Source organism: Myotis myotis, unplaced genomic scaffold (assembly GCF_014108235.1).
Source record: "Myotis myotis isolate mMyoMyo1 unplaced genomic scaffold, mMyoMyo1.p scaffold_m19_p_18, whole genome shotgun sequence".
NCBI lineage: Eukaryota > Metazoa > Chordata > Mammalia > Chiroptera > Vespertilionidae > Myotis > Myotis myotis.
The window spans coordinates 29,263,861-29,386,748 of NW_023416322.1; the positions used below are offsets into that span (position 1 = coordinate 29,263,861).

General features: G+C 50.8%; 8 protein-coding genes, 1 long non-coding RNA gene, 1 other non-coding gene and 2 pseudogenes across 26 annotated transcripts; 2 read left to right on the forward strand and 10 right to left on the reverse strand.

Moving 5' to 3' along the window:
- Positions 1-9,383: 9,383 nt before the first annotated feature.
- SLC27A3 (solute carrier family 27 member 3) lies at positions 9,384-13,887 on the reverse strand. Of its 2 annotated transcripts, XM_036343142.1 has the most exons (10): positions 13,115-13,887; positions 12,618-12,827; positions 12,134-12,292; positions 11,513-11,637; positions 11,056-11,250; positions 10,864-10,954; positions 10,544-10,742; positions 10,235-10,332; positions 10,001-10,131; positions 9,384-9,686 (listed from the first exon to the last, which is right to left on the reverse strand). In XM_036343142.1, exons 1-10 carry the CDS (start codon positions 13,725-13,727, stop codon positions 9,510-9,512), a joined length of 1,998 nt encoding a protein of 665 aa, XP_036199035.1. In that variant the 5' UTR covers positions 13,728-13,887; the 3' UTR covers positions 9,384-9,509. The 2 variants fall into 2 exon arrangements, with proteins under 2 accessions (XP_036199035.1, XP_036199034.1); XM_036343141.1 differs by lacking the exon at positions 10,235-10,332 and having other exon boundaries at positions 9,546-9,686; positions 13,115-13,863.
- A 1,602-nt stretch (positions 13,888-15,489) lies between these two features.
- INTS3 (integrator complex subunit 3) lies at positions 15,490-53,347 on the reverse strand. 2 transcript variants are annotated; one of them, XM_036343139.1, is made up of 30 exons: positions 52,615-53,346; positions 46,371-46,454; positions 45,266-45,349; positions 38,720-38,833; positions 38,471-38,555; positions 37,013-37,079; positions 34,205-34,349; positions 33,155-33,284; positions 31,337-31,434; positions 29,847-30,038; positions 28,841-28,928; positions 28,266-28,345; positions 27,450-27,541; positions 26,999-27,105; positions 25,718-25,837; positions 25,252-25,381; positions 24,756-24,810; positions 24,401-24,504; positions 23,930-23,974; positions 23,630-23,749; positions 21,774-21,927; positions 20,725-20,793; positions 19,891-19,966; positions 19,455-19,568; positions 19,068-19,116; positions 17,409-17,576; positions 16,968-17,068; positions 16,727-16,799; positions 16,384-16,540; positions 15,490-16,294 (listed from the first exon to the last, which is right to left on the reverse strand). In XM_036343139.1, exons 1-30 carry the CDS (start codon positions 52,756-52,758, stop codon positions 16,217-16,219), a joined length of 3,123 nt encoding a protein of 1,040 aa, XP_036199032.1. In that variant the 5' UTR covers positions 52,759-53,346; the 3' UTR covers positions 15,490-16,216. The 2 variants fall into 2 exon arrangements, with proteins under 2 accessions (XP_036199032.1, XP_036199033.1); XM_036343140.1 differs by lacking the exon at positions 24,401-24,504 and having other exon boundaries at positions 25,256-25,381; positions 52,615-53,347.
- Positions 27,833-27,928, reverse strand: LOC118673802 (annotated as a pseudogene).
- Positions 53,348-54,373: 1,026 nt separating the features above from the next.
- Positions 54,374-54,467, reverse strand: LOC118673890 (annotated as a pseudogene).
- Positions 54,468-60,366: 5,899 nt separating this feature from the next.
- Positions 60,367-74,108, reverse strand: NPR1 (natriuretic peptide receptor 1). Of its 2 annotated transcripts, XM_036343905.1 has the most exons (22): positions 72,842-74,106; positions 71,895-72,094; positions 70,912-71,025; positions 70,367-70,502; positions 69,886-69,977; positions 69,213-69,348; positions 68,933-69,017; positions 67,788-67,908; positions 67,343-67,417; positions 67,113-67,190; positions 66,577-66,681; positions 66,257-66,328; positions 65,999-66,155; positions 65,560-65,715; positions 65,148-65,316; positions 64,156-64,302; positions 63,955-64,078; positions 63,757-63,825; positions 63,280-63,454; positions 62,984-63,082; positions 61,161-61,252; positions 60,367-61,006 (listed from the first exon to the last, which is right to left on the reverse strand). In XM_036343905.1, the coding sequence occupies exons 1-22, from the start codon at positions 73,554-73,556 to the stop codon at positions 60,944-60,946; spliced, it is 3,180 nt and encodes a 1,059-aa protein (XP_036199798.1). In that variant the 5' UTR covers positions 73,557-74,106; the 3' UTR covers positions 60,367-60,943. The 2 variants fall into 2 exon arrangements, with proteins under 2 accessions (XP_036199798.1, XP_036199799.1); XM_036343906.1 differs by lacking the exon at positions 62,984-63,082 and having other exon boundaries at positions 72,842-74,108.
- A 6,813-nt stretch (positions 74,109-80,921) lies between these two features.
- On the reverse strand, positions 80,922-84,245 carry LOC118673087. The gene is made up of 2 exons (XR_004973300.1): positions 84,196-84,245; positions 80,922-82,380 (listed from the first exon to the last, which is right to left on the reverse strand). It is a non-coding gene; the product is annotated as an uncharacterized LOC118673087 (long non-coding RNA).
- Positions 80,968-81,039, reverse strand: TRNAM-CAU. The gene has a single exon. It is a non-coding gene; the product is annotated as a tRNA-Met (tRNA).
- ILF2 (interleukin enhancer binding factor 2) lies at positions 81,264-88,228 on the forward strand. Of its 2 annotated transcripts, none has more exons than XM_036343534.1 (14): positions 81,264-81,384; positions 82,037-82,096; positions 82,253-82,295; positions 83,128-83,232; positions 84,229-84,306; positions 84,644-84,746; positions 84,848-84,913; positions 85,227-85,343; positions 86,229-86,307; positions 86,562-86,649; positions 86,995-87,056; positions 87,134-87,248; positions 87,473-87,563; positions 87,727-88,228. In XM_036343534.1, exons 1-14 carry the CDS (start codon positions 81,380-81,382, stop codon positions 87,885-87,887), a joined length of 1,173 nt encoding a protein of 390 aa, XP_036199427.1. In that variant the 5' UTR covers positions 81,264-81,379; the 3' UTR covers positions 87,888-88,228. The 2 variants fall into 2 exon arrangements, with proteins under 2 accessions (XP_036199427.1, XP_036199429.1); XM_036343536.1 differs by lacking the exon at positions 81,264-81,384 and adding an exon at positions 81,863-81,881.
- A 182-nt stretch (positions 88,229-88,410) lies between these two features.
- SNAPIN (SNAP associated protein) lies at positions 88,411-90,390 on the reverse strand. Its single transcript, XM_036343537.1, has 4 exons — positions 90,197-90,390; positions 89,888-89,934; positions 89,519-89,637; positions 88,411-88,996 (listed from the first exon to the last, which is right to left on the reverse strand). The coding sequence occupies exons 1-4, from the start codon at positions 90,340-90,342 to the stop codon at positions 88,895-88,897; spliced, it is 414 nt and encodes a 137-aa protein (XP_036199430.1). The 5' UTR covers positions 90,343-90,390; the 3' UTR covers positions 88,411-88,894.
- An 8,394-nt stretch (positions 90,391-98,784) lies between these two features.
- On the reverse strand, positions 98,785-108,364 carry LOC118672837 (chromatin target of PRMT1). Of its 9 annotated transcripts, none has more exons than XM_036342749.1 (7): positions 108,059-108,360; positions 107,004-107,085; positions 105,548-105,701; positions 104,871-104,954; positions 102,853-103,036; positions 101,905-102,042; positions 98,785-100,092 (listed from the first exon to the last, which is right to left on the reverse strand). In XM_036342749.1, exons 2-7 carry the CDS (start codon positions 107,066-107,068, stop codon positions 99,887-99,889), a joined length of 831 nt encoding a protein of 276 aa, XP_036198642.1. In that variant the 5' UTR covers positions 107,069-107,085; positions 108,059-108,360; the 3' UTR covers positions 98,785-99,886. The 9 variants fall into 9 exon arrangements, with proteins under 9 accessions (XP_036198642.1, XP_036198641.1, XP_036198643.1 ...); XM_036342748.1 differs by having other exon boundaries at positions 102,853-103,039; XM_036342754.1 differs by having other exon boundaries at positions 99,955-100,092; positions 101,905-102,100; positions 102,853-103,039; positions 108,059-108,364.
- Positions 108,365-109,663: 1,299 nt separating this feature from the next.
- On the reverse strand, positions 109,664-114,420 carry S100A1 (S100 calcium binding protein A1). Of its 3 annotated transcripts, XM_036344227.1 has the most exons (4): positions 114,402-114,420; positions 113,408-113,480; positions 111,071-111,223; positions 109,664-109,991 (listed from the first exon to the last, which is right to left on the reverse strand). In XM_036344227.1, exons 3-4 carry the CDS (start codon positions 111,209-111,211, stop codon positions 109,848-109,850), a joined length of 285 nt encoding a protein of 94 aa, XP_036200120.1. In that variant the 5' UTR covers positions 111,212-111,223; positions 113,408-113,480; positions 114,402-114,420; the 3' UTR covers positions 109,664-109,847. The 3 variants fall into 3 exon arrangements, with proteins under 3 accessions (XP_036200120.1, XP_036200122.1, XP_036200121.1); XM_036344229.1 differs by lacking the exon at positions 114,402-114,420 and having other exon boundaries at positions 113,412-113,524; XM_036344228.1 differs by lacking the exon at positions 114,402-114,420 and having other exon boundaries at positions 111,071-111,234; positions 113,408-113,519.
- S100A13 (S100 calcium binding protein A13) lies at positions 114,319-121,593 on the forward strand. 3 transcript variants are annotated; one of them, XM_036344225.1, is made up of 3 exons: positions 114,319-114,452; positions 115,793-115,990; positions 121,383-121,593. In XM_036344225.1, the coding sequence occupies exons 2-3, from the start codon at positions 115,838-115,840 to the stop codon at positions 121,533-121,535; spliced, it is 306 nt and encodes a 101-aa protein (XP_036200118.1). In that variant the 5' UTR covers positions 114,319-114,452; positions 115,793-115,837; the 3' UTR covers positions 121,536-121,593. The 3 variants fall into 3 exon arrangements, with proteins under 3 accessions (XP_036200118.1, XP_036200119.1, XP_036200116.1); XM_036344226.1 differs by having other exon boundaries at positions 114,322-114,452; positions 115,796-115,990; XM_036344223.1 differs by lacking the exon at positions 114,319-114,452 and adding an exon at positions 115,109-115,656.
- The last annotated feature ends 1,295 nt before the right edge of the window (positions 121,594-122,888 follow it).

Here is a 122,888-nt window from a genome sequence, read left to right on the forward strand (position 1 = left end):
CCCTAGGTTGGCAGTGGGAGCTCTGTGTCCTTTTGCTGTTACCCAGTTCTTTGATATTTTTGCTTTCGGGCACAAGATGCCTCAAGGATCATCCTGTTTCCTGTCCCTGATCTAGAATCAACCCTTCTTCCAGGGAGCTGGGCGCCAGGAGATCTCACTGCTGGTGGATTGTTCACTGCCTCAAGACTTTTTCAGGGAAATACAAAATGTTTACTATTTTTAAAAATATATTTTTATTGATTTCAGAGAGGAAGAGAGAGAGAGAAACATCAATGATGAGAGAGAATCATTGATTGGCTGCCTCCTGCACGCCCCCTACTGGGGATCAAGCCCACAAACCAGGCATGCGCCCTTGACTGAAATCGAACCTGGACCCTTCAAATCCTCAGACCAACACTCTATCCATTGAGCCAAACCAGCTAGGGATCTAATTTCATTTTATACTAAACCTTTTGTTCTCTTGCTCAGGAAACAGTGACTCCTAATGTGTGTGTTAATATACATAAAATAGTTTCAAATAATAACACCACTACTACTAACAAGTACACTCCCCAATAAAATGTAACATATCTATTTGTCCTTAGGGAAATACTAACTCTTGCAATATTCTCCCTGTACAAAAATAGATACACTGTACTTCATAAAAATTTAAAACCTTTTGTCTTTCAAAGGATACTATCAAGTAAATGAAAAACAACCCACAGAATGAGAAAATATTTGCAAACTATGCATCTGATCGGGAACTTGAGTCCAGAGTACATTAAAAACAACAACAACAACCCTCTCACAACTCAACAGTAAAAAGGCAAATAGCCCAATTTAAAAAAAAAAAAAAAAGGCAAGCCCTGGCTGGGTGCTCAGTGGTTAGAGCATCAGACCATGCAGTGAAGGGTCTCGGGTTCAATTCCCGGTCAAGGGCAGGTACCTGGGTTGCAGGTTTGATCCCAGCTGGGTTGGGGCGTGTGAGGGAGGCAAGCAATCAACGTGTTTCTCTCACATTGATGTTTCACTCTCTCCCTTCTTCCCTTCCACTCGCTCTAAAAAAACAAACAAAAATCAACAGGGAAAAATATATCCTTGGGTGAGGATTAACAACAAACAAAAAACAAGGAAATAATTAGAATAGACATTTCTCCAAAGAAAATATACAAATGGCCAGTAAGCACATGAAAAGACGTTCAACATCACTAGCCATCACGGAAATGCGACTCAAAACCACAATGCGATACAACATCACAGCCACTAGGACTGAGAGTCAAAAGACAAATAATAACAAGCGTCAGTGAGGAGGCGGAAAGGCTGGGACTCATGCGCTGCTGGTGGGATGTAAATTACGCAGCCACTGTGGAGAACAGGTAAACAAGTTTCTTTCTATAAGACCCAAGGATTCCACTTCTAGCTGTACACCCAAGAGAACTAAAATATATGTCCACACCGCACCCTGCACGTCAGCGTTGACAGCAGTGTTATTCAAACCGCCCACATCCGTCAACTGATAGCGTGTGGCAGGGACACCCAATAGGACACTATTCGCCCTAAGAAGGAATGAAGCACGGACGGTGCCCGCGGCGCGGGATCTGTCTCTGGCTTCAAGAGTGTTTGGACGGAACAGACCCAAAGACACCCCTTCTCCCAACCTCCAACCACCGTCTTTTCCAGTCACCACCTTCGGCATCAGCCAGCACACCTTCACTCCTATTGCCGAACAACACACCCTCACTCCTACCGCCGAACAACACACCTTCACTCCTACCGCTAAACAACACACCTTCACTCCTATTGCCGAACAACACACCCTCACTCCTACCGCTAAACAACACACCCTCACTCCTACCGCCGAACAACACACCTGTTGCTCCTTATTGCCAAACAACACACCTGCTGCTCCTTACACACCCGCTGCTCCTTATTGCCGAACCACACACCTGAACCACACACCTTCACCCCTATTGCCGAACAACCGTGAGCCCCCAAATTCGTGGGAATTGTTCCACCGGCTGGAGGCTGCCCTCGACCGCCCGCCCGGCCGGCCTGCACCTGCGCCCGCACCCACCTCTGTCCGGACGGGGTGGCTCCGGGGCGGCGGCCGCGTCCTCCTCGAGTTGGTGGAGAAGCGCGAGGGCGCCCAGCGTCTTCAGCTGTGAAGCCAGCGCGGTGGCGCCTTCTCCTCCAGGACGAGCTGACGCCGCCCGAGAGGAGTGGGCACAGCTCGGGGCGCCCTGCGAGCCGCCCTGGCCTCGGAGAGGAGCGAGCCCGGCCTTCTGGGCCCGCAGGCCCCGCGCTCCCCGCAGACCGTCAGCTCCGGCTCCGCAGAACCGCTGCCGGGGAGGAGGCGACGCCATCAAGGAGCCGGGCCCCGCCTGCCTCCCGCCGCCTGGGCCCGGGCCGGGCCGGGCCAGTGTCTCCCAAAGGCCCCTCCGGCACCGCCAGGCGCCTCTGGAGCCCGGAGGCCGGTGAGGGGCCGCTGCCTCCCCCGGGGCCTGGCTTCCCTGCGCCTCCCCCGGACCCGCCATTCTGTTCACCCCCTGAAGCCTCTCCCCCGGACCCGCCATTCTGTTCACCCCCTGAAGCCTCCCCCCCGGACCCGCCATTCTGTTCACCACCTGAAGCCTCCCCCGGACCCGCCATTCTGTTCACCCCCTGAAGCCTCTCCCCCACCCGCCATTCTGTTCACCCCCTGAAGCCTCTCCCCCACCCGCCATTCTGTTCACCCCCTGAAGCCTCTCCCCGGACCCGCCATTCTGTTCACCCCCTGAAGCCTCTCCCCGGACCCGCCATTCTGTTCACCCCCTGAAGCCTCTCCCCGACCCGCCATTCTGTTCACCCCCTGAAGCCTCTCCCCGACCCGCCATTCTGTTCACCCCCTGAAGCCTCTCCCCGGACCCGCCATTCTGTTCACCCCCTGAAGCCTCTCCCCCACCCGCCATTCTGTTCACCCCCTGAAGCCTCTCCCCCACCCGCCATTCTGTTCACCCCCTGAAGCCTCCCCCGGACCCGCCATTCTGTTCACCCCCTGAAGCCTCCCCCGGACCCGCCATTCTGTTCACCCCCTGAAGCCTCTCCCCCACCCGCCATTCTGTTCACCCCCTGAAGCCTCTCCCCGACCCGCCATTCTGTTCACCACCTGAAGCCTCTCCCGGACCCGCCATTCTGTTCACCCCCTGAAGCCTCTCCCCCACCCGCCATTCTGTTCACCTCCTGAAGCCTCTCCCGGACCCGCCATTCTGTTCACCCCCTGAAGCCTCTCCCCCACCCGCCATTCTGTTCACCACCTGAAGCCTCTCCCGGACCCGCCATTCTGTTCACCCCCTGAAGCCTCTCCCCCACCCGCCATTCTGTTCACCCCCTGAAGCCTCTCCCCCACCCGCCATTCTGTTCACCCCCTGAAGCCTCTCCCCCACCCGCCATTCTGTTCACCCCCTGAAGCCTCTCCCCCACCCGCCATTCTGTTCACCCCCTGAAGCCTCCCCCGGACCCGCCATTCTGTTCACCCCCTGAAGCCTCTCCCCCACCCGCCATTCTGTTCACCCCCTGAAGCCTCTCCCCGACCCGCCATTCTGTTCACCCCCTGAAGCCTCCCCCGGACCCGCCATTCTGTTCACCCCCAGAAGCCTCTCCCCCACCCGCCATTCTGTTCACCCCCTCAAGCCTCCCCCGGACCCGCCATTCTGTTCACCACCTGAAGCCTCTCCCCCACCCGCCATTCTGTTCACCCCCTGAAGCCTCTCCCCGGACCCGCCATTCTGTTCACCACCTGAAGCCTCTCCCCGGGCCCGCCATTCTGTTCACCCCCTGAAGCCTCTCCCATGCGTTGGACCAAATGAAACAATAACGCTTTTTGCAGCAAAAAGAAAAACAAGGAATGAAGGACTGATACATGCCGCGATGGGGATTAACCTCGAAAACGGGTTAAGTGAAAGTCACTATACGCAATTCACATATTGTATGATTCCGTTCATAGGAAATACCCAGCATAGATAAATCCATAGAGACACAATATAGAGCGGTGGTCGCCAGGAGTTTGGGGGCAGGGGAACTGGAGAGTGACTACTAAAGGGTAGGGGTTTCTTTTTATTTTTTTTAAAAAAATTATATATATTTTTTTATTGATTTCAGAGAGGAAAAGAGAGGGAGAAAGAGATAGAAACATCAATGATGAGAGAGAATCTCTGATTGACTGCCTACAGCAGCCCCCACACTGGGGATCGGGCAGGCAACACAAGCACATTCCCTGACCAGGAATCGAACTGTGACCTCCTGGTTCATAGGTAGACACGCAACCACTAAGCCACGCGGGCTGAGCTAGAGGTTTCTTTCGGGGGTGATAAAAGTGTTCCCGCCCTAGCTGGTTTGCTCAGTGGATAGAGCGTCGGCCTGCAGCCTGAATTGGATTGGGTCCTGGGTTCCATTCCAGTCAAGGGCACATGCCCGGTTGCGGGCTCATCCCCAGTAGGGGGCGTGCCGGAGGCAGCCGATCAATGATTCTCACCATTGATGTTTCTATCCCTCTCCCTTACTCTCTGAAATCAATACAAATATATATTTTTAAAACGTTCTAAATTAGGTAGTGGTGCCGAAACCGGATTGGCTCAGTGGATAGAGCGTCGGCCTGCAGACTCAAGGGTCCCAGGTTCGATTCCGGTCAAGGGCATGTACCTGGGTTGCGGGCACGTCCCCAGTGGGGGATGTGCAGGAGGCAGCTGATCGATGTTTCTCTCTCATCGATGTTTCTGACTCTCTATCTCTCTCCCTTCCTCTCTGTAAAAAATCAATAAAATATATTTTTTAAAAAATAAATAAATTAGGGGGAGAGAACCAAGATGGCGGCATAGGTTAACGCCGGAGTTTGCTGCTTTGAACAACTACTTCAAAAGTGAAACCAAAAAACGGAAGGGACATCACCCAGAACCACAGGAACGCTGGCTGAGTGGAAGTCCTACAACTAGGAGGAAAGAGAAACGCATACGGACACTCAGAGGAGGCACAGTGCTGAGGTCAAATTCTGAGGTGCGGAGTGCGCGGAGCGGGCTGGCGGCGGAGGGCGCGGTTGGCGTTTTCAACCGGGAGGGAGTCGCAGACTCTGAGCTCCAGATCCGGGCGAGTCTTTAGGGACCCACACTCAAACGGGAGAAGCGGGACTGTCTGGCTTTGGTCAGAGCGAGTGCAGCTTTCTCTCTGAGCTTTGCAGCGGGTGCTGGGACTCTGAGAGGCAGAGCCCCTGGGGACAGGACTGAGAGCCGCCATAACTGCTCTCTCCGGCCCACCCTGTTGATCCTGTGCGACCCGCCCCGCCCAAGCCCTGCACACAGGCATTTGCCGGATAGCCTCAGGCAAAGGCTAGATTAGCACCTCCCTAGAGGACAGAAGTTCTCTCACTGCTGACACAGCTGATTCTCATAGCCACTTGGCCTGGAGGTCAAACCCTCCCTGGAATTAGCTACAACAATCAAGATTTAACTATAAGACTGTGAACAAAGACCACTAGGGGGTGCACCAAGGAAGCATAACAAAATGCGGAGACAAAGAAACAGGACAAAATTGTCAATGGAAGATATAGAGTTCAGAACCACACTTTTAAGGTCTCTCAAGAACTGTTTAGAAGCCGCCGATAAACTTAATGAGATCTACAAGAAAACTAATGAGACCCTCGATCTTATATTGGGGAACCAACTAGAAATTAAGCATACACGGGCTGAAATAACGAATATTATACAGACTCCCGACAGCAGACCAGAGGAGCGCAAGAATCAAGTCAATGATTTGAAATGCGAGGAAGCAAAAAACACCCAACCGGAAAAGCAAAATGAAAAAAGAATCCAAAAATGCGAGGATAGTGTAAGGAGCCTCTGGGACAGCTTCAAGCGTACCAACATCAGAATTATAGGGGTGCCAGAAGATGAGAGAGAGCAAGATATTGAAAACCTATTTGAAGAAATAATGACAGAAAACTTCCCCCACCTGGTGAAAGAAATGGACTTACAGGTCCAAGAAGCGCGGAGAACCCCAAACAAAAGGAATCCAAAGAGGACCACACCAAGACACATCATAATTAAAATGCCAAGAGCAAAAGATAAAGAGAGAATCTTAAAAACAGCAAGAGAAAGAAACTCAGTTGCCTACAAGGGAATACCCATACGACTGTCAGCTGATTTCTCAACAGAAACTTTGCAGGCCAGAAGGGAGTGGCAAGAAATATTCAAAGTGATGAATACCAAGAACCTACAACCAAGATTACTTTATCCAGCAAAGCTATCATTCAGAATTGAAGGTCAGATAAAGAGCTTCACAGATAAGGAAAAGCTAAAGGAGTTCATCACCACCAAACCAGGATTATATGAAATGCTGAAAGGTATCCTTTAAGAAGAGGAAGAGGAAGAAAAAGGTAAAGATACAATTTATGAACAACAAATATGCATCTATCAACAAGTGAATCTAAGAATCAAGTGAATAAATAATCTGATGAACAGAATGAACTGGTGATTATAATAGAATCAGGGACATAGAAAGGGAATGGACTGACTATTCCTGGGGGGGAAAGGGGTGTGGGAGATGCGGGAAGAGACTGGACAAAAATCGTGCACCTATGGATGAGGACAGTGGGTGGGGAGTGAGGGCGGAGGGTGGGGCGGGAACTGGGAGGAGGGGAGTTATGGGGGGAAAAAAAAAGAGGAACAAATGTAATAATCTGAACAATAAAGATTTAAATAAAAAAAAAAAAAAATAAATAAATAAATAAATTAGGTAGTGGCCGTGGTTGCGCAAATTTATGAGTGCATTAAAACCCTAGTTTACATGTTTAAAGTGAATTTTATTTTATGGGATGTGAATTATATCTCAAATAGCTGCTCCTGCAGTTGCCCCCTAGAGGCCCACGGAGAAGAACTCGGGGGACTCTGGCCCCGCCCCTCCACGTTTCTTCTACTTTTAGCGAGAGCGCGGGGCTCCCCCCACACCTCCGCCCCGCGCCCCCCGCGCCCAAGTGCGCAGGCGCCTCTCTGGGTCGGGAGCCGCGGAGGGCCGATCCGGCGCCGGAGGTGACTCCTCCCGGCGCCCCGGGGCCGCCCCGCCTTCCTCCCGCCGGGACGTGGCCGCCAGGGCGCCCGCGGGCGGGTGGGAGCCGGGCGATGCGCGGGCTGCCCGCGGGTTCATGCCCTTCCCGCTTGGTGGTCTCCGGGGACGTCCCGCCTGGTCCCCCGGGCGCGGTCCCCAACCAGGGCCGCCAGGGGCTGGTCCCCCCCCCGGGGGGCGCCGGGCCGACGCCCTGGACGGGCTGGCAGCTGCCCCACGGGCCCACGCTCAGCATCTCCCGCTCTGCAGGCCGTCTGGTCCCTGTCACCTCGTCTCTGCGTTTGTAGCACAGAAGCAGCCACAGAGAACAGATAGAGGAAGGACCGAGGCCTGTCCCAATAAGACGACGTATAAACACGGAAACCTGAATTCCGTATCATTTTTACATGTCGTGACATATCCCTTTGATTTCCTTAACCCGGTGAAAATATAAAACCATTCTCAGCCCGCGGGCTGAAACAAAACAAAACAAACAGGAATGCTTCTCTGAGCCCAGCCCCCCTTTCTGGCTCCTCTGGTTTACTCTCTCTTCGCAAACTATCTCATCATTCCATTTTATTTCACTTCAGTGTGTGTTTTAGCAGGAAAACCTAGTTTTTAAATTTTATTTTTTTTATTTATTATTTTAAAATATTTTTATTGATTTCAGAGAGGAACGAAGAGGGAGAGAGGGATAGCAACATCAGTGATGACAGAGTCACTGATCGGCTGCCTCCTGCCCGCCCCACACTGGGGACTGAGCGCGCAACCCAGGCACGTGGCCTGACGGGAAGTCAAACCCTGACCTCCCGGTTTATAGGCCGACGCTCAACCACTGAGCCACACCGGCTGAGCTATTTATTTTTTAAAATAATTCTTTCTAAAATTTCTAGTAACCATGTTTATAAAGTAAAATAAACAAGTGAAATTCATTTTAACATGTTATTTAACTCAATACATCCAAGATAGTATTCCAACATGTAAGCAATAGAAAAGAATTATGAAAGAAATCTTTAAATTCTCTTTTTGGTGGTAAGTCTGAAGCCCAGTGAGTAGTGCACACTTACGGCCCACCTCGCTCGGACTAGCCACATTGTGAGTCCTTGGCAGGCGTGCGGCTGGCAGCTGCCATATCGGATGGTGCAGATTTAGATGGACTGAGACAGGGGTTGTGGGGAGAACTGGTGTGTGATGCCACAAGGGAGAGGGCTGCCCGGCTGAGTCCTGGGAAACATGAGTTTAGGTTGTAAGGGGGCAGCTGCACCATGTGCCCTTGCCAGCCAAGTGAAGCAGCTACACTGAGTTGGACCCTGCCCCCCCCCCCCCCCCCCCCCCCCCCCCCCCCCCCCGCCGCCGGCAAGGCAGGCCCTCGGCAGAGTAGAGAGGTGAGCAGAAGCAGCGAAATTACTTTCATTGGTCAGTGTGGGAAGATGTCACTTACACCCCAGCGTGAGCCTCCACCAGTCGGTTGGTGACACTGGATCGGGTTTGTTGGTGGAGGGTGGAGCAGCGTGCTTTGGAAAGGGAGGGTTAGCCAGGGGGCCCCAGCTTGGTGGTAGGGCCCTTCCGCCGGGCTCTCTGTTGGGGAGAGGGGCTGGAAGGGGACGGACAACTCAGGGGAAAGTAGCAGAAAATGTCAGGGACCCACAGCTTAAAACGGAGGAGACTTTAGTTCTAGGAGAAGCAGGAGTTTCATCATTTAAGGCTTTTAAATGATTAATGTTCCGACACCTCCTTCAGGGCGTGGGGAGGCCTTCTTCCCTCTGATTCCTCCATTCCTCCTGCTGCCACAGGCACGCGTGCCCTCTGAGCCCTGCTCCACGGAGGGTCTTCAGTCAAACTCCAGAGCCTGCGGGGCCCCTTCCCAGCCTGCTCCTCAAGGGAACGTGTGGCCAGGATTAGGTGAAACTGGGAACCTCTGCGCTGGGGAGGCTGCGTGACCCTCTCTCCCCTCCTCGCTGACTGGCTGTGAGGGGAGATGGGCGCCTGGAGTATCCTTTCCCCCAAATCAAACCTGTTTTGCCTGGTGGAGGCTCTGCCCCAGGCCCCGCCACCTCTGTCCCGAGGCAACCCTGAGGGCCTGCAGCTCTCGGGAGAAAACAGAGGGGGGGAGGGGGGGCCCTGAACTCAGAGTGAGACTGGGACCAGACACCAGGATCACAGACATCCGTCACCAGGGTTGTCCCAGAACAAGGATCCTCTGGGGTCCCCAGAGAGGGAAAATCCAGAGGCCACAGGAAGTCAGGGCAGGAGGGCTCGGGCTCTGTGCCAGGAGCGAACACCGGAGGGAGAAGCAGCGCCACAGCCGACAGGGAAGACGGACTGGACACGAGAAAGACAGCCAGGCTGGCTCTGGGCACGTTTATTACAAAATAAAGAGTACAAATCTGGGTAGAAAAGATCCCTGCAGCCCCTGCGATGCCCCGCCCCACAGGCCCCTCTCAGCCGGGCAGGGAGGGCACTCAGATCCGCAGGTCGCCCGCCAGGAGGGCTTGGTACCGGGCGGGTGTGAGGGGCAGGTAGGCGCCCCCCGCTTGGTCCAGGACGTAGAGCGGGTCGGGCAGGGCGCTCGGGTCAAAGCCCTCCTTGGCCATCCGAACCTTTTGCTGCTTGAAGGTCTCTGTGGTGGCCAGAGACTCCTGGGAAGGGGGCATCAAGGGAGTTGAAGAGAGGGGTACGCTGCCCAGGTGGCTCAGGTGAGTTGCCTGAATTTTATTAGGGGGCAGGTCTGGGAAAAGGGGGTCATGAGGTCAGGGTTCAGGGGAGGAGGTGACAGGGAAGAGAAGGAGCCAAGTCTAGATATGAAGGGGTGAGGAGCATGTCTGGGAGGAGCTGCTCTTCCTCTTCAGTGTGTTATGGGGTGTCCCTTGGTGGGGTTTGGGAGCCACCGACTGCTGCACAGAGATGGGGTGCATATGTGGGGCGAGAGGCCGCAGCAGGAGTGGATGGTTACCTGGAGCCGTAGGAACCGGGGCCAGGCGTAAGGTGGCAAGTGCTCAGAAACATAGGCGTAGAGCTGCCCGAGGTCCAGTGGGTGGGGGGGACGCAGAACCAGGGCCGCCATTCCAGCCCTGCCTTCGTGCCCTGGGGAGGTGGGGGCAAGGCTCAGCCTCAGGCTCCCGGTGCCCAAGTTACACCGACTCCGGGAGGTGGGCCAGGTGCCCCCCCAGCTCCCACGCTTGGGCACCTGGCACGGTGACTCCATAGACGTTCACCTCCTGGAGGAAATCCAGGGCCTCCAAGGCCTCCGCCACCTCGGTCGTGGCCACATTCTCCCCCTTCCACCTGCCAGAGAGCAGATTCAAAACCGGGAGGTAGGAGTCAGGGCCCCAGAGCGGCGGGGAGAGTGTCGGAGATGAGGGCAGGGGCCAGAGGTCTGGGAGGAGAGGTGAGATGAGGAGCCGGGCTGGGCTGGCGGATTACGGAGCTGAGGTTTAGGGGGCCCGGGCCACAGAGATGCGAAGCCTGGACGGAGACAGAAGGTATGGACAGATACCTGAAGGTGTCCCCAGTACGATCATGGAAGCGGAGAAAGCCTTGGTCATCGCAGACCAACAGGTCCCCGGTGTTGAAGAAAAGGTCCCCCGGCCGGAAGACGTCCTTGAGCAGTTTCCCCTGGGCCAGCTCTGGCTTCCCGGCGTAGCCCAGGAACGGAGACTGCTGGCTCACCGGGGCCACCAGCAGCCCTGGCTCACCTGGCAGAGCAGCTGGGGTCAGGGGTGACTGCGGCCTCCCACCCCACTCTTCAAGGCCAATCACCCCTAGCCAGCTTCATCCCCCCCCACCTCCCCCACCCCCCCCACCCCCAACACAGACCTGCAGATGTGGCCACACAGTGCCCCCGCGTGTCCCGAAATGGCTCCCCTGTGGTGACATCATAGCGAATCAAAGAGAAGGGGAAGACATGCTGGGGAAGGGAGCCCCAGGCACTGGGTCATTTCAGTTGCATGAAGGCCCTCCCAGCCACCCGCCGGCTGTCCCAGGGCTCGAGCTCCTTCCTCCCCTCACCTTGTAAAGCCAGGAGGCTCGGCCCACGGCGCCCCGCCGGCCGGTGTAGTTGAACGTGGCCACGTTGCCCTCCGTCAGTCCGTACGTCTCCAGCACCTGCAGGGGCCCGAAGCGCCGCACGAAACGCTCCCAGGTGTCCGGGCGCAGCCCACTGCCCACCGCCAGCCGGACCTGGTGTCCACGTTCTGCCTGGTTCTGAGAACGTGCAAGGAGGGGCAGGAGCTTTCACACCAAGATGCCAGCTCCCAAAGTGAAGTCCTGTTTGTCATCCCCCAGAAATCCTTCCACCGAGATGCTCAGACTCCCTAAGCATCAAATGTCCTGTCGTTCCAGGCTTCCTCCTCTGCCTCCAACTCCCAGACACCTGTCCCGGTGTCTCCTGGCAACTGCCCATCTCCCTGCCTTGGCAGCTCCCCCCGTCCCCCCCCCCGCCCCCCCAGCATCTGAGCCCACGCACCGGGGGCTGGTTGACGAGATATCGGCATAATTCCCCGATGTACTGGAACACCGTCACCCTGTGCTTCTGGCAGTCCTCCCAGAACTGACCAGCTGAGAACTTGGACTTCAGTACCACTGTGGCCCCTGCCAGAAGGGGAGAAAGGAGAGCGAGGAAAGAGGTAGATTAAGGGCTGTCGGGGGAGCCCTGCCCCCTTCTTCCCAGACACTAGCTTGCAGCGCCCCAGTAGCATTCTCACTTGTGGGCTGGCCAAGCTGGCCCTCTTCCTTTCCCACCTGTGCCTCAGAGGGTATGCCCTTTCCTCGCCCCATCGGGTACCCTGCCCCAAGTCCCACCCCTCCTCTCCATGTGCCTCCTCCCGGACTGACACTCCCAGCCCTTCCAACCCCTTGTCCCTGGAATGCGGAGTTCTGTGAACACATGGCCTCCCACAGTGCTCAGCCTGCAGGTCTGTGAGGTGACATTTCCCCACTGTACCGGGAGCTCCTGGAGTAGGCCCTGCCTGCCTTCTTGCTCCCTTCTCCACCTGAAGGACTCGGGGCAACCCAGGTGGGCACCCCAGCAGGTGCTTCCTAAATGTGTGCTAGAGGGCGACATGGGGGTTGGCGAGGGGAGACTGACCAATGCCCAAGCAGCCCACGATGCCCAGCAGGGAGCCGGACATGTGGTAGAGTGGGAGGGCCAGGTAGATCACATCCTCCTGGTGGGCACCGCACAGCTGGTAGAAACCCTGGCACTGCAGGACCTTCAGGTGACTGATCCGAGCAGCCTTGGGGAGGCCTGGGGGGAGACCAGGGGAAGGGCTCAGCGCCAAGCCCTGCCTCCCTCGTCGCCCCTGTTGGGTTTCCCACAGAAGGAGGCACAGAGGCAAAACCGAAGCTGAGAAGGGAGGCCAGGCTGACTTGGAAATGTGGGAAGATCGGGAAGGCAGAGAAAGGACCGGAATGAGAGGGTTGGTGAGAGAGGACAGGGCCGCTGGGATCACCATCTCCTCCGGGGGGTTGGGAGGGGTGGCCTGGGAGCTGGGAGGTCCCAGGTCCTGTCCCAGACCCTTGTCTTCCTCTGCCTGAGTTTCTGGGAGGTAAGCATGGTGACCAGCCCTCACCGGTAGTACCAGAGGTGAAGATGTACAGGCACGTGTCCATTATGCTCTGGGGGGCAGATAAGTATCCGGGCACCGGTGCGTCCACTTCAGCGGAGACCTCAGCCAGCAGATCGCGAATGCCAGCGGAATGAGCTTCAGGGCCTGCAGCCCACAGGCGGAGCCCCATGGCTCTCAGGGCCGGCAGGTCAGGCTCCAGGGACTCCAGGAACTCTGGATGCGGCAGGAAAGCACAGCTCCGCGCTCCGCCCACCGCCACCCAGAAGCCTTTCCCACCCCTAGCTTATGGGCGTGGCCACTCCCCCCCCCCGCCCCCCCGCCCCCCCGCCCCGCTCTTGGGTGAGAGTAGAGTATGGACGTCCATCCCTTCGCAAATCCACAGACTCCTCCCCACCCTTTGGGAAGCCCAGAAACGTTCTCGGGTACCTTCCGAGCCCGTCCCGTCGGACCCCGCCCCGCCCCTTCCCTGCGGGCCCCGCCCCGCGGGCGCTCAGCCTCACCTGGCGCCAGGACCAGCGCGCTCGCGCCGCAGCTGCGGAGGCAGTGCAGCAGGGGGCCCCGGCGCAGGGCGGTGGGCACGAAGGCCGTGCGCAGGCCGGCCTTGGCCAGCCCGAACCAGAGCCACAAGAACTCCGGGCCGGCAGGGAGGAGCAGCGCCACGGTGGCCCCAGGTGCCAGTGGTGCCGCGCCATCCCCTTCCCTCGCAGCCCGCGCCTCCTGGCTTCCGGCTGCCCCCTCGCCTTCCCGGGCGCCCCCCGAATCGCCGCCGCGGGGGCCCTCTTCCCAGCCCCGCGCGCGCAAGAAGGCGCGCGCCGCCCGGTTGCTCTGGCGCTCGGCCTCCGCGTAGCTGAAGCGCCGCGCGCCGTGGATGAGGAAGGTGTGCGCCGGGCGCTGGCGAGCCAGCTGTGCGAGGCGCCAGGCCAGGCTGCAGCCTCCCTCGGGGCTCTGCGGGTCGCCGGCGGCCGCGGCCAGGGCGCGTGCTCCGAGCGCGCGTTTGCATCGTAGGGCGCGAACCGCGAAGGCCAAGTCTGCCGCCCACCAGCGCCACTGTGGCCAGAAGTGCAGCAGCAGCGGCAGCAGCAGCAGCAGGGGCAGCAGCAGCAGAGCAGCCATCGCGCCCTCTTCCTCGACTCGGCGCCGTCTGGCACCAGCCTCTCGCTTCTGGCTGCTGCTGTCTGGTACTTGCTTCCGAGAAACTGGGGCCTCACTTTCTGGCACTGAGACCGCTCCTTCCCCGGAGCGCGCGTGCGCTGGCACACGCCCCTTCCCCCAGGAGGCGAGCTGGGGCGGAGGTGGGGGCCGGCCCCCGCACTCCCGGCCTCCCCACCCCTACGCTCCGCCCTGGACTCGCTCCTTCCAGGCGACTCGCCTGCACCTCCCCAGGTCCTGGGCGGTGCTCACGCCTTCCCTCAATCCCAGGGTCGTCTCATTTTAGGTCCCCTCTCAAGGGCGGTTTAGGCATCTGGCTGGACTTTGGCGTCCAGGCCTGAGCACCAGGACGCTTGGATCAAAGTCCACCTCTCCCTCTTCTCTCATTTGCACCCGTGACGGAAGGGTGCCTCTGTTCTCTCCCAAAAGACCGAAGGACTCGGCCCCTTGCCTGTTTGGTGCTGCAAGTCCCGGCAAGGTAGCCAGACCCATGCCCTCCCTCCAGCTGCCAGCAGCAGCAGCAACCCCAGGGGATGGGTGGGAGCTGGAAGTTAAGTAGGGGAAAGGTGGAGGCCCAGCCCGCCAGATTTCCGGAGGGGCCGTGGCGGAGGCCCCTCCCTTTGGGCAAGGGTACAATAATTGGGGCCAGCCAGTGAATGCTCTCCATCCTGGTTTTAATTGGGGCAGAGAAAACTGGGGAAGGAGAGAGGAAGGAAAAGAGGCCTCTGGCGGCTCAGACTTGCAAAGGAAGGAGTAGGAAGGAGTAGCAGCTCTGAAGGTGGAGAACCTGAGACAAGCTTGCGGGCTTAGCCACTGTGCAGTCAGCCTGAACCTCACGCCTCTCCAGCTCGCACCAACCTCCCTGACAGGAGGGGACAGCACAGCCAAGGGGCTCTTCCTGCCGGTACACAGTGTGGAGGGAGGGGAGCCCCCTCCCTGGTAACCGAACCCTCCACGTGCCAGGATCTGAGTTGGGAGCGTGCCCGTAGTTGGCATTCGGCCTTACTAAATGGAATATGACAAATACCAGCTTCTGGGAGTCTCTACTTGAGATGGTTAAGGACAGATCTCGGCTTACTGCCTGCCCTTCACTGCCAGTGGCAGCCAGAATGATGGGGGACAAAGCCAAGTCCTCTCTGCTTCAGACAAGAAGAGGGGAGGACAGCCTGACCGGTGTGGCTCAGTGGTTGAGCGTCTGCCTATGTATATGATCCAGGAGGTCACGGTTCAATGCCTGGTCAGGGCACATGCCTGGTTTCCGGCTCCATCCCCAGGAGGGGGCATGCAGGAGGCAGCCAACCAATGATTCTCATCATTGATGTTTCTATCTCCCTCTCCCTTCCTCTCTGAAATCAATTTTAAAAATATTTTTAAGCCCTGACCGGTTTGGCTCAGTGGATAGAGCGTCGGCCTGCGGACTGAAGGGTCCTAGGTTTGATTCTGGTCAAGGGCATGTACCTTGGCTGCGGGCACATCCCCAGTGGGGGTGGGTGGGGGGGTGGGTGCAGGAGTCGGCTGATGTTTCTCGCTCATCGATGTTTCTAACTCTCTATTGCTCTTCCTCTCTGTAAAAAATCAGTAAAATATATTTTAAAAAATATTTTTAAAAAGGGGGGGAAGGACAGGAAGGGAACAGGGGGAAATTATGAAGTCACAGGAGGGGTGCCAATTAAACAGACCACTTGTACATGCACAGGGTAAATGGGGGCGGCAACTCCAGCACAAAAGAGGTTCTGGCTTGTTTTATTGTCATTTAAAAACAGCTTTTAAAACACGATTATCTCTGCCAAAGAAAACCCCACAAAAAAACCCAAAGAAGACAACCAAGGAAATGGGACCTTTGACAGTTCTGGGGAGCATGTCTCTGAGGCTCCTTAGGGCTCTGGCCCAGCGTGAGGTGCCTCCAGGGCACACCAGGTGGGGCTGTGCCTCCCTCTCAGGTTCCTTCCTGAGCGCCTGTGGCATCTGCCCCAGGGAAACAAACAGGCAGCCCGACATTGTCACAGGTTAAATGCCCGTTTCATACCAGTGTACGGAGAGCGACTAGAAGCTGCCTGTTCAGGGCAAATTAAGACCTAAAGGGGATCGTCAGAAAGGACACGCGCACCCTTGAGTCTTTCCTCTCATCCTCGTCTGGCCAGCTGCCCCCCTGCCATTTCTCCTCTTGATTTAAACAGCTCTTTGGGCTGGGGGAGGGGCAGGGGCCTGAGGACCTCCCCGCAGCCCAGGTTCCGAAGCCTCCGGCTTCAGGGGTACCCCAGCGCCGGTGGAGCAGCAGCGACGGGCTGGAGGCCCCAGGGAGGGGAGGGGCTGAGGCTGCATGGCAGCGGATCAGGCTTCCCACCGGCCGAGTCTGGGGATGGGGAGAGGGTGCTCCCCTCGTCTCCCCCCGTTGAACCTCCGCTTCACCGAGGAGGAGGGCCGTCCCACTAGGGGTGGGCAGGCGGCAGGACTCAGTCACTGTCAGACCCCACGGCAGAGGACCCCTTCCGCTTCCGCTTGGTGGGCTTCGGTTTTGTGTCTTCTTCCTCCTGGAGGAGAGGGAAGGGGAGCGTCAGCCCGACAGCTGCTGCCCGGCTGCACCTGCCCCCACGCCCCTCCTGCGGGCGAGGGCTCTCACCGAGGCGCTGCTGGAGCCAGACTCTTCCTCCGCATTGGGGGGCTGAGTGGCATTCTTTCGACTCCGGGGGCTGGAGAGAGCTGCTTTTCGCCGGCTCTTGGGGGGTTTGGTGGAAGAGTCCTCGTATTCCTCTGCCAGGGAGAAGAGGTCGCTGAACCTGAGGGACAGAAGAGCTCTCAGAGCGGGGCCTCTGGCCTCCTTCCCATCTTCTCTGCCCCCGGCCCGGGTCTCCATTTCTCTTCAAGCCCCTGGTCTTCCTGGTCATTAAGTCTGTGTCCCCAGCGGCGCCCCCCCCCCCCCCCCCCGCCCTTGGCCTTCCCCACTACTTCCCAAAGAGCCTCACTTCATCTTGTGCGCCTCATCACAGCTCGCCTGGACATGCTGCAGCGCCTGGAGAATGGGGGTCTGGCTAAAAACTAGAGGGAGAGGGCAGGGGCAGCAGGGAGGAAGAACAGTCAGAGGTCTGGGAGCTTAACCAGCGGTGCCCAGGGGTGACTTTCTCCTGCCCCGCTCCCACCCGGCCCAGGGGCGGTCTGAGCCAGGGTAGCACCAGGCAGGCTGGACTCAGGGGGACTGGCGCATACAGTTCTGCTTGGTGTTGGTCAGGTTGAGACGCAGGTTGTCCAAGTGCTCCAGGATCTGCTCCAGAGTCAGCTGGGCCAGCTTGCTGCTGGAGCTCCTCAGGCTGCAAGGAAGCCATGAGAACCAGACCTGAGCTCCAAGTGAGGGCTCCAGGAGTGCAAGGCACTCTCCCCCACCAGGGTCCCTCCTGACGACAGACACATCCCATACAGGGAGGGGACAGAGGGCTGGGATGGGATCAGGGAGGTGAGCTGGAATAGGGACCAGCCACAGGGCACTAGGAAGAGGGGAAGGGGCCACATGGTCCTGTGTGCGGTGTAGCTTCGGACCACTGGACCACTAGGTGTCACCCACAAGCCAGGCAGGGACAGCATGGGCCGCCCCGGGATGGAGGGTGGACAGCAGCAGCTCGGCCTGGTGTGTCCTGAAGGGCCCACTCCCACCTCTGCCTCTTGCGTGGGAGGCTGTTGTTCTTGATGAGCAGGGACTTGATGTGCTCGGCCAGCAGTTCATCGTGCTTCATGCACCAGTGTCGCAGGATGCTGGTGGTGAACTGGTCATCGGGGTGGCAGGGCCGGCTCAACACCATCTTTACCATCTCCTCGCTGGGCCTGGGGGCGAGAGGGGCTGTGGGCACCCGGCTCACACGGCTGGCCGCAGGAACCTCCAGATCGCTCCCATGTACTTATTTCCCAAACCTCAGCCTTCCTCACCCTGCCCCACCCGAGTCCTGTAGCTTCCTACTCTCACATCCCTCTCCCTCTTCTCTTTAGGCCAAGGAATGTGGTTTCATCCTCTGCAGAAGCCAGGAGACAAGAAGTGAGATTCTGTAGTTTCTGTGGTGGCAGAAGGTGCGTGTGGACCTGCGGGGAAGGAAGCCCCCAAGTCCCCCCCTTTCCCCAAAACATTCAGGAAATGACCAGGGAGGCAAAGGACAACATGTGATGTGTGAGCACTGCCCCGTCTCCCCCGCCCCCCCATCCTGAGGCTGTGAGCCACACTAGTACCCAGCCCAGGGAAGGCGGGGGTGAGGGCTGGGAGGGCACAGTCCCCACACAGTCCTCCTGCCTTCCCGCTTCCTTTAGGACGCTTTGTACCACTTCTAGTCTCTCAGGCAAGAGAGGAGAAAAGGGAAAGACAAGACAAGAAGGTATGAAGGAAAAGACAACAGCTGTTGTGCCATGTATACGGAGCTGTTGCAAAAGTGCCTGTGATGGCCCTGACCAGTTTGGCTCAGTGGCTAGAGCGGCGGCCTGTGGACTGATGAGTCCCAGGTTCGATTCCGGCCAGGGGCATGTACCTTGGTTGCGGGCACATCCCCAGTGGGGGATGCAGGAGGCAGCTGATGGATGTTTCTCTCTCATCGATGTTTCTAACTCTCTATCCCTCTCCCTTCCCTTCTGTAAAAAATCAACAAAATATATATTTTTTAAAAAAGTGCCTGTGATGGCCCTGGCTGGCGTGCTTGTGTGCTCAGTGGTTAGAGTGTCAGCCTGCGCACTGAAGGGCCTACGATTCCATCCCCTGCCCCAGCTGGGGCACGTGTGGGAGGCAACCAATGGATGTGTCTGTTTCACATCAATGTTTCTCTCTCTCCTCCTCCTCCTCCCCCCTTCTACTCTCTCAAAAAAATCAATGGAAAAAATATCCTCAGGTGAGGATTAACAAACCAACCAACAAAAAGTGTCTGTGATGGGGGCGGGGCCTCTCCGCCTCACCCCCCAGCAGGGAACCAGCAGGTCAAGGAAGCAGGTGGTGTGTGACCCCTCTGCTCTGACCCTTCCTCCTCTTGGATTAGCCGAGGGGTGGCCTCAAGGGCCTGGGGGAGGGGAGCAGCAGCTCCCGGGATTAGAACTGCTGTGGCAGCAGGAAACAGGGATGTCCGGTCCCCACCCCCAGGGCAGCTCCTGGTGGGCAGGGGGGAAAGTCCAGAGGAAGCCCAGGTCCCCGGAGCTGCTGATTTGTCAATCACTTTGGGGAAAGGACAGAAGAAGCCCATGTCAACAACAGGAACAAACATGGCCAAGGGGCAGGACCAAAGCCCTCCATTCAGGAGCATCTCTCGTGCTGGATGGGGCTCTTCAGCTCCAGGTGGGACTCACTTCTCTCTCCGGAGCTGAAGCAGAAGGCAGGACAGGGCCTCTGGGTGCTCTGTGGAGGAAGGGTAGAGGCCATTAGGAGGAAGGCACAATTCCAGGAAGACATCCGGGACCTCTCCCCTCCTCCAACCAACAGCGCTGGGAGGAGCAAAAACAGTCTTCGGGAGCAGGAAGAGTCCTACCGGACCCTGCACAGCCCGAGCCCAGTGGGCGCCTGGCTCAGGGGGGCGTGCAGGGCTCCGCTAAGAGCAGAAGTGGCTGACCTTCTGCAAGAGCTTCGGTGGGAGGGGAGCAGGGGCCTGGGCTCATCTGGAGTCTAGAGGCCTCAGCCTTGCCCCAGCCCGACCGGGAGAGTCCCATCACCATGCTCCCTGCCACATCCCTACTCACCCTTGTACTTGAGGTGCTGCAAGATGGGGATGATGGTTTCCAGGGGGATGTTGTGGGCCAGGAAGAGCTGCCAGGCACAGTACTGTTCAAAGGTTTCCCACTCTAGGCTCTGGACTGCGAGACAGTGAAGAGACATTTCTTCCTTCTCTCTCTCTCTTCCCCTAACAACCAGCACCCCAATCCTAAGCCTACAGATACTTTCCCTTTCCACAAAAAGCCTTCATTCAGATAGCTTCTGTAGCCCCGTCAGCCCTGAAGCCAGAGGGCATCTTTCCGTCTCACAGAGCAAGGAGCAGATCCAGAGACATGACCCCAGACCACAGAGCAGGGTGGATGCTGTTCTGTCCCATTCTCAGCCCCACAACCAGCCCTCCCGTTCCTATAAACAGGCTGCCACCCCCTCTCTTCCAGGTTCCTAACAGATCTGCTCACTTACTGAGTATGTTGAGGACTGAGTCTTTTCGAAACATGACCAGGTTCCCCATCATCACATGGCAGACCAGCTCCTGGAGCTGAGGAGGAGGAGAAGCCATAACCCACTGGTTTTAAAGAGCCCGGGAAGCCAGCATGGCAGGAGAACCAAGAGGGCTCAATGCGGGGAAATCAGAGGAAGTGAAAGCCTCGTTTTTAAAGGTTTAGAGAGGAAATGGCATACAATGGATGCTGGGGTCTCTGAAGGACAAAGGGGCCTGGGAAAGAAGCAATAGGCCTGAGTGGTAACCACAGACCCACTTGGGGCAAGAATAGTTAAGTGAAGCCATCTCTCACACGGAGGCAAGAGAATGGCAACTTCTCTACCTGCCATAGTCAGGGCCTCGGCCCATCCCAGCTGGCACCGAGGAGGGAAGGGCCATGGGAGACCCAGCTCTGGATTACAGGTGGGGGGAAAGCAAAGAGGAAGGATCTGGAGTATTAAACTCCCTCCTTTATGGATGGAGAGGAGGAACAGAAATGGGGTCCCAGTTCAGCCTGCGAATGGACATAAGCAAAGCGAAAGCCTCTTGGGGACGTATGCCTGGTGCAAAGGTCAAACAGAAACGGTGTGACCATTCCATCCCGAGTCAAGTACGTGGAAGGCTGGTTGAGAGCAAAAACCAATCCCTTTGCTTTCCCTGTGGAGCAGAAGTGCCCAAAGAATATGGAGAAGGGGAACCCCTGGGGTGCACACAGGGCAGCCAGGAGCAGCCGGACGCTGTCTGCGGGCCGGTGGGGAGGCAGAGCCCCAATTTCCAGTCCTGCCTCCCACACTCTTGGGATACAACTTGCTCACCTGTGCAGAGTCAATGACGGCCACGATCATGTTCAGTAGCTCCCCACTCCGCAAGGTCTCATCTGGAAACTGGAGAGATAGAAAGAGGGGCCCTAGGGCAGGAGTCCAGGGCACACCCCATTCCCCTGCCTTGGCACATGGTGGGGGGTGCTGGGTGAGCCGGACACAGGGTCCTAATAGAAAACCCTAAACAAAGACCCAACAGCTATGAAGCTGGGAACCTAACCCCCGAGAGCCGGGTTGTGCTCTGTGTGTGGCAGTGTGTGCGTGCGCACGAGGGAAGGAATGGGAACTATGCAGGGACAAAGCTAGAGCAGAACGGATTGGACACGACGGTTCATTCTGTGTGGTGACAAAATATGCATTTGCATCTCTGGCAGCAAAGAAATCCAATCTATTCTGATCCTGAGCCAAAGAAGAGAAGGTGTAGAGAGTGTGTGGGTGTTCAGGGAGTGTTCAGGGTGTCGGGGGTGGGTAGGACCCCTTCTGGAGAAACCAGTTCACCAGTTAGGGAGCGGAGAAGGAAACTCCCATCTGCTGCGCATCTGCACCCGCCCCCCCTCCGGTTTTGGCCGAGATCACAGTTCCTCCTGTCATGCCCACACCCTGTGCCCCGACTTCCCAGTTCCTGCGAACTTTCACCAAAGGAGGAAGAGCTGACACCTCCTGTGTCCAGTTCCAGGGAAGACTGCGCGTGGGCCGGGAAATGAAAGCTGAGCCTCCACCAGAGGCTCCGAGGGTGAGCCATCTGCTGGCAAGAGGGCTGAGATCTGTGAACGTGGATCTAGAGGGGGGCCCGTCCTGGGTGCAGAAGGTGGGGCCAAAGCCATGAAGCCAAGTACACAGGCCCAGATCCCAACTCACATAGAAACTTGGGAGCTTTGAGACCTTTTTAAATCTTTAATAAAGATGGGGATGGAGGGGACAGCTGTGGTGGGGGAGAAATGGCTCACCAAGGCCAGTGGGGTGGGTAAGGAGCGTCAGGGTTGTGTGCAATGAGACAGGGGATGCTGCTACCCCACCCCATGGACACGGGTGGAGGCACTGACCTCTGTGTAGATGGAGGGTGTGAGGTGGCACAGCAGTCGCACATCGTCCTCCTGGCAGGCCTTCATGTCCATCATTAAGCAGGTGTGCAGGTCACCCAGCTGGGTGGCCTGGGCAAATGACTCGTACAGGTTCATCTTCCCTGCGGCGGCTTTGCTGCAGGACCAGTGGAGCCTAAGCCAGCAGCCTGGCCCCAGCGCCCAACCTCAGGCATCCCCCGAGGTGGCTGCCACTGAAACCCCTCTGCTACCCAGGTGCCTGGGGCTGATCTAGTTCACGGCTCTACCCTGCCTCCCCAAGGGTTGGATGACTGATGGGAACCAGGGGCTGCTGCTCCTTCTCCCCGCCTTTCCCAGTCTCTACCAGGGTTCAGACCACAGCGAATCAGCTACTTAAACGGGGACAGGCAAGAACAGGGGGGAGAGGGCCCGGGTCAGGCTAAGAAACCTTCCTGCCTGCTCTCTGGGCTCTGAGCAATGAGGACAATGACTCCTACCTCACAACATACACAGACCTTAACTCAGAATGGATTACAGGCCTAACTGTAAAAACTAAATGTATACTTCTTAGAAAATACAGAAGCTTATATCGTCATGACATCAAAAGCACAAGTGACCAAAAAAAGTAAACTGGACTCATCGAAATGTAAAACTTTTGTGTTTCAAAGGATGCCATAAAGAAAGTGAAAAGATAACCCACAGAATGGGAGAAAATATATGCAAACCATACATTTGATAAGGAACTTGCATCCAGGATATATAAAGAACTCTTAAAAATCAACAGTAAGAGGACAAATAGCCCAATTAAAAAAGAGGAATGAATTTGGACAGCTGGTGTAGCTCAGCGGTTAAGTGTTGACCCAGGAACCAAGAAATTGCCCTTAAATTCCTGGTCAGGGCACATGGCCAGGTTGCGGGCTCGGTCCCCACAAGAGGGCGTGCAGGAGACAGCCAATCAATAATGTTTCTCTCTCTTCGATGCCTTCTATCTCTCTATTCTTCTCCCTTCCTCTCTCTCTAAAAAAAAATCAATAAAAAACAAACAAGCAAGTAAACAAAAAAACCACAGTGAGATACCACTTCACACCCATTACAATGGCCATAATCAAAAAGCCAAACAGTAAGAAGTGTTGGGGGAACATGTAGAAAATTTAGACTCTCACACATCACTGGGGGAATGTAAAATGGTTGCAGTCACTTTGGAAAAACAGTTTGGCACTTCCTCACAAACTTAAAAATAGAGTTACCATCTGACCCATTCCTAGGTGTATACCCAGGAAAACCAAAACCATATGCTCACCCACAAATCTGCACATGAATGTTCACAAAGAAAAAGTAGAAACAACTGCAATGTCCATCACTGAGCAAATGGATATTACAAAACGTGGAGCATTATTCACTCACGGAAAAGGAAGGAAGTGCTGATGTACGCTGCAATGGGGACAGACCTCGAGAACAGCACGCTAAGTGACAAAAGCCAGGCACGGAAGTCACACATTGTGTGATTCCATTTGCTGGTATATGAAATATCCAGAATAAATAAAGCTACAGACGGAAAACAAACCAGTGGTGACAGGGCTGGGTAAAGGGAGGAAGGGAAGTGACTGCCAAAGGGTGCGGGTTTCTTCTCAGGCTGATAAACATGTTCTGATTGGACAGCAGTAATATTTGTACAACTTTGTGACTCTACTAACAACTACTGAATTGTACACTTTAAAGCTGTTATTTAAAAAAAAAAGAGAGAGAGCGCTCATGGAAGGCCCTGGCGATGACAGACAGGGTGGGAATCCGCGCGTGGTAGGAGAGAGGCGCTCCAGGGTGCTCCCTGGCCCCTGCTTAAATGTGGGGCCCACGCCCACCTGGCCCTCAGGTAGTAGAGCAGGTGGTAGCCGATCTTGGGCTGCCTCTGGTACAGCTCGGAGAGAAGGTCCAGAAGCAGAGAGAAGCTGCTGTTGTCTTCCTGCATCTGGCACAGGTTCCTGGAGGGAGACGGGAGGGAGGAGCGGAGCTTCACCCGGGCTCCTGGGGAGGCATGTCTGCTTGCCCCACTGCAGACCCTTCCTTCCTGGAAAGGGGTCCCCTTACCCCGGGACATAAGCATACGTGCGCTCTAGGGAGGGTGGAGGGCAGGGCAGTGTCTCCTACCGCTGGATGCTTACCTAAATATTAGGTAGAGGGGCTTCCCCACAGATTCCTCCAGGGACCTACGAGAGGAAGGTGATGTGTGAGAGTCCGTGTAAGAGGAGAGGGTGGGCTGCAGGCAGATTTTGTGGAGGACCAGCTTGCGGCAAGAGGCCAGCCTCCTCCTTTCCTAACTAAAAGTCAGTGTCCCGCTGCTCCAGAGGCCTGGTCACAGAGAAAACAGGTTCCTCACATGGGACCACATCTGGGTTGTCATCGTCACTGAAAGTGAGATTCCCGCCCTTCAGGGAGGATCCAGGCAAGGTCCGGTCCCACCTCAAGTAGCAAGGAAGGGGCTGCTGGGTACAGCAGCCGGGCATGGCAGCAGGAATCCTAGTTTCAATGAGTCAGTACATGTGAATCAGAACAGATGGTTTTTCTCAAGCCCTCAGCAAGGTGCCTCTTGGAGCACACTTCTGGCTCCTAAAAGTCAGAAAGATGAGCCTTACTCCTCCGTAACCTCCTCGGGCAGCACCTCCCCTCGGAAGTGGGCCTTGAAGAGCTCCTGTAGGCAGGATGCAAGGACAGACAGCTGCTCTGAGTCAAAGTCTTCCTGGTGGTGAGACAGGGGAGGGGAAATCACCGTCAGACCCGAGCCTACTGCCCCCACTACCCAGACTCATCAGCTTCCACCTCCAGGATTAACCAGCTTCTCCCCCGAGAAAAGGGGACCCCACTGGGCAGGGCAGGAGGGAGTCAGCTCCCGGGGGGGGGGGGGGGGGGGAGGGGTCGGGGAGGAAGGAGGAGGGCGCCTGAAGCTGGAGAGGCTGGGCTGCTTCCTCCCTCAGGCGATGGGTTTCTTACCTCCAGGACCTGGTCCACAATTTCCTGCATGACCTCACACTGGGCCTCCGTATCGCTGCAGTGCAGAGGAGAGGAAAGCTCAGGGACGTAAGCGATAGCGGAGGCAGGACACACCCCCCAGCACGCACGCTCGCCCGCACAGAGACAAGACAAGACAAAGGAGCTCTGTGTGACCCTGTGCTTGTGTGGGAGGATCGGGGTAGAATTTGCTGCTCTCTGTGCAGAGGCCCATTCTGAAGTGAAATCCCCACAATCCTGCTTCGAAATTCAAAGCCTCAGAACAGACGGAGTGAGAACCGGGATGCCGGGAAATGAGGCTGCCACACCCAGTCCCTACACGCAACATAAACTGCAGAAGGCATCCCTCATGCAGCTTCAACTACTTCTCCATACACCTACCACGTCCCCCCCACCCCCCCGATCCTGCCACCCACTAAGCACCAGGCGGAGAGCCCGGGCTGGACGTCCGGGGGCTGAGAGCAGCGGGGGCACCTACCTGCCTTTCTGTAGCTGGAGCACCTTGTCCCTTAGGGACTCATCCAACTGGTCAAGGTAAGGGGTGATGTCCACTGGCTCCTCCACAACTGTCTCCTTGATGGGGTGGAAGCGAAACTCTCTCTTCTTTCCTGAAGGGAGTGATTTGGGAAGGAAGTCACTTTGCCCAGACACCAGCAACGGAGACAGCCCCCCCCCCCCAAAACTCTGTCCCCCTCTCGCGCACTCAGCACGGTGCGAGTGGCCTGAGCATTTCCCTGAATGTGTGCACACCCAAGCCCTGAGGAGCAAACAAGGCCGGGGACCACTTCTCCTTTCCCCTCCTGCTTCAGGGCCAAGTGCAGGGCTCTGCACCCGGAGTCTCAGCCAGTGCCCGTTAACAGGCAAAGGTGACAGAGAAACCGCGCACAGGCTTCTCCTACCAATGGAGCTGGCACACCCTGAGCTGCCCGAGCTGCTGGCCTCACCTTTGCTGTTCAGATCCTCCTCGTCATCACTGAAGGCTGCTTCTGCATTGTCATAGCAACTCTCATCCTTGTCTGACATGTGGTTGTCCATCTCCATGGAAACTGGCTCCTCAATTTTGACTTGGGAAAGAAAGACAAGGCATTCGATGGCCTCCTGTGTCCTCTAACACGTACCTCGCTTAGAAAAGAGGAGACTGAAGGGCAAGTGAGAGAATGAGGATTTCACGACCTAAGTGGAATATGAACCCTGAAGGATAAAGGTCCTATTCTCCCAACCCTCCAGGACTTGCACGGGGATCTGCCAGGAATAAAACAGCACAGGCCACGACTCCTCTGTGCTCAGCTCAGGATCAGCGAGTAGATAAGACCAAGGACAGTCTTAAGCACTCTTTAATTTAAAGCCAACTTGGGAAGTTTTGCTTGGCTTAACTCCTCCTCCTAAATAAAAAGTGTTTGTGTGTCTAAAATTGGGAGCAAGACTTGAGACCCAACATGACAACCTTTCACCAAGGCCAGGGCCCTGGCCTGAAAAGGAAAAAGGTGGACAAAGTTAAAGCAAGGTAAACACATTCCATGAACATCTCTACCTGCTGAAGACAGGTTAATAAGAGGAAAAATAGTTAACACATTGTATGCGGAAAACGTATTTATATGTTTTACTTAGACGTTTTACGTTGACTGGTAGTAGAACGCGGGACATGTATTAATACGTTTTTTATAGACTAGCGGTAGAATGCGGGTAACATATAAATACGTAAACTAAAGTTATCGTAATTTTACTGAACGTTGCCATTTGCACAAAAAATTAGCAAAAATGGCCCGCGCCACCTGTTAGCGTGCAATAAACACTACCCGCAAACAACGTATTAAGAGAACAAGAGACATTAGCGCAAGTGAGATAAATTAGATGGAAAGACCCTGGCCTGGCAGCTCCGCTGGTTAGAGAACTGTCCCAATACGCCAAGGTTGTGGGTTCAAGCCCCAGTCAGGACACACACAAGAATCAACCAATGAATGCATATATAAGTGGAACAACAAATCGACGTTTCTCTCCCTCTCTCTCTAAAGATCAGTGAAAAGATTTTTTTAAATTAGACGGAGAGGGAGAACCTAGAAGACATGAAAAGGAATCAGAAGAGAGGTAGGGAAGGGAAAATGAATGGACAATGACGGAGGTAGAGCGCTGCACAGGTGTGACCCCTAAACAGGGGCTCTCGCCTGAGCGCCCTGAATGTCCCCATCCCTCTTCCGGAGCAGATGACGACATGGGAGGGTCCGTACCTTCCACAGGGGGGCTGGGTGAACTGCAGAACTCAGGAAACTTCTCCCTCAGCATGGCTCGCAGCTCCTTGTCCAATTTAGGGTTGTCAAACAGGGGAGCCAAGTGCCTAACAGGGACCATGAATGAAGATCAACATCAGGGCTCCTCCCTCCTAACTTGACACGGAGGCACAGGGGTAGGTCTAAGCCCGACCAGTATAACTGGGCTACGGTCAGGTCCTGGGAGGGTCCCTAGGGGACAGGGGATGCATCTGAAGCCCTTTGTCTTGTGACGGCAGGAGAGACATTTCTCTGAGAGTCAAGAGAACACAGGCCGAGCCTTCTGAGATGGAGCCAGTGCTCCCTGTACCTCTCAAGGTAAAGGGTCCACAGTCGTATGGCAATATCTGCATGTGCCTGACCTGGTGAAATGGGAAAACAACCTCCCTCTCCCCAGACAGAAAGTCCTTACGCCAAGACCCGCTTCTCCACAATGTGGTTGAGGGAGGAGAAGACACCCTGCCGCACGTGGCCCTCCAGTGGTGGGTAGAAGTTGGGAATGATCTGGAAGGGAAGAAGGGAGAGCATGAGCACGGGATCTAAAAGGCTGCTTTAAAATAAAATAAAATATATATATATATGGAGCCCAGCTGGTGTGGCTCAGTGGTGGAGCATTGATCCATGAACCAGGAGGTCAAAGTTCGATTCCCAGTCAGGGCACATGCCCGGGTTGCTGGCTCAATCCCCAGTGGGGGGCGTGCAGGAGGCAGCCGATCAATGATTCCCTCTCACAGATGTTTCGTTTCTCTCTCAAATCAATTTTTAGAAATACATTATTTTTTAAATTAATAAAAAAAAAAAAAGGACTGTTTCAGGAATTTCCCTGTCATCCTTGCGCAGGACCCTGCTAATCTCTGTATTGCTCCAGTTGCAGAGCACAGGGCTGGTTCTGACTGGGCCACCAGAGTATGGCTGCGGAAAGGGCTGGGTGCTCCTGACCGCTCCAGGCTCCCAAAGTGGGAACCTTACTGGACCGGCTGCTCCTCAAGGGGACTAGAGTCTATGTTAAGTCATCATCCCTGAGGATGGGAAACCTCATGGAAACGTGGGAAGACCCAACTGAAGACGGCAGGAATTCATTAACTCGGGGGATGGGACCTACCACCACTTCTGCTCCCCCAGGCAAGGGGCACTGGGAGGACCTACTCACTGACCTAGAAGGTTGGAGGGGGGACACACACTTAGCGGCTCGGCCCGGCGAGAGGAGAAAAGAGGCAACGGCACTTACACGGCACATGAAGTCCAGGAGTGTGGCAGTGATGGCGGGGTGGGGCTTCATGGAGTGGTGCATGACCAGGATGGCTGGCTCTGGAGAGCGTGGAGTTAAAGGGACCCATATCAGAGGGTCTGTTCTTAGCTCCATAAACCGAATGATCAATATATATGAATGGTTCCAGAGTTATCCCTGCCCCCTAGTCCCACTGAGCAGGTCCAAAGGCACACACACCCCCCCCAACAGCGGGCAGACCTCATCTCCCCTCTTGTCCCCAGTACTCAGCTTGGAGGGAGGAGGTAGCAGGAGAGGGAAAGCGGGATGTGGTGCAGCCCTTTCCTCTGCAGAGACCTCCCCTCCCCCCCCAAAGTCTAAGCGTCAGGCTACAGGGAAAAGAGGGTGGAGTATTGCTTGGCCTCATCAAAGCAACTTCTCTTCTAGGTCAAGGGAGCACTGATGAGGAACAACGGAACTGCTCCCAGATAAGCTGCCTCACGCCACTCGCCCTGACTGATGACCGCTGTCACTGAGGCCCGGGGCCCGGGGGGTGGTGGTGGGGAGAGTGAGGCTGCGGGGTCTCATTCACATACCTATGTTCATAATGCTGTCCTTGTCTGGGCTGAAGAACAGCCAGTCGTAAAACAAAGCCAGCTTGGCGTTAGAGGCAGCGACATTTGACTAGAAGAGAGAGGGGAAAAGGAGGGCTAGTTTCATCAACCAGCTCCCTTCCCTTTAGGAGCCCAAGACAGATTCCAGGGCTCACAATACTGACCCATCGAGGAAAATTCAGTTCCTAGTGAGATAGAATGGAACCCCCACGGGGGTGAGGGACACCAAGTCTGTATATGAGTGTGAGTCCCTTACGGTCTCACCAACCAGGGCTGAAGCTCAGTGTGGGGTCTCACATATCCAGAAGCACACACCTGACCCCATAAGGGAAGACACCTGGGCTGGGAGTCCCTGGTCACTCGTGAGCTGAGACAGCACGAGTCTGAGCCCTTGCTGGATGCACCAGGCACATTCCTAAGGGAAAGACCCTAGGAATAGCCTGCTGTTATATCTGAATCAGCACATTCCAAGGATACAGTCAGATGGGGGGGGCAGGAGACCTGTGAGAAGAGGTCAGAGGGCAACTAGACGCCAGGGAGCAGAGGGTTTCCCACCCTTGGCATGGGAGGGAAATGCTGGGGAGGAGATGGCTCCATTGTGAATTCACTACTTTTGGAGAAGAGAAGTATCCAAAGCCAATGCCAAAGGCATGGAAGTGAGTGTGTGAGGATCACAGCTCGGGATCTGAGCAAGAACAGTCACCCGTGGTTTCTGGAAGAAGGAATGCCTAGAAGCCCAGGCTTGGGGACTGGCACTAGAGGCATAGGTGAACCTGTTTAACCCCAAGCCCAGATGGGAAATAATGAGTGCAAGTGAATTTCTCGAGACATGAAGGGAGGGGGTGCAAAGACAGACATTCATGAGAGTGAACAAGGGCCCTTGGGGGTCAGGGGGCTCAGAGAGTCAGGAAGAAGCATGGATATTTGGGGAACGTGAGGGAGGGGGGACTCTTTGCCACCCAACGGCCTCCATGGTCCAGCCTCTCACCGTGCATGTTGTCAGCAGCCAACCAATGATGGCCCATCGGGGCAGGATGTCTGAACTCAGCACTTCATTAGAAGGGTGGACAACCCCACAGATGTAGCGAATGAGGTCACAGCGCAGAGACTGACTGTCGGGGGTTGACAGGTATTGGCGTTGGAACCAATCCTGGTATCGCTTTTGTTGACCAAACCGCACCTGGTGGAAGACATTGGAAAAAAAACGTGGAAGGGAAGGTGAGGTCTCTGGGCAGAGGAAAATGAGCACCATTCAACTCTAGGCTGGAGCCAGACCTCAATTTCTTCCCACAATTTATTAATCAACTAATACTGTCTCTCAAGTCTCCCCTCCTTGATTTAAAAAAAAAAAAAATGCTGAAAGTCACAGACCAGTGGTGCATTCGTTCTTGCCACTGATCTGATGTCACATTACCTGCAACTGCCGCCCGATTTTGGCTCCTCCTCCTGTACTGGTTCCTGATTCTGCAGTCATAGCATAACCTTTTTTTTTTCCCTAAGTATAATCTTTTATTTTCTCGAGTTACTTGTGAACAGCAAGCAATGCCGCTTCAGAACCAGAGCTGAGCCTCTGCACTGCTCAGCACTGACTAAAAGCTGACACTAAAGGACTTAACAGGATAATTATCCAAGGTACATACAACCTCCAAGCCTTCTTGTAGTTAAGTCCTTCCCCCAAACAGGTTATGAACAGCAACACTAATTAAGAAGAAAGACCTGGTTTTCCTCTTCTATTTCCCAAATTCAACCAAAACAGAGTAGAAGGGTTAAAAGGGGGGGAGGGGAACACCCAACATCTAGACCAACATTGGCCATAGAACTGTCTGCAATGGTGGTAGTTATTGGACACTTAAAATGTAGCTCCTGCAACCAAGGTCCTGAATGGTTAATCTTACTTAGTTTTAACTATTTAAATCGCAACACCTGGCTAGTGGCTGCCACACAGGACAGCACAGGTCAGACGGCTCTCCTGGATGACCTGGGGAGCTGAGCGCGGGCTGTGCAGTTGCCCTGACACCAGGCTGGCTGCAGAGGAGCGGCTGTCGGGAGATTCTGTTAGAAATACAGATTCTTCACATTCTCTGGGGTAGTGGGTTCCAGGAAGATGTATTTTTCAGATGCTCCTCAAGCAATTCTGCTATAAGTCAGCCATGTTTGGAAACCAAAAGACCAGGGCTCTCTTCCTGAGAGCTCATGGTTCACCCAGAGGAACAGTGGGTTTTCCCGAATGAACATCCTCACTTTACCCTTTTATAGCACATTTCACACTTACCAGTTACATTATTTCTTTACAATTATTCGTTTAATGGCACTTCAGATAGACACAAGCTGGAACTGTCTCTCTCTCATTCCGTGATGTATCCCCGTTCTTAGTGCCAGGCCCAGTGCCAGGCAGATGAGGGGCACCCACCTGACCACATGCCCCCGGTCAGTGACAGGCGGGCAGGCTGGAGGAAGGAGCCTCGCAGGCGAGCTTACCCGGGAGGTCATGAAGAGCAGCTTCGTCTCCATGTCTGGGGTTAGGCGGCATGCTAGGAATTTTCGGGATGTCCTTGACTGAAGAAGCTGCAGGATGCCTGAACCAAGCGTAGACGGGAAGAGAAAAACGAGAAGCTTGAGGACTAGAATGGAAGGCAGGTGGGGAACCTGGACCAAGGACGGCTGGCCAATGGTCTTACTCGGGGGGAAATTCTAAGATAAGACCAGCGCATAGGTGCAAGTGGGGGTTCTAACCAGCATCTGTATATTCCGCTCCAGTGAACCACCATCCCCACAACCCAGACATATTCATTCTCTTCTACTGGCCATCCAGAGCTACTCACATTATTCCAGATGGCATCATGTGGATGGTTAGGGGGGATATGGGAAACCCTCGCCTCTCCTCCTGCTCTTGACGGTCCCATCACTGGGCCCCGGGATCAGTGTGGTGTGTGGCATAAGCATGAGCCCTGGAGTCAGACACACTTGGATCCTAATCCTGCCTCTGACACTTACCAGCTGTGTGGCCTTGAGCAAATTACTTTATCTCCTTGAGTCTAATTTTCTTTATCCGTAAATATGGAAAGTAGAACATCCATCTTACAGGATGTCCTAAAGATTAAATGAGTTAATATAGGGTGTCCCCAAAAAATGTAAACACTTTAACAGCTGATAGCTCACTTAAATTTCACTCCTTTTCAGATTTAACTGATCTGAAATAATGGGTGAAACCAGACTAAGCTTTGAACAAGGAAAACTTTATCCTAACATGCCATGCCACTAGACTTTTTTATGGGGATACATAAAAGATCAAGTTTACAGTACAAAACCAGCAACAGTCAATGAATTGAAGGCGCACAAATATCGAATGAAATGATTCTTGATGTTTGCGATTCTATTGCTTCAAGTTATCAGCAGTGTCTAGATCAGACGGTCATCAATTTGAAAACAGGTGTTGACAAAAAAATTGTTCATTTCTGTAGATTCTTTTAAATTTTGAAATTGAGCTGTATGTTAATAAACAGCGACTTCATACTCATTCAAAGTGTGTGTATATTTTTTGAGACACCCTGTATGCATGTGCCTGGCACACAGTTGGCACTCAAAACAACTTAATACACGTTCAATATAAGAGCTGCACCCTGCACACCTCTAATGCGGTTCTGACTCTCCAGGTCCTAACCGACTGTTTTCATGGCAGGTGTGTACGCACACACACGTGTGGCAGAGGTGGGGCGGGGAGCAAAGCTGTACAGTTATAGTTTACCATAAGCAGGAACTCGGGAAGGAGAAGGGACATGGGAAGGACCGTGTCAGAGGAGGCGCACGGAGCTACTTTCCCTCCCCCAAAGAGAATTTTGACCAGCTGGATCCTTGGAATTCAGAGACAATGCTGCTCCTGGGAGGCGCCTTCTCTTACAGGACTCATTCCAGCGCCTTTGCTGACTCAGTCTCACGAGCTGACCTCTGACTCCCCTGCTGGACTCAGTGAAGCTGGAAAGTGGTCATCGGCTCACCCCCTGAGCCAAACAGCTGCCGGGAGGGGGAGGAGCAGGGTCCCAGTGCTGTTTCACTTTTCTTAGGAGCAACGACAGCTGGGGCCTGTCGAACAGGGCTATCTGGGAACCAGATGGATTGTCCTGTAACTCTGCCATTCCCTTATCCAGCTGCACTTGGCAGAGCCTGCTTGGTCCCAAGCTTCCTCTATCTGACTGCCAACGCCTCTCCTACACACGAAACTCTGCCCTCTTGATTCAAGCAGTGCATACATACTGACCTCCCACCTCTCCTGGACAGCATGCCCCAGCCCGTACTCACCTGTGAACTGAGGACTCAGGGCCTGGGGGTTATGGATAATATCTTTCCAAAGCAGTTCAAATTCTGGTATCCTGGCAACATTCTGAAGTAGTCTTACGAGGTCCCGGCCAATCATCAAACATTCCATGAACTTGATGGGGTGAGGGGTTACAGATAGGAAAAAGAATGAAAACATGGATTGTTTACCTGCTGCAGAGGGGGCGAAGGAACAACATGTTCCAGGGAGGGAATGGAGGAGGGCTGAAGGGATTATATGATTTCTTCTGGAACGAAGGACTGGCTCCTAGCTGCTCAGGGGAAGAGAGCTCGAAGTTGGGGACTGATGTCAAGGATGAGAGGTTACTAGAAACTGCTGGAACCCTTTTGGCTTTCACATTAATCTCTTGCCTTCTCCTCCCAGAACTGTTTCCATCCAGGTCAAGAGAGACTGAAATTCTAAAAGGACAGGACTAGCAAATTGAGCCCCATACACCTCACCCCAAAACTCACTTGCTCAACAGAACAAAGGAATGATCTATATCTGTGCTGCCCAAAAGAATACTCATTAGCCACAATTAGCACTTGAAATGTGGCTAATTCAAGTAAGGAATAAATTTAAAAATTTTATCTAATTTTAAAATTTAAATTGCCACTTGTGGCTAGAGGCTACCACATTAGAAAGCATAGCCTTAGAATCATTCAGTCTTGGGAGAGATGCTAATGGGCAATTCACAATCCCACCTGATCAGGCAATTACCCAGCGAGGTAGGTGTGGGGGATAGCAGTGAGCACACAAGAACAGCTTGTGTCTGTGGTATACAAGTACCCACGAAGCTGACCAGGAAAATCCCTAGGATGCCAGAGTAGCAGGCAGCATTTCTAGGAACTAGGGCCATCCCACACTGATTCCCCTACCCTTTCCCCTTCATCCGTCTTAGAATGATGAAAAAAACAGCAGACTGTGAACTACCGCCATCACTCCAACACGACATCTCTGGCCCCGGTCACGGGATAAAACCCACAGAGGTGTCCTGTCCTGGGCTTCCCTTCCCCATACCATCCTGTCCTCACCCGTTCCCGGAGCAGCGAGATGCAGAAGTCCACCTCCTTCTGCCGCAGGGCCTGAAGCTGGGCGGTGCCGTGGTGGTCGACAATGAGGCGGAGGTATGTGTAAACCGTCATGGCAATGAGGATGCTGCTCTTTAACACCCACTCCCTGCAGGGAGGGAAGACAATGGCAGCTGCATGCTGTCTGCACCTGTCCACCCTCCCAATTCCCCCCATATATGGCTTCAGGATCTTAGAAATGTCTGATGATTAGCACTAGAAGTAGGTTCTTTGATTCCTTGACTGCTCGTTCATACTGTCATTATCTAGGACTATCAATTGGCAAAGGTGGGGACAACGTCCTACTAGTCTACCAGGTGTCCAATACAGATAAATGCTGATGAAAGCCATTTCTCTCTACCATGTTACTACCTAGATCCCAATAAAATAATTTTGTTTGTTGACTCACTCCCTCAAACATTTACTGAGTGTCTCTCATGTGCCAAGCATGTGTGAGGTACTAGGGACAGGGATAAGCCATAGCTTCTACCCAACTCAGATATGGGGAAACATTTGTAAGTCTCCCTAAGTCGGTGGGTCTCTGGGGATAACTCAGACCCTTTGAGAACCCTGGAGGTTTCAGAACACACTGTTTGAGCCCTTCCATCACGTTCCATTAACCACCACCATGCCACAAACCCTTCCCTGGCGCGAGCTCTTCTCTCTCTCTCTCTCTCTCTCTCTCTCTCTCTCTCTCTCTCTCTCTCTCTCTCTCTCTCCACTGATTCCATTCCCAAACGAGTCACCTGCCCTAAATCACAAGCTGAAAAGGAGAACTTCATTTTGGACGGCAAAGCCCATTTTCCTAGGAGTTTTAGACTTTCTCTGGGGAAAAGAAGGTAATGAAAGAATTGTGTGCTCTAAAAGGGGTAGGAAGACGCAATGGGGAGATTCCAAAAACTCCAATGCCGTCTCAAAGTGCCAAATCGGGGAGCTGTCTTCTCCAAGCAACTAGTTTGTAACGCTTGGCCCCCTGCTGGAAGGAGAGAGCCAGAGGAAGACAGGGAGTTTAATTAATCCAACCAGGCAACATCCTGATTCCGGAAAAGTGCTACAGCCGCCTAATTAAGGGACTCTGGCCTTTTCCTTACACAGAATGAAAGCAGCAGCCAAGGACACTGGGAGGGTGCCCCTCCCTGTCTGCTACCTTTTAACTCCACAGCCTAGAAACACTTGGGAGGGAGGGAGGGAGGGAGGGAGGGAAGGAGGGAGGGAAGAAGGGAGGGAAGGAGGGGAAGGGTGTGGAAGAGGACACCACACCAAAGATTGTGTTTTGCAGAACAGAAAGCGTAGGACACTTATCTGACACTTGTATACTGAGACTGCACTCTAATTGCCTAAATGAGGGAAACTGAGTTGTTTTTGTTTTTTTTAATGTGGGTAGTTTTTTATAACTCTGATGTCCTTTATTTATTTTTTTTAATATATATTTTTAATGATTTCAGAGAGAAGGGAGAGGGAGAGAGATAAAAACATCAATGATGAAAGAGAATCATTGATTGGCTGCCTCCTGCATGCCCCCTATTGCGGATGAGCCCACAACCCAGCATGTGCCCTTGACCGAAATCAAACCTGGGACCCTTCAGTCCGCCGGCCAACGCTCTATCCACTGAGCCAAACCGGCTAGGGCAGAAACTGAGCTTTAAGGTATGGAAATGGGAGGTATCTTGCATTGGGAACAAAATGAGAAAAACTACTTTTTAGGAAAGTTGCTAACAGGAGTGATAAATGTATCTGTCCAGAAAGAGAAAGAAAGGGAGTCCCTCTGGTGAGGACACAGACATTCTGCAAAGACACCTAAGAGAAGCAGAGGCCTGGTAAGAAATGGCTAGGATCTCGTGTGCTGTGCCGATGGTACCAATAATGATGGAGGCAGTGACTTGTCACAGCTGTGGGTGCACGTCTGTGCCCAGGGCACTAGGTGGCACTGCACAGCTGACCTGGCACAGCTCTCAAGCTTGGGCAGAGCATAGAACACAGCCCTCTCTTTCAGAAGTGTGAATGAGGGAGGAGGTCCACGGATACTAGGAAATAGGAAATATGGGTACTATTAGCCCTCTCAATTATTTGACTACTATGGTGTCCTCACCCTGAAACAGACACTGAAATCAAGCAGGACTGAGGCCACAGGACCCAGAGGAAGGCCTCAGCCATGTAATAGCCCTCATAATATTTCTGGTCCTTTACTTGATGGGGAAGGGAAAGAATCAGTGAGAAAACACAATATGCCCCCCGTTATGCCCGCTCTACCACTCGAGCCTCCAAGCCCTTGATGCAAACTCTAGCGGGTCTCGATGATCTCCTCACTCCCCCTCTCCCATGCTGCTTCAACAACAACAACAACAACAACAAGAGTGTGGGTTGGATGGAAAGTTTTGGAAGAGAGAAAAAGGGTACCTGCCAGGCCTGGGTATTTGGCTGGCCCCATTCTGCTGAGCTCATTCTCCCCACCTCCCCACAAAGATAAACATTCCAAGGAGGTCTGGGTCAAAAATAAACCCTTATCAGATGAAACTAGTTTTTCCTGGGCTCTGAGATATTTCAGCAAAGACCTCCTTTCCCAATCCTTCATCCCTTTGGGCATATCATGGCATTAATTCCTTCGCTTGCCACCAATGGAATTGCTTCTCCCTCCCCTGCCTTAGTCTCTCTAACCCAAGGTGTTTGGGGGTCACCTAACAGTTTTCATACACTCCTTTCATCCCATTTCCCACACTTGAAACCAACAAGGCCATCTCTGGCTCTCTCCCCACCCTTCATGGTAGACTCTACCTCTGCTCCGTCAGGATATCCAGAACACTTTCTGCCAACCAGATGTTTTTTGCCGTAATATCCCCACCTAATCAAAAGGGAGAAGAGAGAATCAGAATGATTCTAATTAGCTACTCAGATACACAATACATTTCGTCACCCGTCCCACTGGTCCATCCCTAACTGTTATCCATCACTGATGTTCTGAGTCTTGGGAAACTGCCTTTTGTTCTGTCAGGCTTTAAAGTTTCCTCCTTTACCTCCAGAGAGAAGGAAAGGGAAGGTTCTAGATTTTTCCAGAAACTAGAGCTGCAACTTTTCCAAAGATTAGCGTTTGGAGTGGGAATACTTTGACCCTTGAAAAGGAATGTCTGGGAAGGACACCATGGTTGGAAAGAAAGGAAGACATCTCAGAGAGGGCCTGAGAGGTGCCGGGAGCTGGGGACAGTAGCAGCCAGAATGTGTACGTCCCACATCCCGTGTCAGGCTCATGACGGGCCAAAGGTTTCTTGTTTCCCGGTATCAGTGTGCAGGGCTTGCTAAGGAACTTCTTGGGGCAGAATTAATATGCAGCAGCGCCAGACCAAAGTCTAAGGATGAGAAGTGAGAACTGACAGTGCCTGACAGGGAAGGAAGTGCCAGGAGCGTGGATAAAAACACCCTGCACAACGCTATGTCTTGCCCCAGGACCCAATTTAAAAATTCAATGTTCACACAATCACACATCACATAAATTAAGGTTTACAGACATCAAAACAGGAGCATCAGTGTTACATAAAATCCTAAAGAAAGAAACAAAGAACCAACGGGCAATGGTGAAGGAGAAGCAGGCTCATTTTTAAACAAACACATGCGATCTTGCAGAAGTGGCACAGGCAGGCCTCTTGGATATACAGTGGCTTAGACAGATGTCACCAATGCCAAGAAGATAACAAAACCTAAATGTCAGGGTCTGTTCTGTGACATGGTTTGTCCCTCAAACTGGCCCTAATCAGATGTCATAATTATTAGGGAGCAAGTACACAGAACATGGGGGTGGAGCCAAGGAAGATGTCTGCTTCTGAAAGCATAATGTGATGGGAACAAATTATTGGCCCTCACTTCTCTCCTCATTCCTTCCAGATCCTTTCAGATCCAATACCCCATAAACCCCAGTATGCATTTCACTGATTATTGATGAGACTGAGCACCTTTTCATGTCTACTGACTATTGGCTTGACTGGCTAAAATAGGTCAACTATTCTATGTCAGGCCTGAGTTTGGCAGGAAGAAAAATGAGGCAAGACTTATTGATTCAAAAGGCGCCCCGTGATTTTTCAATTTCTTCTTCAACATATGTGGCCAGAAGACGCCTTTCTCAGAAGGAGAGTCTAAATGACCCAGAAATGGAGTCCCTGAGGCACGCAATCATTCTCCATTGCCTGGTGCAGTCTCTGGGCTCCTCTCCTTTCTTCTTTACGCTCTTGCCATCAAACTCACCAGCAATCTGCTTCATGAATGTCATGCATACACCATCAGCTCCCAGAACCCCACTCTTCACTAGTTCCCGTACCAACCACACCAACTAAAGGAGAAAGGAAAAAACAGATGAAGAGAAGGGCCTATGAATTTGAGAAACGGGCTCATCCAATAACATTTCAACTTAGGTGTACAAAGGTGGGGGTATGTTACGCCCGATTCCTCCTCTGTTCAGTCTTTGAGCTGCATCTCTTTTCTTTCTGGCCTTACCTGAGTTCGGCAGGTATCCTGCAACTTCAAGTACTTCTCCATAAGTATCTGGTTGATTTTATTCAAGACGATATTCATGCCGTCACGAGTCACCAGAGCCAAGTCCCGGTAACACTGAGAAGAGAGTTTTGTAAGCAGCCAGCAAGCTGAGGATCCACTCCTGACCCCACCCACAGGGGGCCCCCTGGCCTGTTCAACTTAACACCAATATGAGTAGCAATGAACGACTTTCCACTCTGCATGCTAACCTAACCCTTGCTCCGTCACATGGAGTGGGATGGGGGTGGGGGCAGACTGAGCTATTCTCTAATAAAGCAGAAAAGCCTGCTAAGAAAGGCTCCCTGTCCCCCCACCTCCCTTCTTAGGAAATGTCACACTGTTTGATGCCACACGCTGAGCAAAACCAGGTGGAGGCCATCTGCTTTTCATCTGCCAGTAAAAGGTCACCACAGAATGGGTTTTGTTGAACAGGCCAGAAAGGATCACAAAGAAGTTTTTAAGCCTGTACTGACCCAGCCAGAAGAAGCAAAGGGATAGGAGTATTAAAGGAAGAGGATCCAGGGACCTGGGCCCCAGAAAGAAAGGGCGAAACTAAACTGAATTTCCTTAACTCCATGTCTTCCTTTTTTCTGGGTTGCCCTTGGCTTTTGCCAAGTATTGAAAAAGGAGGGGTCCTTATGCATACCCACCCCTGGGGGTGGGGGAGGGCATTCCAATTTCCTCTGAGAGTTCTTGCTTCCCTTCCCCCTAGAGCTTTTCTCACCCGGTCTCTCTGGAGACCAGACTCCTGGAGGAATACCTTAGGGGACCTCATTAGCGACCTTCTTGGCCTGCTGAGTTCTCTGCTGCCAGGGTCTGAGCACAAAGGGTAAAATTAGGTAGGCAGCTTTCCACGACCTTGGAAGGCTGGCATCAACCATAATAGCAATTATAACAGCAATTATAATGCATTGGCATTATGTGCCAAGTTGTATCATATATATATTATTGCATTTGAATTACATAACAACCCTTTGAAATAGTACTATTTATTATCTTTGTGTTTACGGGTGAGAAAACAGGCATAGAGAGGTTAAAATAATTTGACCCATGTAACATAAGAGATAAGAGGAAGAACCAGGATTCAAGTCTGGACAGTCCAATTGTAGAATCCATGCTCTTAACCACCCCTGTACCACTGTTAGAAATCACTAAAAGAAGAGGCTGCTGGGATGGAAATAAGAATGTACGGTGGTTCTGAGACTGCTAGGTTTTTAAACTCTTTCATCCTAAGTAGTCAAAAGAGGAGTGCTCAAGACCAGCTGCTCCCTGGCCTTGGAGTGACTGGGGACTCCTAAGAGATTAGCTACTGTCGCTTCCTCTTGTCTCTAGTGTCCTTAAGTCAAACTAATTAATATAATGAAAATACCAACACTTAGGGAATCCCACATGTGCCACGAACGTCTCATACCCAAAGGAAACCTTGATTATTCTCTGACTCCATCTGAGGTGAAGGCAGGGAGATCAAACGTATAAGCAAGGGAACAAGGAAGAGATAAAAGGATCCAGTGAACTACTGCCAACGTGAGGTCAGTAAATGTTGGTGGAATAGCCTGGAGCCTCCTCCAGAGATGTGAGCCACAGAATGCAGAGAGGATGAGGGAGGCAGAAGCAAACCAGAGAAGAGCCCTCCTGTCTATTCAAACGAAAGCAGAAATGTAGAACAAACCCAGAACAGGGAAGGAAGAGTCTCTGAGGAGACACAGGGTCAGATGAAGGAAGCAGATACTGTCTGCCTGATTCCATGCTCCAGCCGGGACCCTAACAACCACCACTGCTAGTCACACATGGCAGCTGGGTACCAGGAGTATCATCTTTCTGATGCTGCCAGTTTTCTCACCAACCTCTGTACCAGTTTGCTGACTGGCTTGGAAAACAAATAGAGGGGGAGAGGGAGGACTCAGCAGGCAACAGAGAAGAGAAGGAGAGCTCAAGAGAAAGGAAAGGTGACAGGATGGTGCTGTGGTCGCACATCTGTCCTGGGTCTGTCGAGGCAGATATTCCATCCAGCCCCGGCCCTCACAGCCCCCAACTTCCTGGAGCTGTCTGCTTAGGGAACTGTATCTAGACCAAGAACTGCCAGGGCCGGAGTCCTTGACCCCTTGGTGAAGAGAGATCTTGGCATTGATGTTAGACCTCTCTTTGTATCTACTGACTACCAGCGCCTACAAGGAAAGCAAGGCCTCTCCTTTAGCCTCTCTTCTCACCAGAGTCCTTCAGCCAGGCCTGCTCCCAGCTATTCAGTTCAGACATCAAATAGGAAATAAATAAAGTCAAAGAATATAAACATTCCTAAGAGTTGCCAAGAGAGCAGACGTAAATCAAGAAGGTACATCTGGAACAAAATCCACCCCCTGCAGATTCTACTCTCCACCAATACCTGATCTGTTTTCTCTTCAACTGAGTTCTCTGGTTCAATCCACCCACTTAGAAGTCCTAGAGCGCTGGCCCTAACTCTGAACCTGCCTGCCAGCACTGACACAGGCTCCTCACCTCACGCTCCCAGAGCAAATTTCTCATGTGTTCAAGACTTAGTTTCTACTACCACCTTCTCCACTATCCCCTGTGAAGATGCAGGAACAACGGAATCCCCAATTCATCCTGAGGTTTCTGTTCCAGAGACAGAATTAACCCAAATAAACCCTTAGAAAACACTCCCCTTGTTTTAAGCTAAAGCCTGAAACAATGCATTAGGATCAGTTCTCATCAGTAACTCCCACCTAAAACTTCTGCAGGACAGAAGTATTTCATAACATAATCGACCTTTTAGGGAGAAGGATCAAAGCACAATGGGGAATACGTCACGAACTCTTCCACCATAATCTGACCTGGCTCAAGGACTCTGAATGAGTCACTGACGGTGCCTCACTTGCCTAAAACTGCATCCTTCTATTTCCCCATCTTTACCCACTTTGTCTGAAGAGGCCTGACCTGGGGTCTGTCCTCGTAGGAAGCTCCCAGGTAAAGGATTTACTTAGAAACCTTTAGCATGTGAACATAATCCTGATGTAGCTGGCAACCAGCAGTGAGACCCAAGGCGAGGGCCTGGGCCACCCCAGAGGGCGATTGTAGGGCACAAAGACGACAAGGTACTCTTGTCCCTTGCTGGGTCCGGATGGCCAAATTCACAACATAATAAGCTTTCATACCGCAGAGTCCTGAGGCCTCTCACTGCCAGGACAGACAAAGAACTAGAAATACTCCACACACCCTGCTCCCTTGACTAATGTTTACTAATATACCCTCACTGATTCAGAGCCCATCTGAAACAAATGAAAAAACAGCAGGCCCAGCTGGTGTGGCTCAGTGGTTGAGCCGCTGACCTATGAACTAGGAGGTCACGGTTCAATTCCTAGTCAGAGCACATGTCCGGGTTTCAGGCTCAATCCCCAGGGTGAGGTGTGCAGGAGGCAGCCAATCAATGATTCTCTGTCATCATTGATGTTTCTATCTCTCTCTCTCCCTTCCTCTCTGAAATCAATAAAAAAATCTTTAAAAAACAAACAAACAACAACAACAAAAAAAACAGCGGGCAAAATGACTTTGCATTAAGATGATTAAATGATATTTTAATTATATTTATGAAACCCACACAAGAAAAAATTAAACCTCAACCCAATCCCTACACACCCAACTCTGCCAATAATTTCTTTAAAATAGAAGGGCTGCCTGGCCGGGTTGTTCAGTTGTTTAGTGTCATCACTATATGCCAAGATTGTGGGTTCAGTCCCCAGGAAGAACACATACAATAATCAACCAATGAATGCATAAATAAGTGGAACAACAAATCAATGTTTCTCTCTGTGTTTGTTTCTCTCCCTTCCCCCCTCTCTAATATTAATCAATCAATACATCTACACTAATAAAAGAGAAAAATGGTAATTGGCGTACGGCGCTACCCTTTTCATTGGCTAATCAGGGCTATATGCAAATTAACTGCCAACTAAGATGGCGGCTAATTTGCATATGTAGGCACAATGCAAGGAGGCGAAAGGGAAAGCAGGAAGAAGCCCCCTGCCACTGACAGTGATTGGAAACCCAGGGGGGAGCTAAGAGGTGGGGGGCCGCCTTTGCCCTGCCCCCCAGCCATGATTGGAGAATCAGGGGCCTTTGCCGCCCTGGCCAGTGATAGCAGGAAGTAGGGGTGGAGCCAGCAATGGGAGCTGGGCACGGTCGAAGCTGGCAGTCCTGGGAGCTAGGGGTCCCTTGCCTGGGCCTAAAGCGGAGCCCACAATCGCGGGCTGCTGCAGCTGCGGGTCCCTGCTGCCCGGGCGGGAAGCCTAGGCCAGAGGCGTTAGGCCTGGGCAGGGGCGGAGCCTGCAACCGCAGGGAGCTGGGAGTCCCCTGCCCAGGCCTAATGCCTCGGCCAGAGGTGTTAGGCCTGGGCAGGGGCAGAGCGGGAGATCGCGGGGAGCTGGGAGTCCCCTGCCCAGGCCTAATGCCTCTGCCGGAGGCCTCAGGCCTGGTCAAGGGGCCGATCCGGTGATTAGTGATCGGAGGGTGATGAGGGTCAACTCCTCTGGCCGAGGCATCAGGCCTGGGTGGGGGGCGGAGCCGGGGATTGGAGGGATATGATGGTCTCCTTGCCCAGGCCTGAAGCCTGGGTCAGAGGCGTCAGGCTTGGGCGGGGGGTGGAGCAAGCGATCAGAGGGAGATGGGGGTCCCCTGCCCAGGCATGATTCTTGGGCCAAAGGCCTCAGGCCTGGGCGGGGGTCAGAGCCAGTGATCGGGGGGAGATGGGGGTCCCCTGTCCAAGCCTGACACCTCTGGCGGAGGCGTCAGGCCTGGGCAAGGGGCCAATCAGGCGATCGGAGGGTGATGGGGGTCTACGCCTCTGGCCAAGGCGTCAGGCCTGGGCAAGGGGCAGAGCCAGCAATCGGAGGGATCTGGGGGTCCCCTGCCCAGGCCTGACGCCTGGGCCAGAGGCATCAGGCCTGGGCTGGGGGCAGAACCAGTGATGGGGGGAAATGAGGGTCCCCTGCCCAGGCCTGACACCTCTGTCAGAGGCGTCAGGCCTGGGCAAGGGGCAAATCCTGCTATTGGAGGGTGATGGGGGTCAACGCCTGAGGGCTCCCAGTATGTGAGAGGGGACAGGCTGGGCTGAGGGACCCCTCCCCCCCCACACACACCCAGTGCACGAATTTCGTGCACCGGGCCCCTAGTAATATAATAAAATAAAATAGAGGGGCTAGACTTGATCGTATCAATCACTGTTTAACACCACCAACTTGGCAATATTCATTTGTTTCCAAGGATCTTAATGAAGAATTCAGTATGAAAATGAAATGCCAATTTAACTCAACAAGGTCCCAGCCCAGAAATGGCCTGTGAAACCAAGGACTTGTGAATACTTGCTGCCCCACCCTCCCAACAAGCATACCAGACCCTCCTCCAGCTGGCACCAGAAGAGTACAAATACACCTGGTTGCCATGTCCATAAATTCTTCTCCTGAGGTTAATTCAAGCAGCTATGCCAGGGGACCTGGCATCCTGTCTTTGTCCCTAGGGATGATTTTTCTTTGGTTCTCCTTGAACAAACAATAATGTCTCTGATAACAAGTTAACTTATAGATAAACAGGGAGCAGTTTAGGGAGAGGGACAAAGCCACCAACCTCATATGGCTTTTTCGAAGGATAAATAAGAACCTGTCCGGATACAGCCTAACACAACACTGGGCACAGGGCACGTTTGCCTTTTTCCACACTCCCCTTGCTCAGGGAAGGGCCGGTGAGAATATTAAATTCTCCCACTCTAAGTTTTTCTCTGTTAGCAGCATAGAGTTAATGCCCGATATCAGACATAAACTTCTAAACCAACATGCCAAGACACAAAGGACACAGAATTGCTGGAAAGGGGAAATGGGAAGAGGTGAAAGACAGAATTCTGCTCCTTTATTATAGAAAGAACAGAATCCAAAGAGAGCATCCTGTCCAGTCCCTCGCCTCAAGGACGGATCCCACGTAAGCCATTCCACATGAAGAAAGCTCTGTGAAAACCCCCGACCAGTTTTCATATAGTATTCCTCAGGAAGTCTAATTCTAGTTAGTCCATCACATTATTACTGTGTCAATCACCTAACATCCAGCTATCTAACTTAAATCCTACCTGCTGCAACCTTAAGCCTGCTTTCTGTTCACCTGCCAGTGATAGAACCTGAAAACTACAGATTATGCGCTTCTGGGGAAGAACTCTCCTGGTTACAGTTGTTCTATTCTCTAGATTACACCCCAAGTCTTTTAGCCTTGAGTAGTAAACCTAAAATGTGAAGCCTTTTATATGCTTTTCACTCTCACAACTGCCTTTTAGCTTCAGAATCTAGAGACAGAGAAGGGACTTTAGTCAGAGAATGACAAATTTATGGAGCGTAAAAAACTATATTTAGAGACCGAGGTGGCCCAGCTCTGCTCACGGTGTCTGGCACTATGCCACGAAGCCATATCCATGTTCCACCGTATTCTCAGATCGTATCTGAGGAGGGTCTGTGGATCCAGAGCAGGGCATCTTACCTTCTGGGCTTGAGAAGGTTCAGTGAGGACAAGGGTAAAGAGACCCAGGCAGATTTCCTCATGTTGCGGGGGGCCTTTGCATACCTGGGATCAGAGGAAGAAAAAACAATAGTTGTCACTCACAGGAGAAAAGTTCTCGAGCACAGTTTCTCCCAGAAAACTTGGGACTCCTAGGCAACCTGCAAAGGAGAATCATCAACTCCTAAATCTGTGGATTCCTTCTCCTAACAGTGATGGGGCATCTGTTCTAGGGGAGAGGTGGAGGGAAAGGATAGATCTTATTGCTTTTCTCCAAGGCTTGATGCAGACCAGGGGCAGAAAATTAAGTGTTTAAAATGGAAAAAAAACAAATCCTCCTCCACTACCCAGACCTTAACAGCCTTCAGCAGAGCAGGAGCTGCAAACAGTCATGGAGTAACACAAATCATTGAACCTCTGACATTTGTAAGGTAAAGACATAATGACAATCAAAAAAATAATAACAAAATAAATATAAGTCGGTAATACTTACAGGGCATTCACTATGTACCATTTTTCTAAGTCCTTCATATGTACTATTTATAATATTTTTTCAACGCCACAGATTAGAACATGTGAAAGATCACATGTGAAAGAATGGTTTACAAAGAAAAAAAGTCACTATGGAACTATGAGTTATTATTTAAAGTTGTTATTTAAAGATGCCTAAGGGCCCAGTGTGGCTCAGTGGTTGAGCATCAACCTATGAACCAGGAGGTCATAGTTCATTCTGAGCCAGGGCACAAACCTGGGTTGCTGGCTTGATCCCCAGTAGGGGGCGTGCAGGAGGCAGCCAATCAATCATGCTCTGTCAACATTGATGTTTCTTTCTCTCCCTCTCCCTTCCTCTCTGAAATCAATTAAAAAATATATATATATATATATTTATTTATTTTAAAAGATGCCTAAGGCTCCAAGAAATGAACTCCCACAAGTAAGAAAGAGGAGTTGGAAGCCTGGTTTGGGGAGCCAAGACACTGAGTTCAGTTCCCTAATTCCCACCACTTAAGTCTTTCCATCTTTCTGGTCATGTCTCAGGGCTTTCAAATACGCAGCAGTGGACAAGGGGAGAGAGCTTTATACTCACGTAGGCGTTGAGGGCATCGTTGGCCTCTCTCTCTGAGACACCAGTAGTCATCGATGTCACAATGCTCATACATCTTTCCAGCCTCTGTGAACGAGGAAAATGAACAGTGAAATACTTCTGGCCCAAACACATTTTAGAAATTCCAACATCATTATGTCTCTAGAGCTAACTACCATCACTATGGGTATAATCAGCGAAATCCAGAATGTGGAAAACATGACACGTGACCTGATTTCTTTCACACGTAAACTGCAAGGAAAAAGTCCGGCCTGGGTGGCTCAGTAGGCTGGAGCAAAAAAATGTGGCAGGTTTGATTCCTAGTCAGAGTGCACATACCTAGGTTGCAGGTTTGATCCCGTTGGGGCGCATACGGGAGGCAACTGATCAATGTTTCTCTCTCTCTAAAAATCATTAATAACAGGCCTAGCCAGTTTGGTTCAGTGGATAGAGCATCTGCCTGCAGACTGAAAGATTCCAGGTTCGATTCCAGTCACCAGGTTGTGGGCTCAATCCCCAGTAGGGGGCGTGCAGGAGGCAGCAAATCAATGATTCTCATCATTGATGTTTCTATCTCTTTCTTCCTCTCCCTTTCTCTCTGAAATAAATAAAATTATATTTAAAAAAAGAAAATTAAAAATAAATAAGTAAGTAAAAATCATTGAAAACAAATCCTTGGGTGAGGATTAAAAATAGGACACTTTGCCCTAACCGGTTTGGCTCAATGGATAGAGCATCGGCCTGTGGACTAAAGGGTCCCAGGTTCGATTCGGGTCAAGGGCATGTACCTTGGTTGTGGGCACATCCCCAGTAGCGGGTGTGCAGGAGAGAGCTGATCGGATGTTTCTCTCTTATCAGTGTTTCTAACTCTCTATCCCTCTCCCTTCCTCTCTGTAAAAAATCAATAAAATAGCCCTGACCAGTTTGGCTCAGTGACTAGAGGTCATCACAAAACATCTTGTTGAGAACGGGTTGTACTGCAGCATTGTGAGGAGCCAACAAATAAGGACAATGGGAAAGAGGCCTGAAGACAATCCTCCTTTGACAGCCAACCCTAAGAGTATAGGGCGGCACAGGGTAGAACTGAGTGTTAGGCAAGGAGCTCCCACAGCCACAAAACTTCAATCTAAAATAGGCCCAAAGCCACTCAGGTTTGAAGGTATTATAACTTCACTCTCCATCACCAGGCCTGTCCCTCAAATTAGGTCAGATCACTGTGTTCAGCCTTAATGAACAGCACCTGGGTGCTTGTGACAAGGAGCCGTGAGAGCACATGAAAGCGGAGCCTGACTCTCGCAACCCACCTCACCCACAAGCTCTGAGATTCATCACCACCTCGTCTAGCTCCTGTGTGAGGGGAGGAAGGAAAACCTTCGGGTTGGATTTTCTCTTCTGAAATCGTACCCCTCCAGCCAAGGTAGTCATCAACGGCCGCAGCATCTCACCTACAGGCAGGTCCAGCGGGTAGGTCCAAACTATTTTTGCTGACAGCTCTGGGGGGAACTGTTCACCCAGCAGTGGTCGGCAAACTGCGGCCCCTTGAGTGCGGCTCTTCCACAAAATGCCACGTGCGCCCGCACGTACAGTGCAACTGAAACTTCGTGGCCACACTCAAGGGGCCAAAGAGCCGCATGTGGCTCGCGAGCCGCAGTTTGCCGACCACTGGCCTAGGGTAACAAGCAGAATCAAAGTGGAGGAAGATGATTCACAAGCAGCAGCACAGCATCCTAGAATTCTACATATTGCTTCCTCCTCAAAGGAAAAATCTGCTGGATCAGCAGAGATGCAAGTCAAAGAGCAGCAGCAAGCTAAGACGCAAACTGACAAGCAGAGCCCCACCACCACTCGCTAGCCTTGGGCTAACCTGGGGTGAATGACTTATCCTCTCTAAACCCTGGGTTGCTCACCTGAAAATAGAAACAGAGCCTGTATTGTGAAGATTCGCTGAGGATTCAACGAGATAGCATACATATGTGAAAGCACCTAGCACACAGCCTCAGCTGAATCAGAATCATTCCCTTTGTGAGGAAGCTCAGCAGCTGCACAACTAAATCTACGAGGACCAGACTGACCCCCGCCACGATGGCTAATGGCTCATCCTTAAAGATTCCTGAAAACGGAGTCCTGCTGCTATAGAACATGGGTTAAGTCCCCAGCCAGACTGAAAAGCCTCCTCTCCTACTTACCTTCGGTAAACCTTTGCCTTCTAGGAGAGAAGGAAAAAGCTCAGGGGAGAGGGGAGGAAGACTACCTGATGGACCTTGCACCGAGATCCTACAGCAAAGACAGATACGCAGCCCTACAGCCGTGACAGAAGAGAGGCCTTGGCTGAAGCAGGTTTCTCTAGGCCCCTCCTCCATATTCTAAACTCCACTCAGAGGCCTGAGGCAATGCTCTGAGTCACTGCCCAGACCAGAAGGAAAGTGGCCTCTTGGAAAGTAAGGATGTACGAAGTGGGAGAGTCCAGAATTTAGATGTGTGGATAACAGCAGTGAGAAAAGAAACGTGAGGGCCAGTCCTTCCAGGCAACCGAAGTATAAAAGATGCTACTCTTTCCGAACTACAGAAATTACTTTTCCAAACACGGATGGGAGAACTAATTACAAATCATTCAGGGTGACAGAAGGACCACACTGCCTCAAAGAGGACTACAGGAGGCCAAATCTCTACAATCAAGTAGCAGTACCCCCTCTTTCTCCCCTCACCCCTCCCGCCCCCCAGTCTCTAGAGGCCCTTAGCAAAGGTGCAATCATACATGCAGTTGCCAACAGCTGGCAGAACAGCTCTGTTCAGAGCAAGCCCTCCACAACAGCACCTCAGAGAGCTGAGTAATTATTTACCATTTCTAGGAGCTTCCGAATTAATTTTTCTAGTTCTAAGAGTACCTGAACATGGTTTCCATGATAGCAGCAGTAGGTGGAGTATGGGCAGAGGGGGTGGGAGGTGGCCTTTCAGTTTTCCAGTATATACCTGAAGCTGGAGACTGAAGTCAGAAGGATCCCTCTAGCCTCTCAGTTTCCCCTCCCTCAGCCAGGTGAATGTACAGTCTGGTAACAAATGTAAATTAAATACGACCCCCTTATGGAAGTCACTGGCCTTGAAGGACTAAATTCTACCACCTTCAGAAAAAGAGGATATGATCCAACCTGAAAAGTCCCAAGGACCTGCATTATTGAACAAGCCGGGTTTCCAAGTACTCCACAACCAAGAGTCATGTTCTGAGAAATGAGGATTTAACCCTACCAGACCTGAGGCCCTGAACCTAACTGTCCCTATACCTGGGCTCCTGAGCATTAAAGAGAAAAACCAACATGATATAGGAAAATGTTAGTTACATGCAAACAAGCGGTTAGAATAAGATGGAACTTGGAGACATTGTAGAAAATAGGTCTACCTTTCATCTAGCGCCAATATTCCACCTTTGTGTGGAAATTACCGAAAAATCGGTACAGCGGTCTGGTAGGGTTAAGGGGGGAAAAAAATCAGAGATGACTCAAAGTCCATTCCCTAGAGATTCCTCACGGACAAGATAAGGATCATTCCTCAGACAAGATAAGGATCATTCCTCGGAGAAAGCCTGGGAGGGACATACCTCTAACCAAAGGCAGCCCTGAGACCTGCCCATAGCTTAAGGGGAAGTTGTGACTTGTTTGGGCCACAGCTCCTGCTTTCAGCCTGACTTCCAAGTGGACAGGGTCCTTCTCCGCAGAGAAATGACCGGGGGGGCTGAGAACGTTTATGAGACTAGGAGCTCCATGTTCTAAATGCTTCCAATCTGTGGCACTATTTTTATCTCATTCCCAAAAGGGGACAGGGATCGGCAAGAATTCCCTCTTCAAAGAGAGGAACGGGGCCAAGGAGAAGAAAGGATGCAATGCTCCCTGGGGTAGCAGAGTCCCAGTCCCGGCCTGGAATGCTCCCCACCAGTGCTTCATACCGCAGACCCTAAAGGGCCCTTCCTCATCATGCCCCGTCTCTTCCCTCCCATAACCAGTGGTTTTGTTAACCTCCCTCCGGTAAGTTAACTCAGTCTTTAGATGGTAAGTTCTGGAAAGCAGACCTTGGGTCTCCCTCATTCTCTTTCCTATCAGACTCAGCACTCTAAGCACCTACGGTCAGGAAGCTGTGTTCCCAGGCAATCGGTAGGCCTGTGTGAGAAGATAACCAAACGAGAACAAGCAGAGACCAGCCAGTCTCCATGAGGTTGTGATAACTTCTGAGTGCAAACATCTGTGGGGAGACCCTGAGGAAGAAGCCAGTAAGTCTTGCCCTTGGAGACACTCTGGTCTAATGGGAACCATATACATGGGGTTAAAAACAGAGTGGCAAGAAAAAGAAAAAAGAAAGAGCAAGATGAATTGCAAAAAATAACAACAAAACAACAACAGAGTGGCAAGGCTTGCTGGAAAATTCAAATGCAAAGGACAAAGGGCAAAGAAAGGGGGAGCCCAAGACGTGCTGGAAACATCTACACCACGAAGGATTTCAGAAAAAAAGAGACCCTTCCTCCCCCTTCTCCCTGGAAACAGCTGAAAGTTCACTTTCAGACAGACCAAAAAAAGCAAGAAAATAAACGCTTCCTCTCCTTTGTGTTCCCCTCCTGCCATTCCACTTCGTTTACTAGTAAACACGTCACTGCTCAGAACAGGATGCGGATTCTGTGGCACAGATTGGAGCCGAGGCAGGATGGCTCTAACAATCATGGTGGTAAAAATAAACAGATTTTCATCCAACCTTGGGGGACTTCTCCCTTCCACTCACACTGGTGGAGGGATCAAAGGCAGTCGGTTATTTTCTCTGTACAATTCCAGAGCTCCAGCACTGCAACAAAGGGCTCAATAAATACTTTGTCAATGACAGTGGCCACTTCTAAAAAAAAAGTGGGTAATTCAAACTGCCAAACAATCCTGGAGTCATTATCTGCTGCATTTGGGAATACATTACTCTTAGAAGCACTGTGTATGTTCCTAGTTATATCTACTTTACCTGATAAAAACAACAGGAGAAAACAAACTCTGATTTTCGTAAAAGCACAAAGAATTATGGGGGCGATGCATGATAGGAAGCCGATCTGTGAGGAGACATTTGCTGGCGGATAATCCTCAAAGTTGCTATCCAGCACCTCTTGATTCACAAAATTCATTTCTGTATATAAATTCCACCACCTGAACCTGAAACAACATTCCTCCAAATCTAAATTCTGAATTCCACCTCTCTGCCTGCCCACCCACTAATATTTGATAAAGGGCAGTGACAGTTAAAAGCAGGGAAATGGCCAGTGAAGAGCCCAGTGTCTAACTTACTCATCCTGTCCCTGGATAACCAAGTTGAATGCATTAGATCTTAAGGACAGTTCAACAATCATTTCCCAGTTCTGGGTCTCATATTCCTAAGTATGTCTCTTGGTCTGTGATGATGGAAAGAGATGCATGAGCCAATCTGGGTGGGCAGGGGCAGGGGCAGAGGAACAAGTGGGGAAAGGGAGGAGAGGTGTACTATCCCTAATCTAAAATCCCCCTTACACTCCACTCCATCACCTCACTCCACCCACTTCCTTGGCATCTTTCCCTGTGCCATCTGGTTCTGAAGGTGTCCCCTCACCCCACTGCCGCAGAGAATGCCAACTAAACACTACCACGTTTGCTTAAGTTGTCACTCACTCCAAATGCCCAGTTAAGGGAGCATTTGAGATCTTGCTCCCCGTATATGCCATCAATTTGGCTCAAGTGACCTATTACAAAAACTCACAAATAAATAAATAAAGACATGCCCAGTTAACATCAACTGGCCGTTAACTGTGCCTACATGAAGCCAATACTGTCTAACATAAGGGTTCAAGATCTGCTGCAAGTTCCTATGGGCCCCCGGACACGTACACACACACACACACATTACTTCTCAACATACGACCTAAGTCTGAAACAGGGCAACTATTAAGAATAGCTGTGGCCTGTTATGTGGAAAGGAATGTCAAAAAAATAAAATAAAAAATCGGTAGATCTGGACGCTGTCTCCCTTCCTCATCAGCACCCCCTCCCCACCCATTTTCACACGAGTGGCTTCTGTTGCTATGACAACCTGTCCAGGAAGTTGGCCCACACTTCTTCCTTCAGGAACAGGAAGTGTGGAACAGTGTGTTGCCTTGGAAAAAACTGGCAGGCCTCCTCCCCAACCCCCACCCCACATCCGCTCCGGTGTCCCTCCTCAGCCCCGTTCCTCAGCTCCCTTCCCCTCCCCCCACACCTACCTCCTCTAACTCATCCTTGGCATCCAAACTGGTGGAAAGGAGCAGCCTCCCCCCTCCTGGGGCTCCTGCTCCCGCTCCTCCTCCACCTCCCGCTGCTCCTGCAGCAGCAGCTGCTGCTGCGCCCTTTCCCTTCTGTAACTCCATGGCTGCAGCCCGGAGGCGGGAAGAGGCCAGGGAGGGGATGGCTGGGGGGTCCTAGCAACGAGGACCTCTGTGTTGCCAGGGACCGGGGGCGAAGGGACTCGTGGGGAGGGGAGGGAAAGGGTCCCTGTCCTCTCCACGCCTCCCTCCTCTGCGGAAGGCCGCTCTGGAGGAGGCCAAGGCGGGCGGCCCTCTGGGTCCTGCCGTGGAGGGGCAGCGCCGGGAAAGAGCCGTTAACTCTGCTGAAGTCAGGGGCTGCGCCCCCAGGGGGGGAGGACAGGCTTCCGGCCCCGAGGAAGTGGGGATAAGCCCCTTCTGGCTCTGACCCTGAGAGAAGTAGGGGAACCCTAAGTTTCTGCCTCAGGAGCTGGGTGCAAGAGCAGTCCTGCCCCGCAGTGGGGGGGTGGGGGAGGAGGCAAGCTCCTGGCTAGCGCCCCCAGGGTTAGAGAGCGAAGCTCCTTTGGATCCGTCCCCGGGGGGTGAGGGTGAGGCAATAAGCGCTACAGGAAGGCACCGAGGGCCAGCTTCTCCCTACACCACACAGAGGCGGCCATGGTGGAAGGGCGGGGGGTGGGAAGGCGGAGGGGACAGCGGGGGAGGGGAGGAATCGTGGAGGCCCGCGCCGGAAGTGAGCAGTCGCGGTCCTCGGCCTCCGCCAATTGCGGCTTCGGCGGTGACTCAGAGTCTCGGAGCGGTGGGCGGAGGACAGCGGCCGGCCTTTTCCCAGCTGCCAATGATATTAAGAAGAGCGACCGTCCTGATGGACAACGAGAACACCCAATCGCAGCCCTCATTTGCTCTTGGAGGGCGGGGTGGCCGACTTCCGGAGGCTGGCAGCGCAAGGTGATCAGGAAGGAGCGAGGCTGCGCTTGCGCGCACTGATGCGCATGCGCAGCGCGGGCCTCCGCCCTCCTTAACTCCCTTAACCCGCCTTTCCTCTCTCCGTCCGGAGCTTGGGGGAAGGTACAGGAACTGGGAGACTGCGGTTGACTTTGGGAAACCCCAATTGTAGCTACAATTGGCAGCGAGGGAGCGGAGCTGTCACCCTAAGCAGCAAATGCCTCCGGATGCCATGGAGCCAGCTCCCCGAGCTGAGAATGCATCACACAAGCAAGTGTATGCATGCATTCGCGCAAGTGCAGTTCGCCAGATGGTGCCAGAAAAAAGTGCATAGAGCCACTTGTGCAAATCACAGTCGTGCCAGCACTAGATCTCGCAAAATTTTACTAAATGACAGAACCATTTCCTTCAATTTATTTTAATCCTCACCCAGGCATGTGCCCCGACAGGGAACGGAACCGGACCCCTGACCTTTCAGTTTACCAATCAATTGATTTTTTTAAAAATAGCCTTAAAAGCAAAGAAACAAAAATAGAATAGACACACTAAGTATATATATTATGTCGTTTCATGTATATGAAGTTCTAGAATACTGAAAGTTATGGCAATAGAAGTAAGAATAATGGTTAGCTCCGAGGGGTGAGGGTTGGGGGAGGTATTGCTTGAGAAGGGACATTAAGGAGACTTAGAGGTGCTGGGAACAATCACATCTTTATTTGGGTGAGGACTGCGTGGTTTATTTGGGTGACTGCTTATGTTTTTTGTTTGTTTCCCCCCAAAATATATGGAACACTTCATGAATTTGCACAGGAGCCATGCTACTCTTCTCTGTGTCATTCCAATTTTAGTATATGTGTTGCTGAAGCGAGCATTGCATACATGAGTTAAAATTTGTTGAGTTGTTCATTTTACTATATGTATGTTTTACCTCACTTTTTAAAAATGGAACAAATAAAACTAAACTGAGCCATCACCTGTCATCTGTCAAGTTGGCAAAAATGGCAACATTTGAAAACAGTCGTCAAAGTTTTAGGGAATTAGTTACCCTCATGCATTGCTGGTGGGTGTGCAGGTTGGTAAACCCTATAAAGGGGTACTTTAGAATGGATATAAAAACTACAAATATGTATACCCTATGACTGGGCAATCCCACTCCTAGGAGTTTATCTTGCAGGTATTCTGCATGGGACAGACATGACATGAGGTGTAGGTATGAGATTAAACATGATAGCATTGTATACAATAGCAAGAGTTTGAAAACAGGTAAATGTCCACCAGCTAGGTTAATAGATTATGGTATATGCACAAAATTAATAAGATGCAGCTGCAGCCGAAACCGGTTTGGCTCAGTGGATAGAGCGTCGGCCTGCGGACTGAGAGGTCCCAGGTTCGATTCCGGCGAAGGGCATGTACCTGGGTTGCGGGCACATCCCCAGTGGGAGATGTGCAGGAGGCGGCTGGTCGATGTTTCTCTCTCATCGATGTTTCTAACTCTCTATCTCTCTCCTTTCCTCTCTGTAAAAAATCAATAAAATATATTTAAAAAAAAAAGATGCAGCTGCAAAAGGAATAAGGAAGCTCTTTCTAAATAGATATGGAAAGCAAGATATTAAGTGAACTAAGATGCTACACTTTGTATAAGAAAGGGGAAGACAAATATATATTTCTTTCATTATTATTATTATTTTAAAATAGATTTTTATTCATTTCAGAGAGGAAGGGAGAGGGAGATAGATAGAAACATCAGTGATGAAAGAGTATTATTGATCGGCTGCCTCCTGCATGTCCCTACTGGGAATCCAGCCTGCAACCCCGGACATGTGCCCTTGACCGGAATCGAACCTGGGACTCTTGAGTCCGCAGGCCGATGCTCTATCCACTGAGCCAAACTGGCTAGGGCTCTCTCTCATTATTGATATTTTCTCTCTCTCCTTCTCCCTTCTTCTCTGAAATCAATAAAAATATTTTTTAATGTTAATAAATATTTCCATGGTAGAATTTTAGGTGTCTTTAATTTCTTCTCTGTGCCTCTTTATAAGTGTGTATCATTCTAGAAAACAAAGACATTAGTCTTCCTCTTTTTAAAAAAATATGTTTTTACTTATTTTAGTGAGAGAGGAAGGGACAGGGAGAGAGATATAGGAACATTGGTTGGCTGGTTGGCTGCCCCCCACTGGGGATGGAGCCCACACCCAGGAATGTGACCTAGGTGGAGATTGAACCAGCAATCTCCTGGTGCAAGGGACGACGCTCAACTAACTGAGCCACACCAGCTGGGTGATATTAGTCTTTTAAAAAAATCTCTATTAGAGCCCTAGCTGGTTTGGCTCAGTGGATAGAGCATCGACCTGCGGACTGAAGGATCCTAGGTTCGATTCCCGTCAAGGGCACATGCCTGGGTTGTGGGCTCAATCCCCATTAGGGGAGCCTGCAGGAGGCAGCCAATCAATGATTCTCTCTCATCATTGATGTTTCTATCTCTCCCTCTCTCTCTCTGAAATCAATAAAAACATGTTATTTAAAAAAGTCTCTATTAGAGGGGGGGGAAAGGGCAATGGGGAAAACAAAAAGGGGGACATATGTAATACTTTCAACAATATTTATAAAAAAAATAACAAAAGTCTCTATTAGATATATTTACTACTGTACAAATGAATTTAGTTCATTCTGAGCCTCATAATTTCTATGAAAACTCAGTTCCAACATCAGCAAAACAAAGACACACCTTTCTTAGATGGCAGTTAAAGCGGCAAGCCCCCTTGTCCATAAACAAAAGGATTCCTTCAAAAGGAATTCTAATGATTGAAATCTCTCCATCTTCTTATGTCAGGAAGATATTCTAGTTACAGCTGTTCAAAAATAGATTGGTTTGAGTTCCAAGTTCCTGAAAGTTTTCCAATAGAACATGGAAGAATTCACAGATATTTTAAGAAAGATGTTGGGCCTGGATAGGCAGCTGGACTGCACAACTTCTACTTTCTCTTCTAAGATTTTTAGATCTTACCAGTACCTCTCACTGAGGGTTCTAATTGTGTGCTGCGTTTCACTTCCTGCTCTTCTGTGGACAGCAGGGACTTCTTACATGTAGCATCATGGTTTGCATGATGTGGACTCAATAAACAAGCAAACACTTATCTAGTTCTCACCACTTGCCAGTCAGCATCCTAAGCTTGCATTGGGGAGAATTAACTCATGTAATCTTCAAAGCGACCCTACGAGATAGGTCTTCAGATCGTTCCCGTGTTTCAGAGCAGAAAGCTGAGACTTAGCAGAGTTGAGAAATTTGCCCAAGATTACATGGATTATGAGGGGCAAAGCTGGGATTTGAATCCAGGCAGGCTGTCTCCATAGTTAGCCTCTTCTTATCCAACATCATACTGCCTCTCACTTCAGAGATGTTTGAAATTGCTCTAATTCCAAACGCCGAGATCTATGCGGTATTCTACCCTGCTGGGAGTTTTGTGGGCTGACCTGATCATGGGACATATCAGCAGGCAAAGTATGCCGTGTGCAGTCCACATTTGTTTTTTGTTGTTGTTTTGTTTTAAATTAGCTTTATTGTTGAAAGTATTACAGATGTCCCCTATTTCCACCCATTGACCCCCTCCACCCTGCATCTGTCTCCCCTCCCCCTCCCCCTGCACTATTGTCTGTGTCCATGGATTATGATTATAGGGATACAAGTTCTTTGGTTAATCTCTTCCACCCCTCTCCTCCTGAAGTCTACATTTGAAAGCCAAAAGCAGAGAATAATAGTGAGATAGTTGCATCAAGTTCAGGCGTTTAACAGATGTACTTGATTATGGAATCTTTGCGATGGAAAGGTTCTTAAAGGACAACCAGCCCAGCCACTCACTCAATGATGCAATGCATGTAATAGGGAACTGAGTGGGTGGGATTTTTCCTCCCTGGACCCCCTCACTAAACCTGGGATTCGCACTACGGTCAAACGTGTTCCTGCCCACCGCCTCTTGTCTTCCTTGGTCTCCTCCTCCTCAGCATCTTTGCCTCTGCTTGATGCGTCACCAAATTCATCAGCATCCTAACTCCTTCATCTTGGTGGTAAACACCTCGCCTGTAACCCTGCTTGCCTTCCAACTCAATGAGATTAAGTCTTCCTGGACAGCATTAGGTATTTTTTTATGGTTAATTTATTTGTTTTTATATTTTTACAGCTCCTGCAATTTAATTAAAAACGACTTCCAGGCTGCAAAACTGGCCTCTGCTGCTAATTAGATTCCACGGATCTGTCCAGCAAGGTAGAAATCATTTTTTTAATAAACATATATATTTTTAAAGTATTACTTGCCCTGGCTGGAGTGGCTCCGTTGGTTGAGCATCGTCCCTTGCTGCAAAAGGTCGCCAGTTTGATTCCTGGTCAGGGCACATGCCCAAGACTCGGGTTGGATGGTCAGTCCCGGTGCCTATAACAGGCAACTGATCAATGTTTCTCTTTCAATCAATATTGCTCTCTCATGCCTCCCTTCCTCTCGCTCTCAAATCAATAAAAAACACATTTTTTAAAAGTTTAAAAAATTACTTCTTAATGTACTGCTATGATATATTACCCAAGCTCTTGGACATAGAGAAGGAGGGGGTGGGAAAGAGAGTATTTATCTTGTCAACTCTACTTTTTCCCAGGCCCTGGTCTGGTGCAGAGCTGGTTGGGCTAGGGTTCCCTTTGCACACAGTCTACCGTGGGCCCTCCTACCCACAGCTGGACTTCAGCTGGGCCCTCCTATCCCCAGCTGCACGGCCTGCGCCCCCCCTCCCAGAGTGTCACATGGACAGATAAGCTAACGTATGTGAAAGCCTTTGTCAACTCCAAGGCACAATTGAATGCCAAGGATTACTGTTGTTATTCTTATTGTACTCCAGGGAAACCCTGTTGCCCACTCGGCCCTCCCAGCCCTACTCTGCGGGCCAGCCGGGGAAACTGCCAGGCCAGACTGCCCCTCCCGTGGGCGGCGGTTCCTGGCACAGATCTGACTCCCGGACTTGGAGGAGAGACGCTCTCTAACGTCGGACCCCCCACCTCTCGGTAATGGCTTTCCCAGTTCTTCCTGGCTTCAGGGACCTTCCTTCGGAAGGAAATCTTCTCGGTCGCAGTGAAAGTTCCCGAGCTGCAGAGATCATCCACTCCCAGGGCCTCTCCTGACGCCCACCCAGGCCCTCCCTCCAGCGTCAGCAGCAGAGCCAGGCTACCCCGGAAGGATCTGACGGGCAATTTCCTAGAATTGTCTTCCCGGAGTTCCTCAGTCATTGGGCTCCCCGCTCCCCTCCCCAAAGCCCAGTCTCTTTAGATACCCAGCCCCCATGCCCAACATCTCAGGCCCTAGTCCTCCTTGGCAGATCCACTCTGCTCTAGGGTTGTCTACTACCCTTGGGAGGGGCGACTGGGGCAGGAGAGACGAGATGGTCACCAGGGCCCATAGGAAGTTGAGTATGCTGTGGTTACCAGGGCAACCATCCTTCTGTTAGGCCTTCCAGCAGAGGGTGAGGACTTGACCATGCAAGCTGCCTCTCCCAATAAATCAAAGCTGACTGAAGCCCAAAAGGGTGGGTAGGGAGCACAGAACATTAAGGTCACTGGACAAGGTCACATCCCAGACCACCACTTGTGTATCGGGGAGCACTGCCCTGAAGGCAGACCTCCAGGCTGCCCACCCCTACTTCCAGGTCCCACTGGGTGTGGGCTCCAGGAAGAGGCTTGGGGAGGGGAGGTGGGAGGAAGGGCCTGTCTGCACTTGATGGATGGTACTGAAGAAATGTCTGGCACTTTCTTTCCCCTTGGGGGAGGTGAAGCTGTAGCCACCTCTCCCCCCTCATCTGCATTCCTGCCTGCCTGCCTCTCAGGAAGGGGGTGGGGTGAGCTGCTGGAGCTGGGACAAGGAGGGCCCTTAGCCCAGCGGAGAGTCATTTTGCAAACTATCAGTCACAGTTGTCTACACTGGCATGGGAATGGAGGGACATGCGGACAATCCCGAAACCTCAATGGAATTAAAAAGGGATCCATATGTTCCCACCCCATCCCTTTTTCTGTGCTCCCCAGGCCTCCTGGGGCAAAAGATGTGAGAGCTCTCCATTCAGTCCTCACTCCTTTTCCTGTTTCTGATTTTCATGCTCCTACTAGTACATGATTTGCCTTATGGACTGTGTTATTTGAGCTGAGTGTGAAAAAGCAATGCGTGTGTGTGTGTGTGTGTGAGAGAGAGAGAGAGAGAGAGAGAGAGAGAGAGAGAAACTGCTGGTATCTTAGCATAAATCAAGGCAGTAGCACCAAACTAGTCACTGAAATCTTCATTTTCACCTATTGCCAGTTAAAAAACAAACAGTTTCTCCCTCTCTCTCTTCTTTTTTGTTACTCCTCACCTGAGGAAACATGCCCTTGACAGGGACCTCGACTCTTCGGTGCCTGGGCTGATGCTCTAACCACTGAGAAACACCGGCCAGGGCTGCCAGTTTCTCTAAGAATGTGCTTGATAAAGCAGGAAAAAGTTACTAACATGTGATGGGTTTATTATAGTTATTTTAAATGAGTTAATAGGGCTTGTTTTCATTTATAGTACAGTAGGTATCAGTAGATAAGCCCACAGAAACAAAAGCTCAAGAACTCTTAGGGTGGAAATGGTTCCTGGGATCAAGAGTGATGCATGCACTGCCTGGGCAATGCGTAGGCTGTTCCCAGCTTGAGAAGCATGTCTCACCTGACAGAGGGTGGAGAACATGGCTGTGTTTTCTGGCAACCCTCTCCCTCAAGAAGAGACACTGTCACTAGGATAACGATTTTAATGGTCTCCACTCCCAGTTGAGAAGCAAGGCATACAGGCCGGCAGCCCCTCCATACCTTGCCTCTCCCTTGCACACTGTATCCAGTGGTGGGTGGTGGGAGATAGGGGGTGTTTGTGGCAGTTGTGGACTCCCTCCCCCCATCCCAGATTCACCTCTAAAACCTTTTGCTATTCCCCCTAAGATGGCTCTTCCCTTCCCCATAGAAGTCACAGTGTAGCCAGGTGGAGGGAGGAGGGCACAGGAGGGGCAGGAGGATCCAGGAATCCACACCCCAGCTTGGCCCGAGTCGGGGTGGATAAGGGGTGTGGGTCCCTCTGGGCGTGTCGGTGGGCTTTGTTCTGGTTCTGTGAGCTCCGAGTTCTCTCCCCCGACACCGGTCCTCTTTCAGAGGTGGTATGTGGGGTCTCCACTGCAGTGAGCACACCTGAGTTGTTCAAATCCCTTCTCTTGATCCTCTGGCAACAGTGGGGCTGCGGTGGGTGAGGGTGAGGCCTGGACCCTCGCTGTCACCTCTGGCGCAGGAAGGGAGGTGTGGGAGGCCAGGAGGGAAGGCGGGTCAGCCTCGGGTGCTGTTCCCCCGCTCCCCCAGCAGCCAGTAGGTCCGAACTTTGCCTTTGCCCTGGAGGGAAATAGAAGAGGGGGTTGGGATGGGGAGTGGCAAGCCCATTTGCCAAATGATGGGAGTGGAAGTGGCTGCTTGAGAAGGGGCTTGAGGGAGGGCAGCCCCCTCTGGGACCCCAAGGAATGGTGACCATAGGGGCTTCCTTCTCTACCTTCATTTCTACATCCCCTCGAAGCTCCAGCTCGAAACCACCAAACTCCTCCAGGACAGCCTTGGTCTCCGAGGACAAGTGGATCTTCAGGGCTGAGGAGGATAAGGAGAAGGGAAGGTGAGGGATGCAAGAGAAGGGACCAGGGGAAATCAGGGACTGTGGGGGTAGAAAGATGCTCTCTCCTTCTTTCTGGTCTGGGAAGCTTCCTAATCAGAGTCCCACCCTCTCCATGGGGTGTCTGACCACACTGGCCTCTCTGCTGGCACCTGAGAGCTGTGTGATCTATCCATCCTTTACACTTAAATTAATTAAAACTCAATACAGGTACAAATTCAGTGCCTCAGTTGCAAGACCACATTTCAAGCGATCAATAGCCCCCTGTGACAAAGACTCCCGTGTCCGACAGCTTAGATTAGAGAACATTTTCATCACTGCAGCAGGTTCTATTGGACAGCACCCTCGCGCATCACCAGGCTTGAGTCTAGAGTCTACTCCAGACAGTCTAGCACAATGGTCAGGTCCTCAGAGTTTGGATCCGGCTCTGCCTAGTCTGAATGCCGGAGTGAGTGCTTGCTTGGGGAAGTCATACGAACTCTCTGGGCTTCATTCTCCTAATCCGTAGCGTGCTGACAGGGACAGTGCCCATCTCAAAGCCCCGCTGTGAGGATTAACTTTAACCTTCAAAAAGGGGACAGAATCTGGCACATGGGACGCACTCCATCAGCGACTGCTGTCAGTTATCTACCTCACCACCCTCGTTTTCCCGCTGGGGTCACTGAGGCCTAGAGGAGATCTTCCCAGGCTGCTGCGGTCAGACCTCGGCCTCCTGACTACTGACCGGGTATCCCCACACCCCTTCTCTATCCATCTCCCTCTGAACTCGCTCCCACCACCCCTGGGGTCTGCATCACAGTGGCCTTGTTTTGCTGTTTAACCATTTCTGAGGATGTGCTCCTTGAGGACTGGATCTCAGTGAGAGGCTCTCTCCTCCCCGGACAGCCCCAAGCACCGTGCCCAGGGAACATCTGCTGGACCAGAGCCCCATTTGGCCCCAAGTAGCCCTTCTTCCGCCATGAGGCTTGGATGGGGTCCACACGGATGCTCCAGCCAACTGTGGGTCTGGGTCTTCGTATCCCAGGGCCCGGCTCTCACAGATTGCTCCATACATGTTCACTGGGTTAAACTGTGTTGCATACAGCAGGAAGGCAGAAGATCAACAGGAAGCAGGACCACAGGAAGTGGTGGGAGCAAGCGTTTATTAGGTACCTACTGTGTCAGGGCTGTGCTAGGTTTTCTACAACCCGAGACAGGCATCATTTTTTACAGATAAACAGCCACAGCTCAGAAAAGTTGAATGACGGTTATGTGCTCCGCATGTATTACGGCTTCCTCATATAACTCTAGTGAGGCAGGTATTTATTCTCATTTTTACAGGTGAGGAGCACGGAGACTCACAATGGTGTAGCAAATCCATACCCAGCTGGGTCAGGTGTAGAGCGGAGCTCCCCACCCCAGAGGGCAGCTCTGAGCGTGCCTGACCACGCCCACGGGGAGCAGAGGGTTTCTAAAGGCGGGATTCCTGCTGGGGACTGGTGAGCAATGGCCTGGAAAGACTTTCCAAACATTTGGAAAGGCAGGGCAGCTAGGATCTGAGTCTGATTAGATGCAAGGTGATCTGCCCAGGTTGAACTCTTAGGGGCAGGAGGCTGGGAGGAGAGAGGGCTGGGAGCTGGGGCAGGAATAGGACAGGCACAAGCGGTCCAGGGGACTTTCCTGGGCTCCAGCTACCCTGCCCTCCCATCCCCTTTAGGGGGCCACCATACCTTCCCCATTAGACTCCATTCTTGAGGCCGTGTTGACTGTGTCCCCAAAGAGACAGTAACGGGGCATCTTCAACCCCACCACACCCGCACACACGGGTCCTGGAGGGAGGAAGCCCGTCAGCGAGGGGGTCGGAGAGTGTTGGGGGAGGGGAGGGAGGGCGGAGCATGGAGGGCGGCCACAGGGCGGAGCTCGGGCGCTCCGAGAGAGACAGGAGGTGCATCTCAGGCCAGAGGAATGAGCCTCATCCCCGCAGCTCCGCCTTCGGAAGCCCCCTCCCGCGCCTTGGGGGCCTCACCGGTGTGGATGCCGATGCGCAAGCGCAGCTGCTCCTGGGGCCGGTGGCGGATGTGGAAGGAGCGCACGGCGTCCAGCAGCGCCAGGGCCATGCGGGCCACCTCGCAGGCGTGCAGCCGCCCGTTCCGCACCGGGAGCCCCGACACCACCATGTAGGCGTCGCCGATCGTCTCCACCTGCGAGGGCGGGAGAGGGTGCAGCACCTGAAGGCTGGAACGTTCCCTTCCCTGGGCCGCCCCCACCCCCTCGTGTACTATCATTCTGGACTCCCACCCGCCAGGCCAGGCGCTGGCTTTCCTCATCCGCCATCCCTCCATCCCCCGCCCCGCGCGGTTTCTCTGCCTGCCCCTGGGTCTCCTTGAGATGGATACTCTTTCTCCCCATGTACCTTGGTCTCCTCTCAAAGATTCTATTTCCTCCTTCCCGTCACCTCTGTCTGACTCTGCCTGTCCCTTCCCATCCACACTCACACTCTCACCTTGTACACATCGAAGTTGTCTATGACGGCATCGAAGCACGTGTACAGGTCATTGAGCAGCGTCACCACCTGGAAAGGAACAGTAGGGCTCCACCTGGGCTTGGGTGCAAGGCGGAGCCAGAAGGCAGGCCTACGGGATGGCGATGGTGGACCAAGCATACCTGCTTGGCCTTCACTCGTGGCCGCTCCCTGACTCACCTGCATGGGTGTGCTCTCGGCGGACAGGGCTGTGAAACCCACAATGTCACTGAAGTAGATAGTCACGCTGTCAAAGGCTTCGGCCTCCACGGTCTCGCCGCGCTTCAGCTGCTCAGCCACTGAGCTGAGGGGTCAGGGATCAGAGGGTGAGGTGGGGCTGGCACCGGGGTGGCAGGGCACGTCGCCGGCACGGGCACTCACTGAGGCAGGATCTGGTAGAGCAGGGCCTCGGCCTTCCGCTTCTCCTCCAGGTAGGCCTGGGTCCGCTCCTCCACCAGCTCCTCCAGGTTGTTGGCGTACTGCTCCATGCGGGACAGCAGGTTGTCCAGGATGTTGCTGCTGTTCTCTCTGGGGGCGGGGAGCAGCAGGCAGGGGTGAGAGTGCGCCCACCCCAGGCCTCCACCGGACCCAGGCTCCCAACCCACCTCCCAACGGCAGTGGGGACACTGGAGAAGGCTGGGGGTGAGGGGCACCGCCGGATGGGAGGGCAGGGGGAAAGGGTAGGAGGTACGTTGGGGTCATCTTTGAGATGCCAGGGTCAAGTATGAAGCTTCGGGCACAGCTATTTTGTTGGAACAGTGAGTTAGAAGGCGGCAGAGGAGGTGGGAAGGGACTCGGATGGACTGAGAACGCAGCAGGAGGGCACACAGGCTCCGAGGTGCATCTGGAGGCACTGGGCCCCAGGGTGGCGCCCTGGGCAAAGGAGTTCACAGGATGGGGCGGGAGCTCCCATGCAGGGGAGGGGTCCTGTGTACTCTGCACACCAGGGAAGATTAGGGGCCCTGGGGGCTGGGCAGGAGGGGTGTGGGGAGGGGTGTTGTAGGAGGAGGGGGGATGAGAGGTGGGGAACTGTGGGGACATCTGGGTCATTCGGTATTCACACGGTGGCGGGGGGGGGGGGGGGGGCTGTGAGGCTGTGGTGCTGCAGTAGCTACTGCAGGGATGAGACTTTGTTATTTTAAAGAGAGAGAGGAATTGGGGGGGGGGGTGGAGAGAGAATTTGTTGTTACACTTATTTATACGTTCATTGGTCCATTCTTGTATGTGCCCCGACTGGGGATCAAAACCCACAACCTTGGGACGATGCTCTAACTGAGCCAGGCAGGGATGAGACTTAAGTGGGGGGTATATCGTGTGTGGGGGGGGGGTTGGACAGAGGAGGCTGCGGGTGCTCCAGGCCTAAGGCCAGCGACCTGTTGAACTTCCTCAGCATCGTGCGGATCTGCTGGAAGGGCGGCCGCTCCTGCGGGTCTTCAGCCCAGCACCTCTGCATCAGGTGCCCCAGTTCCTCCAGGTGACTCTGCAGGTCCAGGGAGGGCCGGAACGGGGGCTGCTCACCCCGAGTCACCCGCTCGATGATCTCTGTGTGGTGGGGAGAAAGGGGCTCAGTGGCTGGGCCAGCCAAGGGCCTGTTGAGAGATGGGGTGGGGAAGGCCAGGACCCGGGCTTGGGGCAGTCATGCCTCAGGGTCACGGGCAACAATGGAGCAACGGGTGGTGGCTGGGCTTTGCAGGAGGAAGATGTGGTGGCATTTCCAGGCGTCTCTCTCTGGGGCTGAGGTAAGTTGAGACTGAGGCAGGGCTAGGGGACGGCATGTCCTCTTACCTTTGGGGCTGAGGTCCAACCCTTCCACGTGGAATACGCCGCTTCTCAGGGCAATCTCCTGAAGGATGATCCCAAAGCTGTAGATGTCACCGGCTTGGGAGCCCCGGACGGGGGGTGAGGCCATTCGCAGGAGCTCGGGGGCTGTCCACAGCTTTTCTGCGGGTCAGAGGGCAGGAGTCACAGGGTGAAGGGCCCAAAGCTAAAGGGAAACAAGGCTAGAGCTAGAAGGTTGGTCTGGGATGGATCTGGAGACACCAAACGAGTGCTAGAGCTAGACGAGGCCTGGAGACCACTTCGTCGGACTCCTCGTTCTACTGGTGAATGAGCTGAGCAAGAGTCAGGAGAGGCGTGCGTGCTCAGGCCCATCCGAGACCAGGCACAGCCTCCCTGCTGGGCTGGCCTTCAGTCAGGATTGGGGACAGCGTGGGTCTGAGCTCACTGGCGTAGAGGGTGTGTCCTTGGTCAGGCTCTGGGTCCCTGAAGCTCTCGAGCCCATAGTCAGTGATCTTGAGCACAAATCGACCGTCTACCACACAGTTGGATGACTTGAGGTTCCCGTGGGAGCAGATGGCCCCACTGTGCAGGAACTGCATGCCCTGGAGAACGGGGAGGCAGGGGTCTGGGGTATGAGTGGGACTTACAACCCTGGCCAGAGAAGCACGCCTCCCCCACGTCCAATGGGCTCTCCTGGACCTACCTTGACGATGTCATTGGTGAGAGAGTACCGGAACATCCAGTCCAGGGTGATGCTCTCATTTTCCAGAATGTCCTACTGGGCAGTGAGAGTCAGCCCTGTGCCCTGCAGACTCCCCCGAAGAGGAGTGCAGGGGCCCTACTGCCGTCAAGTGGCAGAACAGGACAAACTTTGTATTTACTTTGGTGCCACTGCCCTTCCCCGACACCCACCCGCTCCCATTTTACAGATGGGGCAAATAAAGGTCAGAAAGAGAGAGGGGCCTGCCTGGGGCTAGAGCCAGGGCTAGACCCAGGTTTCCTGACTCCCCTTGGTCCCCTCACCTGCAAGCTTCCACGGGGGCAGTACTCAGTGAGGATACAGATGTTGGGGGGATCGGTGCAGGCACCCACAAACCTGGTCAGGTGGTCATTCTGTATATCCCGCATCTGCAGGTGGGAGCCAGCGTCAGGAGCCTGACAGAGACCTCACTCCTCAAGTTGTCCCCCACCCTCAAGGACCACTCACTCTTCTTAACTCTGTATTCATTCTCCAGACATTCTAGGACCTTCCCTGGTGATTCCCACCCATGTTCTGTGGCCCACCATCCCTCCAAATCTGCTCCCTACTCCCTCTGCCTCCCAAGCCCTCCACCCGCCCAGGGCATCAAGTAGGGCCCCCCCCCCCCAGGACCTTCCTCCAGGACATGTCCAGGTGTCCTTTCCCCATCCATGACGCCCTCCTCCCACGGGCAACATGCAAGGACCCGTCCCAGGGCTACAGACGACCCTGAGGTCCCTCCATAAGCAGTGCTGTTGGCCAACCTCCCCTGTCCCCCTGGGATGCTCCCCCAGGCCACTGCCTCACTCCCCTACATTACATGCTTCAGCTCAAACAGGACTTTTCTTGTCAGCTCAATGCGTTTACGGTTCACACTTTTCACAGCCACGAGGTTGCCCTGGGCAAGGAATGGAGACTGTCACTGTGAGGAGATGGGAGTTCCCAAATGCCCTGGGACCTGCAGCTGCTCCTCACAGCCCACCATGCCTCCCGGGCCCTCCCTGTCCTGTCAGAGAGCAGCCTGCCCCAGGCCCCAGGCCCCAGGCCCACCTTATAATACACCGTCTTGGCAAAGACCTGGAACTGGCCCTCTGTGGTGAGGAGGGAGCCGTAATTGGAGCCTCTCTGAAGGGAGGGAGAGCAGGAGGGACGGTCAGCCCATGGGCCCCACCATGGGCCCCGCTCTCCCTACTAATAGCTTGAGCTTGGTCTTCCCTGCCTCCTTCCACATCATGACACCCGCCCCTCACTTGCTTTTCCCCTTTAATGTACTGTCACATATACTATCTCCAACCTTTGAAGAAGCCTCTATAGGAGGCTCTTAGATGTAACCATTATCTGAGCGTCTCAGAGAGGGGCCATGACCTGCCCAAGGTCACACAGTGAAGACAGCTGGGGTTAGAACCCTGCTCTCTCCCTGACCCATCAGGCACTGCCCTCCCCCCACCCCATCCCCAGCTGTCCCTCAAGTGCCCCCCAATACCAGCGTTCTTACCCCACTCAAGGTCAGCCGGCTGCCCGCACTCCGGAGGTGCCTCTCCAGGCTACTGGGCTGCAAGTCCTCCCAACGCACCCGCCACAGCTCTGAGGCCAGTTCCTTCTCCAGCTGCATCTTCCTGAGGCATGACACTGGCCTCTGAGCCCCTGACCCCGCGTGGGGAGGCTCTGACCCACAGCCCCTTCCCAGAGCCCTGGCACCACTGCCTGAGCCTCGCCGACAGCAGCCCCACTGCTCTGGGAGGCAGGTCTCAGGACGGCCCCTAGGCTGAAAGCCGGGAGGCGTGGGTGAATTTCTGCCTCACCGGGAACTTGGGCAGTCACTGTATTTCTTTGAGTCTCACGTCTTCATGTCCAAATGTCCTCATTTGGAAACGGGGAACCTCGATATTTGTTTCTAAAGCATTGTTATAAGAATGAAAAGAGCCCTGACCGGTTTGGCTCAGTGGATAGAGCATCGGCCTGCGGACTCAAGGGTCCCAGGTTCGATTCCCGTCAAGGGCATGTGCCTTGGTTGCGGGCGCATACCCAGTGGGGAGTGTGCAGGAGGCAGCTGGTAGATGTTTCTCTCTCATCAATGTTTCTAACTCTCTATTCCTCTCCTTCCTCTCTGTAAAAAATCAATAAAATATATTTAAAAAAAAAAAAAAGAATGAAAAGAGATGTTGTGTGGGAGGGTCTCTACACAGTACGTGATCAGCCAGCACCGATTTTCTCCCCTCCCTCTATCCTTAACTTCTCCCCAGCTTCCGTTTCAGCTCCACTGGAAGGCAGGCACAGGGCTCATCAGCCCTGCCCTGCTAGCAGGGGCCCGATCCCAAAGGGTCCGAACCACTGCTTCCCATCCCGTCAGCAAGAGCAGGGGGGACAAACCGGCTCCTGGGCCAAGATCCAGGCCTTTATGAGGCCACTCCATCCCCCACCCCCCTGCTGTCTGGGATCACCTCCCTCTCCCTGGGCACTCCTACCCGTTTCCTCCTTTCTTCCTTGTGTCCTAAGGCTTTTTAGTCTCTTTTCTCCAGCGGCCTTCCCGTTGTGCCCGCACCCTTCCTGCCTTCCCTCTGCACCCTTGCCGCCTCCCCCGAGTCTGGCTGGTTCTCCGGGTCTCCCAGCCTCACTCACCACCCTCACCCCAAGGCTCACCTGTATATGAAGATGGAGACGATCAGGATGCTGAGCAGAGAGAGGCTGCCTACCAGCGCCAGCACCTCCAGCGTGGAAAAGTGGGCTGTGGGAGAGAGTCCGAGTTGCAGCAAGAAAGAGTTCGGTTAGACAGCAGGAGGAGTGCCTTCTAACGGTCAGCCAGTGCACTCGGATGGTGGATGAAGGAAGGAAAAGGCAGGAGTCTTTCCAGAAAACTCTCAGTGTGGGGGGAGGGGAGCAGTGTCTCAGAATGGAGGCCTGGATGGCAAGGGGCAGGCACCTTGGTTGCAGGCGGGGTCCTCGTTGTCAAAGCCACACTTGGGGATGTCAGGAGGCGGGTATCCTAGGGGCCAGTGCAGTGTGCGCCCTGCCACCGCCACCAGCTCCTGGGAAGTCCCGTTGTAGTTCAGGACGACCTATGGGAGGAGGGAGGGGGGGCAGGCACGGTGAGCGGGCAAGACCTGCTGTCCTGTGGGGTAGTCCTGCCTCCCACCTACCCCATCCCCGCTTCCAGGCCCTTTAACTGGGATGTCAACCCTGTATCAAACCCCTACTGTGAGTGACAGAGACCCCATACCCGTGCCCCAGGCCATTAGAGTGGAATAACGAACACAGTGTGTGTTCACCTTGGCTCTGAGCTGCCCATCTCTGTGGGAGGGGTTCTGTTACCTTAGGAGACACTGGACTTCCTGAGGGCAGGGCTGTGCTCCCTCCTCAGACATGGGGTTCCCCAAGGGTAATGCCTGTGAGTCCCTATCATTCTGGTTGATCCTCCCAACTAGAGCTTTAATCCAGGGCTCTCCATCAGTGACAAGCATAGTAGGTAACTTCAGAGTAGACAGATGCCCTGCCAGGGCTGGGGGGGGGGGGGGGGGGGGGGGCGGGTGAGGCCGGGAGAAGAGGGGTGAGGTGTCTTTCTCAGTTGGCATTGTCTTCTCCGGGCACAGCCTTACCCGAAAGGCACTAGTTTCAGGATCCATATCCCAGAGGGAGAAGTCAGTCTCTCGGTCTCCATTGCTGTCGATTTTCAGGTGTCCTGTCACACCTGGGGGCGTGGAGGAAGATGGCTGTGTTTTGAGGGAGTGGAAGAAAGTTCAGGGACCCCCCCCCCCCCCCCCGCACACACACCTCATCTGATCCCTTGATTGTCTCTGCCTTGCCCTCCAAACACACACACACACACACACACACACACACATATGGAATGATAATAAAAGGATCAGACGCTTCAGCCACAGGACTGATTGGCGCTGGATACTCAGAAGGATTTCTTGATGGAGCTCGGGAGAGGGCAGGAGGGCAGGAGGGCCTACAGGAAGCTGTGGGAGACTGGCGGGGGCGAGGGACTGCCGTGCCACAGGACTAGAGGCTCCCCCCGGCCTCCCGCCCAGCGCAGTCCCAGGCAGGCCGTTCTCGCCACCTCCGGGCCCTGACCTTGGAAGCTCCGGTTCCACATCCGCTGGGTGATGCCCTCCCCGTCGGTGACGGCTCCCCCATGGGCCAGGGTCTCTGTCACCGCCTGGACGAAGAGCAGGAGCCCGTCATGGAAGGACGCCGGGATGGTGTTCACCTGCGGGGACAGCGGAGCCTCACTGGGTGGGATGTGGAGGGCACACAGTGGGTGCTGGGGGGAGGCACAGGGAGTGCTGGGAGCTGGGAAGGAGATGGGAGAAAACATCCGCACAGGACAGCAAGGTTTCGCTATTGATAAGATGCCTCTGCATAGACCACCGCTTTGCATCCCGCTGGGCAGGTGGGGCAGGACAGATCACTTCCCTTTGACTGTGAGGACCTGAGATTCGGAGGTTGAACTGGTCAGTGCCACCTCCCAACCCCCAGAGATACAGAAACAAGGGGCAGGGAAAGAAGGGGAAGCCTGGGAATCCTGGGATGGCTGAGAGGACAGGGTGGAGACTGGCAGGGGGCCATGGAGTGGAGGCTGGAGGTCCACAGTGGAGGGTCCCAGGGCCCCATCCTACCAGGCCGTCCTCCAGGGTGAAGTTGAACTGCTCATGAGCCAAGTGCTTCAGCTGCTGCAGGAATTCCGCGTACTCAGGGTTATCTGGCTCTTTGTATGTAATGATTTTGGCAGCCTGAGGAAGGGGTCAGTGGAGAGGGGTGAGCTGGGAGCTGACCCACCTTCCCAGTAGCCTGGGGCCCACCTCCCAGAGCTGCATCTCTGCTCAGCTTAACGTCAAACTGGACCCCATATCCTGGGTGAGGTGCTGACTGCTCCAAAGCAGGGGACCCAAAGGGATGGCTTCTCCCAGTCCAGTGAGTCTGCGGGACTTGAACATCCTTCCACCTCAAGCCTATGCACACGTCCTTTTATCCTCCGGCTCTGAACCCTCTGTCCCTCCACATACCTCTGGGCCCAGGCCCCTGCCCTTCGTCACCTAACTCCCTGTGAGCATCAAGAATTCCTTTTCTGCCCTGGCCGGTTTGGCTCAGTGGATAGAGCAGTGGTTCTCAACCTTCTGGCCCTTTAAATACAGTTCCTCATGTTGTGACCCAACCATAAAATTATTTTCGTTGCTACTTCATAACTGTAATGTTGCTGCTGTTATAAATCTAATGTAAATATCTGATATGCAGGATGGTCTTAGGCGACTCCTGTGAAAGGGTCGTTCGACCCCCAAAGGGGTCGCGACCCACAGGCTGAGAACCACTGGGATAGAGCGTGGGCCTGCCCACTGAAGTCTCCCAGGTTTGATTCCGGGTCAGGGCACATGCCCAGGTTGTGGGCTCAATCCCCAGTAGGGGGCGTGCAGGAGGCAGCTGGCCAATGACTCTCTCTCATCACTGATGTTTCTGTCTCTCTCCCCCTTCCTCTCTGAAATCAATAAAGTATATTTTAAAAAGAAAGAAAGAACTTCCTTTCTAGAATCATTTCAGATAATGCAGGACCCAGTGCCCAGAAACTACGTGTCACCAGTTGAGAGTCCCACCCCCTGGCACTCACCTGAAAGGCCCGATGGGCACTGACATCCTGCCCATCCCCGCGCTCCCAGGGCCTGCGCGAACCGAGGCCCTGTGCACCTTGCAGGCTTTGCCCAAAGAGATCCAGGTGGAAGAAAGCATAGTCCTCCCCACTGAGGCCAGCTTCCAGGGCCAGAAGCATCAGGGTTCTGAAGGCATCCGGGGAGCTGCAGATGTAGATGACTGGGGGGGGGGGGGGGGGTCAGAGAGAAAAGCCCAGGTGTTGGGGACGGGGAGACTCCAGGTAGGGAAGCTGGGGCACCCAGGGGGCCGCTCAGAGACCCTGTGGTAGTTGGGTGGACCTCCTGCCTCGGTACAGGCTGTGGCGGGAGGAAGATGGAGAAGGGCAGGAGGTGGAGGTGGGAGGGAGAAAGGAGCAGAGGTGGGGGCAGGTCGGTCAGGAGGGGAGGCGGGAAGGAGAGGAAGGCCAGCTGGAGAGGGGGCTGGAGAGGAGCTGGTGTGTGGGAGCAATGGGAGGAGAAGATGGAGGAAGGAACGAGGCTGTTGGGAAGAGAGAAAATGGGCGAGAAAAAAGGGATGGGAACTAAGCCAGGAACCTACTACGTGTCAGGGTGGCAGCAGGCACCCCTTCCCGCCGTGAACTCGCTAGGAGCTGGAGGGCAGGAAGGCGGTGGGGGAGTGGGGTAGGTGGGAAGGCAGAGGGCCACGGGACCGGGAAGAGAAGGGGTGGAAAAGGAGAAGGAAATGGGAACTCAGAGCTGGAAAAGGCCGGGGAGGCTGAGACAGGAACGAGGAACGTGAGGAGGAGGAGGAGGAGGAGGAGGAGGAGGAGGAGGAGGAGGAGGAGGAGGAGGAGGAGGAGGAGGAGGAGGAGGAGGAGGAGGAGGAGGAGATGGAGGAGGAAGAAACAGAGGACGTCCAGGAACCTCCCGGGGGTTCGAGGGGCTCTGGGCCCCGTGCGCCTCTCACCTCGGCCCTTGCGCTGCACGGTGCGCAGCAGCTTGGCGTAGTGGTCGCGGTCGCCCTCGGCGAACTCCAGGTGGTCCACCGTGATGTTGAGACGGTCGCGGACCCGCAGGTACAGCCCCTCCACGACGAAGAAGCAGGGCTGGTCGTCGCCCGGCCGGTAGGCGTAGAGCACGAGCGCCCGGCGCTCCCAGCCCAGCCGTCGGTGCAGCGCCGCCACGAAGTCGCCCAGCTTGGCGTGGCTGGGCCCGGCGCGCGTGGTCAGCGCGTACTCGTCCTTGGCCCCGAAGCCCAGCGCCGGGGCGCCGGCCGTGAGCAGCGGCACCCGCCAGTGCGCGGTGAAGCGCCCCACCGGGGCGGCGGCGTACACGCAGCCGGGGCCCAGGAACGCGGCGGGCGCGTGCTCCCACTTGAGGTCCACGGCGGCCAGGGGCGCGGCGGTGTCGGAGCAGACGCCCCGCGCGTCCTCGCTGCTGCCCAGCACCGTGCGCACCGTCCAGCCGGGCAGCCAGTCCGGCCGCGCCTGCACCCGCGCCAGGGCCAGCTCCACGGCCGGGCCCACGCGCGCCCAGGACCACGGGTACGAGGTGTTGGCGAGCGGCAGCACCACGGCCACCGTCAAGTTGCCCGCGTGGCTGCCCCGGAGCCACAGGAGCAGCAGCGGCGGGAGCAGCCACAGGCGCGAGCGGGCGCCGGCGGGGCACCCGGGGCGCGGCATGGCCTCAGCGGGCGCCGCGGCGGGCGGGGGCTCCCACCATGGCCTCCGCGGTCCCCTCGCGCTCAGGGCGCGCCCCGGCGGGAGTGGGGTGGAGCGGGCGGGGGCGCTTGCCCCGCGGAGCTCCGTCCCCTCCAGCGGCTAAGTCACGGTCACGGTGCGGAGCGCCCTGGGTGCGGGGCGGGCGGGAGGGCGGACCCGGACAGCCGCGACGGCGAGGTGCGGGGAGGGCGCTGCGAGCAGGTGGGCGCGAGAAGGGGAGCCCGAGCGGAGGGGGCCGGAGGGAGCTAGTTGTGTGTGTGTGTGTGTGTGTGTGTGTGTGTGAGAGAGAGAGAGAGAGAGAGAGAGAGAGAGAGAGAGAGAGAGAGAGAGAGAGAAGGAGCGCTCGCTGGGTCAGGGGAGAAGGTAGGAGATGGCACGAGGGAGGAAGAAGGGGAGTGCGCGCTGTGCGTGCGGGAGCGCGGCCCCAGCGAGTCTGCCAGGAGAGGCGTCCGGCTGGCCCAAGTCTCCGGCTGTCCGGGGGGGACAGGGGAGGACCCGAGCCAAGCTCCTACCCCTCCCTCCCGGACTCTTCCCCTCCCAGACTCGGTATCAGCCGAGCCAATCCGGACCTTTAACTCCTTCCTCCCCGCCCCCAAGCCGCGGGCTCGCCAGCGCCCAGAGCCTGAGCGCTGTCCCCCGGACCCTCTGCCGGCTCCTCGACCCCCCAACGCCCGCCCGCCCGCCGGCTCAGAGAGGCGGCCGCGCGGAAGGACTGAACAGAGAAGCGTGTGGGACCCCCGGGGGCCTCTGCCCTCCCCTCCTCCCGGGTTCCGCCTGGGGAGGAAGGAGGTGCTGGTCCGGGATCTCGGCAGGAGAAGAAGGTGTGCGTGTGCGATGTGTATGTCTGGGAGTGAGGGGTTTCTGGAAAAGACGTCCAAGTAGGTGAACCCCAGGGTCCTGATGACCCAGACCCTCCAGGACGCCCCTCCACCCCGTTAAAGGGATCGGCGGAGAACAGGGGCAGGTGGGAGGGCGGAATTAGCTCTTTAGTTCCTAAAGGGTTATTAGGCCGAGGAGGGAGCGTGCGGGTGGTTGGAGAGGGAAGAGGGGTGACCTCCGGGCCGCTCCGGGAATGTAACTGTGTGTGTCGTGTTGAGAAGGATTGCTAAAATGGGTTTCGTGGTGGCGGCGAGAAATAGTGTTGGAAGTGACCAGCGGAGGGGAAGCTTTGGGCGCCCTTACTTGACGGCTGGGCGGCTAGACCGGACCGCTGTAGGATCAGTCTGCCCTCTAGTGGTCAGTAGGCGTCATTGACGGTATTGGCCCACCAAGCTCTCCAACCCTGCGCCCAGGCCAGGACCCAAGGCTTGCAAGCAGCTGCGGGGGACCTAGCAAGGGTTAGGCACCAGCTACATGCTAAGGGCAAAAAGAGAAGTACGTAGAGAGCCTGTACCTCAAGAGCTCTATTTGGGACAGACAGTCATAACGTAATATCGTTAAGCACTACAATATAGAGATGGATAAATTAAGAAGAGGTCCAGATGAAAACTATTCTTCTGCCTGCCTTGGGACCAGGAAAAACTTCAAGGAGAAATATTTCAACAAGGGTAGAAGGATGAGAAAAGTATTCTGTGTAGAGAGAGCAGAAACTGAAGTATGTTTTCTATAGAAAGAATTTTAGGAGAATTTTGAATATTTCTATGGTTAGAGCAAACAGTAGCCCAACTTAGGATGGCAGGCCCATTTTGTTTGGCCTGCATTTTCTCTCTGTCTATTTAATAGCCCAAACTTAAAAAAATGGGCCATCGCTGGTGTGACTCACTTGCTTGTAGGGTCTGCCCAGGCACTGAAGGGTGAGTCTCAGGTTCCATTCCTGGGTTTCAGGTTTAATCCCCGGTCGGGAGGTAACTGTTGGATGTTTCTTTCTGACATTGATGTTTCCCTCTTTCTCTCCCTCTCCCTTCCTCTTTCTCTAAAATAAATTTTAAAAAAATCAGTAGATGGCACATGAATGTTTGGTGTTCTGACTTGTCTTGAAATATTGGAGAGCTGATAATATATGTCCTGTATCTATCCATGATCAATCAGCTGCAACCAGTATCCATGACCTCCTTGAGATGTTTAGTTCATGATGACTCTTTTCCACCCTTTTCACTCATTGGCATTACTGGCTGCAGTAGGAGTTTATGTTTTCAATCCTGACCTGTGATGTAAGGTGCGTACACGTAGGAATGCATGAGGAGGAGAGGCAAGAAAGGGCAGCAGATGGCAACTTATGCAAGCTTTTGTGTGACAGGCTTGTCTTGGTCCCATAAGGGGAGCTACAGAAACTATAAAGGTAGTTGGGAGATTTAAAATTTTTTATATGTTTTTATTGATTTAGAGAGAGAGAGGAAGGGAGAGAGAGAGAAACATCGATTGGTTGCTTCCCGCATGCACCCCAACCAGCTACTGAACCCACAACCTGGGCATGTGACCTGAAACCAGCGACCTTTCAGTGTACTGGATGAAGCTCAACCAACTGAGCCACACTAACCAGGGTGATTTTTTTAAAAATATGTTTTTATTGATTTTTTAGAAAAAGAGGAAGGAAGAGGTTTAGAGAGATAGAAACATTGATGAGAGAGAAACATCATTGATTGGTTGCCTCCTGCACGCCCCCTACTGGGGATCAAGCCTGCAGCCTGGGCATGTGTCCTGACTGGGAATCAAACTGGTGGCCTCTTGATTCCTGGGTTGATGCTCGACCACTGAGCCACACCAGCCCAGCAGGGTGTTTTTTGTTTTGTCTTGTTTTAATGTGTCAATTTTTTATTGAGATACAGCAAGCCACTTAAAAATTTATTTTAAAAAGTTTGGCGACTGTAGAAAGTTTCCTTGATGAAATATTAGCCTCCACATACACTACCAGGCAAACTGTCGTAGAGATCACAGAACAGAAAGTTCATAGACAATATAAAATTGCTTGAAGGACATAGCTTAACATTACTTCAACTTCCTTACTAGGGAGGTTTTTAAAAAACAGTTTTGTTGAGGTATAATTGATACACCATAAGCTATATATTTAATGTATACAATTAGATTAGTATGGACATATGTATATACTTGTGAAAATATTGCCACCATATCTAGGTAACAAATATATCTATCACCTCCAAAAGTTTCCTTGTGCCTTTTTTTTTTTTTAATCCTCACCTGAGGATTTTTAAAAAATTTATTTTACAGACAGAGAGAAATCATTTGGTTGCCTCCCCACCAGAGATCGAACCCCCAACCTGGGTATGTGCTCTAACTGGGACTTGAACCCAAGACCCTTCAGTGCACAGGGGAACCCTCCAACCAACTGGGCCACACTGGCCAGAGCTCTTGTATCTTTTGTGTTCGTGTATGTTAAGAACACTGACATGAGCTCTGTGTCTGTCCCTCTATCAGAGGGCAGACACCACACCCAGCCCAAGCTTTTTTTTTTTTGAAAAAAAATCTCTTTACTGAGTCACACCCAGCTGTAAACAAGTCACCATGAGAGCCCCACCCCAACCCCCAGACCACAGTCCTCGAGGAAATACTGGGGAAGGTCAGTGGGGTAGGTGCCAAGCAGGGCAGCGGGCAGGCAAATGCAGCAGGCTCCAGGTTTGTGGGAAGATGGGGTCAGAGCAGGAGTGGGGACTGAGCTCCCAGGAGCCTCAGAGCAGGGCCCGTAAGGACCAGGTCAGCCCAAGCTTTTAAGCAAAAAAAAAAAAAAAAAAAGTAAAAGAACACTGACATGAGATCTATCCTCTTAAAAAAATTTTTTTTTTTTTTTAGTTCTTTTTCCTTGTTTTTTACCCTCTTAAATTTTTAATGCATACATTTTTAAGTATAGGGAGATTTTTTGTAAGTAGAATCGATTAAACTTCAGGAAGAGAAGACAATATACAAATAACCGAAGTCTAGGTGACACTGAACCATCTTTGAGAAGCTGAAGAAGCAGGTTTTTGGGAGATGTTAACCATTTTAGTTTGTTAGGTCTGAGGTGCCTGTAGAAACCGAAATGGAAGTGTCCAATAGGCATTGGATTAGTGGAACTGGAGTTCAGGAGAAATGACTGGGCTAGACATCTAATTTAATCATTGAGCTCCTCCATCAATAATGTTTGACTAAATTAATTTGTCTAATTTCTAAGCTGAAGACAACTAAAAACGTTGGATCAAATGCTTTTAAAAATCAAGCCCTGGACAGTGTGGCTCAGTAAGTTGAGAGTCGTCCCATGCACTGAAAGGTTGTCAGTTCAATTTCCAGTCAGAGTACATGCCCCGGTTGCAGGCTGGATCCCTGGGATGTGCAGGAGGCATCGTATCCCCGCCCCCCCCTCTCTCCAGCCCCCCATTTTCCCTTTTCCCTTCTCTCTCTCTCAAAATCAATAAAAATATTTTTTAAAAGATCAAGAACTAGTACAAGTGTGAGGAATTATTGGTGTTAGAGCATGAAAGGGCAGAAAGACAAAGTTGAGGTCAGCAGTGGGACTGCTTTTACCTTGAGGTCATTTGCTGATCGGGAACTGGTGGAAGAAAATGGGCTGTGTGGGACAAGGGAGACAAATTGGAATCCAAATGTCCCCAAAGATGAGAATCCTGGTAAACCACCATCCTGTTTTGGGTTAGGATCCTGGAAGGCAGCACTCTTAGGGAAAACCTAAGAGTAGGGTAAACTGGAAGTAGAAAATCCAGACCCAAAATATTAAAAAACCAAAATTAAGAACCAATTGATGGGTATAACAGCAAGTTAAACTACACTGAGAATCAATAAAATGATTCAAAAGAAAGAACAGAAGAAAGCCCTGGCTGAGTAGTTCAGTAGATTAGAGTGACTTCCTAGTATGCCAATGTTGTGGCAGGTTGCAGGCTCCATCCTGGTCAGGGCACATACAAAGACGAAATCAGCCATGAGTGGAACAACAAATCTATGTTTTTCTCTCTCATAATGACAATAAAAGGGATGAAAAACCTAAGAGAAGGTTAGAGACATAGAGGATACTGTGAGAAAGTCTGACACACCTTTATTTGGAGCCCAGACAGAGGAAAATAATAGGATAGAAACAATATGTGAAGAGATTATGGCTGAGGATCTTAAAAAGTAGATGAAATACATTAAGCCACAAATTCCAAGTGCAACAAACCTCAAATAGGATTTTAAAAATCCATATCTAAACCCATCAGAATGAAACTGCAGGAAATTAAATAAAAATAAAATGTTTAAAACATAAAAAAGTTGAAAAAAATAAAAAAATAAAAAAGAGTAGTAATTGCCTTCAAAAGAAAAACCATTAGATTGACAACTTTTTGTTTTAAGGTAAAAAGGGAAGCCACAAGAAGTAGGGAACTTCACGTGAGGCTTAAGCTCAGGAGTTGCTGTAGTAACCACGCTAAGGGAATAGTGGCCAATCAGAGGGGGTATCAAGGCACAAAGATCTGCAGCCTTTATAAACTGTAGGGAAAAGGGACTCAGTGGGACTCTTTCCCTCTCTCTCCCCACCTGGGAGTCTGTACTTGTTCTTCAATAAATTTCCACCTTTACTATATATAAAAAAAAGGGAAGCCATAGACAGTAAAATAACATTGTAAATGTGATGAAAGAAAATAACTCCCAACTAGGAAGCCATACCCAGAAAAAAATGTCCTTCGAAAACACATGTGAAATAAAGATGTGTTAATACAAACCAAAACCAAGAAAGCGACCAGCAGAGGGACACTAATTCTCAAGCAGGAGGAATGTTATTCCAGGTGAGAGTTTGGAGTTGCAGGAAGCAATCAAGGGCGCAGCCCCTGACTGGGTGCATGAATGGGTGGAACAACAAATCTCTCTCTTTCTCATCAATAAAAAATTAAAAAAATGTTAAATTTAGTCAACAATACAAATAAAGTTTAAAAAATGGTAAATCTAAATGACCACTAATTTAATTAATAAACATTAATGTCTTGTGGGACTGAAAATATATAGATAATTAAATTGTGTGCACATGTATACCTACACCTACCCAAGAGAAGTGAACGCATCTGACCACAAGAATTCTGCAAAAAAATAAAAATAAAAATAAAAATGTCCATAGCAGTTTTATTTATAATGGCAACCCAAATGTGTTTGTCTGTGACTCAGTTGGTTAGAGGTCCTGAATTCATCAGAAGGAGAAAGGACAGACACACTCCTTCCTATGTGGCTCAGTGGTTGAGCATCAACCCATTCACCAAGAGGTCACCTGTGTGTCCAGTCAGGGCATATGCCCAGGTTGTGGGCTTGATCTACAGTGGGGGGCCTGTAGCAGGCGGTTGATCAGTGTTTCTATCTCTCTATCCCTCTCCCTTCCTCTCTCTCTCTATAATCAATAAAAATGTATTTTTAAAAAGGAGAAAGGACAAACTGTGGTATAATTATTCAATGGAATGCTATTCAAATAAAAAGGGACAAATTACTGATAAATGCAAAAACTGGAGCTGGGGCAAAAAAAGAGTACATACAGTGTGAGTCCAATTATTTGAAGTTCAAGAACAGACAAAACTAATCTATGATCACAGAAATCAGAAGAGAGATTGCCTCTAGTGGCAGGGCAAAGGGGTATGAGCAAACTGAGGTGATAAAAACATCATCACCTCAGTTGGTGCTATAGACGGAATATATTACTCAAAAATAATCGAGCTGTGGGCTTGAGATCTGTGCATTTGTTGTACTAAATCATATATCAATAAAGTATTTAAAAGAATTACAACAACAGCAATAGCAGATAATTCTGAAGGGAGTGATGACCAATTATTCCTGCATTTTTTACGGGAAAAGTAAAAAAGTATTAGATAAGTCAAGGATGCATGTTGTAATTTTTAGGGTAGCCAATATAAGAGAAGAAGAAGAGTAACTTTCAATTAACAAAGGCGGGGAGGGGATAATAAACATTAATCAATGCAAAAGGAGGCAAGCAGGGGAGAAAATGTATTACAGGAGAGGCAAAGCACGTAGTAATCTGATTTAAACGCGAATACAGCATATCGGTGTCTGTAACTGGTGGTGAAACCTCGCATAAGGGTCAAATCCGTCCGTTTGTAGAATGAGGAAAGAAAAGTGCGGGGAAGCTGCCACGGGGATGGCCCGGGTCCTTCTCGCCTTGCTTCTTCCCTTGCTCGCTTTCTCTGAAATCTCTTTGCGAAGCTGCCTCAGTTTCCCTTCTAGTCCCTCACCCTCTGATTCAGTCAACACACGCCTCCTTTTCTCAGAGCCGCTTCGTCTGAGCAGTGTCCATGGCTGCTTAAAGTCCCTTCCTATCTCCTCATTTCACTTGCTAATGGCAAAAACGGCCTCAAAAGATTGCATTTTTCGAGGGAGGAAAAAGTAGAAGGATGGCGTTTACTTTTACTGAAAAAGTTAAAATTCTCTTTATTCTAGTGAAGGGAAAAAGAAAAAGTCTTGCTAGCAGAGGATGGTTTCGATCCATCGACCTCTGGGTTATGGGCCCAGCACGCTTCCGCTGCGCCACTCTGCTTCTGCGGGTGAGAGCGCCTCCTGATTCCTATAGAAAGTTTCCTACGTAATCTCTGTCCTCTCTCTACGCAGCGCCGTCGAACGTCTGGTGAAAAAAAAAAAAAAAATCGTCATTACTGTGTAGTCTAATCTGATTGGCTAGTTCCTGGCGCAGCAGGGATTTTTAATTGGTTTACAAGCCCGTTTTCTACGGTAAACCAATAGGCATAAGCGGAGGAGCGAGGCGGGAGCCAATCGCGCCGTGGCTTGTTGGCATACCGGCACGCCGCCTCTGCGCCTGGCGGCAGCTCGGAGGAGAGGGGCGGTTGGTGTGGCTTCCATTGTTCAGGGTCTGGGGCGCCATGAGGTGAGGACACGGAGGGGGTCTGGAAAGGTGGGGGTATGTGGCCAAAATCGCTGGGGAGGTGGGCCCGGAGGAGTCGGGGGGCCGGGAAGGACCACGTGCCGAGGGGCTGCCCTGAGAACTCCGGGTCTGGGCGAGTGGGGGCGATCGGAGGCCGTGGAGGCGGGGAAACCCGGGCCTGGGGTGGAGGGTTCCACAGCCCGGTTTCTGGGGGTTCAGGTGAGGGGGGTCCTCGGGTCCCCGGAGGAGCACCCCTCTCGTCTCCCCGTGTGGCCTGAGGAGGCTTGAACGCGGCCTCATTCATCCTCCAAGTGCTTGACCAGATGTGCCCGGGAGATGGTCCACTCTCTCGATGACGAAAGAAGAGCCTTTAGTCTCTGCAGGGGCCGCGCTGGCGTGTCCCGGGATGATGGGGTGTTCCCTGGAGGCGCTCAGCAGTGGGGCCCCGTCGTTCTCTGGTGTGGGCTGTGATGAACGTCTCCAGATCGAGGAGGTCAGGGGTGAGGTTGGGCTTTTGAAATGGGGAGGAATCCCAGTGGGAACGGGGATGCTTAGTTTCCACAGGAAAGTTCGGAGATGGAGGCCGGCAAGCTTGACATGATAGGCCAGCTGGTGGGGAAACGAGTTGAAGTCTCTTTGTTTTATGCGTTTCCAGGGGCGACAGAGGCCGAGGTCGTGGCGGGCGCTTTGGTTCCCGAGGAGGCCCGGGAGGAGGGTGAGTGTCCGGCATCTCTCACCCCAGTAAGAGCCTGGGGCGGACTCCTGGCACCCGCTTTTGTGAGATGCAGCTGTGGTTCAGAGGCCACAAGCTCTCCTGCCAAGCGGCTTCATCTTCGGTAGTTAGTAATTTGGACTGTTTCTCTTGCTTCAGGTTCAGGCCCTTTGTGCCCCACATCCCGTTTGATTTCTACTTGGTGAGTACCACTGCCCCTGTCCCCCGGTGGCAGACACGGAGCCTGCCCGCTTTTCGCTTGCAGTTTCCTGGAGCCCAGCATCTCCCTGTGAAAATGGTTGCAGGAGGAAAGGGGATTAGGGAATAGAGTTGGGGTTTTGAATCAGCTGCATGTTGCTTTACATACAAAAACAGTGTAAGCTGGGTAGGTAAGCTAATTCCTTGGCTACTATGGGCAGTAACATGTTTGTAGTCTTTGTTCTGAATCGTTATTGTATCTCTGGCTTATCTGTTAACGTAAAGGTGGCAAGAGCTTAAGTTATGGCTGTTTCTTCCCGTTTGTATCCTTGTTTGGACATCTTAAGGAGTAAAAACAAGTGTTGTAAGATTTTTTTGTTTTCAGTTTTTTCTGTTGTAGGAACAAAAATGTAATCTCCCCTGTATATGATTTTTAAAAAATATTTTTTTATTGAGGGGCTTGTATGCATGCATATGAGCATAACTGGTTGGTGAGGGCATGTGCTGGGGGGTGGGAGCAGCCGGGGAGAGGTAAAGGGGGAAAAGGAGACTTATGTAATACTTTTAAACAATAAAGAATTTAAAAATATAATTGATTTCAGAGAGAGGAAGGAAGAGGGAGAGGTAGAAACATCAATGATGGGAGAGAATCATTGATGGGCTGTCTCCTGCACATCCTCTACTGGGGATCAAGCCCGCAACCGGGGCGTGCCCTTGACCGGAATTGAACCCGGAACCCTTCAGTCTGCAGGCCAATGCTCTGTCCGCTGAGCCAAACCAGCCAGGGCTGTATATTATTTTGATAAATAATAAATAGTTGTTTATTTCTGGTTTAGTGTGAAATGGCCTTCCCTCGGGTTAAGCCAGCACCTGATGAATCTTCCTTCAGTGAGGCATTGCTGAAAAGAAATCAGGACCTTGCTCCTAATTCTGCTGAACAGGTATATTCTTTCGGCTTTTTTCCTGTGATTTCTCTGAGAAAGCTAGAGAAGTGAGTAACTACTGGTGAGGTTACTGTTATCAGAGCCTAAACTTCACAGGTTTATATTAGCCTCCCTCTCCCTCTACCCCCAGCCTTGTACGTGGGTTGTATGTTCTGAGACCCTCACTGTTTGCCTGAAACTGCAGATAGTACTGAGCCTTGTATATACCATCTTTTTTCCTATACATATGTACCTGTGGTAAAGTTTAATTTACAAATTAGACACAGTAAGAGCTTAATAGCAATAACTATAACTTCTAAAATAGAACAATTATAATAAAATACTGTAATAAAAGTTTTGTGATTATGGTCTCTCAAAATCTCCTGCTGTACTGTGCTCACTGTCTTTCATGTGATAATGTGGATGATACGATCCTCTGCCTACATGATGAAGTGAGGTGAATGACACAGGCACTGGCATAGCCTTAGGCAGCTAACTAGAAGGGTTACTTGAACTGAAGCACTGTGACACCTCCAGTTGATCTGATAACAGACAGGGCTATGGGCAGGTAGCATGTACAGCATGGATACACTAGACAAAGGGGTGGTTCATGTCCTGAGGGGGATGGTGCACAATTTAAAAATTATGAATTGTTTATTTCTGGAATTTTCCATTTAATATTTCCTTAACACACTTGACTGCAGGTAACTGAAACCATGGAAAACAAAACTAGCAAAATGGACTACTCTAAAATTGTTCTCCTTATTTCTCATGGTGGGTGGAGGAAGAGTGCCAGATTGCATATGTGTTCATATTTTTATTGGGGAATCCTATCTTTGAGATAAAAAAAAGTTTCCTTCTAGCGTATTCAAGGCCAGATGGGTCAGTGTTTTCAAAGCCCTATATTGGTATTGATTCAGCTTGTATGGAAGGGATTAGGGGGAAATAATTCAAACTGAGAAGTTGCTTATAATTTCTCACCTTAGGTTGTTTTTGTTTCCTGCTGTTTTTCAGGCCTCTATTCTTTCTCTGGTGACAAAAATAAACAATGTGATTGACAATTTGATTGTGGCTCCAGGGACATTTGAAGTGGTGAGTTTTTGATGATTTAGTCCTGGAAAAGGGCAGCCTCGGTCGTGTGGGAATTACATTGGCTCCTGTTTTTTTTAATTCTTCCATCAAAGCCATGCCTACATGGGAGTGTACAATGGAATTCCTTTGTGGTACTGATCTTGGGGACAAGACTTGTATTACTGCTTTCAGCTAGCCATGATGTATCAGGCTTTCCTTAATGGTTTTGGGACATGATTTGACCTTTGCAACTTCCAAATCTGGGTAATAAGCAGCTGTGTTGTAACTGATCTCTGAGAGGAACTAGGCAGTCTTTTCACTTTTTTTCCTTTCTCTCTGAAATCCTTTTTTCCAACAGCAAATTGAAGAAGTGCGACAGGTTGGATCATATAAAAAGGGAACAATGACTACAGGACATAATGTGGCTGACCTGGTGGTAATCCTAAAGATTTTGCCAACGTGTGAGTATACCTCTTTCTGGCTATGGAAACAAACATAGCGGTTAGATTTGAGGCATAGGGATCCTTAAAGCCCAAATTTCTCTCCTTTTCTCTCATTTTAGTGGAAGCTGTTGCTGCCCTAGGGAACAAAGTCGTGGAAAGCCTAAGAGCACAGGATCCTTCTGAAGGTTTGAGTTTGTTGCTGAACACGTGTTTAGTGGACATAAGAGCCCGATCTGTCATTCTAAGTATACAGCTAACGAAGTCTGGCCAGAAGGAAATGTGAATGGAGAGCTTTATGTTGGGGAAGTGTGGGCGAGATCTTCCTTGTGCAAAATCCTCTTGATCTCTACTTTTTTTTAATTTTATTTTTGTTGACATGATCTTTACTTTCAAAACTCTGTATTCTAAATCCTCATTCTGGACTCTTGCTGCTTTTGAAAACCTATCAATTCACTAATTGAAATCTGAGAGTTAGAACTTTTGAATTTTTTCTTTTAGTTTTGACCATGCTGACCAATGAAACTGGCTTTGAGATCAGTTCTTCTGATGCTACAGTGAAGATTCTCATTACAACAGTGCCACCCAATCTCCGAAAACTGGATCCAGAACTCCATTGTTAGTCCCTTTTTTTTTTCCATTGCTGGGAAATTTGGAGGAAATTCAAAAGATGGTATACAGTTGCTGTTGAGTTTACTGAGCTTGTTGCTATTCCACATAAAACCTTCTGCAACCTAAGTTTACTCCCAAACTTTGTTTTCTCCATCTGTAATTTGGAGACAGGTTTACCAACTTGCTAGTGAAATTGTCAAATATAGGATGACCAGGAAAGCAGTCTGAGGGCTAAGAACTATGGAAATACTTACGGAGTTGGGTTAGGCTTTTGGAAAACGTTGTGGATCTTGTATGCTTCTAGATTTGGTCTAGGGGAAAAGTAGTGAGTTTTGGACAAGTGATTTGCTGAGCTGAGAAACAGTGGTTTATTAATTTTCATTACTATTTTTGAATCCTCACCCAGTACATGTATTTTTATTGATTTTTTAGTGAGAGAGGAAAGGGGGAGGGAAACATTGATTGGTTGCCTTCTGTATGTACCCTGACAGGGAATTAAACCTGCATTGTAGGTATGTGCCTGGTCTGGGAATCAAACCTTTTAAAAAATTATTTACTGATTTTAGAGAGAGAGAAACATCTATTTGTTGTCCTACTTATTTATGCATTCATTGGTTGATTTTTGTGTGTGCCCTGACCGGGGAATCAAACCCTCAACCTTGATGTATTGGGGTGACACTCTAACCAACTAAGCTATATGGCCAGGGCAAACCCACAACCTTTTGGTGCATGGGATGATGCTCCAATTAACTGAGCTAGTTGGCCAGGGCAAACGTGTGGTTTAGGAATTACATTATCCTGTCGTCCTTCCAAGTTACTGAACTGTGGTGGTGGGGTTGAATTGCTTGCTTAATGATAGGAATGTTTCATCTTGGCCTGTCATGCTTCTAGTGGACATCAAGGTGTTGCAGAGTGCCCTAGCAGCCATCCGACATGCCCGCTGGTTTGAAGAAAATGCTTCTCAGTCCACGTGAGTTCCCCCCTCACTATTTGAGCTAAGATAACCTAACCCTTCTAACTACAGTACAGGACACTGCTGTACTTCCTCTGACAGACCTTTGTGGCTCCAACCTTCTGTCTGGATTCTGAATTTTATGTTAAGCAAAATTCAAATTGAAATTGAAAGGAGAGAATGCATAGTTCTGGAAATAGCTTTAGCTGTGTACCTTGGGTGTGGAAGTACATGGTCATTACTTTTAATCCCTGGGTCCCTCCTACCTTTAGAGTTAAAGTTCTCATCAGACTTCTGAAGGACCTGAGGATTCGTTTTCCTGGCTTTGAGCCCCTCACACCCTGGATCCTTGACCTACTCGTAAGTAAAGGGCAGTTGTTCCTGATCTTCCCTATTTAATAATACTCTGACATCTACCAGAATCTGAAGTTTGGTGAAACTTAAAAAAATTTCATTGCTGGACAAGTAATCCAATAAAGATTTTTTTAGAGTAAAAGAGTCGTTATTAATGCCCCTTTGTCTTTTTTTATTATTGCTGTCATTTTACTAATGTAATAACGGAAAGGACAGACTAGATGAGCAGTCACTTCAGAATCCCTTCTGAACGTGAACATGTTGATTTGGCCTTAATAACCAATTTTCCTCATGACAGCTTAAAGTTGTAGTTTGTTTTATGGCACACCTACCAGATTTATTCTTTTCCAGGGGCACTATGCCGTGATGAACAACCCCACCAGACAGCCTTTGGCCCTCAATGTGGCATACAGGTACGGCATGCTTCTCTGGGTTTGGGACTGGAGGTAAACTGTCTTTTTTGCTCTTTTAACACCTCCCTGTGTTTCAGGCGTTGCTTGCAGATTCTGGCTGCAGGACTGTTCTTGCCAGGGTCAATGGGTATCACAGACCCCTGTGAGAGTGGCAACTTCAGAGTACACACAGTCATGACTTTGGAACAGCAGGTATTGGGACAGCTCTGAAATGGTCTGTTGTACGCCATTCCTGAATACTCCTGGGTCTGAAGGCAAAGGGAATGTGGTCTTTAGGGGTCAAGGATATGGGGGTTCTCATATACTTTAGGCTTGAAATTGAAAGGTTATCTTCATCTCTGTTTTCATGAGAATGTTAGTCAAACAAGGTGTTTTGATTATATTTGCTTATTTATCCTCACTTTGCTCTCTTCCAGGACATGGTCTGCTACACAGCTCAGACTCTGGTCCGAATCCTTTCACATGGTGGCTTTAGGAAGATCCTTGGCCAGGAGGGAGATGCCAGCTGTGAGTGATCCCTGGGCTGGAGGTTCTTTAGGGTATTCTGTGGTCCTCAAAGAAACTCTCAGACTCTAAGACAACTGCTCAGATGTCTTAGTATTTCCACTGTGTAGATCATGACTTGTATGCTGGGCTATGTGTCTGAAATCACACCTTTTTTCTCTTCTAGATCTTGCTTCTGAAATATCTACCTGGGATGGAGTGATAGTGACACCTTCAGAAAAGGCTTATGAGAAGCCACCAGAGAAGAAGGAAGGGGAGGAAGAGGAGGAGAATACAGAAGAACCACCTCAAGGAGAGGAGGAGGAAAGCATGGAGACTCAGGAGTGACTCCCTTCTCTCCACCCTTTCTTACCCAAGGGGAAGATTGGAGCCTGAGCTAACTGCTACTGGGCTCTATATGGTGGCATTTCTGAGGGCTGGGGGAGACAGGAAAGAAAATAAAAATAAACCATGGAAGGAAATGTCATCCCACTGAATTCTTATGTTGCTTAGTAGCCAGAAGTCTCCCATCTCTAGTGAAGCAGTTTACCAACTTTTCTTCATGAGATTGTAGAATCCCCAGGTCCTTGAAACCTCTCTTAACCAGTACTTTGTTGTTGAAATGTCAACTGTTCATGCCTGGAAATTTTTTTTTTTTCTAAGAAAAATAAAGTACTTCCTACTAGGGCTCTTTCTTGGTCTTGTATTTCTGTGGTATCTGGCCACCCTTTTTGCTTTCTGTATTCTTCATTGAAAAAATGCTACTCAAGTATTTTCATTGTGAATGCTAGATCACAATTTGAAGCTGTATTTGAATTTATTAAAGTACAGAGATCCTTGGAACCTTTCCATATACCAAAGTAAACTAGAGTATTGTTTAAGCATTTATTGAATTAAATGGTTCCAGCAAGACTACTGTGTCCAAGCCAGTGAAATCTACAACAGGGTGGATGGGTGACTGCCTGCCCTCTTCAAATCCTAAGCATAAACAGGAAAATGGGAAGTCACAGGTAGAGGGTGTGCTGCCCAGGCCCCAACAACTACCAACTTTGCCAGCCATGTAACAAGAAGCCCCTCCCTGGTTAACTAGATTTGAAGGTAGAGGTGAAACTTGAGTATGTACCTTTAAAAAATGTAGAGGTCTCAGCTCATTCTTGGAAGGAAGAGCTGGAATAAATCCTTTGGGATCCTGAGTCCTGAACAGATTTCTGTGGACCCCCACATAAATGGGTACGACTGTTAAGTGCTTCAAACAATCCATAGGATTGCCTTGATGTCCCAGGGTTAACAGGGTGTCCTGAAGGAAACGAGGCAGGTGGGAATAGTACTTGAGCTATTCTGAGGCCCATCTTCTGTTACTTGCTTGGGGAGCCAGGGGGGTAAACTCCTGAATCCAGCATTGCCCTCCTTCGGGCTGTTTCCTTGGCAACACTGTGGTTTAACCGCCTCAGCCGCTCCTATAAGACAAATTTGTAATCTTAACTGCTCTGTGAAAGAAAGGCTTTAGGGCTCACTGTTACCGGGCATGTAAAATATCTTAGGCTTGCTCCATCTCAATGTAGGTCTCCTAAGGTATATAAGAATGTAAATAAGAGCCACTGGGTAGTGAGAAGAAACAGTTCTAGCCCGGCTGGTGTGGCTCAGTGGTTGGGCGTCGACCTATGAGCCAGGAGGTCATGGCTCGATTCCCAGTCAGGGCAAATACTCAGGTTGTGGGCTCAATCTCCACTGGGGTGCAATCGATGATTCTCATCGATGTTTCTATCCCTCGCCCTCTCTGAAATCAATAAAAATATTTAAAGAAATAAAAAAGAATAAACAGTTCTAGACACTAATTTAGTTGAGGACTCCCTTTCCCCAAAGACTTGAAAAATGACTTTCGTTGAGTTGGAGACGGGAGACATCCCTTGAAAAGTGGAGATACACACTGAGAACTTACAAAGCAGAGCAGAGTCACTGCTGGCAGGAAATTCTTTTACCTGGGCGTTCTGCAGAATGTTATTGACCAAGACAACTCGTCGCCGGGCGTTAAGGAGCTTCTTTACATAGGGGTCGAGATCCAGGGCCACTTTCTGATCCTCATTGATACGGCACAGCTCTGTGGGTGTAATGTAAGGTGCAACTAATACCTGCTGGCGCATGTCTTGTTTTTTGGCAAAGTAGGACGGAAAACGCTCTTGCACCACAAGGACCACAGTCACTAGAAACTTAACGGAATCTGAGGCAGCGTTGCCATGCTGCAAGGAAGTGACAGAAACTCAGCCCAGAGGACGGACTTTGGCAAAACCTAAGTTTCCGAACCGGAAAGCAAGCTTTAGGATTCCGAGTACATAGGGATGCTTACTCACCGGTAGCCAGGTTGTCGATTTGTTCCCGCAGCTCTACCTGGCTCTCTCTGCAAAGAAATGCAAGACCTGCAGGGTCAAGCAACGGGACTCAAGACACCTGTTCCCCGGCGCATTTCCCAAGCGCTGAGAGCAGCCGGCCGCACGCCCACCCCCACCCCCACCCCAGGCCGTTCTGCCGCCTCCGCTTTTCCATATTCTCGGCCCATCAGAACCCCGGCAGTAACCCCTCTGGACTCCGCCCCTTCTTGGCCCCGCCCCACACAAAACACTGAGAGCGCGAGGCCCCGCCCAAGCTCCCCTCTCGGGCACCTGACGGCGTGGACGTGAGAGTCGAGCTGCTGCACAGCCGGTCGCAGAAACTCGAGGAGCCCCTCGGCGAAGATGTCGCGGCCTGCGGGCCCCGCCACCGGCGTCCCTGCCCCGGACACAGTGGCGGAACCAGCCCCCGCCATCATGAACTACCCTTATCCCGGAACCTGCCGCGAGGGCCGCCGGGAACTGAAGCCCCGTCGAAGTGCGCCGCGCGGGGGCGCCCGAGTCATGCGAGCCCCCGCTCAGCCCCAGGGACTTCTGGGAAATGTAGTCCCTGGAGCCGGCAGGACGGAGAGGAGGCCGGCGCGTTTGATGCTCTGGGAGTTGTAGTTCTTTATGGGCCTTGAAGGGGCGGGTTTTCAAAATCTTCAGACTTCAGTAGCTGGGGAAGGAATAATTTGGGAGACGGATACTTTTTGTTTTCTCCAAAGGTGAAAAATAAATTCTTTTTATTATTATTTTTTTTATTTTCCTTAATATCTTTTTTATTTATTTTTATTGAAAAATTAATTCTTAAATCCCTAGTTGGCCATAGTCTTCCTAGCCTAATTTATGAGAAAACCAGGTTACATTCATAGTATAGTTTTATGTTTCCAAATTTACGAGTCCACTTAAAAAAAAATCCTCACCCAAGGATTCGTTCATTTTCGTTCATTGACTTTTAGAGGGGACGAGAGGAGAGAAAGAAACATCAATGCATCAGGAGCATACCAGAGGCAACAGTTAGCTGTATCTCTCTCATATCGATGTTTCTCTCTACCTCTCTGTCTTCGCCTTCCTTCCTCTCTAAAATAAATTTTTAAAAGATGGTTAAAGTGCTCATATTTGTGTAATGTGTATTTTGCCACAGTGAAAAGAATATTTTAGCCCAGGCTGGGTAGCTCAGTTGGTTGGAGAATCCTCCCAATACACCAAGGTTGCAGGATTGATTGATCCCCCATGAGGGCACATACAAGACTCAACCAACAAATGCATAAATAAGTGGAACAACAAAATCGATGTTTCTCTGTCTCTTCCCCCTCCTTTCCACTCTAAAAATCAATGGGAAAATATCCTCGGGTGAGGATTAACAACAACAACAAAACAAATGGATGTCTCTCTCTCAAATCAATTAAAACTATTTTAAAAAAAGAAGCTGGTTCTCTGAAGAAAATGACTTTTGGTTTATGTTTTCCTTTCCACTCCTTATCATCTTGACTTGCTCTTATCTTTCAGGGAGCCATTGCAACAGCCTCCTGATCTTGCCTCTAGTCTTTCTTCTCCAGGTCATTCTGCATCTAAAATACCATTCAGATGAAAGGGAATTTTAGAATCCTTCTTTCCTTGGTTCCTTAGATAGCTCTGTGAGGGAGACTGGGCAAGGGTCTTCCAGAAACCCTGAAGTTTGATAACAGGTTGAAAGCCAGTGCTGGTTCAATTATTCATTCATTCTCTAAACATTTATCAAATTCCAGGCATCATGACACAAGGTATTCAGCACAAAATCCCCCTCCTCCCAGCTTGCACCTCTATCACATTGCAGTGGCTTTCCCGTTCTTAGCTTTTCCATAAAAGCTGAAGGAGATCCTAAGAACTCCCCTTCTTCTGTCTCCCATCTCCTCACCCCCTGGGCGGTGCTTAGGTTGACCCGCCCCCTCCTTGCTGGCGATTTGAAGGTGGGTAGCGGGGTAGGTCCATGAGGAAGCTGTGGGAACAGCTGTCTGGCTCAGGCAATACAGCCACACACAGTACCCTCTGTCTGACAGGTTAGCTGCACCCCTACACCCACGGTGGACCCTGAATGGGGCAGAGAGGGCAGCCAGGGTTATTAGAGGGGCCTTCTTGTGGTAGTGGGGGTAGTGGGCACAGAATGGTATCTGGTGGTAGCTCTACTGGTGAGGGAGACCTGAGAGTTAAACTTGTTAGGTTCAGGTCAGGGACAAGGATTTCCTAGTTCACCCTGCTTTCTGGGAGGCCAGAACTTTGTGTGGGGAGCTCTACAAAGCTTCAATGGCAGAAATGAAGAGGGCAGCAGTAGTGGTGGTGCTGTAGGCAGTTAGACAGACATGAGTAGAGCAAGGACAAGGGGTCAGGTACAGAAGGTCACCAGGATGGAAAGCCCCAATGGATAATTGTAGGGTGACTTTTCCTCCCTAGCATATCCTTGGTCCATGAGGTTAGGACTCCCTGACCTTTCCTCTCTAGAGATAACATCTAGGCCTCAGTTGTATTTCAGCTCCAGGCCCAGAAAAGCAACAAAATCAGCCACCGCTGACCTCAGGACTAGCTGCATGGAATAATGACCCCCTGTCCTGGTGCTGTCCAACCAATCAGTGGAGACCACAACCCTGAATGGACACACCTGGCAAACTGCTAATATTCTATTAGGATATTTCCCTGGGACTCCCCTAAAATCTCCACCCTTAAACCCCTTAGGATGGAGGACCCAGTACGCTCTCTCTCCCAGGAGAGAGCCTTTCTCTATCCCTTCCCGCTCTCTCTCCATCCCCAAATCCCAAGCTCCAAGGGCCCTTCCTTTACCTCTGGAACTTGTTTGCTAAGCCCATTTCTTCTAGCCATTACTTTTTCTACCTCTGTGATCTACCCAAGAAATGTTCTCTTACAGTTTGGTCTTGCTCTGAATTCTTTCCTAGCCAGAACCCAAGTACCGAGGTTGCTGAACCAGTACCAAGGTTGGTCTGACCCCACCTGTCAGACACCTGGTGCCATTCAGCCGACAACAATGAGCGTGAGGAAGGGGTAGGATGGGCAAGTCAGGAGGTCTGAGATTCCAGGTGTTTTATCAAGTGGTGCTCCTGGAGAGCTGTTATCCCACCTCACCCATGGGTGAATTTTTCGGTCAGACCAATATCAGGTCAGACTCTAGGACTCCTGCTTATCACAAAGGAGTCAGAGGCTGAGGGTGGGGTTCTGGTATCCGTAGCACTGGGAAGTGTGAGGTGGCTGAGGTCTGTCATCTTCTTTTATCTTCCTTGTCTAGCTCTCCCCCATCTCCTCTCTTCTCTATTTGCTGACCTGGTTTTTCCTCTGAAATTCCTTTAAAGGATATACTTTTGGTTAAACTCAAAATGATAAAACTTTAGGAATTTTGGGAGCCCTTGTTTCACCCAAGACTCTCACAGATAGCTTTTTACTGTGTGTCTCTCATCACTGTGCCTTTGGGTTCCTGGATTGAATTTCAATGTGTATGTGTATGTGTGTGTTCCCCCATACCTTTATAAAAAAACAAAATTCAGCCGTGGCCAAGTAGCTCAGTTGGTTAGAGTGTCGTCACAATACACCAAGGTTGGGGGTTCAATCCCTGGTCAGGACACGTACAAGAATCCTATATAATAAAAGCCTAATATGCAAATTGTCCCCTCCACTGGAGTTGGACTGCGGGGGGTGGAGAGGGGGTGAGGGGGTTGGGGCAAGGAGAGGCGGCTGGCCAACCAGCAGTGTCAGCCACTAGGGACCCTACCTGTGCACAAATTTCGTGCACTAGGCCTCTAGTCAACCAATAAATGCATAAGTGAAACAACAAATCAATGTTTCTCTCTCTCTCTCTCTCTCTCTCTCTCTCTCTCTCTCTCTCTCTCTCTCACACACACACACACACACACACACACAAACCTAAGAACAAAATTCAACCTAGTAAATTTGAAGACATAATTAGCTTTATTAGGCCATTCATAAATCTCATGAATTGACCAGCATCCCACTTAGCAACTAGAAGGGTGCTCCCAGGAATTGTACAAATTGGAAGGTTTTATAGGCAGAAAGAGTTGGAACAAGAAATTTAATAATGGATTATTTCAGGCAAGGTCACCTTCCCTCAGGCAGATTACCTCACTGGTGCTGACCAGGTAATTCCTGACTGGTTTGGGAGAAGCTGACATTGCAATTAGTTAAATTTTGATTTGTGGCTTAGCAAGGGTGACTTCATTTTGGACTGTTGTTTCTTTTTTAACACCTTTAACAAGCAATTATTGGACACCAACTCAATTCTGACACTATCTGCCTGGACAGCCCACCAGGCAGGAGCATCAGATTCCACAGGTTGAGGGTTCAGTCCTGTAAGACCCTCCCTACCCTATTTCAGACGCCAATGGGAAGTCCAGGTTGTTACCTGTGCTTCTGGTTTATTGGCTATAAATCAGGTTTCCATGACCCCTTTCTAGGGTCCCACTAATTTGCTAGAGCAGCTCATAGAACTCAAAACATTTTATTTCCAAGATTACCAGTTTATTAGAAAGGGATATAACTCAGGAACGGCCAGATGGAAGAGATGGAAGAGAGCAAAGTATGGGGAAAGGGCACAAAGGTGCCTGCCCTCTCCAGGTGCTCCACTCTCCCCCATCTCCATGTGTTTGGGTTTTTATAGAAGCTTCATTACATAGGCATGACTGATTAAATAATTCATTGGCTATTGGTGCTTGAATTCAACTTCCAGCCCCTCTCCCCTCCCTGGAGGTTAGGGTGTGGGAACTGAAATTTCCAACTCTTTAATCATAAGGTTAGTTCTCCTGGCAACCTTTAGATGGGGTCCAAAAGCACATCATTAACATAACTCAACCTCCAGCCCCTCTCACCTCCCTAGAGGGATGGGGCAGGAAGCTCCAATCTTCTAATCACATGGTTGGCTCCATTGACAACCAGCCCCCATCCTACGGGTGTTTTTTTTTGTTTTGTTTTTTTTGTTTTTAACATAACAAGACACCATTATTGCTCTTATCACATGAAATTCTTAGGGTTTCAGAAGCTCTGTGCCAGGAACAGGGTTCAAGACCAAATATATATTTCTCATATGTCTCATATTACACTGTCGATGTTTTTATTTATTTTTAAAATATATTTTTATTGATTTCAGAGAGGAAGGAGGGAGAGGTAGAAACATCAATGATGAGAATCATTGATGGGCTGCCTCCTGCCCGCACCCTACTGGGGATGGAGCCTACAACCCAGGCATGTGCCCTTGACCAGAATTGAACCCGGGACCCTTCAGTCTGCAGGCCAACGCTCTATCCACTGAGCCAAACTGGCTAGGGCCATAGATGTTTTTAAATCTTAAGCCAAGAATCACCTTACACTAAAAGATAAAATAAATTAATCAAGCCTAAATGAAGAATCAAGTTGTCAAACTCAGAGTCTGGAGGCTTTGTGAGAAATAAAAGAAAGATTTATTAAACGGTGTTAAAGTTGGAACACCGCTAGGCAAAAAACCCACAAGTGTTCCAAAGAAGAAAGAAAAGTTGAGTTTTTAGAGTAAAAGTTCATTTTTGTGAACTATCAGTCCAGCATTCTTAGCCTTAGGATTGGTCCAGGATGGTTATCACTCAGATGTCAGGTGGTCTATATAATGGATGTCAGGTTGAATGGATATGTGAGTCCTTCAGGCAGGTAATCAGAAGGTTACCTGGAAGTCCAAACATATTTACAGGCATTGATACAGGACTGGAAAGTTCAAAAAGTTTAAGTCCCCAGGCTAGTTAGAACAAGAATAGAGTCCTCATGCCTCAGCCTTCATAGTGTGGATAATTTTAGCAGCTTAGTTAAAGTGATTCCATTTTTTATTTTCTATCTTCACTCTTCCCTCAAAGCAAATCCTTTAAAGAGGCCTCATGAAACCTGGCCAGTGTTGCTCAGTTGGTTGGAGTGTTGTCCTGTACTCCAAAAGGTAGTCCGGTTTTATTTGTTTTTTTAATATCTTTTTATTGATTTCAGAGAGGAAGGGAGAGGAAGAGAGAGAGAAATATCAATGATGAGAAAGAATCATTGGCTGCGTCCTGCATGCCCCCCACAGGGGATCAAGCCTGCAATCCGGGCATGTGCCCTTGACTGGAGTCAAACCTGGGACCCTTTAGTCCACAGGCCGATGCTCTATCCACTGAGCCATTCCAGCCAGGGCAAGGTGGCCTGTTTAATTCCCAGTCAGGGCACATGCCTGAGTTGTGGGCTCAATCCCTGTAGTAGGTGTGTAAGAAGCAGCCAATCAATGTTTCCCCCTCACATCAATGTTTCTCTCTCAAAACTCAATGATTGGATCTTGAGCAAAGATGGGCCAGTGACCCCTACAAAAAATTAAAAATAAAAACATCAATAAAAATAAATAAATAGGCCCCATGAAGCCTCAGCTGTTACAGGCCTATTGGCCTGCCAGCCCTACAAGGTAAGAGGGCCATGGTGGCTGCTGCCACCATCACAGTTCCCAGAGCCTTCCTGGGCCTGTTTCCACTCACACACGCTTTCCTTGGCATACAACATGCTCTTTTAGGTCTGGATACCTTTGTATTTGTTATTCCCTCTACTTGAAATATTCTCCCTTGTCTGTTAAACTTTCCTAGGACTTTCAAGATCCAGTTTATCACTCTCTTCTCTGTGCTCCCAGTGCCCTTCTAACAATAATGCCTTGTTTGTGTCTGCATGGCAAGTCCTCTGTGGATGGTGGCTGAATGAGTAAAAGGCTGACGTAGGAGCCAGGCTGACTCCTGGTCCCACTCTATCCGGGACACTCAATAGGGACAGAGGGTGGCAGAAATGGGACACAAGCCTCAGGTGCTGGAACTGCAGTGAGCAGCAGGTGGGGCTAGAGAGCCCGTGACTGGAGGGAAATTCCTTGTACCCACTGTTGGGAATGGAGGAATAGAGGAGGCAGAAAGAGAAGGGAGCTTAGGCTCCACTGGGACCCTCAAAGCCCCCATCCTCCACCCCACCAGGATGCCTCAGGGTCCCCTGAACACCAGGCCATGTCGACATTTTCACAGTAGTAAAGATTTCAGATTTTAGAAATGAGACCCGACCTGGGCTCAGCTCCCTGCACTGCCCAGTGGAGCCAGCGCCAAGGGTGTAGACATGAACACATCTTTTTTTTTTTTTTTAAATCTTTATTGGTTAAGGTATTACAAATGTGTCCTTATCCCCCCATTAACACCCCCGCCCCCGGCCCGAACACATCCTTTTGAACAGCCACCATAGGCACTAAGAACAATGAGTCAGAATGTGGTGGGATTGGAAGCACCCTGGGCAGGGGGAGCCTGAGCTAGAAGAGGCTGACCTAAGAGAGAGCGACTAAGGTACACCCAGTGCCTTGGGAGGACCCAAGCTTCCCAGCCCCAACTTCTTCCTTAGCCCAGGGGGGTGAGGCATCCAGGGATTCTGTCCTGAGAACCCCCTCAAAGGAATTCCATCAGTGGATGAGGGGGTGGTGATGGGAGGCACTTGCTGCCATCCTGTGCCCCTTTCCCCACTTCGGGACTCCTTCCATAGTTTTCATCCTGGAAATGTTGTCAAGTCTGGGGAGAACTCCAAATGAGGGAAGATGGGCATGAGCAGGGAGGGTGTGAGCTGCGTGGAGGTGAAGTGGGGCACTGTAAGACTGCTGCTGAAGGGCTCCACGGTGGCCTTCACCTCTATCCCCCTAGGTTCCCCTTCATGCCTTTCACTCTACATAGAGGAAGTATTTGGGTATATTATCAGAGGGGGCTCAAAAGTCACCAGATTGAAATAATATATATCCTCAGGGAAAGTTCTAGGTAAATAGTCATTTCAGGGGAATGTAGTTGCTAACTACTTCGGGGGAGGGCTGGGGAAAAGTCCTAGGTCACCCAGGTTGTATGAAGAGGGTAAGGAACCCACTCATCCTGCAGCTCCCCCTTCCTCTCTCTTCCCAAAGGGTTCCTAGAAACCCTGCATGTGCCTGATGCAAGGCCACCAGGGATGTGACGTTTGCTGCCCACTGTTGATCAGCACCTCCCTCAGGGCCTTGGGGGCTCCAATGGAGATATCCCTACACCTACCCACACCCACATAAAAATACCTTTTATTCCTTCTAATTAAAGATTATGAACACCTGTCTGGGTTGAAGACCTCGTCTCCATCCATTCTTGGAGGAATTACAGTACACTCAGAATCCAGGTCAGATTGGCTGTCAGCATGGTTAAATCCTATCCCCATGTGATCTTTTCAAGCTCTCCCTTCCACAGCTAACTAAACCACTGGCTGCACCGAGGGGTTAAGTAAAGTAGCTTCGATCAGACAGGCTTCCTGATCAAAACTTCCTTCCCAGCATGCAATGAACACAACCCCCCAACAGTTTAGGCACCAGGTAGCTCAATGGTAATTGGTTTGCCTGGAGGTGGTTAGATTCTTTTCCCTTAAACAATGCAGGGAAAAAGGGAAACCAGTGCTGGGTTCCAGGATACTGCTTGACCTTTGTATGGACCAAATGGGTCAGTACATTACTTTGTGTGGTTAATCTTTCTGCAAGGCTTACTCAGGGATGGACAGATTCTTCACTTTCTGTCCCAAAGCCACAATACCCCTTTCCTAAGATTTTTTAAAATTTATCTTTTTATTTTTAATCCTCATCTGAGGGTATTTTTCAATTGACATTTCAGAAAGAGAGTGGAAGAGCGAAAGACAGAGATATCGATGTGAGAGAAACACATTGGCTGCCTCCCGCACACCCCCCCCCGACGCCTGCGCTGGGGAGAAGCCTGCAACTGAGGTATGCGTCCTCGACCGGAATTAAACCCAAGACCCGTGGGTCTGCAGTTCGACACTCCATCCACTGAGCTCCCAAGAATTTTAACACGACTATGAAGGACTCAGCTCTATAAGGGGTATATTAAGGTAGTGTTACAGTAGCCATAGCATTTCCAAGAGCACAACAAATAAAAAGTCCTAGCTGGATTTGAGAGAACAATTTCTTGTTATAATAAACCATAAATACAAGATTCTACTGAAACTGGAACAGTTGACAGACTATGGTTGAACTTACAAACCTTCAAGAGAAATAAGAGGGTCAAACAAAGCCAATGTATGGAAAAGCTCAAGACTGGTTTGGGATAAACCTAAGTATTACATTCAACACGGGTATCTTCTGACCCCTCCCCAGCAGGTATCTGCCATAGTTCTCCCATCCCTTCTGATGCATCTGCTTAACCAATGGCCTTTCCCTCTCCACTGCAGGTGTAAGCCAACCCAGTAGCACCCCTTTGGACATGATGCAAAGCCAAGAGGCAAGTTTATAAATCTTATTCCATGGTAGAAATAATGCACACACCCAAACCAGCTCACATATGTCGTATCAATGCACATGGTAGCAACTTCCATCAAATCAGAGCTGCTACCATGCATAACCTGTCATGTGACACTGTAGCTAGGCCAATGTTCCCAATTTACTATATTAAAATATCAACGTGGCAGAATGCATTTTTGAACTCCAGGTTTCTAACCACTTCTAAGTGGCTATTAAAGTGATAAAGAACAGAACTGCATCACAGACACCTAGGCATCAGGGAGGAGCATTGAATGGATTCTTTCTGGGACTTTCAGAGAACAGAGAGATGAACAGAGGAAATGTTAGACAGTCAAAGCATATATGGCAGGTGAGGGGAGGCAGAGGTGGAAAGAAGGCCAACATATTCATGTTCAAAGAGAAGTCTGGGAAAAGGAAAACAAACAAACCAACCCAAACAACAAAACGAAACCCAACCCAAATCAGAGGGAAAAAGGGTTTCATACAATAGTTATCAAAAAAGTAAAAGGAACACACTAAATGCACACACTGGTGGCAAGTAAGTCCATAGTCTATTGTGATAGGTCCTTCCAGCATCAGTCAGGTAGGCTCTTCTCGTCTGTCATCTCAAGGTTATTTACAGATGTGGTAACTTTTTAACAAGTCTCTCAGAGGAGGGAAGGCAGGCTTCAATCATTGGTTTCAGGATCTGTCTGTGCCATGTAGGCATCCAACTCCGCATCCAGGTGTCCTTTTGTTTTCGACATGTACGCATCCAATTGGTTGTCCAGCTGTTCCTTGGTCAGTACAGGGCGAGCAAGGGCACCTCTCCCTCGTCCACGGCCTCGGCCTCGGCCTCCAAAGCCCCCTCTTCCCCGACCTATCATACCCCGACCTGGCCCAAGGGAAAAAAAAGACAGTTACAAGTAGGTTTAACGGGTGCTCTAGTAAATGCCCCTTAGAGCAGTGGGGCCTAGCTGAGAGGCTGAAGGGCAGGGCAAAGAGGAGAAGTCTGGAAAAATAGGAAACACACTGGGTAGCAAGCAACACATGGAAAGCACACATAATGAATCCCTTATTATATGCTCATCTCTAAATGCTATTTAATTTTAAAAAATTTTAATGTTTCCTAAAACAAATTACCTCAACTTTGGGACCTACTATAAGCTCATAATTAAAATACATTACAGACAAACTCATTTATTAAGATAGGGAGAAAGTAATAAGGGCACAGAGCAACAGAGGTATGAAGCCAGTTTTCAAATTAAGCTTTATTGGAGATCCTTCTGGAAAATTAGCTCATCTCTCCTCAAACTTATCAAACCTAAAGACCTAAAGAGCTGACCCCCTGTCAGGAGACTGAGGAGTTATTTTCCATAGGAACAATGTGGGGAGATGGGAAAAACATCCTGAGTAGTCTCAGCCACTTTATCTGCTATTCTAGATACTTATAACAATTATGGTTATCTGAGAGGTGGTTTCAATTCACTTAACAAAACATACCCAGCTAAGACTTTGACTCCCTCACCCCTGTGTCGTTGCTCAGAAACCAAGTCAAGATAATTTGGAAACATGCTATTTCATCCTGAAACCCAAACTAGCTTGCACTTCACTCAATAAGCCAAGCAACATATAATAGGCGAGAAGAAAACAAGCCCTCAGTTATCAAATTTCCTTTCCTAACAGTTATTATCCCTTGGCAACGTTAAGGTCATAAATTATGGACCCACCACACACTTTAAAAGGACCAAAGCCAATATATACAGGGTTAAGCTAAGAGAGTAAAAATTTTCTTTTTCTTCGACAGATGTTGGGAGTTTTCCACTGAACTTTAAGCCAGAAAATTCCCATGAGATCTGGCATTTTAACAGCAACACCATTAAAACCCTTCCAATCTGGGTCAAGAGGTCACAAGACAAGTATCACTAAGTCTCAAAGGTAAGATTGTTATCAAACATGAGTCAGTCAGTTAACTGACACAATACCATCCTTGCCTTCTACCTCCTGGGAGCAAGCCGGAACCTTTACCCCCTCCCTTTCCTCCACAGGCGGGCATATCCTCAACTCCCCATGAGAGACTTGCCACCAGGAGAGCATGTGGTCCTGGGCTAACCCCTTGAGCCTGTCTCCAAGGTCCCTTTTGTTGCTTCTTCTATCCTAGGCCCTTCCTTGTTTCACGGTCCCCAGCTTTAATAAACATACTCAAAAAGTCATCTCTGGTTTCCCACAGACACAAACTTTACCTTGAATTTACTTGGTTTTAGAGTCATTACCCAGTTCCAGATCTCATCCTTATTTTAACTCTGCTTCATTTTTGTACACCTTCCTCTTTTAGATTTTTAGACTCAAAAAAGGGGTTTTGAGTTATGGGGTGCGTCGTGTGTGGTGGTGGGGCAGGGACAGAGAAAGGTAAAACCCCAAACTGACCACTTTGTCATCTTAACAATACAATTTAAATTCACAAGAGTCTGGAAGACTGCACATATAATCTGGCTCTATAACATGTACCTACTAGTTCCTAGAAAACCCAGGACAGACTTTTGCACTACCACCATGTGAATTTAGAAAAATAAGCCAGTTTCAAAAAACAAAACAAGACAAACAAATAAGCCTGCCTACGACTTGAAGCTGTGCAGAAAGGTGGCTCTGAGCTTTAAAGGGAGAGAAATAAGAGGGAGCTATTCTCTGAAGTTGGTAGCTGACTAACCTCTACCACCGATTCCGCCACGACCCATAGCTCCACGCCCTAGGCCCCCTCTCCCAGGACCTCCACGACCTCGAACACCACCTCTTCTTAAGCCCATTCGGGGAGCTACGGCTCGTCCACCTCGGAGCAGGTTTTGACCTTAGAGAGGAGGCATACAATGTATATGCAGGTAAATCCAAGAGAGACAAAGTAGATTCTAACCAAAGGAAGGCGGTAAGGGTTAAATAAGTTAATTCAGGTAATTTTTAGGTTGGGTGGGGAAAGCTGCATATGGAGTGTGAACAGATTAAGATGCTCTTTATTCAATCAATTAAACAAGTCTGACCAAAAATCCATTTTTGGAAGAAGCTGGGAGGAGTTAAGGTAATTAGGAAGTATGTACATTTAATAAGTATCTACTGAATAATCAGATAGGTACCTAACATTACGATAAATTTACACATAAATAATATGGTTCCTGTTCTCAATACACTCTTGTAGGGACAAGAACTATACAGGGAACAGTGCCCCAAATGTATATATAGCTAAGTGCTATGGGTCAACTTGTCTTCTTTTTTATAGATGTAACAGTATTTCACTAGCACCAGGAAAAGAGATGACTGGTTAAGATATAGGCCAACAGACCCATACATTTCTTTAGACTTGATTTATTTCTAGAACTTGAATGTGCTTTGATTCAAGCAGCAGCCGGGTGTTTTAAAATGGAATGGAGATGACGTGAATTACCTGTTGTTACGCAGGTCATAGCCTCTCACCATTGCACATTATCAGAAAAGGTATGGTATTGATAAAAGGACATGCAGCACTATTAAAAATATGTGATATCAAGTTATTAATTATATTAATACAAATTCAGGCTTAAAGATGTTAAACAAATGTGTCCATAAGCAGCCCAAGAGAAAAGGAAAGGGGGTGGGGCTCGACAATTATCAGGAACACAGCACTGACCTCGGAGCGACATCCCGCCCCTAAGTAGGGTTCTTGTGGCACGTCCCCCACGTAGTCCTCCTCTAGGCAAGCCTCTCTGGATTAGGGGTAGGCCTCGTCCTCCGATCGCTCCCCTGGCCAGGGCCCCTATGGGTCGGCCTAACCGTGCCTGGATGTTACTCTTACCCAGGCGCTGCTTTAAGCTCTTCTGGAAGAAAAGGTGTTGAGGGATTGAGATCAAAAAAGCAATCCAGTGGGATTTTGTAACTTAAAGTGCAGAGAAAAAGAAGCAAGTGAGATGACTATGTGGAGGCAGATAAACCTGCTGTGGGTGTCATAAGAATGTTAAACTAGAAGCAAGCCTTAGAACATGACATAAAAGGCAAAATTCTGATCCAGAGCTTCTACGAAGCTTGAGAATGGTCCTATGAAATTGGCATTACAACAAATTAGCTTGCTAGTTTGCCTATAAAAGTCTTACACCACTGCTTGAAACTTAAGTTTTAGTAAGAACACTCTATATTCCAAATCCCGATTCTGTTGTTTTTAAATCACAGATTGATAATGATATGACTTGATTCTTGATTAATACTTGCCCAAGGACTACCACTGTCTTCAAAGGTTTACTCAAACACCATAGGAAGTTCATCCACGCGGGGCAAAATTTAAATTAAAAATTCATCTGAATTCTTGTGACTTAAGAACAACATTTGATTTCTCAGAGGCCAATGTGTTCCATTTTTCCTGAGTACATATCCCCAGACGGTCCACTTTTTACCTTAAGATGTAAATAAACACAAAAAGTCAAACCTCCTTTTCTTAATTTCTTAAATAGCCTCAATTCCATGTCTACCCTTGCAAATAGCTCCATTAAACCAGTATAATGACCTTTAATTCAAAATGAACATATAACTCAAATGTATCTCCAGAGAGAGACAGGCCAAATTTGCATCAGAATAAAGACAGGTGAGCTATAATCACAAAACCCAGGTCCACACTCCAGGACAAAGACATATCAGAGACAAAGATTTTTCAATCATTTGTCCCTAGAAGAAAAATTATAAAGACCACATACCAAAGAATTAAATTTCTTCAAAGAAAAAGGTAACTGTAGCTTTGAACACAACCAAGACCTCAGCAAACTTGTTTTTCTATAAAGCCATCAGTCAATATAAATTAAAATAAATTCTATGTATCTAGCACAAGATCATAAACTGCTTCTAATCAGAAGGCCAGACTTTGAACATTATGCACCTAGCGAGAGCAGGTAAACCAATCATAAAAGCCCATGACATCACTCTCCTGACTGCATACTATTATAAGGTCAGGACTTCATTCTACATGTCGTTTTGTTCAGGCATCCTGAGAATACTCTCCTAAGACCTGTGTTTTAAAGGGAGAATGTACAGCACTTAGTTCTTCTCCCTTCCCAAGCCTTACCTGCCACCAATATTGGTCTCTAACATTGACAGGAAGCTTAAGGATGTCCACTATATCACCCAGTTTCTACTCTAGAACTATGCTGTATGCTAAGGTAGCCACTAGCCACATGTGGCTAATTCAAGTAAATAAAATTAAAAACACAAAGAAACACCTGCCCACCCCCTGCCCCCAACCAACTAAGCTCCTCAATCGCACTAAGCACATTTGAAGTGTTCAAAAGTCCCTTGTGGCTAGTGACTACTGTATTGGAGAGCACACAGGACATTTTTACTACTCTAAGAGTTCTATTGGACAGTGCCACTCCAGAGGCTATTTCTGCATAGCCTATATTTAAAGCTTGTTGAAAGACCCTTTGGAATGATCTGTCAGAGACTTGTTTTCAACCATTTTTTATATTTACTCCTAGAAAACGGTGGTGCCTTTTACTGCCTTCCTGAGTCAGGGACGAGCACAGTCACTCCAAGGCTTAAGGTAGCTGAAGCAGAAGGCCTTGTTTATTTTTGGTCAGTGAGCCCAATGGTTCTGGGTGGGGGTGGGTGTTATATTTAACTGCTGAATTTATGCACAGCCATGCAGTGCTACCAGTTAGTCCTTACAGTTGCATGGCACCGCCCTTCAGACGCCCAGCCACAGCTTGGACATATCCTTCCACAGCCACTGTCCGGACTTGCATATAAAGTCTATGAATAATAAAGAGCAGGTTTTTATTTCAGGTCTGAATAGGATTATCTCTTACTGGAAATCTGAAAGCAAACCCATTAACTTTTAAATTACTCAGTGCTCTCGCTGGACTTTACTGACAAAAATTTAGGTGCTGTGGAGATGAGGGTCATCCTATTATTTCTATATGTTAGCACAGAAACCACTGACTGAGGCCATTCAGACCCCTGGACTAGGGGAGAAAGCACATCCCTGATTTGTAAATCATGTAACAGGGAATAAAGGATTTTTTGAAGGTCATCTAAAACCAAAATTTCTTTGTAGAAAAAGCCAGTGAATTTACTTTAAGGGCAAAGGATCAGAAAACAGGAGATTAGCACTCATTGATAACAGAGAAACAGGCCACATTGATGGCAAACACCCTAAAAAAGAGAAAGACAACAAAGAGTTACTTCTTGGTACCTGACAAAATGGGGATTCTCTGAACTTCTCTTTCTTGCAGAGAAGTTTCAGCTTTTGCCCTGAGCCACCTTGTATCACTCCTGACAGTCTTAGTGGACTGCCTGACAGCAATCACCAGCTGCTTCTGGAATGTTCAGACTCATTCTCTCACCTGCTTCAGCTTTAATGCTGCCTGGACAGAGGGTCTATTTTCCATCTGCTGGGCCAGTCTTCTGTTTCTGGCACTGGCTAGCTGCTGCTGTTGCTGCATCGAAGCCCGAATATTCACTGGCATCGGCTGTTTGTTCTTCAGCATATTAGTAAAGCTTCAAGGTCGAACAAAATGGATGTTTAAATAAAAGCTTTATTATAAAACATTTATTGGCATTTTCATGGCTTGCTAGACCAGGAACTCCAGATCCCACGAACTTTTAAGTAAAGCGGTACACTTAGATCAAAGCTGATGTGGGTTAAAGACTCCTCTGCTTCCATAAACTTGCAAGAATCAGAAACTTAGAAATGCAGCTAAGTGCAGCACATTCAATCAAAAGTGATAACAAGGGCTCAAGTAACGGCTTTTAGAGAGGTGAAAGGTATGAAAAACACGCAGTAAGCAGATATGATGACAACACGAGACAAAAGATGTAGCTTCAAAGACAAACAAAGAAAGTCAAAACCCTGGGAGAACTGAGGGTGCATTTTAAGGGCAAATATAAGGAAGGACTAGAGCACCTTCAAAGCCCATGGAAATAATGCGCCCATGTAAGTTATAGGAATGCATCACATTTTCTTATGTATTTGTCCACTTAGTTATGTGAATACAAGGAATTAGTGTATCCAAGAGAAAAGGAGCACATATGCTTCAAAAAAGGCAAAAATATACGTGGTCTAAAATCACTGGCCAAAGGCTCTCAATGAACAGAGCCCTCATAGACAGAAACCGCCTTTTAATATCTTTGATTTTCTTAGTCTGAAATGATTAAATTTTTTTTACTTCAACTATTTCTGGAAAAGTTAGATTAGTTCAACTGTTTTAAGAGTTTGTGAAGACACTCTATTATTTCTGTAAAATAAGCTTAATGGAATGGAAGAGAAGAACACTTAGCTGTAAAAGAATCCAGAACAAAAACAAACGAAAAGCAGAATGGAAAGAAAGTGAAATGGAGCAAAAGCAAGTGCCTCTTACAAGGCCCAAGAATGGCATTCAAGGGCCTTTGGACATATTCAAAGCTTGCTACCCGCCTCTTACAGGCCAGACACAACACTGCTGGCCTTGGACTGGGCAGCAAGCCTACTGCAGCCAGGGTACTGTGCTACCAAGCTGCACCATCCCCGTGTCAATGTTAAAAAAATGTGAAGAAAAGGGAGGGTGTGAGGAGTCTTTTTAAAATACATCCCACCAAATCAATATTTCAGACAGCTTAACATAAAAATCTACTGGTAAGGGGTTTTGAAACAACTGCCCAATTTGCTCTGTGTACCACATAAATAAGATGCAACTAAGAACAGAGGTCTGTAGCCTTCTGTTGGTATTTAGTTTTAAAACCGGCTTTTGTGCATTGGACCCCAGGGCCAATTTAAGGAATGTTTTCTTATGAACGAGCTGAAGTTGCTGTTCGCTGCCTCACCGCTCATTTAGAGACATCTTGGTGGTGCTTTTTAGCACAACTTTCGGTGCTGACTGTGCAGCCATCTTCAAATCCCGAGGATCTACAAAGGACAATAGGCAGAATGAGCACATCAGAAACAACAAGGACCTCATTTCTACCGGGGCCCGGGGCCCAAGGCAGCAGTGAGTGCGTGAGTGAGTGAATGAATGAATGAAAAGGCCTGCATCAAAGACTCCTGAAGACCACACTGAAACTCATTCCAGGTGCTTAAGCTTCTAAGACAGTCATGTCAAACTAGCACACTTCAAGGCCAAGGGCCAGAAAATATCTGCCAAAGCCTCCCAAACGGCAGACCCAGGCCTAGCTGAAGGGAGTGTTTAAGACTCTAGTCTGGCTTTCCATCTAGCGCAGTCCTCAACCACCTTGGCTGCAAGGAGCTTTTAAAAAAAAAAAATATGCAGGAACCTGGGCCCAAGCCAATTAAACATCGATATCGGGTGGTGAGGTCTGGGGATCAGCAACCGGAGAGGGGAAGAAAGGCTACCCGGCGCTTCCCACGTGCAGCCCCGACCGAGAACCACCGGCGCAGAGAGGACACAGGCAGGCCGAGTTTCAAACTGGCACCGACTCCAGAACAAGAGGGGGCCTGGGCAAGGGGCTGGGGACCTGGGGGAGGGGTGGGGGGAGGGAGCAGGCCAGGCTTCCCGATCGGGCATTCACCTGGGCGTGAGCGCCCGATGACATTTAACCTTAAAGCTGCCATGACTTTCCAGCGTCCCCCCAAACCCCGCAGTCCTCATTTCACCTCTCTACCATCTCGAAGTCCTGGCAAGACCGCCAACTTTGCTCCACCCGCCAAACAACTCTCCTTTCTACGCACAGCAAACCGCAACCTCTCGCCGCAGTCCCGCCGCCAGTTTCCAATCCGGGCCCCGCCCCGCCTCGCGCCCCGAGGCCCCGCCCCTCCCCGGGCTCCCACGCGCCAGCACCCTCTCGACTCCCACATCCCAACCCCGTCCGGTTCGCCGGCCCTTCCGCTCCCCGAGCCTATCCTTCTCACCACAGAAACTTACCGAAGGAAAAGGACGCCAGTGCTCCTCCCGGGGCTGCCACGACGGCTGCGGAAGGGGGGCCGGGGGCCGGCCGAACCTGAGTTGATGGTGAAGGGGCTCGGGCGAACTGGTTTGGCTGGCTAGATGCGTAAGTGGTAGACGGCTAGGTCAGTTCGCTGTTGGCTGTCTGTCTGCTGGGCTCAGCCGGTCCACCTGCCCACACGGCCTGCCCTTTCCTGCCTTTCGTCGGTGCCACCGCAACCGCCGCCACCAACTCCCGCTCGGTGCCCAAACAAAATGGCCGCCACGCCCAGTGCGGAGTGGGACCGGCTAAAATGGCGTCGACGCAGTTACGTCATACGTCAGAGCTGCGCACAACTAGGGGGCGGGGAGGTTTGTGCTACGCCTGCGCGGGAATCGGGGCGGAGCCGTAGAGAGAAGGCGGGGCTTTAGCGAAGCCCCCTTCTGAGAGCTCGCGGTGCTTGGCCCACGGAGGGGCGTGGCCAAGGCCTTGCATTTGGAGGTTCTTCTAACGGGCAGGGCTGTTAGTACGAGATCTGGGCCCTTCCGAGAAGTTTTGGTCCCCGTGGGAATCGTGTTCGTATTTCCTCGCGCGTCTGCTCGCTTCCCCAAACTAAGGCAGAGCGTCTAAGATGCTTTATGCGGGCCCGGCCGGTGTGGCGCAGTGGTTGAGCGCCGGCCCCTGAACCAGGAGGTCACCGGGTTCGATTCCCGGTCAGGACGCGTGCCCTGGTTGATGATGTTTCTCTCCCATCATTGCTGTTTCTATCTCTCTATCCCTCTCTCTTCATCTCTGAAATCAATAAAAGTATTTTTAAAAAATAAATAAACTTCTTAATTTGCACTGGTTCTCCCCACCTTATCATTTGCTCTCTCCAGAGAGTTGTGGAGTGCCATGAACGCCCAGCCACCTCTACTGGATCCTGCTCCAGTCACCCCCCTCTCCTCCATATTTTCCTCTTCACTTTCTCCCCTCCCCAACTTGGCCTGAATATTGTTAAATTGTTAAATCCTTATTTGGGTGGAATCTTTGAGTCCCTGATCTCCCTTCCAGGTCTTCCCCTCATCAGCCGTCTATGTGGATTTTGATACAGACATAAACGGGGTTTTCTAATGCCTGGATACACAAAATGCTCAATGTTTGATGAATGAATGAATGAATGAATGAATGAACACATCTTCAACCCTCCACCCTCTTCAACCCCCACCTCCGCCCATCAGGATCCTAGCATTTCTGTGTATGTGGTTAATGGTCGGGCATCCTTACTGGACTTTATCTGTGTGAGGGTTAGGAGTGTGTTTGTTTTATTCACTGTTGTATCCCCGGTTCCTACACGATGTCTAGCACATGGGAGATCCTCTAAATGTTCTTTTAAGGGAAATTCTCCTCTGGCTTTTATAGCTGAGAAGCTAACATCTCCTTCACTTCCAGCTGGAACCTTAAACCCTTCCCTTCCTGGGCCTTGAGACTCCCTCAAGTAGGAAGAGGCAATGGTTCTGTGACCTCTCTCCACATAAGATTCCACCCCAAACAAGACAAGTTGGAAGTGAGCCACCTTTACTTCCCCCACCCGCGTCCAGAGCCCAAAGGAGACCGACAGCAGCTGTTGAGAGAGAAGCCTTTAATGAAAGACGAGTTGTAGGTCTGGCCCACTACTCTTGCGCCCTTGTTGGATGGTGGGCAAAGGTGGGACTATGGGGAGGGGCAGGTGGGGAGGAAGGAAAGCAGGGTGTAGGGGCAGGTACGGCAGGGCAGAGGGGAAGGGCGCGGCCCACTGGGGCTGTCTGCTCAACTGTTCTCCCAGAAGAAGTTGTTACAGGCCACCGTGAGGGCAGCCACCAGCACCACGTACTCCTGGAAGTCCACCTCCCCATCTCCATTCTCATCCAGCTCCTTCATCACCTTTTCCACAGCATCCGCATCCTTCTGGGCCTGCGAATCGAGGAGATAGAGAGAGCACTGTATGGCGATGTCTGTAGCGCTGAGTCAGAGGCAAGGGGGTGGTTGATTGGGGAGAAGGAGACAGAGATGAGCACGAGGGGGAGCTACATCTAAATATGGGACTCTTCTGCTGCCCTCCTCAAAACCGACACCCGGAGTCTCCTGTTGCCCACAGAATAAGCTCCTCAACAAGGCAGAGTAATGACAACATCAGGTATAAGTCGAGTGCCTGCAGTGGGGTAAGCACTACACCTGGAGTTTAGGAGCCTTGTCTAACGTAACAGTATGAAGCAGGCTTCATTATTCCTGTTCTAGAGAAGAAACAAGTGGACAGCTGGTGGTTAAACAACGTGTCCAAAGTCACACGCTAGGAAGTGGCAGTGTCACAATTGGAACCCAGGTCTAATAAAATCTCAAAGCTGTTTCACTTTTTACTTCTCCTTTAGCTTTTTTTTTTTTTTAATTGATGAGAGAGAGAGAGAGAGAAACATCAATTTGTTGTTTCACTTACTTATGCATTTATTGGTTGCTTCCCCTACGTGCCCCGACCAAAGATCAAACCTGCAACCTTGGCATTTGGGGATGACGCTACCTGGTCAGAGCTAGCCTATTTTTCTGCATCCTTCACTGTAGTCAAAACTGCTGCGCATGCTGCGTATTCTTCCTGCCAGGCTTTTGTTCATGCAGACACCTCCTCCTAAGATGTCTGCATTCACCCTGATAGCCTTCCACTGGAAATCTATGGCTCCATTGCCACTTCTTTGGGAGAAGCTGCCCCACTTCAGCCAGGTTAATATCCTCCCATAATATTTTCTGCCACTTCTGTTAAGCGTCTGTGTGCTTCCTGGTGTTCAAGGTTTACTTTCAGGTGTCAGTCTTTCCCTGCTAGACTGTGAGCCTTGTTTCTGATGTACTGACACAGGGCCTGGCACCGGTGATGAATAAATCAGGGTATTTTGACTTGAACCAGGAGAGGAAGGAGATGGGTGAGCTGGGCTGGGCTGGGCTGGGGAGATGGCAGGGAGATGCCCACTCTGTCCCCTCCCCTCCCCATTCCACCCTGTGCTTACGTCCAGGAAGCCAGAGAGTTCGGTCTGCAGCAGCTCTTTCAGCTCCTTCTTGTTCAGCTTGTACTTGTCCCCCTCCTTGCCCGAGTGGGCATGGAACACATTGATGAGAGTCTCCATCGCCGTCTCCAGCTCAGAACCCATTGCGCAGCTCACCTACCCACCCCCCACCATGGAAGTGAGCTGGGAACCATGCTCAGGCCCTCCCCCCGACCCTGGTTCCACAGCCCCAATAGCCTTGAGATCGGAGCCCCGTCACAATGTGCCTTTCCCTGGGACTTTATGATGTAGGGCAGTGATGGCGAACCTCTGACACGCGAATTCATTTTTTTGGTTGATTTTTCTTTGTTAAATGGCAATTAAATATATAAAATAAATATCAAAAATATAAGCCTTTGTTTTACTACGGTTGCAAATATCAAAAAATTTCTATATGTGACACGGCCCCAGAGTTAAGTTAGGGTTTTTCAAAATGCTGACACGCCGAGCTCAAAAGGTTCGCCATCACTGATGTAGGGGAACCCAAACAGATCTAAGTCCAGACCGTTCTCTGTGTCCCTCAATCCAGACGCCAGCCAGGGGAGTCGGGGTTTGGGGCATGGAGGTAGGATGGCGGGAGCGGCTCTAGAGGCCTGCAGTGGACTTCGCAATGTCTCCGGCTGCCTGGGCAGACACGGAGGAGGGTGTGGCAGGCAGGCAGGGATGGTCACAGGACCCAGCCAGGCTTCCTCTGGCTCTATTTTTACCCTGGACATTGCCTGCCTAGCACAGCCAAGCTCTGCTGTTGGGGGTGGTGGGCTGGGCTCCTCTCTACAGATTTGACTCTGCTGCCCACCCCTGGCATAGAGTCCGTCTGATGCCCCTGGACACCTGGTGAAGGTGCCAGCCCGAGTGGTTGGCCCAAGGTTCATGGAGAGAGGGTCTCCTTGCCTCTGAGCTTCCTGTCAGCAGACTGGGGGCCTTTTTTGGTCTTTCAACTCTGTTCTGACGTGCACATGGCACTTTGGCTCCCTGGGGTGAGCCTCCATCACCTCTAGTTTGGTTCCTCTTACCTCCCCTTCCACCGGGTAGTGGTGGGAAGGGAGAGAGGAATGTCTGAGCCTTTGCCCGGAAGCCAGAGCTTCCAGGGAAGAGGAGAGACCTGTGTATGGGGGGAGGGGGGATGTTGTCCCTGCTGCCGGCCACTCCCACCCCAAGGCCCAGCCTGGTAGATGTGGGGACAGTGGCAGCAGGGAGAAGGGGACTGGCATGTATTGGGGGAGATACAGTAAAACGCTGAGCGAGTGAGGTCCTCTGAGTTTAAGGGGCTGGGAGAGAGGAGGAGAAAAACGAAGGGGTCCGTTGAGGAGAGGAGATTGCCAAGCCAGGGGTCTCTTTCCCCGGGTCTTAGGACAGGCAGCCCCTTCACAGCCTCAGGGGGCAGCTCAGGTATCTCAGATCAGGTGTCCCCATCCTGCCCCAGGCCTGAGGGGCTGGACAATAGGCCCTGATCAAATGACATCCCTGCTCTTCAATGGGGCCCTTGTGAGTGTCACCTGAACTCTGGACATGAGAAGCGGTTGTCACAGAGACCTGGGGGAGATGGAACCCAAGCCTGGCTGATGGAGGGGATAAGGGGCGTGTGAGGGAGGAGTGCTGGAGGCTCAGTTACAGGCCCCAGCCCGGAGGGGCACCTGGAGCTCTCGAGCCCGCAGAGCAGCCAGGCATTTTATGTAGGGGCTGTTCGGAGAGGACCTTGACAGGGAGGGGGCACCTGGGAAAACAAAGAGAAAAGAATTGGGGGAGAGAGGAGTCTGGAGGTCTGGGCAGAGAAAGCGGAGGAGACGGGAGGCGACACGCAGGGAGAATTGGGAGTGGGCGTAGTTCCCTCGCGCCCCCTCTTCCTGATATCTCAGGGTGTATGCCCTGCCTCTCTCAGGCTGCCCTGGGTCGCAGCTGGCTGGGCAGGGGTGGCAGAGCAGCTTTTCCATCTGCTCTCGTTCTAATCTCACTGGAAGTGAGCCCAGGGTGGGTCCCTCCCCAGCAGCTGGGAGATGGAGGGAGCCTTGGGAGGACACTTGAGGGCACCCTGGTTGGAGGGCCCGCTCTCCTGGAAACTCAGTGGCTGGGCTCCCCACTGGCTGCCTCACCCACTCACCTACTTCCCAGATATCCCTCTGCCCTTCATTTGCCTCCTCTCACGACCCTCCAAACCCTGACTCCCCCAATTCCCAAACTGCTATCATCCGAATTCCCCCCAGACCCTCCGTGCACCACAATGCCACCGTCCCCAAACTTTTGGAGCCCGACTGAGGTCCCTTCCCCCCAGCTGGCCAGGGTTGGAGCGGGCAGGGTACTTACTCACTGTCAGCTGGGCCTGAGGCGGGAGCAGGTTCCAGACAGAGGGACAAGGCTGCGACTGTGGCTCCTGGAGCTGTGTGGGGAGACCTGTCTTCAGTCCTCCTTCCCCACTGACCCCCCTCCATCGGCTCCACCCCTTCACAGATAGACACCCAGTGGGGCAAGGGGCCAGGAGTGGACAGAGGTGCCCTCTGTCTTCTGGGCTGGAACAAGCTGCCCTATGTCTTCTTTTCCAGGCTTGGTCGCCTCTCCCCCACTGCTGGGCCCCAAGGCAGAGCCTAGGAGGAAGGGGAGTGGGAAAGGTCCTGAGAAGGACACTGAGTGCCCCCCCTTAGGCCCCCCCCCCCCCCCCAGTACCTGGTTGTGGCCAGCTAGGCAGGGAAGGGGAGGAGCCCACTGAATAATTTAGTCTTGGAAGGCTCCCCCAGGGCTTCCAGGATGAGACTCCAGGAGAGATTGCAACCTGGGTCCCCTCCATGGGTCTCAGTCTGATCCCATTGTCTGTGGCGCCTCAGTCTGGGACTCTCTGAGGGGATCTGGGGCTGCAGGGTCCTTAGAGAGACCCCATTCTGAGGGGGGGGGGTGCTTCTTAGATCGGGCCTCTCAGTGCTGAGCGCCCTCCCTTGTTTCTTTCAATCTGCAGTCACCCCCTCTCCCCCCAATACACACTCCTGATTAGACGTGGGGGTGTGGTGGGACTCAGGCCCCCGTTTTGGGAGGAACAGGACCGTAAGCTGCAGGCTGAATGGGATCTGGCTAGGCAGTTCCAGGCAGGTCCTCTCCCCCCTCCCCCCCTCCCCCCCAGCCAAAAGGGGGTCTGCGCGTGGGCTGGGCTAGCGCGGGGCTGGGGGAGAGCCGGGCTCCAGGGCAGATGGCCGGGCTGGGCGGCGGGGGGGTGGGGTGGGGGGGTGCGGGAGGGGCAGCAGCCGTGGGCGTCTCCTCGCTCCAGAATCAACAAGGAAACTTGTGTCCTCCGGCCTGAGCGCTTATAAACCTCAGCTCCGCTGCTCGCCCGCGCTGCACCCCATCTGTGCGACTCGCCCCGGTGAGTTGTGTCCCCCGAACTCGGGAGGGAGCCCGAGGAGCCTTTTCCTCCCTGGGTTCCCAGGCCCCGCCCCGGAGCCCTCCGCGGGGATCTGGAAGAGGCTTGGGGCCAAGCAGCCGCAGGCCCCGGGAGCGAGCGGAGGGGCGGCTGGCAGAGGATGAGCGCAGGTCCCGCAGCCCTCCCCTGCCCTTGGGCTGTGGGTGCGGGGCGGAACCCCTCCTGGGTGGCGGCAGTCAGGAGCCGGTCGCTTGCAGACCGGCTGCTCTGCTGGGAGGGGCAGGCCGAGTGCCTGCGGGTGATGACTAGGTCCCCGCACAAACAAGCAAGCTCTGGAGGCAAGCAGCCTCCTGGCCCTTTGAGGTTGGGTGAGGTTCCAGCAAGAGCCCTGGGACTGAACCCCACAGAGCAGTCAGGAGGCTGACAGGGCTCCCCTCAGCCTGAAAGCCTCCTCCCCGAGATGCTGTGACTGCAGGCGTGGGCTGGAGTGTTGTTGTTCTTGTGTTTTTTCTCTCTCCCCCCTCCCTCCTCCAGCTGGACCTCAGTTTCCATCATGGTTAAGTGAGGCGTGTGCACCATAGTTTCTGCTGCCCACCCAGGTCTGATGGCCTATGGACCTCCTGGCAGGAGCTTTGGGTTCAGTCCTGTGTGAGGGAAATGGGACCAGAGAGGCACAGAGCAGACACAGGAACCTACAGCATCTTCTGATGGGAGCACAAAGCCCACTAATACTTCCCCTCACACAGACACAGAGTTGCCTAGTCACACACACACCAGGCAAGATCAGCCAGGACCACTCGCACAAGCAGTCGACTACACTCTTGTCCACAACACACCTGTGGTCAGGGTTCAGGCTGAGGGACCACCACAGCGCGGTCCTTAACACACAGGCACTGCAAAAGGACCCCTGGGGTGGCTCAGTGGTTGAGTGTTGACCTATGAACTAGGAGGTCATGGTTCGAATATTGACCTGGGCACATGCCCAGGTTGCAGGCTCGATCCCCAATAGAGGACGTGTAGAAGGCAGCCCACCAGTGATTCTCTGTCATTGATGTTTCTCTCTCTCTCTACCACTCCCTTCCTCTCGGGAGTCAATAAAAATATATTTAAACAACAAACAAACAAACAAAACAGAAGGACCCTGGACTGAGATCTAGAGAGGAAGGGGTTTCTGGAAATGAATACCCTTCCCTGCACCTGCACTGAGGTACTCCCCTGCCCAAGCTCCATCCCTGTCTTCTCCTTCCTTCCCCATAATGTCTTGTCCAGACAGAGGCTTGAGGTGGCCACCAGGACAGGGGCACTCTGGCCTATCCTGACTCTCTCTTTCCTTCCCCTTCCAGCAGGTCAGCCCCCAGAGGACATCAGCTATAGTCCGCAGGATCCTAATGGCAGCAGAGCCACTGACTGAGGTGGAGACAGCCATTGACACATTGGCCCATGCCTTCTGCACCTTTGCAAAGCGCGAGGGCCAGAAGGGCAGCCTCAACGTCAATGACTTTAAGGAAATGGCCACTCAGCAGTTCCCTCACCTGGTCAAGGTAGGTAGGAGTCTCTGGGCCTGAGGTTTTGGCAGATAGTGACTGTGAGACTCTGTATATGTGACACGACATTGCTGGGCACAATCATGTCACCACAGGCGTGTTGTGGACAAGAGTGTAGTCGACTGCTTGTGCGAGTGGTCCTGGCTGATCTTGCCTGGTGTGTGTGTGACTAGGCAACTCTGTGTCTGTGTGAGGGGAAGTGTTAGTGGGCTTTGTGCTCCCATCAGAAGATGCTGTAGGTTCCTGTGTCTGCTCTGTGCCTCTCTGGTCCCATTTCCCTTACACAGGACTGGGCCCAAAGCTCCTGCCAGGAGATCCACAGACCATCAGAGCTGGTGGCCAGTAGAAAATACGGTCCACACTCCTCACTTAACAATGATGGAATCTGAGGCCCAGCTGTGGGGAGGGGTTTAGAAAAAACACAACAACAACAACAAAAACAAAAAACCCCACAGTCCAATTCATGTACTCATAGGCTCTCAGCAACTGTGCTTCCTGCCCACCCTCTCTGGGAATCCCCTCAGTCATGTGCCTGACAAGGTCATTCCTTCTTTCCTCACTGGATAGAAGAGGGATTTTTTTTTTTTAAAATATATTTTATTGATTTTTTACAGAGAAGAAGGGAGAGGGATAGAGTTAGAAACATCCATGAGAGAGATCGATCAGCTGTCTCCTGCACGCCCCCTACTGGGGATGTGCCCGCAACCAAGGTACATGCCCTTGACCGGAATCGAACCGGGGACCCCTCAGTCCGCAGGCCAACGCTCTATTCACTGAGCCAAACCGGTTTGGCAGAAGAGGGATTTAAATGTCATCGCCACTGGGTTGGTACATCCTCCCCAGGCTGCTAACAGTTTCTTTCTGAAAAGTCATGGGCACATAAAAGTGTGTGAAGATGGGTTTAAAAGCAAGCAAACTGGTCTTTGAAACTCATAGTCTATCATTTGCAAAATCCCCTCCATCAGTGGTCGGCAAACTGCAGCTCGCGAGCCACATGCGGCTCTTTGGCCCCTTGAGTGTGGCTCTTCCACAAAATACCGACTTCTGCGCATGGGCCACGAAGTTTCAATTGCACAGTACGTGCGCGCCCACACGTGGTATTTTGTGGAAAAGCCACACTCAAGGGACCAAAGAGCCGCATGTGGCTCGAGAGCCGCAGTTTGCCGACCACTGCCCTACATCCTTAGATTTCCCAGACCTTTCCCTTCCTCTTCTCACAGGAAACTTTAGATTCTCTCCTGAAAATACAGCCTTTCCTGTAGCCTCGTCACATAGCGAGTGGTTTTTCTTCCAAATCCAGCTTCCTCTGGGCCTGGAAATGCAGGAGTGACCTCTTTGCTTTTCATCGCTGCTTCCGGACCTTCGTTTTTCCTTCTTTCTAAATGCCCAGCTCCTTGGAAGCTCAGATACCACCTGCTTTTTCTTAGAGCTTTTCAGCTCCTTGCTCATTGTTTTATTCTCATTGCTGGTACTGTCATTATCCTTAGTATCCACAGAGACTGCCCATCTAGCACTTGGCCCTTTCCTTTTCTTGAGAATGCCTCACTTCCAAAGATTCTGTCTTCTTGCATCTCAGCATTCCACTCCTCTGCTCAGGCTTCAGATCTTGTTATTACCGAAATAACGCACCACTTCCAAAGTCTCAATTTTAAGCCTCCCTTTCTCTGCCTTCTACCTCCGGTCATTCTGATTTTGCTTCTCTGTAGGGGAGTAAAAATGAATGTTCTTCTGGCTATCGTAATCAAATTAACATGCAATAGATTAAGAGGAGAAACTAACCAAATTTAATACATGTGTATACATGGGGGTTCCATAAGAAAATGGGGCCCTAGAAGAGTAGGGGGTTATATGCCATTCTGGAGCAAGGAGAAGGGGGGATTGTGATTTGGGACTTGAAAGGGCAGGAGGGCAATTCCCATTGAGACAGAAGAGCAAGTGTTTAGCAAATAATGTTTGCGGGGCCATCTTTAACAATGGGGCACAGAGAGGACTTTTACCAAATGGGCTTTGCCAGGTTCCTCACTGTCTATCACACAATATTCATATTAAACTATAGTTATCTATCATGATAGTTCCTTTATGGAGCAGGTTCTCTATCTAAATTCTTTTAGGCATTTAGGGGGAAGGTCAAAGGTTTTTTCCTGAGTCTTTTTTTATTTTTTAAAATCCTCATCCAAGGTTATGCTTATTGATTTTAGAGAGGGAGGAAGGGAGGGAGGGAGGGAGAGAGAAACATTGATTGGTTGTCTCCCTTATGCACCCAGGGTTATCAGTGGGGCAGAATAGGGGGAGCGGGATATTTATGTCTCCTGTAAAGTTTAGAGTAACCAGTCGAACCAGGTGTAGGCAGTCCACTGGAAACTGGGTGAGGCGGTTTACTGGAAACTGAAAGCTGTGTCATGTCTAGCAAAACCTGAAATGAGAATAATGGGAAAACTGAAGGGAGGGTGAGAGCCCCAAGCAGGGGGTAATGGTAGAGAATATGCCTAACAATAATCTGTAGAGTTGGCTTTCTCTCTCTCTTCAATCCTCAACCAACAATATGTTGCTTATTTATTATTTTTAAAAAAATAGATTTTTATTGATTTTAGAGAGGAAGGAAGAGGGAGATAGAAACATCAATGATGAGAATCATTGATTTGGCTGCCTCTTGCACGCCCTCTACTGGGGAACAAGCCCTAATCCAGGCTTGTACCCAGACCAGAAATCGAACCCAACCAATGTTCAACTACTGAGCCACTAAGGCTGGGCTGTTTTTTATTGATTTTTTTAGAGAGAGGAAGGGAGAGAAAGAGAGGGCTGGTTCTCTCGTATTATGCAGATTTTTACTGGTGGATCTCACATGTTTATTTTTCAATAAGAATTTTAGTAACACTTAGTCATGGTAAAAAAGGACCCTATAGCCCTGGCTGGTGTGGCTTAGTCCAGTATACGGAAAGGTTGCGGGTTCGATTCCTAGTCAGAGCACATACCTAGGTTGCAGGTTAGATCTCCAGTTGGGTGAGTAGGAGAGGCAACCAATCCATCGATAATAGTTCTCTCTCCCTTCCTCTCTCTCTGAAAAAGTCAGTAAACATATCCTCGGGTGAGGATTTAAAAAAACATAAAATAAAAAAAGAATTCTGTAGATTGTTAGTTGGGATCATGTAAATAAATTTTAGGAAACATTTACATGTTTACACCATTGAGCCTTTCTTTCTAAAGAAAGGTATGTTTTTATATTTATTCGAATTTTCTTTTATATTCAATACATGTTCTGAGGTCTAGTTGCTAATGTGTCAGGGCCTCATTAACATAACACAAGACACCTTGATCATGCTCTACACTTAGGATATTCCAAAGGTTTTGGGAGTTCTGAGTCAGGAGCTGTGGAAGACCACAAGCTGTATATATTAGAATTATATTTTGATCAGTCATCTGAAGGACCGAATATATATTTTTTATAAATCACAGTGTTGCATATATCCTTCGGTTCAGTTTTCTTCACAAAACCTAAACAGATTTCTACATTTATGCTAAGTGCTTTATTTTATTTTATTTTTTACTCTCTCTCCCTCTCTCTCTCCATATATATATATTTGCTAATCCTCACCTGATGATATTTTTCCATTGGTTTTTAGGGAGAGTGAAAGAAAGAGGGAAAGACAGAGAGAAACATTGATGTGAGAGAAACACATCGACTTGCTGGAGCTTGACTAGGGCCCGGGTGGGGAGGAGCCTGCAACCAAGGTACATGCCCTTGACCGAAATTGAACCCGGGACCTTTTGGTCTAGAGGCCGAGGCCCTATCCACTGAGCCAAACCAGCTAGGGCTATTTTTTACTATTTTAAATGTGATCTGTCTTATTATAGTTTCTAACTGGTTAATATTTATATACCTAAATATTACTTTATCACTTCTAATAGTCTTTTATGGGGGGTGAGGGTAGACATACAGAATAGTGGATAAGGACATAAGCTCTGAGTCAGACAATCTAGGTTCAAATGCAGGTTCTAGCATGTCATCCTTGGTTAGTTATGTAAGCTTTCAGAGCCTTAATTTCTCGTCTGTGAAATGGACTCATAATAATGTTTTTGGTTGGATTGGTCTTGCATTTGTTCAGTCAGTGTTCTGTCCTGTCCTGATGCTGTTCTATGCTTTGGGTTACAGTGGTGAACAGGCATCTGCTACGTGCCAGACATTCTCCCGGGATTGGCATTACAGCGGTGAACAAGATGGGCAAGGTCCCTGTGCTCATGGACCCTTTCATTCCAGCAGATTATGAAGATTAAATGAAGCCAGCGAGTGTAATGTGTTATCATAATGCTTGGAACAGTCAGCGCTATTAAGTGCTTACACCTGTGGAAATGTTAGCTATTATCATTCTTTTGTGTTTGTTTTTTTCTAGGTGTACAATGATGTAATTGCTGAGATAATAAGAAGTGAATTTTCCTCTTCTTTCCCAATACTTTTTATACCTTTTATTTCTTTCTCTTGACTAATTGTATGTTTTCTCTCCTCCGATATAGTGTTACACTGGGCATCTTTGCCTTCAATTGGCAATGCTTATAGTATTCTACAATTAAACATGATAGTAGCTTTTTAAAAAGTCTTGTGTAGCTCTTATACGGATCAGCTTTGCGCCATCTATTGAATAGGCAAATCTTCTCTGTCTTCATCCAAATATTGATTCAGATATTCAGCATCAAGCTGTGCCTGAGGCACCCTTCTCTGGTTTGACAAGGATGCATTGTTAAACAGTCCACTTTTTGGTTGTGGTTGTTTATCTGGCAACAAATCCTTTGATCATGACGGTCCAGCTTACAGTATCCTTTGATTTCCCAGGCTTGTCATGAGAGACTTAGTCAAGGGCCCTCTAGGAAAACACCTTGTGTCTTTGCCATTCCCCCAATCTACCAGGCTGGTGACTCAAGTGGAAATATGAGAAGACATCAGGTTTATGCAAGTGAGCAGCCACAGCTTTCTGTGGGTGAGGAGGGTGGCCTGAGAAGGCTTTGAGGATGATCAGAGTGGGTCCATGCCTACAAGGGCTCCCCGAGTATCCTTGCACAAATCCCAGGGCTGGTGCAGTCGTGTTCAGAACCCACCTACACCTGCATCTCTTCCCAGCTCTATGTTCATCGCCATGTCTGTGGTTCCTAGTCTGCTGTGGCGGGGGTATTTCCACCCCAGCAAACACTATGAATCAAGTCCCCACCTCCCTGTGCTCCTCTCCCTTGGAGTTGGGCCCCCCGGCAATCCTGTCTTGGGGCTGCAGCCTCGTCTCGAAGGTCTGGGTCCGGTCCTCACACTCCCTGAGGGAAGGGAATGGCAACCAGCCGTTCTTCCCTCTCTCCCTCTCCAGAACCATTGTTTCTAACCTCACCCTTCCCTTTGGTGTCTCCTTAGGATGTGGGCTCCTTGGATGAGAAGATGAAGAGCTTGAATGTGAAAGGGGACTCAAAGCACCTGTTCGATGAGTACTGGAGTCTGATTGGGGAGCTGGCCAAAGAGATCAGAAAGGAGAAGGAGACGCAGAAGAAGTCCGGTTGGCTGGGATAAGATGGGCAGGACCAGGCAGAACTCTACTCCCTGCAAATAAAGCCTTCTCCTTGACACACGAATGTCTCTTACTCGTGCCCACCCTGATTTCTTCTCTTGAGACCAGGGGGTGGGAAAGCTCTGCTCTGACCTGAGGGTGGGTCCAAAAATTATGGGCTCTTTGAGGACCAGGAATGTTACTCATCTTCAAATATTCTGCAGCATCTAGCACCTAGGTCTCGTGCTCAGGTTAGGTTGCACGACAAATAAATGGTTGGTGAATGAATATATGAAAGGTAGAGACAGATCTTTGGGCCAGATGAGGTGACTCATTCTACTGGTGCCTTCTAGGGCTCAGGGGCATGGTCTTAGTTCCCATTTTTCTTATTCCTGGGCTTTGTGTCCTTGGGAGATGATAGTCGTGACTACGTGCTGACGGCTTGTGTGGGGAGCCCGAACTCGGGCCCTGTTCCTCATAACTCAGTCCCTGGTTGCAGACTTCAGCCCCTGGTTGGGCGCCATATGTGGGGAGCTGGCACGGCCATGGCATACTCATGCCAGCTCAGCCTGGTTCAGTGACCCTGAGTGGGGGTGATGAAAGGCTTAGAAAAGACAGACAAGAGAATGAAAGCTGGGTCTCGGTGGGACACTGCATCTCTGGTGGACAGCGCCAGCACCCACAGCCATGTCACTCAGGCACTTGGGGCCACGTGTTCGGACCATAGGTTCCAGCTCATAACTATAGCTGTTGGCTATAATTGTGCTGGGAAGGCTCTGCCCTCCAAGCTGGGACTTGCACGTGGCCATGAGAGGACTGTGCCCTCTCCTCAGTCCACGGCTTGAACCTGTCCAAAACACTGTGGCCGCGCCCCACAGGCTTGCTGTATGCCAGGCACAGTGCTAAACATCCTCTTGCATTACCTCAGTTACTTCTCACAGCCCTTTGAGGTTGGTTCTATTTGTAAGTCCCGTATTAAAGAGGCGGAAACAGATTTTAGAGAGGTTAAGCCATAAAGTCATGAACAGGTGGGACTGGATGGAAATCCCAGTGCCTCCGATGAATTGGCTGGATGGGTGCTTGGGAACGCTGGGCCTTCCCTCCTTCGCTCCCTGCTCCCTCCAGAGCGGGGGTGGAACAGAAGGATGGACACAGTTTCTGGTTCGAGGACTGCGGGGTAATGATGGCGGAGGTGCTGCAGGAAGCAGAACATGAGAGCACCATGGTGCCCCTCTCTCTGTCCTTGGCTTGAGTGGCATGTGGCTTGCACTGCCCGTCACCAGAGGGGGCAGGGGTGGGACAGCCCAGTGGGTGCCGACTTGCAGGGGCTGTTACTGCACAACCATCAGGTGTCCATTTGGGGCAGTTATTAGTGC

What these genes read in the sequence shown, in the direction of transcription:
- SLC27A3 (XM_036343142.1), bottom strand. Translation starts at nt 13,727, where the DNA reads ATGGCTGCTCTGCTGCTGCTGCCCCTGCTGCTGCTGCTGCCGCTGCTG. An exon ending in GAGCCTCCTGGCTTTACAAG is followed by an intron (nt 10,955 to 11,055) that starts GTGAGGGGAGGA and finishes TCCCTTCCCCAG; the next exon opens with CATGTCTTCCCCTTCTCTTT. An exon ending in CTATGGAGTCACCGTGCCAG is followed by an intron (nt 10,132 to 10,234) that starts GTGCCCAAGCGT and finishes CCACCTCCCCAG; the next exon opens with GGCACGAAGGCAGGGCTGGA.
- INTS3 (XM_036343139.1), bottom strand. Translation starts at nt 52,758, where the DNA reads ATGGAGTTACAGAAGGGAAAGGGCGCAGCAGCAGCTGCTGCTGCAGGA. An exon ending in ATTCATGAAGCAGATTGCTG is followed by an intron (nt 37,080 to 38,470) that starts GTGAGTTTGATG and finishes CCTTTTGATTAG; the next exon opens with GTGGGGATATTACGGCAAAA. An exon ending in GATGAGGCGCACAAGATGAA is followed by an intron (nt 16,541 to 16,726) that starts GTGAGGCTCTTT and finishes TCTGTCCCTCAG; the next exon opens with GTTCAGCGACCTCTTCTCCC.
- NPR1 (XM_036343905.1), bottom strand. Translation starts at nt 73,556, where the DNA reads ATGCCGCGCCCCGGGTGCCCCGCCGGCGCCCGCTCGCGCCTGTGGCTG. An exon ending in TCACCCTGGAGGACGGCCTG is followed by an intron (nt 70,503 to 70,911) that starts GTAGGATGGGGC and finishes CTGTCCCCGCAG; the next exon opens with GTGAACACCATCCCGGCGTC. An exon ending in ACAACTTCGATGTGTACAAG is followed by an intron (nt 63,455 to 63,756) that starts GTGAGAGTGTGA and finishes CCGCCCTCGCAG; the next exon opens with GTGGAGACGATCGGCGACGC.
- ILF2 (XM_036343534.1), top strand. An exon ending in TCCCGTTTGATTTCTACTTG is followed by an intron (nt 82,296 to 83,127) that starts GTGAGTACCACT and finishes TTTCTGGTTTAG; the next exon opens with TGTGAAATGGCCTTCCCTCG. An exon ending in CTCCAGGGACATTTGAAGTG is followed by an intron (nt 84,307 to 84,643) that starts GTGAGTTTTTGA and finishes TTTTTCCAACAG; the next exon opens with CAAATTGAAGAAGTGCGACA.
- SNAPIN (XM_036343537.1), bottom strand. Translation starts at nt 90,342, where the DNA reads ATGATGGCGGGGGCTGGTTCCGCCACTGTGTCCGGGGCAGGGACGCCG. An exon ending in TCTCACGTCCACGCCGTCAG is followed by an intron (nt 89,935 to 90,196) that starts GTGCCCGAGAGG and finishes ATTTCTTTGCAG; the next exon opens with AGAGAGCCAGGTAGAGCTGC. An exon ending in ACATTCTGCAGAACGCCCAG is followed by an intron (nt 88,997 to 89,518) that starts GTAAAAGAATTT and finishes TTTGTCTTATAG; the next exon opens with GAGCGGCTGAGGCGGTTAAA.
- LOC118672837 (XM_036342748.1), bottom strand. Translation starts at nt 107,068, where the DNA reads ATGGCTGCACAGTCAGCACCGAAAGTTGTGCTAAAAAGCACCACCAAG. An exon ending in AAGATGTCTCTAAATGAGCG is followed by an intron (nt 105,702 to 107,003) that starts GTGAGGCAGCGA and finishes TCGACCTTGAAG; the next exon opens with CTTTACTAATATGCTGAAGA. An exon ending in CAGCATTAAAGCTGAAGCAG is followed by an intron (nt 104,955 to 105,547) that starts GTGAGAGAATGA and finishes TATTATTCATAG; the next exon opens with ACTTTATATGCAAGTCCGGA.
- S100A1 (XM_036344227.1), bottom strand. Translation starts at nt 111,211, where the DNA reads ATGGGTTCTGAGCTGGAGACGGCGATGGAGACTCTCATCAATGTGTTC. An exon ending in AACTCTCTGGCTTCCTGGAC is followed by an intron (nt 109,992 to 111,070) that starts GTAAGCACAGGG and finishes CTCGATTCGCAG; the next exon opens with GCCCAGAAGGATGCGGATGC.
- S100A13 (XM_036344223.1), top strand. Translation starts at nt 115,627, where the DNA reads ATGAATACCCTTCCCTGCACCTGCACTGAG. An exon ending in TTCCCTGCACCTGCACTGAG is followed by an intron (nt 115,657 to 115,792) that starts GTACTCCCCTGC and finishes TTCCCCTTCCAG; the next exon opens with CAGGTCAGCCCCCAGAGGAC. An exon ending in AGTTCCCTCACCTGGTCAAG is followed by an intron (nt 115,991 to 121,382) that starts GTAGGTAGGAGT and finishes GTGTCTCCTTAG; the next exon opens with GATGTGGGCTCCTTGGATGA.